At 39.5% G+C, this 103,365-nt stretch overlaps 1 protein-coding gene across 1 annotated transcript; it reads left to right on the top strand.

Moving 5' to 3' along the window:
• The first annotated feature begins 53,071 nt into the window (after positions 1-53,071).
• On the top strand, positions 53,072-93,491 carry LOC104838440 (atrial natriuretic peptide receptor 2-like). Its single transcript, XM_010578178.1, has 23 exons — positions 53,072-53,080; positions 59,176-59,272; positions 61,950-62,082; positions 64,489-64,636; positions 66,534-66,638; positions 67,259-67,361; positions 68,950-69,095; positions 71,727-71,799; positions 74,034-74,181; positions 75,676-75,762; positions 76,038-76,181; positions 77,048-77,169; positions 78,813-78,954; positions 82,469-82,517; positions 83,442-83,546; positions 84,521-84,640; positions 85,513-85,606; positions 86,418-86,505; positions 87,274-87,413; positions 88,549-88,701; positions 90,183-90,281; positions 92,685-92,776; positions 93,327-93,491. The coding sequence occupies exons 1-23, from the start codon at positions 53,072-53,074 to the stop codon at positions 93,489-93,491; spliced, it is 2,562 nt and encodes an 853-aa protein (XP_010576480.1).
• Positions 93,492-103,365: the final 9,874 nt, after the last annotated feature.

The raw sequence follows: 103,365 nt of genomic DNA, 5'->3' as shown, positions 1-103,365 counted from the left end.
GGAAAATTTAAAAAACCAAGGGGGGGGGGGGGGGAGAAAAAAAGCAATTCTAAAGTCTCTGGATTTCAACACGGGCTTGAATGTGATATTCACAAGGAATAAATGCCATGCTGTCACAACCAGTGAGTCAAACCTGCCGTGGCTGACTTAACTGATGAACACAGCCTAAGCCTGAAGCTTCAGGACAGAATAAAGGCCTGTATTCAGGTGAGATTCTGTTCTTTGAAAGCAGAGATGTGGCTACAGAAATTATTCCTTGAGATCCCCGAGGAGCTCAGAAAGCATGGCTGACCACAGACCAAATCACTTCTCCAGCTCAAACACACAATATCAAGAGCCTGTAAGATTGGGCGAGCATTAAAATCAGACCTTTATGGGGAGGGACAAAAATGGTCTTATCAAGCGTAGGACTATTGGAGTCCTTATCACACCAGTATTCCTTTGGTCTGGGACCTTGCACTGACTGTACCAGACATTCCTAAGGAACACAATTCTTGTAACACTGTGAAATACTTTGTCCCCACTGGCAGTTTTCTTAACCCATGGCATACCTAGGAATATGCACTCTCGGGCATGAAGAATGCCATCATGGAATTTTCATCCCATTTTGCATGACAATGCATGCTTCTTTTCTTCATGGTAGTATCAGACTCTTCTCAAATCTGTGGTGCTTGTATAAAGTGATGCTTGTAGCAGCAAGATTCAAAGGCTAACTTTGTGATACTGTTTCAAACTTTATGCCATTTTCATGTTTTTTCTACCCTTCAATTTAACTGACCCCAGCATTATGAGATTATTTATATAGGACACCAGAATGACCTACTTTGCCATGTTCATTTTTTCTTCATCTTCTATAACACCCCCTTTTCTCTCCCTCTGACCTGAGAAGTTCATTCTTTTTTCATCTTTTCATAAGGAACAGCTTGTTATCTTCAAAAATAAACCATTGACTGTCAATACAAGAAGATGTAGGGGCATGGTAAGAACATTCTGCAAGGCTGAATGATATAATTAAAATTACTTTGACCTCCATTTTCTGCCCTGTTCTCTATGTTCCTATCCCTAATATTTTACTAAGATGGACTGAGCAGACATTTTCATCACAGCTCTGTCTTTCTGACAATGCGGAAAAGGTTATGGTTGTGTTTCCTCAACTGCAGTATAAAGACTGCATGGATTTTGATTGTAAAAATCTTGTCCTGAAACACCAGAAGTGAAATAAAGCTACACAGTAGGACAAGGCTTGTTCACTGGTGTGTTAGACTGACCATCTGTGCAAATCCTCTATTTCTTCCACACACCTAGGGCTGCGCCTCACAGAGATGAAAGCAGAACAGTCACCTTCTTCAAGGAATCTTCCTCGGCAAGACATTTCAACCTCTGGCATAATATCATTCCAAGGCAACCAATTAGCCTGCAAATCCAAATGCCATCTGGATGACCTCGTAGGCCGTCTAAGTTGAAATGATTTCCTAGCGGAGGCGGCTGAGGTGCTGCCTAACATGCTGGTACAGCCTTCAAACTGAATGTCAGAGGCAACCTCAGCCGTGACAACTCCTCTCATACAGTAACCCAAAGCTTTTTCTCATTTTCCATCTTTGCTCACTTAAAATAATATCTGCATACCTGTGTTGCTCAGAGTCAGTAGCAAAGGACTCCTCAAGACTTAAGGAAGTGGCTGCAGGAGAGCCGGGTCATGACCGAACCCCCAAGTGTCCCTGAAGATAGCTGCCTCACCCAGAGCTGGTGCAGCACAGACCCTCATGAGGCACAGTCGTGGCTGACCCACCAGTGGTCTGGCATTGACGCCCTGCCTGCCACTGCTCTGTATAACCCTAATTACCAATGACATGAGGGAAGGAAAAAGTTCCAAGCCTTGGACACCACTAACAAAGATGGGCACAAACTTTGTCATGATCTATTTGTGATCCTAGTGGAACTGTATGGGTTGCTTGAAATGTAATGTGCCTGCCAGCATGTTGGTAGCTACAAATCATTCATTTTAATGCAAATGTTACAGGTGGTCCATTGACAATAAATGATCATTTTGGATTTGGATTAAGGAGATCAAGGACAGAACTTGTGGATTTTCCTGTTTTTAGTTAAAACTCTAGTTGCAGAACAAACTTACAACATACTCCTTGCTAAGCTGTAAAATACCACAGCAAAATGTTGTCTTTTTCTCTTTTTGCATTATGCCAGAACTTGTCATTTTTATTTGTAGTTTCCTTTTTTAAAAAAAGAAAGACTTTTTTTTTTCCCCTGCAAACACCCGATGTAACACAGCCTGCAACACAGGGAATAAATATATCCGTTACTGCCATAGCTTGCTAAACACTGCTCACTTGCTCTTGTGCCATAGAAAAAACCACAGTTATATTCATTCACAGAGAATGACTATTCATGGCACTTGGTACGCTGCTATTTTTACTTCAACCCTATGGTTAGATTCTATCTTTTCAACAGTAGAAAGGGAAGAAACTTTCTCAATGGAATCTGTTTCCTATTTCATGGGACCACATAACATTAAGGACACTGTCCAGCAATGATTTGAGCGAAACAGAAAATCATAGGATTAGAAATACAGCTTGTATTTTACAAAAGGCTATTTGGTACACTACAGATGGACTATACAGCTAATTCTTTTATATGAATTTGTTGGTTTCCTACAAAATGGGCAACTCCATGTACTAGGTTAATGCATTCTCAGATGCCAATTAATACTCACTGCATGAGTGAACCAGTATAACTGCTATGCTGGGCTACTGACCTTTTGAAATCAGACAAACCATGATGTACCAGGGCTGCCCTGATCTGTTTCACAGATTTCATCTTCAGCAAAGAGAGACCTGAATTAGAAGTGTAAGTCTCATAAAGCTAAAGGAAACAAACTACACAGTCCAATTTCACTGTTTGGTTTGGTTTTTTTGTTTGTTTTTTTCTCCCTACAGTGGCTCCAGAAAGAACTAGGCTTATAACCTCAGGGTTAGGTTCATAACCTCAGGGTTCCCCTATGATTTCATTATGTTATTTATTTGTTTACTTATACCAAGCAGTTACTGTGCAATGAATGAATGACAGAACATCAACAGCTCCAAACTTGCTCTCAAATTATACTGGTATAAATCCCTTTGTATAGGGTTTCTTCAATATCAAGGCAATTTTAGCAAAACCTTGATCTGTTCTTTTCCAGGATGGCAAAATACCCGGTCTTCACCCTTTGGATGGGACTGCATGAAAGCTGTGGTGTGATTCACAATCTTTTCGGTATGACAGCCAGATTAGGTAACCACCCTGTAACTCCAGTGGCACAAGTGTTTCCATAGAAATACATAGGGCTTTTAGAAAATACTTATTTATATTTTAACATGAGGTGCAGAAATGAAGGAATCCCAGATCTCAGTCACCAAGTCATCTGTTACATCAGCTCTGAACAAGACAGAGTGACAATTTCTTCTCTGAAGAATCTGAAGAAGTTTTCATCCATTTGACAAGAACAAAACCAATAAAAAAGTGCCTTTTGATATATATTACCTAAAGTAGCATATTTTAGTGATGTATTTCTTAAACACATTTCAACATTTCAGAGACAGATAAACTGCTATTTAGAGAAACTAATTACAGATGACAAAAGTAATTTTTTGGTAGCCTGAAAAAAATCTATTAATATTTGTTCAAATACACAGGTTTTTGAATTGTACAACGTATACTTGCCCTGGTTTTTTTTTTGTTTTTTTTTTTTTTCTAATAGCACTAGTTATTCTAAATATGCTGTATCTTTACATGCATCATGGGAAATCAGGGAGAACATGTCTTTGCTGTGGTGTTGCAAAGAAAATATTTACTTGATTTTGTAAAGTATCTCGAGAAGAAAAGCAGTAAGTCTGCAGTGTGGAAATTGAAATAAACTTTTAGAAAATAAATGTCAGTCCATTGGGACATGAAAAATATCTCCAGTGCATACCATTTGTTAGCTATGGGTGTAGATCACTGCAGGCTGATGTGAGCTAGCTGGCCTATGGGTAACAGAAAAGGTTCTGCTGTTGTACTCTTACAAATTTAGGAAATATGCTAAGTCAAGCAATGAATGCTCTTTTAATATTCACAAAACCAGAATTATTTCCTTGGGTTTACTCACCCCTAACAAATGAATACTCTGATTCCATTGAAATTAGAGAGGAGCTAAGATTTCACCCAGTATCACCACCAATCTGCAAGTTCAAAGGACCAGGAAGTTTGGGATCCCTTGGGTTTTCGGTCTTTGAACACAGAAACATAAAAAAGTGAGCACCAGACTTGCTGCTTGCTTTCCAGACAGTCTGTGACCCCAGCAGTCTTCTGGCAATCTCACCCACTCACCCTGACCCCAGCTGCTTTCATGTCTGCCGTACGGAGCAGAGGAGACACTTTTCCTACCAGGAACAAGCTTGCACAGCAGTGCCGGCTTGTTCGGGTCTACCCAGCGAAAGAAGCTCCAAGGGACAAATCGAGAGGCATGAACTGGCTTGCTGTGGCTGCTCTGCATCCCCCTTCCCTCCCCCTTCGCCTCCAACCAAGAGGTCCCAAAAGTTATGAAAATATTGAATCCTAGTGCTTTTTATTTTTAAACAGGGGGAAAGGAAGCGTGGGGGGAAGGGGTGTTTTGGCAGTCAGCAAAGCACCGTGCCATGCTCTGATTGGAAGGACTCATCCAGCAAGCAAGGACAATAGCTCACTTGTGCCGGGCCCTACCACATCACTGTCACACAGGAAGGGTATCCGAAGGTCACAAGGAGCAGACTACTGCCCAACTATATTTTCACAGGAGGAGATGTAAACCTGATGGATTGAAGGAACATTACACACTGGACCTTGCTGGGAGGCTGGTCATATACAATAACAAATTTGCAGTTAAAGAGCACAGGGGTTTAATGAGCTTCCCTTATTTCAAAGAAACTCCTTTCCCTCACCCAAATTTGTTTTTTTTTCTTTCTGACTCAGTGCTAGAATACTACAGCACCTCAGTTATAATCCTAATTGAGCTTCACAACTAGCATGACAAATAGTTATTCTGTTGGACAATTATGAAACCCAATTAATGGGATTTCAAAGTGGGGGGGAAATCACCCAAACACTTGTTGTTCCAGCCTACAGAGTAATCTGAATTCATGCTCACTGAGTATTTTATAGGCCTCTGGAACAGAACTGACACCTTTGTGAAGTTGTTTCTCTCTGCCACAAGACTCCAGTCGCTGGATGTGGCATTTGTAATTACACAGCCTTGTGGGTAAAACCACCTTCTCAAACTCTCTGTTTTCATCAGAATGACCTGAAGAAGTCATGAGGAGAGAAATAAACCACTCTCTACGTTTCACAAGAATTGCAGAACATATATTAGGAGGAGCTTTCTATTGCTGGATACAGTCAGCAGTATAGAAATACAGGTGTGAAAGGACTTGCCTGCTTGGACAAGTTTCATTTCATGCAACCAACAGGGAACTATGTGCTAGATGTTCCTTCTGGGAAGAGTCACAAGAGAAGTTCCCCGTACTTCCTTCATACTAATAAGTCATAAATGACATTTTCCCAAAATACATGGAAGACAGTAATAGAACAAAGAGCCTCAAACAGTACAGTGATATCATAAGAGGATTGGAACAAGACCAAAACCTTGGAACCCTTCAGGAACACAGAATTAATAAGGTGAACATGCCTAGAAACTGATCTGTGGGCCACGCTGTTCAGGAAGGCAATTATTCCTGCCTCCTTACCTCTGAAACAGCTGTCCCTGCTGTTTTGACCTTGGGGAATATTTTTTTTCTGACTAAACCTGACAAATGGAGTAAGGCCAAGCAGAAGCAGACCATTCAGGTGCCTGCAAAACTTAGTATTGGTAGCAGCAGTGGCAAACCTCACAAAGCGCCGGAGTCCCATCAGGCATACATGCATATTGTGGCAACGTCTCTGTCAGGCTTCTGATCCAGCATGCGCAGCATGCAACTGCAGCACAAACCAGTCAAATGATCTAAAGATGACAAACAGTTGCAGCTCTCTCTTGACTAATGTATGTAGCTTCCCCCCAGAAAGCAAAACTGGGTGTCTTTCATAGTGGCTACCAAGCACTAAAAGGACTGGTAACTTCTGCCTTCAACCAATCATTCACTCAGCAAAGGAAACTCCTTCAGCATAAACTGTACTTTTCAGTCCTGAAAAGGCAAAAGCTCACACAACTTAAGTGACAGGCCGCGAACAAATGTAAGCCTCTACAGCATGACTTAGAAGGTACATGTGCACAACAGAATAGATGATAAACTCCATGATGGTTTTTTTGGAATACGAGTGTGAAAACTCATGACAGCCTCCAGGAGAGGAAACAAACCCAGAATTTTGTCAGCTCTTGTTCAGTGTCTTCCAGTGATGCCCTAGGCAGCAGAGATGTCCTTTAGGTCTTGAAGGACAGACCATTGCCAAGCTTCTGTTGTGCATGCAGAATTAAGGGCCTGGCTATGTCTGGGTGGTGACAGACATTATATCTTGGTTTTCTTCCCAATATGAGATCAACTCTTCCAGTGATGAGCCCAGGCCGAACAGGGATTTTGGAATAAAGCTTCTTTCTCTTGTACCTTGGCTGAATAATCTCAGAGAGTGAGCATTTTTGCCTTTCTCTTCCTTGTGAACTCACTTCCACATAATCCCAGAGATGAGGGGAAGGAAGCCCATCTTTTCATACGACATTGTTCTCCTCCTTGAATTTGACTAAAGTCAAGAGAGCTCTCACTAGGCTTGGCCAAGAAGGTACAGAAGGGTGGCCTAGCACTTATCTAGTCTCACTTTCTTGGGATAAGCTCTGTAAGACACACAATAGCCTATTTACTTCAACCAGACCCCTACATTGGTTGCAGGGAGAGGTTATCTGATATTCCAGGTCCCCATAGGATTCTCTTTACCCTGCAATAGCCATCCCACAGCTCTCCTATTAGCTTTAGAGCCCACTGCACCACCTGTATTCCATTGGCAACACCAATGGAAGAGAGACTGCCCCTGACCAGCAAGAGGCTGGTAAACAGTGTGATTTCATCAGTAAATGAAATTCTGAGCATGCCTACAGTTCTTCAGGCTCTTCCCTATATTCCCTCACACTTCTCTTTGTAGAGGAATGAATTTTGTTTAGGAGTTTTTAATTTGTTATACTCTCACTTGTGAGCTAAATATGACGCACAATATTTCAAGTGACTATCATTTCAAGCTTCTAAGTCTATATATAGGCATGTCAAAAAGTGTCTTAATATTTTTAGGTGTTTCAGACACCTAGAACTCATTTTGGCTCCCATTCCATTCTTTTTTGTTCCCTTCCCACAGGATTATAATTATAATCAGTACAGGAGATTTTTGGTAACATAAAAAAAAATAGAGAAAGGCAGATGGTGGGGAAACACAACCATCTAACTTAGAACATACCTCTAAACATCTACAGAAAAATATCCAGACCTCTGCTTTTTTGTGTTCCAGATTTCTTTGACACACAGTCATTACTATTCCCCCACTGGAATAAGGCTTGACCTCTAGTTTTGAATTTATATCAGATCTCAGTGGTGTGCATGAGTTATTAAGAGTAAAGATGAATTTAACAAATAAATTATAATTATCTCAGCAAAAACATCTGTATCAAGGACTGGAGCAGTGGGGAGGAAAGGATGGGTCATAGTACAAAAGGAAAAGTTTAGGTTTAACTTTGAAAGCAAGTGCTCTGCTTCAGCTCAACTGCCATGGGAAATTATTTCACTATTAATAGCTGTTGTCTTAAACTAGACATGAGAAAGTTACAGCAAACATGAAGGCCTCAATGACGACACTTGATAGAATACAAAGTTTTTAAAGCATTCCTAAGACACTACATTTTTTTCTTCTTTTGACTCTTTCTACTTGTGATATCATTTGTTTGCATATTTCAACCTATGGTACTTGTTTTATAACTGTCCAAAAAATCTTCCTTTCCAGGTGTATTCAAAGTAAATGAAATGAAAGTTCTGTGCACAGACAGAGAACCATATTTTACTTATTTAGTAAAGAAAGTAAACTGGGAAGCAAAAGCAAGAACCAATGCCTCAGAAGAGCTGTAGAGTACAATTAACTCCATGTAGTTTTACATAGGGTAGTATGACACTGAATAAGAACCTCTTCAAAAGTCTTCACTAACTACACTTATTTCACTTAATTTGAAGAAAATAAAGGAAAGATCTATTTCTACTAAGTTCTCAAGGAATTATTTTTCCATCCATTTTTTTGTGTAGGAATTCAGAGAGGCAGAAAATTTCATGGAAGCTTTTCCAGATAAAAACATGGCAGATGAGGAAGTAATAGTACTGGTTCAACATAACAGACTTTCTGGGAGGTTTTAAGTTACAGAGGAGAAAACTGGTCTTATTTGCTCAGCTTTTGGTGAACTTCGGCAGCATATTTAAAAATTTGTAGGTGCAAATTAAAGAAAACTTGAAGAGCACAGAAATTAAGTCCTCAGTAAAAGAATGCAAGAGTTGGAAGAATGAAATTCTAGTATTTAAATTTATTAATTATTGAGAATTGGAAGGGTAAAAGTGAGAAAACCTGTGGGTTGAGATAGAACAGTTTAATAATTGAAATATAATAATAATTATTACTATTATTTTTACTTTATTATTATTATCATTATTATCATTATTGTAACAAAAAGGAAAATAACAAAAAGAGAGAGAAAGAAAATCCAAGAAACACAAGTGATGCAAAGGAAAAACAATTGCTCACCACCAACCGACCGATGCCCGGCCTATCCCCAAGCCGTAGCCCTCCGGCCAGCTTTCCCCCTAGAGCATGATGTCATAGGGTGTGGAATATCCCTTTGGCCAGTTTGGGTCAGCTGGTCTGGCTCTGTCCACTCCCAACATCTTTTGCACCCCCAGCCTCCTCACTGGCAGGGCAGCATGAGAGGCTGAAAAGTCCTTGACTTAGTGTAAGCACTGCTCAGCAACAACTAAAACATCAGTGTGGTATCAACATTATTCTTATCATAAATCCAAAACACAGTACTATACCAGCTACTAGGAGGAAAATTAACTCTATCCCAGCTGAAACCAGGACAGCCAACTATACAACAAGAAATGTTAACTATTGTAATTACAAAGTTTTTAATTTACAACATATCTCGGTATCCTCATGTAACTTTGTAGACTTAACTGTGGAAGCAACAAACTGCTGTCAGGGACAAACACCCTCTAAAATTTGGGTGTTCAGACGAAGAATAAAATTGGCCCATGTTTTACTTCAGCTTCATTTTCAGCTGACTGGAATATTCCTTTGAAGTTTACTCTACCATGAAAGTTTTGAGGAAGCAATGGAAAATAATCAAAATTGCATGGCAGTGAGATTACTGCATGATTTGCTTGGGTGGCAACGTGTAGTAGAAGGCCAGCAAGGGTGAACTTCATCTAGGAAGTTTAGAAGTTGGCAAATCTTCACAGTTACGGAAAACCAAAGAAAAGAGCAATAGCATGATGCCTACCATGGCTTATCTACAGGGACATAGTATCAGCAAAAGAATCACTAAATATCCAGTGTTTCACTTTATGACAGTCTCCATATGCTCAGCTGAATTACACAGGCTTTATAGCTATGCACTGCTTGAGACGATAGAATGAAATGGAGTATTTTATTGCTTTGGGGTTAAACATCCTGTAATCCCTGCAGGTCATGGATAACATTTAAAGTCTAAACCAAACTGCTGAAGAAAACAAAGCAATTCACTCTGGGCCTGACAGTCTGCTCATCAGACTGTGGAACTCCAGGTCAAATTACTCAAATGTGCTTAACTTTGAACACCAAGACTTCATGCAGAAGTACATTGTCTGAGCAAAAGGATGAACTCAGAATTTTTTTGATAGATTATCATCCCTTTAGATGACATATTATTGTCACAGGAGAGAGTTTGGTGCATGGGTATCTAGATGTGAGCAGTAACAACTGCAGGCTAGCTGGGAATAGTGTGGTTCAGAAATACAGTATTGGTGAAACATGACAACAGCATTTTTAAAACAAAATATTATTGCTTGGGATATCTGTATTCCTAAGAAATAAAAGAGAGAGAGAGAGAAAAAGTTTCCTCATACAACAGTGATGACTTCCATTTTATCAAAGCTATGATTTTCAATCAAGACACATTTTGAAAGAAAAGGTTCAAGCACCATAATCACTGATAACTAAGCACATACATAAGCACTTCTCTGGTCCAGAGACTAAATGAGAACTACATTCAATTATTTTCTTGTGTAGCATTATACATCAATACTAATGGTATAAATTATTCTGATATGAATCAAGGGATAATTTGGTTTTCTGAAGAATCTTCTATCGAGAAAGAAAATCCCATCACACACTGTTTATATTACTTAACTTTAAAACCCATCTATAAGGACTATCTGTTTAATAATTATTGGAATTAGCTCAAAATGGAAAACACTTTCACAAGAACTCAAGCAAATTCTTTTCTTCTACTCAGGTTAATTGTAAATTTTTAGAAAGCATCCAAAAAGTGTTCAAAACACAGCCCAAAGTACAGGAGTGGACATTTTTAGAGGGAAGACACTAAGCTGTCACTCGTATCTGGAGACCAACAGGAGCCAGATGCCATGCAAACCTCTGTGAATCTTGGTGTTCAGGTTATACAGCTTGCCCAGGGTCAGGCTCTTGAGGGAGAAAGAGGCCTAAAACTAGAGCACCTCATTTGCCTGTCCCAACATTTCCTTATGAGAAAAAAAAATAAATATGAAAGCAAGAAAAATGTTAACTTGTGAGCCTGTAACTTTAATGAGTATTGCCCAATCCCTCAACTGGACTTGTGAAAAGAAGTATTACTGAGGTGTATTTTGCTGTATCTGCCTAGAATAAGGCACTATTTTGTGTACCACAAAATTTGTGCTCTAACTACTTAGTGATAAATCTGACTTAAATTGTAGCTTCTCAACTGTATTTCATTACCTTTAGCATTGAATCTGGGCATCTGTGAGTAAGGCACCTTTCTTTCTGGGCAGGTGATTGGGCACAGAATGACTTACTGGTTCCTGAGAACCTGAGGAGTGCAGGACATGTTTCTGTAAAAGTCATCAGCAAATGAATTCTCAGAGCAGAGGAAGAATAGTGATGAAGTGGTCAGCCCGTCTTGGGATAGTGTCACTCCCTGTGCTGTTCAAAGGCTTCAGATTCCCCCAGCCTTTGTGGAGTCTAACCCTTAATTTAAAAAAAGAAAAAAAAGAAAGGGAGGAAGAGGTTAACAAGACACCGTACTGCGGAGGAGTCAGGATGCAACTCGTTATACCTACTGTGAAAATTCCCACCCTCACCATGATACGGGTAAACTGAGCAGGCAACTCTTAATATCCTTTCGTCCTTCCCCATGCCTTCCAGATCTCCTAAAACATCCCACCCAAAACACACAACAGTGCCAAGTTCATGGCCATGCAGCACTGCAAGAGTTAGCAAAGGGTCACCAAGAGAGATGCAGGCAAACAGCAGGGCATTGGGAGTTAGTTTCCAGCATTCCTGGAAGAAGACACTGGCTGCATTGTGTGTTCCCTGGTGGAGACTAGCCAGCCTTGCCCAGATTGTTCTGCTTTCCAAGAAGTTGCATTTAGATAGTAAGTTGTTGATACAACTTCTTTGACTGACTCTACTAAGTACATTGGCATGCAGAGGCTGAAATGTCTCTCCTGACTGTCGCCAAGGCAAATGGACAGGACTTTATACTGTTATTTCACATATTAAGCTACTTTGCTCTTTTGCTGATTTCTCCTTTACTTGTAAGGTTGTAGGTTCAGCTGGAGTCACCAAACACATACACAATGCATCCAAGATCAGACTAGTGGCATGATGACATCCTTCAAAAGGATGGGAAATTGAATACTTGAAGCATCTTTGGATGCATTAGAGAAACACCTGGGCCAATGACAGTCCTGGCTTCAGCTGGGATAGAGTTAATTTTCTTCCTAGTGGCTGGTATGGTGTTAAGTTTTGGATTTGTTATGAGAATAGTGTTGATAACACACTGATGTTTTCAGTTGTTGCTGAGTAGTGTTTAGACAAGTCAGGGATTTTTTAGCTTCTTGTGCCCAGTCAGCAAGAAGTCTGGAGGGGCACAAGAACTTGGGACGGGACACAGCCAGGACAGCTGACCCAAACTGGCCAAAGGGGTATTACATACCATGTGACATCATGTCTAGTATATAAACTGGGGGGAGTTGGCCTGGGGGGCAGATTGCTGCTCAGGAATTAATGGGGCATCGGTCAGTGAGTGGTGAGCAATTGCATTGTGCATCACTTGTTTTGTATATTCCAATTCTTTTATTATCATTATTGTCATTTTATTATTGTTATTAGTATCATTATTATTTTCTTCCTTTCTGTTCTATTAAACTGTTCTTATCTCAACCCATGAGTTTTACTTTATTTCCCCAATTCTCTCCCCCATCCCACTGGGTGGGAGGGAAGTGAGTGAGCGGCTACGTGATGCTTAGTTGCTGGCTGGGGTTAAGCCATGACAATGACGGAAAGCAGAGCTCCATCAAAAGTGATCTACAGAGACTTAGTGTCTCCAAAATGGCAATGCTGCCTGTTTAAAGGGAGATGAGGCAGGGCCAGGACACAGACTGCATGTGTGTCTCTAGCTTTCACTTCAGCAATAGCTAATGAACGCTACAGACACCTTCATCTTCTCCAGGACTTGGAGAGCACTTGAAGGTAACTGATGGACTTTGCATTACACCCTTAAGCAGTAAAACAGCTTAAAATATAAATGGGAAGTTAAAAATGAAAGCACCTACCTTCTATTGTCATTTCTATGGTGTTTAGAGTTTCCCAACCTGTATCTGTCAGCACTGCCACAATACTTTTCAGTTTTAGAGACTTTTTTCCCTCTTTCAGTTATATCAACCTGTTCGGAACATTAGGTGTGTTTGAAGAAAGAGCGGGAGCAGACTAGGGACAGTCAGTTCAGGTGGGTTAGGAAGCAGATGGTGCTAAAAAGAACCAGCACAGATCATTACCCAATTTGTGTGCAGAACAAGCATTGAATTAAACTTTTTCCAGTCAAGGTCATGCTCAGCTGCCTACCTGGAATAGGCATTATTTAAAAAAAAAAATAATTCACAAAAGATACAAGGCAAGAGGAAGACCCCCCAAAACCGGACTATTTTAAAAAAGGCCAATTATCAACATGTACATAGGGATGGGGCCTGCAATCTGACAGATCATTCCTGCCCAAGTGACCACCATTGCATGTCTGTATTTGCATGGCCTTTATTTGTGGCCATTCTGCAGGGACATCCAGCAGACCACCCTTTGTTAAGCAGATGTCAGCACTTACTCGCGTCAATAGTTGAAGCTAGTGGAGGAAGAGGCTTCACGTGCAACTGTTTCAATGTGTGCATCTGTGTGTCTTGGATGCGGTGCAAGTCATCTATTTTGCCCTTGAGCATGTTTGCATGTCTCTGTCTAGCAGCACTGGAAAGTCCTACAAGGAGCTGTCTTTTGCAATCTGAAGCCTTGCTCATGCAGTAATCTCCTCGTGGGTGGTCTAGTACATATGCAGGGAGTTTGCTGAATATTTTGTGGCTCCACCCATACAGCAGTCACTGCTGTATTCAGCCTTAGGCTGAAGGGCAGATCAGGTTGTCTGGTGTCAAAGTAAAGTGGCTTAAAATTGGGAAAAAAAATCTATTTTGGCTCTGAAAAGCAATCAGAAATGGAGGCTAGGGGAAAGAAAAAATTATCTCATTGCAGGTATCTGGAACTTCTTACTACGAAAAGAAAATAACTAAGTTACTTGCAGCAAAACAAACCGCTTCTCATTATGTGATTTTGGGAATGTCTATAAAACCACAGTTTTGCAGAAGAGTAGCTCACCTCCTGCCTTTCAGAAATCTGGTTTCCCTCAGGCAGCCTCTGACACCAGGCCTCAGTGCTTAAAGAGAGGGTTTATATGTGCACCGAAAGGTTTATGGTATCTCTCTATATTAAAATTCTCACTTGCCTATGCAGCTAGGAGCTAGAGTTTGCAATTAGTTTTTTATGCCTTCTAAGTAGATAACGTTTGCTCAAATTCACAGGACACCTATCCATCTGCCATGTGATCACTAACAAGTTTAACAGCTTGGTTACATTACAGAAAGAAATCACATCTGAAGTATTGAAGTCACTTTCCTCTGACAGGTTAATTAGAGAGGGAATGTCTATACCCAGCTACTAAAATGTTTTCTCAGATACTGGAATTTTACTTCCTGCCCCCCCGCCAGAAGCAGATCATGTAAAGCCTACAAATGGGGGTTTAAGTACAAATTTACTTATTTTTAGTTATGGAGGCTAAAGGTCTTCCAATTTCCTGCTTTGTTTGATGGCAAAAAGTCAGAAGTGGTTGAATGGAAATGGTCTGTTCCCTGATACAATGTGGTAAGGGAGTAACGAGAACAGAGAAAAGCAACATAGACAACAGTTCGCTCTTCAGCTCACTCCCAGACTGACTTGCCTTCCAAGCACCTCCTGTAACCTCAGGGAAGGTTACAAGAGGGCAGCCTTGCCTGAAATTGTTTTATGTGCTAAACAGCCGTGGTCACTGTATTCCCACAAAGATGAATGGATGAAGGGAACCAGAAAGGAAGAGAAAATCTCAGAAGGGAGAACTTTCATTTGTCACTGATCAAAACTGCAATGGTAAAAAACTTGAAGTTCAGACGGATATGCAGTTGTTTGCTGATTGCTTCAGTTAGGCTTCACATGAAAAGTATTTGATATTTCTATCAGCTGTGTAAAAGCCACTAATGGCTGCAAATTTAGCAAAGTGAGAGGTTAATTATGAAAAGCAAAGGGACTTTTATTAAATCACAGAAACTGAAAGATAGAGGAGACCAGTTAAACTACCTCAGCAAGCCCAGAGCTCATCCTGACAGTACAGTTCCAGAGCTGTGCCCAATCCAGTTTTAAATGACCAGACAATGGGATTGTCTCTGTTCTGCAAGTTACGCCAGAATATGCAGATGTAACACCAACAGCCACAGAGATGCTGTGGCAGCACAACACCAAGCACACAGAAAAGTTGGAAGAAAACTATCATCAGATGAGTGTCAGCATCGGAGAGAGTTGGGGCCCTCGTCAGGACTTGGGTGAGATGTCGGAAAGAGCCATTGTTCTGGCCTCTGCACAGTCTGTTAGATTTGAGAAGAAACATTCTCATCCAGTTTCTACCCCGTTAATACAGATACTAATAAGAGAATTAGAAATCAAGACTACTCACATGCAGCAGAGCACTTCCTTATTTTTCATCCCACCAGAATTTTTTTATTATGTGCACAGTGCACAGCTTTGCCAACTAGCAGTACAAGGGCTGTGGCTGACCTTAGGACATAAACCTAAAGCTGAAAAAAGAATTGAAGGTGAAGCTTGCTTGGAGGTCACCTTGTGTGGTGTTTAACAGCGCTGGGTGGGTCAAGATGCAGCTAATGCTTTTATATCTGAGAGATTTAACAACTCATTGGTCAAAAGTTTCAGGGAATGCTTTTGTCCAGACTTTGTCCAGGGGGTTTGAATACAGCAGAATTTCTCTCAGTTTGTCTTTCAGTTTTGTCTAAGGAAAGGACAATGACAACATTCGCTTTGTCAGCAGAAACAAGTTCTGTAACTTCAACAAGACCGCAGTCCAGATGTTTCACATGGGCTGGAAATCATTCAACAGCTTCAAGATGTTCCCATTGTTGTTGTAGTTACCTGTGTGTATTATAGTGGTTTCTGGGAGTGTATACTGTGAATCCTTACTTGCAAAAGGTAAGCTACATTACTATTCCTTCCCAGGAACAATGTTGCTCTCATCTTGCCAGTAAAAGGAAATTGTGGGCAGGCACTAGAGAAGTCAGAACTCAGATGATTTTATTTATCTACATCTAGATGGACAATTGCCATCAGAGACAGCTTGGCTTTACCCTAAATCTCCAAGAAGTTGGCTAACTCAGTCTGAAGGTAGCAACCAGAGGAAAGGCAGCTTTCCATGTGGTACAAAGCAGTCTTAAGGAGAACATCCAGAGTCTGCAGTATCTTCAAAATTAAAATAGAGGATTGCTTCCTGCCTTTGCAGTTTTCTCCTGGGGCACCCACTGGGTGGTGTACACTCTAGAATAACTCAATATAAGGGTTTTTCACAGCAGCTGAAGATCCCTTCATTTTACACTTACCAACATTTCCTTTTCTGATCTTTCTAGTGCACTCTCCCCACTTTTTGCCTCTTTTTTCCTCTGCAGTGAAGTTGATTGCTGCTTGACCTGTATCATAGCATCAGCTAAAGCTATAAGGTTTCTTTATCCAGGAGCTCTGGAGCATGCTGTTTGGAAGGGGTTCTTGCCCTCATTTCATGCCAACTCTTTATTCATATTAATACTTTGAACTTGGGGAGCTGGAGGGAAAGGGAAGAAAAGGGAGTGTTTTTGTCAATTCAATTAGAGGTGCTCATTGTAACCAGGACCCAGCACACTGCTGCTCTGCATTACTGCCACACGGATTTCATTTGAAATTAAACACAGAATCAGAGGTTCTCATGTCATTTCCAAATGAAAAACAGGTGTTTCCAACCCAGAAGTGCCATGCAAACACTGTGTCATATTTTGTCTGAAAAGGTTAAAAAGCTACAAACATCACAAGAAAATTGACTTGCTGACCAGTCTTTGAAACAAAGAAAATAGAGAGATAAGGACCCTGGTTTTTATCCTTTGTAAATCAGCATCTGGGACAAGTCTCTGTCTGCTTAAGAAACCGACCTACTCTGTCCTCGGTATCATCCTTCTCTGGGAAGTTTGTCTCAAAGCTGATTGCAAGAAATAAATGGCTATAAAGCTCTGCTGAATTAACACGTTTGCAAGACGTTGCCCTGTACATGCACTAGTATACTGGACACCTATGCAACTGAGAGTAGTGTAAGCAAAATGCTTGTACACAGTAGGAAGGACACCAGCACAGAGCAAAGAAAGTCTAGGCTGTTGTGCCTGTTCATGGAAATGAGGGAAGAGAAAAGGACTTGAAACACTGTGGCTTCGCTCCCTGAATAGTGTAGGAAAGTGATTTTCTTTTACACCACTTGATATCAAGCCACTCTAATCATGTCCAGGGAAATAGTTAAATAGCCACAGCTCTTGGATGAAATACAGACTATAGGTATGGAAACATAGAAACTGAGTTCTGATAGAGAAATTGGGTTCTTAAGAGTACACAGTGTCTCCCAGATATTGCAGCATGAAAACACAACAAAATTGCTGTTTCCTCAATTTTAAAGTTGTATTTCTAGAGGCAAAAATCCTCCTGAATGGCAATAAACACTGATTATCAAGAGCACATTATTAAAGCAGTAAGATTAAATAACAAAGCAAAAAAGAGTTTCATTTCTTTAATAGATGTTCATTTGTGATCAAGTAACTTGGAGGATCAGACTTCCATGACATTCTATACAGTGCTGATGTTTCAGTGTCCCAGATGACATACTTTGTCCGATACACTAGAAAGCGTAATCTTGTATACCCATAATTCATGTAGGACACTTAACATCAATATTCACCTAAAGCTGCATGTATTTAAGTCCTTGAACATGAAATGGAAAAACAGGAACAATTGCTGAATAAAAGTTTCACCTAAGTACTCTCAGTCCTACAGATTACTGGCTACATTGTCCTCTGAATGTCAGTATTTTTGGGGGGGGGGGGGGGGGTTCTTCTGTTTTTGTAGTCTGAAGTCAGCATTAAGTCATAGTGTATTATCCTCTGCTTTCTAGATTATAATTTCCTTTACGGCACTCTTGTATAGAATTAAACAATTTTAAAGGAAGTGGAAATTAAATTCATTAGCAAGAGAACCTGATCTTCAGTAGTGAATACGTTATCCTCACTTTTCATCAATGTTGATTTATTCCTATTGTTCTTTTCTATTGGAGGACTGTGGACATAGTTATACAAGTACTGAAGACTACTATCCACACCCCAACCATCTTTATTTAAAGGTGCATGAGCAATTGGCTCATGGGATATTTCCTATAACATCGTTCATCAAATAGCCTTTTCAAATTAAGACAAAAGGGGACCCTTGGAAGGGGGAAAATAACGGTACTTGGAACAAAGCAGAAGGGGTGCTTTGCTGTGCAGCAAGAACTGCTAATGAGTACACTCCTATGCAATGCCACCACAAATGCATTTCTCCTTGAATTTTTGAAATAAATCTGATTCACTTAGGAAGTTCCCACATGACTTTCTAGAAATATTTTATTGCACAGAAACCTGGAAGGCAACAAGCCTATTCTTCTGAGTAACCAGGACACATTTGCAGAAAAAAGTTAATATTCTTCCCAAATTGAAGTCATATTTTAATACCAAGGAACAAAGACATTATACAAATGTTGCCCCATTTTAGCAAAAATGCTTGCCTTTACCTACACTAAATCTGGTATTTTTAAGGTCAGATCAATATTTTCCACACTGAAGAAAAGCAAGCGCTCTTCATAATGAATGTTTGCTACCTCAGCACTATGAAGGGTATTAAGACCATTTGCATCGATAAAGTACTCCTAAAGGAGACACCCCTCCAAACATATGCATTTTCCTTTTTCTCCTACAAAAGATTGCTGTTGAATGCTATTCAGCATCCAGAAAGAGACCTAGCTGTACACAGTCATTAATATAAACATTAAGAACTGCTCTAGAGTTTTCTAGCATTAATTTCCTTCTGTAATGACACAGACTTCGTCTCAGTGGCATGGTGAAAAGACAGAAAAGCACAGGAATGCACAAAAATGTTGAAATTGATCCCTCTCTCAAAGAGGTAAAGACAGTCCACATTTGTCCCTACATTGTTTCCCTTCCTTCCCCTCCTTTCAATTCTCTTTTCCCTCTTCCTTGAATAGCCCCAGCCTCCTCCCTGTCAAATAAGCTTAGATCCAATCCTTTCTAAATATTCTGCTTCGCTTTACAAACAGCTAATTTATGAGCAAACATGTTGGACAATTCTCTATTGCTGTCTATGAACCCTCCCTAGCCACATCCATGAAGAGAAGCACAAAGAAGAATGCAATTTCTGCAAAACCCAAATTCATAACAAATAATTTTTGTAACATGACCTCAGGCTGGTTTCTGGATGAGTTAGCAGAAAACATATTATGAGGTAAAGTGAAAGCCTTTTAAATCTGCCTCAGTACTGGCAACCGGTTCAATAAATTAAGTACCTTGAGTAAAGGCATGCAGTATCACCCCTAATCTAGATCCTAAATGCATTATCACTTAAGACATGGAGCACTTTATGAGCCACACTTGAAAGAGTTTTACCTCAGTGGCAGGAAGCATTGCTTAAACCATTATGGCTGTTTGTTGTGGCGGGTGGTTCAGGCAGATTTCTAGAAGAGGCCAGACAGGCCTGCTTCTTGTAATAATCATGGCTCATTTGGAAAATTCTGCTCATTTCTGTGCATCTCTGTGAGGGTCTGACCTACAAGACCTAATGGTATCAACAGGAAAACACCTCTGACTTTAACAGTAAGGATTAAATCATACCAGCCACCTGTGTTTTCCTTTTGCAACCATAGTACTGCCATAAGTCTATTTCTATTGTTGACAAAAGTTATTTTTCTTTGTACATCAAGGGTCAAGCATCAGTTTATAGCCATGTTACTGCAGGTACCAATAAACAATTATTCTTCATGCCACAGGATAAATGCCTAGTTTTTACAAGCACTCTCATGACTTGAAATTCTGCAGGAAAGCCAAATAACAGGTTTTTATTTGGATTTTAATGGAGCCACGTCTACCAGAGGAGAGCTAGAGCTGTCATCTATTTAGGTAATCTTAAATTTCAAGGATAACATTACATGTCATGTAATAACACAATATATATTGGGCCCAAACCATACACATGGAGCCAGATATTCATCTAGGGTAAGCCATGGTAGCAGTACTGATTTCAAAAGAGTGTTTTACTTTCATCATCTGCTGGACTGGTCCAAACAATGGTAGTTTTAAATGTAGGCACAGCAAGGTTCAGGTTAAGACTGCTGGAAAATTCAAAGAGGCCATGGCTCTACTGTCTGGTTTGCTGACACCAGAAACCTGAGCTAAGGGATGACTTTTGCTTTCTGGCATTTGTCGCAGTCCCTAAACTAAAAAAGTTGTAAGCCTTACCATTCAGACATCTGCCCTGCTTCCTGTTTGTCCTGACTTTTCTCATCCTTCTGTTTTCTGCCTGAGGCAAAAAATAGTCCTGTTTCTCATCTTTGGCTAGCAAAGCTTTGTTCCCAAGGCTGAAAAGTGTTCAGCTGGCTCTGATTAAGAATGAGTACATCAGGTGAGAGGACAGGCTTTCTCACTTGTATAATCTCTTAGAATAACCTTGCTGAGAAGAAAACCCTTGTCATACTAAGCCACTGAGTATTTTATCAGTTTTATTAGGGCCAAGATTCAGTAATATGTGTCTGTTCTCCACATTTAACTCTTAACTGAAAATTAATTTTCTCTAAGCATCAAAATTGGTGTTTCCTTCCACAGAAGGGAAAAAATCCATCCAATTTAAAATGCTGTAAGATCTCATTGTTTGGATGACAAGGACAGCAGTGTTTGCTGGTATTTTCAAGCAGTTGTGCTCAAAGAGGATCTTTGTCTGAGAGGTAGGGAAAAGCTCAATACAAAAATCACCGTATTCCATTAGCCAGAGTAGGCTTGGAAAACTCAATTATTAACTGGGTTGCACTTCCACAACAGCCAAAACAATGTTAAGCTAGCAGCCACTGAGAACTCCAAAAGGATCAACTTGAAGCTTTGCAAGGCTAATATTCAAGAAGTATTAAAATATTTACACTAGGGAGAATATTCAGAATTCTAATAGTAAATATGTAAAAACTAACTAAAATGCAGAGAACTTTGGAAATGCCAGCTTTTGGAAATAGGACAGTCACTAACTACAATGGTCAGGAAGAACTTACTGCAGAGGAGGTAATTCCATTAAAAAAAAAAATATCTCTGATATTGCTTTTAATTTTCATCAGTTTTGAGAATTGTTTACTGCAGTGCATTAACCACCTTTTCCCACATGTTTATCAGTACTTTTCATGCCTTAAGGAAAGAGAAGCCCAAAGAAGCAATTTCTCATCCAGTAAAAGATATCCTGGTGCTGTCATCCACCCAAACCCAGATTATCACAAGGGACCTTGTGACAAGAGCATATATGGGGAGAGGCAGGAGGGAGAACACAGGACTGGGACTCCTACAAATCCCTACTTCTGGCAACATCCTCTCCTCCAGATATCTAGGAAATGAGAAAGTGTTAGATGCCTTATCATGCATACCCCCTCACTAACTGAGCGCAATATCAGAGCACCCTATCAGCAGTTTATACAACATGCTGTGCTGTCTCTACGGAGTCCTCACTTCCACTCTCACCTATCCCGATTTACCTTTTATCCTTGGCTCAGTTCCAGTTTCTTCTCCTGCCAAGTCGAAGTCATGCACCTTTCAAATCCTCATATTCCTTGTCATCTTGCAAAGACATTTTCAATGCAAAACCCAATCTCTGGCCCTAGTATCTCCACTCCAAAACTTAGAATATTCATTTTGCCTTTTTCCTACTATTATTTTCCAACAGTCTTTCTCACTCTGGGCATCTAGTCCTAAGTAGTCTACACACACACACAGATGTTTAGCTGCTAGAGCCTTGGTATTCAAAGCATCTTCCTTTCCTCTCTTAACAACCTGGTCTCAATAGCAGGATGAGTGGGGGCCAGGAGAAACTCCCTCAACGTATCTTCCACAGTTCCAGCCACAGTTGCAGTTGCAGTTGTTAGAGTCTGTTGAGGACAGAATGATTAGGTTTGACTAAAACAGTAGTATTAAGGCCTTGACAAACCCACCAGACTTTCAGCGAGAAAACTTACCTTAGCACTAAGGCCTCCATTCTATAAAAGTTAACTTCCTTCTCAAGGTCACAGCAGAGTTATTCCAAGCAAAAAGATGGGGCAGATGGATTTCTGATTTTTAACATGGATAGCACTTAGTAATTTCTCCTTTTATCTTGCTTTCAAACTATTGCTGTGCTATGGCTGAGGACAAAGACACTTCCCTGCCAGAACAGGTCTAGGTCTTCTGTCATCTTCAAGCCTGAACCAGGTTTCCTAACACCTCCTTGTTCCCCAAATAAGAGCAGTGCAACAAGATGTTAATTAGAGCAGTCTTACAAATCTGTGGTCCACCAGGGAAGAACACAAAGGAAACTTCACCAATGCTCCAGTCGCATGAATTGTGCTATGGGTATAAGGATGGAACAATTTCCTTCCCAACATATTGGCCCCAATATGCTGTAAGCTATGAATACTTTTTAGTGTCTTGATTCACTGCAAATGCAGGGATTACTGAGAAAGAGGTAATGAGGCAAGCCAAGAGGCAAGCCAAGAGTTTTCCCATATGGTCTCCCAATGAAGTCCTGTTGCTCTTTGGCCTTTAGGTGCCAGAAAGCAAATTAACTGCAAGTTTCTCTCTAAGTCTGAATTTCTTACTTTTTTATCATTTGAAGGCAAACTTCAAGGGTATATTTTGGAAATACTAGGAAAACAGGAAATTATAAACCATAAATTGCAAAGAAGAAATGAAAGTTCTTGTAACTCTGAGACATTCCCAGAGCCCGTGGATTACTGACAGAATAACCCATGCTAGATATATCAGCTGTGTCAATGGGAGTAGACATTTTCAGAAAATGAAGCAGCCTAAAGCACAAATAGGTTTTAGCTAGGACAACTTTGATTCTACAATCATAACAGTTTGTGAGTTTTATAAGACAAAAGGAAAATCCTTTCAAGACAGTATTTTCACATCTGAAATAGCAAGCAGCATAGTTTTGAGTAATTTTTGGATTAATAAGTTATCCAGATAGTTCAGTGTAAAATACTTGCAGTGTTGAATAGTCACAGGCCCAAAGAACCAAAGCTGCTGTTTAACACGGATTCCAGCAGACACAGAGAGAATATGTAGGTAAACACATACCAGTAACATATGGATATGGCATGTGTCTCACAGTAGTCCCTCCATATCTGATGAGAAGAATTAAAGTTGCATAAAACAGGTCTTAAGTCTTGGAAAATAATTCCTTTTCTAAGGGGATAGCAGAAACCAGTGTTTGTTTCCTTCTGAAGACCAACTTACAAGCTTGGTCTAAGGGTCAAACGCAGAGGACAAGGCAGAAGTCAACCACAGCATCCACTACTATGCAGATCCAGCAGATGAATTTTTAATCCTTGCCATCATGTACCTAGAATCATAGAATCATAGAATATCTTAAGTTGGAAGGGACCCATAAGGATCATCAAGTCCAACTCCCTGGTCCTCGCAGGACTACCTAAAACTAAACCATATGACTAAGAACGTTGTCCAGACACTCCTTGAACTCTGACAGGCTTGGTGCCATGACCACTTCCCTGGGAAGCCTTTTCCAGCAAACGACCACCCTCTCAGTGAAGAACCTTTTCCTAATGTCCAATTTGAAGTTCCCCTGACACAGCTTCATTCCCTTTCCTCGTGTCCTATTGCTGGTCACCAGAGAGAGGAGATCAGCACCTCCTCCTCCGCTGCCCCCCTTGAGGAAGTTGTAGACTGCGATAAGGTCACCCCTCAGCCTTCTTTTCTCTGAACAAACCAAGTGACCTCAGCTGCTCCTTTTAAGTCTTGCCCTCGAGGCTTTTCACTATCTTGGTTGTCCTCCTCTGGACACACTCTTAGTAGTCTGGTGTCCTTCCTATATTGTGGCGCCCAACACCGCACACAGTCCTCGATGTGGGGCTGCACCAGTGCAGTGCAGAGTGGGACAATCACCTTCTTTGACCAGCCAGCTATGCTGTGCTTGATGCACCCCAGGACACGGCTGATCATTTTGGCTGCCAAGGCACACTGTTAACTCATATTCAACCTGCCATCAACCCAACCCCCCAGATCTCTTTCCACAGCGCTGCTCTCCAGCCTCTTATACCCCAGTTTGTACGTATAACCAGGATTGCTCCATCCCAGGTGGAGAATCTGACACTTACCTTTGTTAAATTTCAAATGGTTGGTGATTGCCCAGTGCTCTAGTCTATCCAGATCTCTCTGTAGGGTCTCTCTACCCTCAAGGGAGTCCACAGCTCCTTCTAATTTAGTAACATCAGCAAACTCACTTAATGTACATTCAACTCCTGCATCCAGATAATTTATAAAAACATTAAAGAGCACTGGCCCTAAAATTGAGCCCTGGGGAACCCCACTGGTGACTGGCCTCCAGCCTGAGGTAACCCCATTTACTATAACTCTTTGAGCCTGACCGGTCAGCAAACTGCTCACCCAGCGTATTATAGACACTTATCCAGTTGTGTGCTGGACCTTTTATCCAGAAGGATACTGTGAGAAAGAGTATCAAAAACTTTGCTAAAATCCAAAGCCACCAAATCTACTGGCTTCCCTTGGTCAACTAGATGGGTGACCTTGTGATAAAAGGAAAATAAGTTGGCTAAGCCAGATGTTTCCCTCGTGAACCTGTGCTGGCTATGACCAATGACTGCATTGTCTCTCAGGTGTTTTCCAGTAACTCCCAGAATAACCGTCTCCATAATTTTACCAAGCACTGAAGTGAGACTGACAGGCCTGTAATTACAAGGGTCTTCTTTCTTGCCCTTCTTGAAAATTGGGACATTTGCCAGCCTCTAGTCAACTGGGACCTCTCCAGACTCCTAAGACTTTCAAAAATAATGGAGAGAGGTCCCACAATGACATTGGCCAGCTCTTTCAGTACCCTGGGATGAATCCCATCAGGCCCTATAGATTTATGTGCAACCAGCTGGAGAGCAAGGCTCGAGCAAGCTCAGGGTTGGCTGGGAGTTTATCATCCCTCCAGTCATGGTCTTCCAGCACAGGGCTCTGGGGTCCCAGGGCCCATCACCAGTGTTGAAGATAGAGGTGAAGAAGGCATTAAACGTCTCCGCTTTGTCTACAACCCTATTTGTGGTCGACCTCGTCAAGCAATGGACCAATGTAATCTCCGATTCTTCTTTTGCTATTAAAATATTTTTTAAAAGCCTTACTACTCTCTTAAAAGCTCTACTACCCATATACATGCAAGTGGGAATTACAGTTTTCAGGCTCTGATCTTCAGTGGACTCAGTAACAAGAGCAACAAGCTCCACAAGATGACCATACATTATGCAGAAGTGGTGCTGGTTTCCAGTTTTAGAAATGCTGCTCTTTGGCATGTGGGCATGTCCCAGGCTGGCAGGCCCTGCCCAAATTCAGGAAAGGTATGGGCAACAAAGCTTTTAAATGTCATCTGCTTCTCTCTCTTTCATACATGTCTTGAATGCACCAAATATGCTCTGCAGCTACCGACAGCACTCAGATGGAGGGCTGGACAAAGAGAGCTAGAAGCATACAGGCTTTCATTTTTCATCTAAGTCTTGCCACTTTTCACAGTCTAACTGGCTTCCTCTCCTACATTCTTGGTGCAAGAGGTTACTGGCTGTGCAGTACAGGGGCCGCAACACCTTCACCCACTACAAGCATTTTTCAGTGGAACCAGTCCAGAAGCTGCTCTCCAGCAAGCTGCTCTTCTGATCAACACAGGCTCAAGAGCAAGTCCTGCTGCTTCAGCAACCAAATTCTTTCATGACACTTTGATCCAATATCACCCATCCCAGAGCAACAAGCTACTGAACAGAGTAAAACCAGAAGACTGTCAGAGCTCCGAGCACTATGTATGAGCATATATTCAATCCTCTGCATTAATCTGCTGTCGTGGTAGGTCTAGATATAGCTGCAGAACTGCCTCTACTCTCAGAAATGTCAGGAAGCCTTTGGAAGTTTCAGGATCACAGCAGAATTCATATTCACAACAAATATCAGGGACACAGGTAAAAGAAGTGGATAGAGAGATTGTCCATTATGGACTTTACCCAACAGAAAAGGCTAGCATAAAAGTTGAACACACTTGCCATATGAGATAATAAAAAGAATAGTTCTGTTCCTTCTTCCAGCTGACACACTTCTGTAAAGCAAATTAACAAATAAGACACTACTAAAACCTGAATTGCATGGCCTTTGCACAAACCAGAATGAATGTGTCTTCCAGGGGGAAAAAATAGTTTAGGTCATCAATAACAACAAAATTTAAAGGGTGACATTTGCATCTGTGCTTACTTTTCACCAGATCACATTCTTTACCTCATTTGTTCCCCTTACCAACTTTACCAGCTTAGAAACAGAACACTGGATTTCTGTAGGAATTGGAATGGATTTCCTTCCTCTGTTTGCCACTCATGCTGCTGCTGTCTTCCCACCTGATGGTCATAGGATTGCTACTTCAGACATCGGGGTGTTCTCTGGTCAGAATGCAAAGAGTAACATTTGCATAGTCTCCAAAGGAATTTTAGTATGGTTAAGACTTGTGCAAATATACTTTTGGGCTGCTATTCTTCCATTTATGCAGGAGGGGAAAAAAAGTCTTAATCTTTGTTTCCTGTCTCACTGACCTTGTTTCACAACTGCTCATGCTTTTGCATTCGGACAACAACAACTGCAGCTAGATTTAAGATTCCCATCAGTTCCTGTGGACAGGAGATTAGGCTCTTTAAGACCATCTCCAAAACTGGTCTTCAGGTCTTTGCTGAGCCAGCGTTATGCTCTTGCTGTCAATGTCACCTGTAAGTTCAGTTTTAAGTGTTCTCTGGACACACGTCAGCACGAGCCCATGACTGGGGACTTAGGGATCACTGTTCTCTAACAACTCGATCCTGCTGCCTCTTCCTGGCAGCTCTGTGACATGAACTGAAGATGAACCCAGAGACTCCTCTCCGCGTCCCCCCCAGCACGGGGCAGCAGCAGCTGGGCGAGTTATCTGTCATGCCTCTGACATAACACTCCAGCCCGCGCCATGGCCGCGGCACGCCGGAGCGGGAAGCAGGTGACGCATTTCTACAGGAAGCGCCAGTGCCTTGGCAAGAGCGTTGCAGCCAGCGAGTCTGATCATCCCAAGCATGTGGCCGCATTTCCAGGCCTGCTCACCACCACTTAAAGAAGCTGTGCTATTCCTGCAGGTGTTCCCGGGCAACAGCTTGGAAAGCAAGTGTTCTGCCATATGGGGGCCCTGGGCAGGGAGCCACCGCTGAAGAGACATTTGGCACGTAGGCCTGCTGTTCGGGAGGAGATTAAAGCATACTGCTACGAGTGGTGAGGGAAGACGAGACTCTCACGTGACACGCTACTAGCAGCAGATTGCAGGCAAACAGTGAGACGGCTTCAAATCTGACTTCCAAGATATGGGCGGCAAGGCTGCTAGAACACTAGAAACTGAATTATCACGAATGTGAGTCCGACAGGACGTCAAACCTGAGAGATGGCTGAGGGAGAGGGAAACGATTCAGTACAAACACTCAAATGTCTGTGGTTCACCTTTCCTGCAGGAATCCCTGTGAACACACTTTCTGTCCTTTCAGCTGTGTACAGGAGGCTACCAGTGTGGATAAAATGGAAAATGTCTCTAACACAGCCGTGATAGCAGACTTATTTGAACAAAGAATTTCGGGGGGGGGGGTGGTGGTGGTGGTGGTGGTGGTGAGGGGAATCACAAAATATAGTAATGAATAAATGGTCTGTTCACAAATTTAAAAAAATGCTATAGATTTCTTCATGAACTCCTTTACGGTAACAGCGCACACTATTACTCAATTCCATCCTTAAGTGTGTTTGAGTTACACTATGCATTTGTCTGTCTCCTACTGTTCACTAATTTCCTTCTAAATATAGGAACTTTCTTCTGTAATGGCATGACTTAATTCACCATGGGAATTGTCTTCTTAAATTTTATCCAGAAATAAGATTATAACTGCATACAAAATAGCAAACAGTCACAGTGGAAAGTTTAAGAGCTAAAATTTCTACATAGTAATGAGACTGCAAATATTTGTGAAATAGAGGAATTCAGCAGAAGAGGGCAATAAATTATTTACACTTACAATCAGAAAAGCTGTGGGTCTAAAACAAAATTTGCTTCCAAAATTAAGATCCATATTGTGTGTTGCATTGTATTGCATGATGCTCCAGAATACTTATCTTAATTAAACACCATGTTTTTAGAGTGTTTTAGACATATTTACAACCTACATACTGAATTACCCTTCAGAAAAGATCTGGCACCTTGGAGTTTCAGCAAGAAGAGGAAATTTAGTTAGGTCTAGACACAGATTGGTTTGAGCTTTTGAATATTAATAAATAACCTTCTCACATTCCTGGAGTCACCAAGTCCTTTAGTTACTGCTTGCTGTCTATAAGCAAAAAAAATGTCAGTGATCCCTTAAATTATCTGCTACTAATTAAATTACGAACTACAAATGCAGGTATGCAGTTCCAGTAGGACTTCTTTGATTACCTAGCTCAACTGTTTTCATCAAAACTTCAGTGTGCTCAACATCAACAACATAGTTAGGCAAGAATTCAATGAAACAGCATCCAAAAGAATGACACATAGACCAGCTCAACTGTGAGACAGCAGAGCTATCTCACTGAATCCACTCCCCATGTTAATAGACTAGCAGAGCTCTTTCCTGGCAAGACAGACAGCATCTGGAAAAATACAACACTGAATAGAAACACTGCAATCTTTAAACATAATTTTCGAGCCAGAGCCAGAGTGATGGTATCAACTTCATGTCACAGGAACTTCAATTGCGGTACCACTTTACAGTCACTCTGTCGCATGGGTTTAAAAGAACCCACATCAATGTTTAGCCACAAGTAGGTTTTGTAACATTATGTAGGACAAGCACTGAATCAGAAAGCTGAGGCAGATGAGGAAGAAGACAAACAGTGGCAATGGCAAGTAACGTAGGGCTATCTCTCAAGTACCCCATAGCAGCCTGGGTGCAGTCAGCCAGGCACTTTGCCTTGGCAACGGGCTGCTGAGCTGGCAGGAGGCCACCCTGACCTTCCTGCTCTACCTGGCTGCAGGAATCCCCACTGCTGGGTGAAGCATCACTCTTAGGGTGTACGGCATGGGAAAGCACTGCCTGAGGCATTAGCATTTATTAGCAGTCCTTTTGGATGCTAGTTATGAAGAAGGCATCATAGAAACAGTGGGGTTAAAAGGGGGACCTCCTGATGACTCCAGATGTGCAGGTAAAGCAAACATAAAGGGACTCCCTGCTCAGTATCTTTTTTTCAGATGCAACAGACAAACCACGGTTTGGAAGGACTCGTGCCATTGCTAAGGGCAAAGAGCAACAATTCATATAGGAGAGAAATGCAGTGAAATGATACTGCCTTAATAAGACAATACTGGCACCCAGTGGTTTTTAAAAGAGGTCATGTTTTTGGGTTTGGGGTTTTTTTTCGTGAGTTTCTTGTTTTGTTTTGGTTTTGGTTTTTTTTTTCTGTAAAGAAGCATTTCCTTTTGAAACAGATTCTTGATGCATCTCCCACATTTTGTCAACTAAGACCAAAGTAAAACTGTGATTTATTCCTAAACAAGAATGCAGAAAGTTTTGTTGCAACTTTTCTTTATTCAGTTTTGGCAGTCAGTAAGGTCATTTGTTTCAGCAAGAAATAAGAAGATGCAGAAGCATTTCAGTCCAATAGAGTCTATGCTCTACCAAGAGCTAGGCAGAGCAGAGTCCTTCAGTCCCCTCTGATTCTGCCTAGGTTCCCACACCAGGACATCTGGTTTTCTGCAGTAATCTCCCCCTGAGTTAAGAGGATTTGTTGCGCTGGTAGTCCTATCCTTAACTTACACTTATGCCATGCCCCATATTATTGTTTACCTAAGAAAGTATTCAACACAAGACAACACAGTCCCCTAAACCTTTTTCATGGTGCTATGCTAAGAGGAGTGGATTATCTCTGGGCTATGCATATGTGCTATTAATATTCTAAGGAAAGCTCTGAAGTGTAAGTGAGAATAGGAAAAAATGCTTTTAGTCCATTATTTGCCACAGAACACATATTGTTGTGGCAAAACAATTTTTCTCAATCTGCAGTGGTTGACATGCAAACAACACCTGTACAGTCACAGAAAACCAATTAAGCAGTCAAACTGAAAATGAAATCTAGATAGCAAGGGCAAAACATGGAAAATAAAGAGGGGAGCTGTTCTCCACTCAGAAGAAATCCAGGGACTCAGGGACCACCACCTGCACAGCTGTACCTGGGAGGTATTTAGAGAAGACTGCAGGTGAAAGCTCTACCCATTCACCCCTTTAGTGGAGGTGGTGACAAAAAATCCAAATTTCTTCCACTTCTTTGAAGCCCACTAAGCCTGTAGATGTCACCAGAAAAACCTGCACTTATAGACACTCAAGGGAAGAGTCAAGAAAATGGTTGGCATGTGATAGTATCTTTGCATTGCAAGAAGTAATCCAAAGCCTACCTCCCCTCAGATAGAGGAACAGTCAAAAGGACAAGGAAAACAGATCTTGTGAAGCGACAAACAGGAGTGTGTGGGAGAGAAAGGAACAGGCACAGCCTTTTTTGTGCAGGACTTACACAATAGCAAAGAGTTGCAATGTTAAGCAGGGAACACAGATGGCCAAACCACATGGCTTTGCAGTGGAAATCCAGGAGTCAGTAGAATAAAGTATGGATCGGGCACAGGAAAAGGCTCTTGGAGAAATATGCTAGCAATAGTAACTCTGAAAGGAGCTTTTCTTTGGTCCACAGCAAATATAGGTTGAATGGTCTTGGGCATGCATGCACACACTCCACAGAAGACTGAACTTCCTCTGCTGTTCATGCTGCCACTCTGACCTAGGACTGTGGAAAAACAGTTCATTCAAGATTATGCTTTTGCCCTTTGGGGTATAGTGGGCAACTGAAGTGGCAGATGAGTGGGTTTTGTGACAGAGACTTTGCCATCCAACCACAGCATCGTCTTTTGGTTGCTACAGACCTGAGCCAGGCTCCACCTATCAACATGATTGTAAAAGGTTCTGCAGACCATTACCAGCATAATAGGCTTCTGCTATATATTTCTTCTGGTTTGTTTTTAACAATCCTGTTTCCCAATTCTGGCTTTTTAGATGTCTGTCTCAAAGTAAACTTCCCAATAACATATTGGTTTAAAATTCTAATCCCTCAATGCATTTAAGCTTACTCACAAATGTAAACACATACTTAGCTCAACTAGAATTTTTACTGAAGCAGCAATACAAATAAAATTACACAATTCACAAAAAGAAACACTGTAAACTTCACTGATGTTCCTGTCTTTACAACAGTTGTCAAATCCTAAAATAACTGGGCCTTAAACCAAAACAGAGAAAAGACAGATGTAATTATCACTTTAGTCTGCTTGGCAAAACAGTGTAAGACTGCATGGTTCTGTTGAGTTAGAGAACGATGGGAGAGCACAGTTTACAAGATGAGGCTTGTTAGAGCTTGAAACATCCCCCTCTATCTATCTACTCAAGAGTTTTTAGGAAGCACTTGCACACTGGCTCACATTTGCCTCACCTCTGTCACATACAGTGTTCCAATTTATTTCCATAAGGAAAGAAAGCATACAGTAGCACCCAGGTGCACTGCAGGAAAACAGCTCAGACTCAGACCTCGGTTACAATAGATAATGCAGTTGCTACTGGGCAGAAGAATATAATGCCTACTTCATCAGTGCGTGTTTTATCTCTTCCTTTTTTTTGCTCAAGCTGTTACACTTCCTTCGGACAGAGATAAGTTGGGGTTTTTTTTAACTGGAAAAACAATGGAATAAAGTAAATTTTTTTTTCACATTTGACTGGTTTTCAGGATTATAAATTCCACTGTATTAAATATCATTCAAACATGAGACCAGATGTCTTCATGTTTACAACACATTCTTTTGGCACAGCTTGTCAAAACACACTCAGTCTTGGAAAATCTGAATAAGCATTCATTATATTAGTTTAATAATCACTGGTCACAGCTTTCAGAGTTGGTGTGCTTGTTCTCAGGGTTGCATTCTGTAACACCTTACTTGCCATATATGTTCCCCATTGTGCTGTTTATCATCTCTGGGGGCTGGATTAAGGTTATCATTTTGCTGTATTGTGTAACATTGGCTTACGATATGATAAAATCACTGGTTGTGAGACTAATCTGGTATTTGTAGTCGGCACTGCTGTCATCTCCATACTTCAGGAACTGTCTCTCAGAAACCATTAATAATTACATCTTTTACCTTCTCCTCAGAAAGCCAGTCCATGGGGGAGATACCTTCCTCCATCTTCCCCGCACCCCCAGTGGGATCTGGACTGGCAACATAAGGGTGAATTATTTATAGCCTGATGGGCCCATGACACCACAGACCATCAAGGAAGAGATGCAACATATAGACGGGCTCATGTTTGAGTGGTGGACTTAACCATGGACACTATTGCACAGGTTTTCCATAAATGTGAAACATGTGCTGCAATCAAGCAAGACAAGTAGTTAAAGCCTCTCTGGTATAGAGGACGATGGAGAAATATAAATATGGGGAGGCCTGGCAAATTGACTATATCACACTCCTACAAACACACCAAGGCAAGTGCCATGTGCTTACAATGGTGGAAGCAACCACCGGATGGCTGGAAACATATCCCGTGCCCCATGCCACCACCTGGAACTCTATCCTGGGCCTTGAGAAACAAGTCTTATGGCAACATGGTACCCCAGAAAGAATTGAGTCAGACAACAGGACTCGTTTCTGAAACAACCTCATAGACACCTGGGCCAAAGACCATGGCATTGAGCGGGTATATCACATCCCCTACCATGCACCAGCCTCTGAGAAAATCTAACAATGCAATGGACTGTTAAGGACTACATTGAGTGCAATGGGAGGTGGGACCTTCAAACAATGGGATACACATTTAGCAAAGGCCACCTGGTTAGTCAACACCAGAGGATCTGCCAATCAGGCTGGCCCTGCCCAATCAGAACTTTTACGTACTGTAGAAGGGGATACAGTCCCTGTAGTGCACATAAAGAATATATTAGGGAAGAAAGTCTGGCTCACTCCTGTCTCAGGCCAAGGCAAACCCAATCATGGGATTGCTTTTGCTCAAGGACCTGGGTGCACTTGGTGGGTAATGTGGAAGGATGGGGAATTCCAATGTGTAAATCAAGGGGATTTGATTTTAGATGAGAATAGCCAATGATTTGAATAGTATGATGTTAATTGCTATATAATACTGTATGCCATCACTACTACGGTTGCTATATGCCATATCAACAGTATTACACTAAAAATTACCAATTAAGGAAGAATGAATTTTGATTAAAATGGGCAAAGTGCAGCAATGATAGAACCAGAACTTGCTTCAGCATGCAACAATCCAACCCCACACACCATCTCTCCTGCCCTGAAGGACTGTTATGACAGATGGAGCTCAGAGTCATGGACTAAATGAACTCATCAGATGTTTTGGAGGGATGGCCCATAGACTAGGGGAATGATATCTGTGTGTATATATCAAAAGACAGGAAGCGATATATAGGAAAGTGTGGGACCTGGGTGTGATGTAAATGGTATAGAATAAGGGGTGGATATTGTCCTGGTTTTGGCTGGGATAGAGATAATTTTATTCCTAGTAGCTGGTATAGTGCTGTGTTTTGGATTTAAGATGAGAATAATCTTGGTAACGCACTGATGTTTTAGTTGTTGCTAAGTAGTGTTTACACTAAGTCAAAGACTTTTCAGCTTCTCACACCACCCCACCTGTGAGGAGGCTGGGGGTACAAGATGCTGGGAGGAGACACAGCTAGGACAGCTGACCCAAACTAGCCAAAGAGGTATTCTATACCATATGACATCATGCTCCATATATAAACTAGGGGGAAACTTGGCTGGGGGCTGCTGCTTAGGAACTGGCTGGGCATTGGTCTGTTGGTGGTGAGCAACTGCATTGTGCTTCACTTATTTTGTATATTCTAATTCTTTTATTGTTATTATTATATTCTCTTCCTTTTCTGTCCTATTAAACTGTCTTTATTCCAACCCACAGATTTTACTTTTTTTTCCCCCAGTTCTGTCCCCTATCCCACTTGGGATTGGAGGGGAGTGAGCAAGCAGCTGTGTGGTGTTTAGCTGCCTGATGGGTTTAACCACAACAGTGGTCTTCAGTGTCTTTGTTAGCCCAGGCAGTTTAAAACCTTGTAGTTTTAAATTAAGTACCCAAGGGTCCATTCTGATCACAATATCCTAATACATTCTTTAACTCAGATGCTAGTTTAGCTTCTCTCTCTCACTCCTTTTATACCCAGGAGAACCTAATTGTACTAGTTTAAGCAGGTGCTTAATGAAATGGTTGAACTGATGTGCTGTTTTCACTTTTGTAGGGCTGGCACGGCTGCACTAGAAGAACAATGGTTATCTTCACTTGGGTTAGGGAACAGCACTGCTAGAAACCCTTTCAATTCCCAAGGTGACACGGGGCGCGGTTCTGGGTGACAAGTGAATACAACACCATAGCACACCCCTCGCTAAATTCTGCATTTCAGTCTTCACAGGTGAGAAGGAGCCTCAGCTCATGCTCACCCTGGCCTTTACTAAGGCTTCCAGTGTCCTGCAGAGAAAGCTGGAGGACCGTTAACTGATTGAACAGGCACCTATGCAGTTTTCATACATTCTTATGATGGCACAGGTTCACTATCCCTCCTCACTTTCTCCAGGTCAGTTTTGCAATAACTTCAAAATGACATAACACTGACAGGCAAAGAAAAATTCCTTAGCTTAGAAGGGAAAAGAAACACAAATTGGGCTGGGAAAACTAGACTTTAACAGGATGTGCTTAATGGCTTGAGTGGATGTGATAATTATAAATGTAGGATTTTGTTTCTCAGATTCAAACATTCAAATACAGCTTTGTCTTCTATACTTGTATATTTGCTGTAGAAGCTTGGAAAGTGATTTTTTTGATAGAAAGATGTGGGTCAAAACAAGGATTCAAGAAATCAGTGTTCTCAAGGGAACACATGTCTTACTGTTGCCTCAGGATGTGGCCATTAAAGCTAAAATGCCAGTACCTGAAGTAAATTTGCAAGGATTAACAGAATGGAGAGCTGTTGTACACCTGAATTTAAGAGACAACCTATAATCTTACTGGAGCATTTATACTTCTAAACAAAGCAAGTGATTAAACAGATGCCATGAGCCCTGAAGTCTCTGTTATTCATGCAGCTTAAGTTTTTTTTTCTGAGAAATCTCTTAACTTTAAGATATATTTCCAGTTATAGTCACAGCAATTACCAACACAGATGGAATCAGTCCTGCTCTTGTGGCAAAACTCTTTGTGCTATAGACGTATAGAAATTGTACCCTAAATTCATGAGGAGGGCACACAAGTGTTGCTAAGAGCAAAACAAGGTTTCCATTTTTTTTTCTTTGCCATTCCCTTAGCTCTGGCTCTTGTTACAGAAAACCATAGCTTTGCTTTATATTGACTGAATATTATAACTATCATAAATATAATAAATATTAACATTTATATTAAGATATATTTTATATCTCACTTAAAATCAAAAGCAAATAAAAACCTCTATTAAAATTAAATCCTGTGATGTATCCTTTTAGGCCTGAGGGACCTACTTCGGGACTTTGGTAATCCATAAGTAAGAACTTAGTAAAGGTTGTTTGTTTGTTTTCCCTTAAGACACTAAATTCAAGCAAGCAAATCTGAGACCTTGTATTTTTCAGGCAATATTGTACAAAGCTCTCATGGCTATTTTTAAAGGATGGTGACATCTTTAATACAGATTTCCAGAAATACTGCTAATTTTGTAATGCACAGGTTGCTTCTGTTGCTCGTTTTATGATCAAGGCAGGTCCTCCATGTTCATTATTTGAAACTTGGCTTTATTACTGAAGCTTGTAAGAGCACAATTCAGAAGGCTGCTGTTTGGAAAACCATGGCAGTTTCAGGACCTCACTATGAAATGAGTACTGAATGTGCTATCAGGAGTAAGTGATGCAGCAGACAAACTGAGCTGGAGAAGAAAGCTTTACATGCTGAAAAAAGTCATCGAAGGAAACCTGCTTTCACAGAAACCATTACAATAGCAGGGAACTGGACTCAGTGACGTGACAATGATGACTCTGTTGCCAGGACTCTCGGTGGCCCACAGCCTTACTTTAACATGTTTTTTGTCCACTATATGCCCTAACTCCAAACTGAATCCTTCTGAAATCCAGTCCCTTTTTCCTGGAAATAATTTAACATACTGAATGCAAGTACTGCCTTGGTTAGATACAGTGGCAATATAGGCAGTCAGTGCCCTCCACGCTCTGGGAAAGTGACAGCCCATCAGGAGATGGAGATGGGAGACTCAAGGGAACACCTCAGAGGGCTGAGACTTTCTCAAGACATCTTCCCAATGGGGCATAGCTGTGTGGTGCTAAGTCAGGTGCAGCCAATGAGGCCATCGCACAACTAGCCAGAAATGAGAAGCTCCTCACGTTTCTAAATTGAGTGGTGGCCAGATCTGAGGTCAGGGGTGGCTGAAATTGTCCTGCAGTAAGTGGTCTAGCACAAATCTTGTGTGGATCCCAGCCCACCTCCTAGCCTTTCTCGTCTTTCTGGCTTTCTGTGTTTCTTCACCCTGATTGTCTCCTGGAGCCCAGATACTTTGCAGCTCGTGTTTCCTGCAAGCCATGGCCACACAGGAAGAAAACAAATCTATACTCAGGTCACTCTCATGTTCTTCAACGCAACTCAACAGGAAAGGCAACATGCTGGCAATTCATTGAGCCTTGCAATGTCAGTTATCTCTGCCAAGCAGTGTGCCATAGATTTGAATTAAAGTTACGTGGTTCAGTCAAAGGTACTAATATGAAATAAAAAAAAATGACTGCATTTTAAAATTCAAAATCGTAATCTGAGTTTCCAAGGCTGCCACATCCTGTAAAGAAACAGAATTCAGATGATGTGCAAGACACATAAACTGGTTAAGCACTATTCAAATAACTCGCTATACTAGTTTTATAATATTCACACATCTGTAAAGAACACCTCTGAACACTCTAGTCCCTCTTTCAAAATAAACCATGTATTCAGAATGACTTTCTGGTAGCTGCTATTCAGTGCAAGGCTCACCAGAAGAGAATACATCTGTTTTTTCCCACAGTGCTCAACTCAGCACCCAAGAGAAAATTGAGAACGTTGGTTTTATCTATCATTTATTCATGTCTGCTGCTTCAGACACCCTTCAAAGGCACACGACTCATAGCATGTTCCACATGCCTATCAGTTCAAGACATTTCTTCTCTCCTGCCCTTCCTGGAAAAGGGAAGGAAAAGGAAAAGCAAGCAGTGGACGTACTGCAGAAAGAAAGAGGATGCACATAAAAATGTGTATGCATACATATAAAACACATGATCATGTATGACTTCCCTTTGATGTACGTAACAGTTCTGCCCGCAGAAGCTCATAGCATCAATACTAACCCACTGTTTAGTGTGACAAAATTGTCAAGCTGCTCACACCCAAAAAACTCATTACATCAAGTTTTGTTGTTTGGGTTTTTTTTAACTACACTTGGATGTATAAATTAAACAACTGTTGAAACATACATCTGCATGGACACATGCATGTCTAATGCATGTAGGGAGTGCAAACATTTTCTAGACTTAATTAACAGGGCAACTGAACATGAAACCTTACCTTTCTGAAAAAGTTTTTTGAGCAGATTCCAAGCAGCATTTTAAATGGAGTTACTTTTGCCCTTTGATTTCTAAGGCAACAGGCTGCATCCAGGCTAGCTCAGCAGGAACTGAAAGCTGCCATCATCTACAGCTACTTACTGGCCCATATGAAATGAACTGACACAGTTAGCTTGACCCACACAGGCCTAGAGTCAAGAAAACTGGAATACCTTTTACCCTTAAATAGGGCACAAGGACAGGTGACCAGCTGTAATTCCTTCCTGAAGTGCAGTTGTGGGTCAGTATCTTTCTAACAAAGGCATTTTAAAGTGTTCCACTAAAAGATTTCTGAAATATTTTGTCCAGTACTGATTTTCACATTTTTGAAAGTGAGAAATCACAAACTAAATTTAGCTGAAATTCACATGTTTACAAATGACATCATAGGAAGCTATTGTCACATACTTAATTCCACCAAATGGTACAATGGGATCTTTTGTACAAAGTTTAGTCACACTTGGAACTGTTTCGCTTTATCCCAACAGCATCTATTAAGATACAGAAATGATCTATTTCTCAACAGAGTTTCTTTCTCTTTCCACTAGTCAAGCAGACAGCAGGCTCTCTATACTCCAGGCGTATTAGCTGACTTTCAAGGAGGTGCCTAGTAATGTATGCATAATACTATGCAGCATGCAGTTCTTTATATTTTACATTCTTCTTACATCTCCAGTGATCAGAGATTGGCAAAAGAGAAAACAGGCTATAAGACAGACAATGAAATCTTTGCTTTAAGCTGACATAGAAAATTTCTTAACTTTGTTCTCCTGGGATTAACAATGTTATTCTTGAAAGTGCAATACAAGGAGCACTACACACTTCTGTACTTATCATTACTCATATTAGTCAAATCTCTGAAGTTATGTAACAACCGAGGCTGTGTTACAGTAAAATTCAAGCAATGCTGAAGGACTGTAAAGTCAGAAACCATTTGTTGTGCGGATGGCTAACAGAAATGTCAATATGGCAGCTGTGTTTCCATAACTGCTTAGGTCTTTTTCCTTCTTTGATCTTCTGCTTCTCCAAAAGATGTATAGGGACTTTATACCAGCTACCAGCAAATAAGGAAAAGACTGTTTTCTTAGCACTTCTCTAACTATTAATCCATACTTTTCAGTGCATACATCATCAGCATATAATTTAGAAAATCCTATGGGTTTAAGAAGTAAAGAATATTATCTATACAGTACTGAAAACACAGAATATGTGAATGTGAAGATTGCACATTCAGAACAGAGTATGAAACAGGTCTAGTTAAGTATTGTCCAGTTGCTAGAAAAGCCTTGCAGTTTCACGTTGACCCCCAGGACCTTCATGCAGTTGCTATCTGGGAGTTCTACTTGTATCACACCATCAGCAGGGGACATGCAGCCATGATTTACAGACTCCCAGTAGCTCTGCACAGCTGTGAAACTCCAATTTACCATATGCACTGATCTTCTTCACCCTGTACCACAGCCTACAGCCCTGCCTCAAGAATGTCAAATTTACTCCAGGACAGAAATGACAGCAAGTAGAAGCGCCTAAAGACGGTTAGATGGCTGTTGCCTTTAGCAATCCTGATCTATCACTGTTACTGACAGTAAAGTGTCAGACAGATCACTGCTAATCAAAGACCATTCATTTTAATAACATTTTTCTGAGTTTCTCAGAGCAGTATATTCACACCACTTCAGGGTGGTGAGGCATTTTACATGTGAAACCCAGCTTAGTAATTTATCCTTACAACACCAACACAGGAAAACGCCAGACCTAGTCTAAGGAAACAATGTCCCCAGAGCAGCCTGGCTTATCCATGGGACAGCTGTGGGACACTGAAGCATGGCACAGCCAGGGAGGTTTAAGAATTGTCGTTGAGATCCTTGCTTTACTGAGCAATTCTCTTCTTTGGGACATTTCTCTGGAAAAAAGCCAGAAAATAGAGAGCCAAAGGACTCTTTAATGGGTGTGCTAGTAAAAAAATGTGTTTATAAAGAAACTGGACACAAGACACTGATGTTTTTCTCATGTCACATTACTTCAGTTCAGCAACGCCATCTGGGATAAGTTACCGTATTTTTGGTACTCAACCTATATTTGTTTCCTGTGAAGTGCATGTTCCTGATTTAGTATTTTTTCCTACTTAGTTTAGTCTACTGGAACTGCCACAGCTGCTAACGCTCCAGAAATTCCAGGAAAAAGAGAACTTCTGAACCTGTGGCCTTTGTTTTATTCTGAGAAAGCTCTTTCAAGTTAGAACACAGCACGCAGTACTACTTTTTTGTCTGAGGAAATTTTACTGCCTGATAATAACCAGTGTGCATTTGGCTCACGTAAACTCCATCAGCTTGTCTTTCAACAGAGAGAGCAAACAACAAAAACAAGGATGTGTTTTTCACTTTTCTGTCAGACATGGCCACATTGCCTACGGAACTACTACCTCATCAGACCACAGACCGACTTGTCATGCCATGAATTGTGTTGCAAAGCACCAAAAAACCTGAGGAAGCCAAGCCAGAGGTCCAGGGTTTCTGCACCTAGCCTTGTCCCCTACGCAGACCTCAAAGAGCTCTGGCCGGCAGGGATGGTCTGGCGGTTTCCACAGCAAGCGCAGGACTTGGCAACCTTGGGCACATCACCCGTCTTCCACAGAAGCTGTGGAGCACTTAGCATCCGCAATGCCTGCAGCTCACCCAGCCCTTTATAATGTGAGGCAATTAGCACTTCTCTGCTGCACATAGCAGGTAGGGAAGAGGCAGGACCAGCTGCCAGGACCCCGCAAATAAGGGTGGACAGGGTGAGCTGGATGCAGGACAGCTGCAGGCAAGGCTGCCTGACAGCTGAAGCTCCCCAGAAAGGCAAGTGCTGCCCTGGTGAGGAGGCCATCAGGAAGGTGAAGGGGGAGAGTCCGTTTGGACAGCAGCCACGTTGCGGGCAATAGGCAGGCCGGCCCCGCGGCTGCTCCACGCCAGCCGGGACGGAGGGGGGAAGGGAACCCCCGAGGGGCCGGCGGGGGCCCAGCCGCAGGCCCCACGCGCCCTCCTGCCCCGCGCGGCTGCGGCCAGCTGTCCCCCGACCCGGGCTGCCCGCCATCACCGGCCGCCCCGGGGGCTGGAAGCAGGCCGCGCCGCACCCCCTGCCTGCCTGAGCCTCCCCTCAGGCCGCCCGCCGCCATCTTCCCGGGTCACCACAGGCCGCCATCTTCCTTCGGCCCTCAGGAAGCCCGGGACAGCCCAAACGTTATGCAAATCTGCCATCTTCTGGTGAATATGGGGTAAAAGGATGGGTTGGAAAGCCGTGCTGCCTGAGCAAATTCCAACAGAGCAATAAATACGAACATACCGGCTTCGCTCCCTGCTTTCCCCTTAACTTTTTCATGTAGCGCCCACGACTAATCCTGCCCGCAGCACCTTTCTTACAAATCCATGGGATTCGGCATTTTTGGCAAAAGCAGTACTCCGCAGCTGCTGGCTTCTCTTTGGCAGCACTGCACCTCACAGTTTCTTGACTACCTGCTCGGCTGTGGAGCTCAGAAGCTTGGTCAGGGGCTGTCAGTGGGAAAAACCCTGCAGCAGCAGGGTCTACAGCATGGGGCAGGGCCTGGGCATAGCCTGTGGGAAGCATAAAATACCTGGGAGCCCCACAGGGATCTGGCTCTCACAAAGCCCCATCTGAGTACCTTGTTCTCTGCCCCACAGGGCTGCAGGCCCTGGTGCTGCCTGGAGGCCTCTGCACCCCCAAAGGCCCCCCCCCCCCCAAGCACTGGGGCTTCCGCTGCCCACATTGTCTTCTCCTCTGGCTGCCATCATGCTGTCAGCATGAGAACCGTGGAGGCCGACGGCAAGCCCTGGGAATCTGGGCAAGATCCTGTCCCTTTATGACAGGGCAGCATGTTAAAGCTGAAGGCAAAACAATTTTCAAGTCCAGCAAAACAAACTGTTTGAAAAATGCTGTCTGTGACTCTCTCTCTTCTTTGCTTGAGGTTGTGAAGTTGAGATCCTAGCTCCTCAGCTTAATGAAAGCCTTTGCCACAAGCCATTCTCATTTTTAACCTGAAGAAATGCTGTACCTCTGAGAAGGAAAGGAAATATACTGATCTTCATCTCAGTCTTTCTGCTGGAGCTCCCCTCTGCGGACCTTTAGCTCCAGGTATGCTGGCTGTTGCTGATGATGAGATTTGTCCATTAAAAGCAAAACTGACTTCATCAATAATAAATACAGTCTCATCATTATTTTAAGTAATTGGATATTAATTTGTACTGAACTAAATCCAATAACTGAGCAAAGAAACATAACCTCTGATTATAGATGAGTTTAAATGTTTTACAGCAAACAGTGGGTTTTAGTGGACTGTAACCAGCAGATGGCTGTTACAGGTTGTTACAACTGCCATTTAGTGCTGGTAACAGGGAGCAGTAACTCCAAGTTGTGGCTCTCAGATGTAACTTCTATTGTTTACATTTGAGTATTTTAGCTATCATTCTGTCAGCAAAAAATGCTGCCAAGGAAACCAAGAAACCAGTCCTGCAAACCGGTTGATTGCTGCATGACTGGTAAATTCTTGACAGGTGTTTCTAGATTTTCAAATGTGGTGCTTAGTCATTCCCTGGGAAGTCTGACTGGTGCCAAGTAACTACTTCAATGTCTTATATGTTTTTGAATGTTTTTCTTTGCTGTTATTTGTCTTCTAAGAAGTAAGGAGATAAGAAGCTTTGAACTAGTTTGCAAGCAACAAGTTTGCGAGGAACTTTGTGCAGCATTTTGGAAATCAGTCTGATTTGTTTGGCTTTGTTTTGTTTAGAAAAATCATTTGCCTTCTTCATTCTTAATATCTAATTTTTGCTGTTGACACATCTCCTAATTTTGTTGGCATGTGATGTTTCCTTCAAGCCAGCATTGTAACTGAAAGACAAAAAAGCTATGTAACATGCATTTACTTCCCAGTCATTTAATTCAACATGCTACCACATCTCTAAGAAGAATGGACATTGTATGAATGGAATAATCTTTTCATCACAAGTACTCTACTGCCAGTCTCATAGGTATCACATTGATTAAAGAAGCAGTGAATTATACAAATTACATTTTTTATGCACTACAAAGCTGGTTTGTGTAATTTATTGGGCATTTCTCATGATAGTTCACAAAAGCTGCATTTAATGGAAAGAACTGCATTTGTATTTGTGTTTATGGTAGGATGGTATTGTTTGTCCTGTTTTAATGTGTGTGTGGAATCCTGAGATATTTGGTGTCACCAAAATATGTTCCTTATGTTTACTTTTGCTTTTTCAATATTTTGTATTTCACAGTTACTACAGAAGACGGTGTTTATTTCTTAGTGGCATGTTTTGGTTATGTGTAAAAAACCCTAATGCATCCACTTCTATATCCACTTTTACACATGTCCAACAGAACTGCATAAAATTTATTTCATGACTCCATGTTCACATTTTTTTATTGAAATAATTTTACCTGACTATCTGCAATGGGTTAGTTGATAGTTGCTCTTACTAGCCCCCATGTATAAATTTTAATTCCTTCCACTCTTCCCAATGATTAAATAAAAGTATCAAGGGATTAGAATAAGGTATTCAAATTTTAAACGTATCAGTGAGAGCTGAAAGTGTGCTGTTGATTCAGAATACCATATAAGTTTTGTATGTGATTTCCCGTTGTATTAGTTACTACTGAAAAATAAAATGGCAAGAGGGAAAGTGAAGCTTTCATAGGTGGAAAACCAGGGTATGTTAAGAAAGCCAGTGGACTTCTATTGATTAGACCAAAAAACTAAGCTTCCAAGTCGTCTCATTGTCAAGTGTTCAACCTATGCAGAATTCTAGTCTGTTTCAGCACAAGCAAGTGGCTTGCTCACCAAGGACTGAACTATGGCACTCACCATGTATCCTTAGCCTGCACTGTGATCTCTAGCAAGTCACTGAACATTTCCATGTCTTATTTTCCCATCTTTTAGCACAGACCCTGAAAAAAGGCAAATTTTATTACACATTGTCCTTTAATACGTTAGACTATTTTGAATCATATCACAGAGCCAGTTTTCAAGAAGACTTTCTCAAAATGTCACCTCGTGCATAGACATGCAGAACATTAATAATCGCCTTAGGATGGACACAGACATCATCCAGATAACTACAGTGTCTGAGCAGTGGTTAGCAGGTATTGCTTAATGTGGTGATAATGCCTTATAAGGTGGAAAGTATTCTGTTTGAAGGACAAACTCTACCTTCTGCACGGCTAAATCAACTGCATACTCTAGAGTTATGATCTGGAGCCACGTGATTTAAAATAGAAGGAGTTTTCAAAGCAGTCACAACAGCCAAGAATTTGAAAGGTGGGATCAGTTGCCCTTAACTGATACTGTCAGTTGTTTATGAAGGAACTTCAACTTTCTTCCAAAATAGATAACTGGGGCCTTGCTATTTTGTATCTTTAAAGGAGACAGTGACACTAGAGCCATTATTAGAAGGCCAAAAAATGTTACAGGTAAAGCCCTATAAAATGCAAGGAAGAGTTTGTTCTTAATTCAGGACTGCTCACACTGTATCATTTCTGCTTAAAAAGCAAGAACCAGAACTGATATGAAATTACTAAGATAATAAAACATCCTGAGGAAAGTAGGTTTTTGAATGGGGCTCTTGGAAAATGTCTAGGGCTGCAGCTTGACTCCTTGTGGGGAAAAAAGGGGTGTTTCCCAGGCACTAAAAATTGGCTTCTAAGAAAGAGGGAAAATAGATGAGAAGAAACACTTGGTATCTGTGTTAATCATAGCCTAGTTGGAAGCAGAAACACCTGAATTAAAACCAATGTTGGGATCCTAGAAGTTGAAAATTGTGTTCAGAATGTCTGGTTTTTGAGCTCATTTTTAGGAAAGAGGCCAAGAGGTTATACTGGATACTGAATTTTATTTAATGTCAGCTTGCAACCACTGTCTATAAATACACATACACACACCTGTAAGGAGTCCTGTTTATTCTTACTCTTGCTGTAGAGCATTACTAATTAATGATGTATTGTTACAAATAGTTTCTGGAGGGCCAATCAAGAGTCAAATACATAGCCATTTTTTACAATTCATTGGGATTTCTTACCTGAACATTTTCCTGCAGGACTTATGTTGAACACTAAAGTTTTCATATGAATTTTAAAAATTTTGGTGGGCAAAGACATACTATAGTTATATACCATATCTCACCTTAGTTAAAAACTGAGAAGCCAGTACAGCTCAGCAGCAATCAACCTTTCACCTTTGTAAAGCATTTTTTCTAATGTCTAGGTTGTTATTTTGTCAGTTACTTGCAGCTTTGTTTCAAAAATAGGAAAGCTGAAGACAAGCAAAGTTCAACAAATTACACTAACACAGAGCAGGTCTATGGCAGAGTTGGAACTGTTCCTCACGTCTGCTGGCACATAATGTTATATTAGCACAATGCCATCTACATTTTTGAGCTAGATAAAGCCACAGAGGTAGCCCACCAGAGCACTGAAAATCTGTTCTTATGAGGATATCAGTCTTCTTTAGGTTTTCACTGGCAATGATATCCTTGGAGCATTTTAGTTTCAGTCACGTGAGTCAGTGGTAACAGCCTGTGGACTGACATGCCATTCCCCACCTCTCTTTCTTTCCTCTAATGAGTTTTGGTCTGTCCACCATTAAAGACTTCCCTTAGTTATAAACTCTGACAGAACCCTCAGCTGAGACTAGGATATGGAAATTTTAAGACTCATGCTTTTGAAATGGCAGCTCTAGGCATTGAAATACTGGATCATTTAGTTAGAAAGAAAAAGTCAAGCGTGTATACTCGGATAAAAAAATAGTTTGCTTTACAAGAGCATTGAGTAGGTCTCCTACTTGTAAATCAGGATCCATTAATTATGAGGCATTTAAGAGTCCTGTTTTAAGCAACCATCATAAGTAAGTTTATGTTAAATGTCTGCATGAGTGCTATAAACTGCCTTCTTGGCATTGTGTCAGGAGGTATTCAGTAAAACTGTACTGCTATCACTCAGCTATGCTCATAGAGAGGTGGGACATGCCATAACACAGTTTCAATAGCAGCCAAATTATTAACCCCTCCAAGTACTGTTGTTTTCTGTAATTAAATGTGATAAGCCTGGGTTTGGTTTTTTCCTCTGGGACAAAGGGGTTTGTCTGTTGTTTGTTTTCAATCTGATGCCCTAGGAGCTTCAAAGCAGATAATATAGGGTCACCACCTTCCTGCCTTTTCTAGTTACTGACAATGCCCTCAGTTTTTGAGGTACCCCAGCACTTCCTAGGTCCTCTGTAAATTCACTTTCCCTTAAAAAGAAAGTCAGACAAATATGTCCCTTCCACTAGTCCCCATCTTCTAGAATGCATTTTCCACTTTTCTGAAGAAATTAGCTCTTAGAGTAAGTGCTGTTGACAGTCTTTTAAGCAGGTTGAAAATCTCTCTCTCTCAGCTTTAAATGAAACAATTAAAAAACAAGATGTAAGTGAAATTCCTAAGACCTAAGCTGAAAACTGAGGTCTTTTAAAAATATATGCATCCTCCAAAGAAAAGGCAATTAAGCTAGAGAGAGAAAAGTACTGGCAAATGAATTTTACAAGTATTTTTTACCAAATTTTAAATGAGGGTGAAAAAAATACTAAGAAGAAAATTGAGTTAATCCTGGCAATTGAGATAGGCTATATTTTTCCCATAATTTAGCAGAGTAATAAAGTCCAACTGCTAATAAAAAAAGAAGTTAGAAAGTCCTGAAATAATTATAGTGGCACAATGATGCATTCTGGGACAGCTTTGACAAAACTGATTAGGTCATGGAGTAGGAAACTATTCTGAAGGAAATTGCTTGCAATATTTTTTGGTGTGCTGAATGCCTAATGCAGTCTAGGGAGGGAGAAATTCAGGTTACACTTCTGCAGCCACCACTAACTCAAGGCTTGTGAACCCAATAGAAATATACAAAAACTTACAAGTTTCTCCATTCTGATTTATCCACATCTTATAAATTTACTGCTGTAATATAAATTTATTCCTTATATCGATTTCCTTTCATTCAACACTGTGACAAAGCCAGAACAAAAAACTTGTTTCTAAAGAAACAAGTGTGTTTGGCGTTGTTTCTTTGTATGGCTTTAACCATCAGTATTGTTACCTCTAACAAGTGAGACACAATTCACTACTGAGGCAGAACTGAGATTCTCCAGTAAATGAATGTCACATATACAGAATTGTTTGTGATTGCTGCTGTCCTAGGACTAAAGGAGTTAAATAAGTGTATTCTTACTAAATGAATGTACTTATTAAAAGTAAGTATTAATAGAAAAGCAACATCTTGGCTAATGAAAACACCACAAAAAAATGTCTATGTTAAAAATAGTAACATTTACCCTGCTTAAATCCAAGTTAGTGGGCTTTCAAAAAATTATTACAGAAAATTGATGAAGATATATCTGTAAAAATGTTACATTACCAGAGTTCCCCACTGTGACATGTTAATCATGCATGGTCATTATCATCTGTATTTACAGTTTTGATTTTTTTTTACAGATCAGGTAGAAGCTTGCATTGCTCTTTTCCTGTTGTGTCTAAATGTTTCTGGTGAGAATCTGGATCTTTCTCTTCCATTCTAAACCCAAATCCCTTAGTAAGAATACAGGACACAGACAGACCCAGGGATTTATAAACACAGGTGAAAAATCTATGTTAAGTATGTGACTAGAATTTCTTATACCCATAAGAAAACATAATTTGAATGGCATTGCTTAAAACACATTTAAATAATACAAGTTGCTTTCTTAGATTCTGGCAGTTTGCCCCAAGAGCTGAGACTTATCATGTATCAACAAGCATCTTTTTCACTATTTCTTGTAGATCTCAGACAAGCCAATTCTTTCAGCACACTCTAAAGAAAAAATGGAGAATCTGCATTCGTTATAGAAGGCAGCAGTAACAAATATTGATGACTGTTCTAATGTGAGACAGAAGAGATGCCGTCAATGGCATCACAAGGTAAGTCCAGACATACTTGGCTCTTGTCATTGTTCATTTCATATATCTAATGAAGAGTAAATACATAACTCACAATTCTGAAGAGCACTTTCTCATTCCTCCCTAGCAGCTGAGACTCATTCTTTCTTTAAGGTCCTTTTGTCCCTCTCAACTAAATCAGGCCAAACTGGTTATTGACGCCCTTCATCAGGGAGGGCCAGTAAACCCTGCATCTCTACCTACTTCCTTGCTTGCCTGTCAAGTGTCATTCTGCATGAATTCTCATTGCTGTCTCCCAGTACTTATGAAATCACAGGGCCATTTTGCAGTCTCTGCTGTGCCAGTGGCCAGTATTCAGCAAATCTGTTGCTTCTCAGCTAGTTTCATCTAGCAATCAGGGTTTCCAGTTAGGAAAAAGAGGACAGCATAGCAGTCTGGAAGTTGGAGTCTGTCTGCATCCCATCAAGATCACTTTCAGGCCAGAAATCCAGTGAAACACACTTGTTCAACACAGAGGTACAAGCACTTCCTCACTGTGTGATGCCAGGCACTTGTAAACGTTTGTCTTCACAGTTCTGGTCTTTGATCCTGCCTGCTACTCTTTACTTTTCTTGTTGTCCTGGATACTCCTGCTCTGCTCCTTGCTCCTTTAACAACAAACATTGTGGCTATTTAAATTCTTTTAGAACGCATATAGCCTGTAGGACTGGCTCCTCCACACAGTCCTATTGGTCATAAGTCCAGGCAACTCTGAAATAAATTTTCTTTCCCTCTTCTTCCCAGGCCTTAACATCTATACCCCCAAAGTTTTACTTGGGCAGATTTACCAAAGCTGGTTAACCCAGGTTTCTGTGCGTAGTTACAATACATATATTGCAATGCTCCATATATTGTGTGAGTATATAATATGATTCTTTTACACATCATAAGTTCTTTTTTAAACAGAAGTGCCTCCCAAGCACACAAGAATGAAATGAGAAATATTGCTTCTTGAGAAAGTCGGAGTCTGGCCCACTGGCTACATGCTGTGAACATAGAGTAATGCAGTGAAATGGTGCTGCTAATGATAGGTCATGTTCATTCCATGGTTGGAAGTGAAAGTGATCTCAGACTGCTTTTAAGAGAGAAGAGAATCCTCTCTGTGGGACCAGAAAGATGAGATTTTAAATATATCCTAGTCATAATACACAGTGATGTAGCTGTTTCGCAAAAGCTCAATAACTCTGTTAGATTTGTGGTGTTTTTTTGAAAGAGAACAGGGTGTAAGTTCGTTCAAGAAACAAACTTATGTGCTGGGTATTTATCGAACCACTGGTACATCAGAGGGAACAAAAATAACCACTGAGTTATTTAAGAGAATGGTCCACTTGTGTTTAACTAAAGCCACACAGTTAATCTTCTCTTCACCTTTATGCTAGCCACAGCTCCCCAGTGGAATTTCAATTTATATCTCTTACATAATCAGAGCACAGTTTCAGGGGAGAATTTGACCCTGAGGGAGGCAGGAGGACTGGAGAGACTTTCTAATAGTCATGTGGTAAAAATAGTCTTTTCATAAGCCCTGCATGAAGCACGGAGAATGCCTTGAAACATGCCCTAGCTAGTATCAGAAATAGCCGAGCCAGAGATGAAAAGCATCCTTCTGCTCAAATGTAAAGGGAAAAAAACTGCCTAAGATATTCTATAACAGTCCTCATGAGTCACTCAATGTGTTAATGAGTTTGTCACAAGCCACCATTTAAAATGGCAATCCTTTCTCACCAGCACAGAAGTACACCAGTTCCCTGGACATTCAGGTTCTCATGCACCCCTTCTCTCCTTAAATGTGGAAGGTACTAACATCAGTCTCATTTCAGGGTCCGTAGAAATCAGTCCTCACAACCCAAGTGTTTATTCACAAAAAGAAAAGTGAATAAGCCTCATGATCCCTGGGAAGCAGCACTTTCTCCAGGAGTTGGGAGAAGAGCAATTTCTTTCCTGGTTTTGCCTATACAACCTGTCTAGTTTCTCTACCCTTTCTGCAGGTAGCCTGGCTCTTTAATCCCCTGTTGTCTTGACAACGGTAGGAGATTTGTCCTGCTTCATGCTTGAAGGGCTAAGGATTTTGTGTATCATTCTTCCAAATGAATTAGTTGCATCTCTAAACTTTCCCATCAAGTATGGAGCTGCTTATCCAGCTTCCATGGGATATAAAGAAGGCACTAATAAGGAGCGATTTTTTATTCCCACTGAAGTACAGAGAACAAAATATATACAAATTAAAAGTCATCTCCTATTAATGGGATAAGCTCCTGGGGCATGAGGAAAGGACACACCTAGTCTTTTTTATGACTAGGGAAAGAGTGATATCATGAACCAATGCAACAATTGGTGGTCAAACATTAACAAAAAGATATCACTGTTAAGAAATTAAAATGACTGTATAAATCTTATAAAAATCTCTAAAACCACAGCCAGTCTGAAGCAGATATTTTGAAGTAGGAGTGTGCCTGGAAAACAAACTAAATCAGTGATAACACTGTTCGTTTAAAAATACTGTAGAAACCCCAGAAAATCCCAAGATATTTATAACGTCTGTGTTTGAAGTTAACTATGCATAGAATTCTGTCCTGATAATTACCTACTTACTGTAAAACCAACTTCTTTAGAGTAATTCTTACTTGGAATTTGAAACAGTTTAGCAAAAGGTGCTGTAGAGAGGTATCTCTATGAGGTTTTGAGCAAAGCATTTACATTTTCCTCCTGAACTTTTTTTTTTGTCTTTTTTTTTTTTTTTGCTGCAGCATTACAGCTGAGGTGTCCTTGTCAGAGAGCAGCAAGGACAGAGTGCTCCAGAAGGGAAGGAGATCCAGGCTGACAGCAAGACAGGAAGAGCAGTGTCACCCCAAACAGGGCCCAGGTCCACAGTGCCTGAAGAGGGCAAGCATGACAGGTCTGGAGATAGTAAACCATGTCAGCCAAAAGTAGGGATTGACAGACAAGTCCATGGTGATGAGACAAGTCTGAGGTCAAGCCAGGAAGTCAAATCTATGTGTCACAGTCAGGATTCAGATCAACAGGATACCTGGCCAGGTATGGGCATAGGTGCAATGTAGCTCTGGCAGAAAGCAAGTGTGAGAGCCCAGCCTAAAAGCAGCTGCTAGAAAAAGGTAGAGAGCCCCTGCAAGGGCTGCTCAGGCAGCTCTCCCTCACGTAGCTTCAACGCTGGAGAGCTGCACTATCAGTGTTGGCCCTGAGACCAGGCAGCATAGCTTCCAGGAGAGAGGGGTATGGTCAGGGGTCTGATAGCCTGTGTCAGGATGATGAGTGTTTCCTTTTCTTACTCACTGTACACATACTTACACAAAAAATAGAGATTTTTCCAAGAAGTAAGTGGCAGTAAAGCATGGGGAGACTCAGTGAGCATCAGGCTTCTGGCTGCTATTTATGCTTTTAAGAATCCCCTGGTTTTGGAAGTTTAAAACCTAAGAGATTATTAAATAGGAATTACATTATAAGACAATTGAGTGGTCTGGAGGGAAGTGCAAGATGAGAAGACACACCTGAACTCCTAACTAATATTTGTCAGAGCAGAGCAATGAAATACTTCATGGCAGAATCATACTGACACTTCTTGATAACCAGGCTGCACTAGAAGCTGTTAAGGATAGCACTCTGGAGTGTGCTCTCTGAAGGGAGAGAGATATCAAAAGACAGAAGAAAAAGCTAATTAGTTAGTAGCCCTAGGCAATACAAAAGTGAAATAATGGAAAATAAAAATCATCTTACTGTCTTATTATGCCCACATATACCTTTGCAGTGTGTTCTCAAGTTCTCCATTCTGGGACTAGCATATCATTGGAAAAAGCAAAGACATGTGCCAGGGATTTCAGTCAAAGTGAGGCTGAGTCCTAAATAAGGTGATAGCTGCATGTGGCTACAAAAGGATACGTTATTTTATCCCAACAGGTAAGCCAGATCAGGTATTTGGGTTTCAAATTCAAAACAGTTTTCTTTTCTGTCTCTTCTTCTCTGTCAGCATTCAAGCCACTGTTCCTTGTGTCAAAGCTACAGTGCAAATGGTAGATTGATCTTTGTTTGGATGCTAAACATGACAGGAAAAGAAGTTGCTGGCTCCCCACTGTTTTCTGACAGAAGGAAGGCATGTCTGACTTCAGCAGAGAAAGTAATGTACCAAAGAATAGAGAATCCTGAATGGCAGAGAAATCTTTTCAGATTCAGTAGCATCTGAAAATCCTCAGTTTCTCCCACTAGACTAGTTCTGACAACTAGTCAGTCACAAAACAGTCTACGAAAGGGCATTATGCCAAACTGGACATTTACCAAGTTCACTCCACTTGAGGCACAGATTTAAAAAGCTCGTTGAGACAAGCCTCCATCAGCAGAAAGACTGGGATGTTAAACAAAGGCTGTTTTCCACTTCTTTCTGGAAAAGTGACATTTATTTTAATTTCAGTATGACAGTGGTCTCGATTATGATCCTGGGCTACACTTGAGATCACTTCTTTGCATCCAAAGATCCAAGGAGAAAGTGCTCATTCCTATTCCTGAAATATCTGTTCTACTTAGACTTATGCATTTTCTTTAATCACTCTTTATTCCTGTATTATGTTGCTGAAACTAGGATGATCCTTTTTCCCTGTAAAGAAATGTGAGAATAGGTTTGTGTAAAGCGTCTTGATACATAGTAACTGGCAGAAGCCAGGATCCTAAAGACTTCAAGCATGTAAAAAGTATATAGAACATCCTAACTGTTCTTTGTGTAGCTGGCAGAAGTACTGAGGTGAAATTGTAGCAACATAGAAGGAGGTGGGACCATAGAGAAAACTTTTTAACAGGGGACGGTACTGAAGCGTTGTACTACATAACACCACAAAGGAACGGGTAGAGACTCCACTACTGAAGGTCATTAAAAACAGGTTAGGCAAACATTTCTCTAGCCTGATATATGCAGTAATGATCATGACTTGAAGAAGGGAAATAGTTTGGACCTCTGTTTCATTTTGGGGCTGGTCCAAAGAGATGATCCAAACCGCTAAATGATCCTTCAGTTACAAAAGGCCAAGAGACCCCCTGTCTCAGTGAGTTCTCAGTGGTCTCTTAGGAATTCCTGATTGCATGAGACCCTAGAAATGTGGAAGCAATTATAGGCTATGAGGGTGTCTTTTGGGAGGGGGGAAGGGGTGAGAAAGGGTGTCTGCAATGACAATAAATGTGCAATGCTAATGTGCATAAAAATATAGACAGAAAATAATTCAAGAATTCTGAAAACATAAATTAGTAATGCAGTGAGAAGTGAGAAGGTGAGGAAAAACCCATTAAAGCAAAATGCAGATTTTAATTGAATCCTGCTACAACCAGTGGAGTGACCAGTGGATCACAAGAGCATGTCGCAGGTAAGAACAGAAATGTCCCTCAGCTGCCATCTGTAACTGACACCCACATCCTCCACAGTAGATCTTAAGAGCAGCCAAGTTTGCTGTTCCTAAGCACTGCAGACATCTATAACATTTCTGCCTGTGTGGGAGGACTGAAAGATGGGAGGCGTTTGAGAACACCAGTGATGTTCTGCTCAGTTTCTTCCCAAACAGAAAACTCAAATTATTCTGTGCTGAACTGGGACCAGCTCTTCTTAAGCCTCTCAGGCAGTCATCCTATCAAAATGAAATTCATTCTCACATTCTTAGACTTGCTGAATGCCCTTTGAACAACTACAGCATTGACATCCTGCATTATAGTAACAGAAACCCAATGATTTATTCAAGGAAACCCCTTGATGCAGAAATATTTTAAGTTATGTACTTAGGCTAGGATTTTCTAAAGGTTAACCTGGATCACTTTGAAAGTGATGTTCCTGTTGGCTTCTCTAGGAACTGTGAGTTCATTTTTTTTTATCCAGTCTCTTTAGGGGTTTTCAGTCATATGTTATATCAAATTATTAAGACCAACAGCATTTTCAGCTAGAGAGGTAATCACTGTAACCCATTAGTTTTCTAGCTGTGAGTATTCTCCTCACAAAATTCCAGATGTCATCATTCTTTCCACCTTCTCTTTAGAAGAAGAAAAATTACAGATTGCTTTACGTGATGAAAATCCTGGAATGTTGATTTTCTTCCACAACAGCTCATGTACCGGTCAATTCTCTAACCAGACAATAGTGCATATTTTTAAAGAGAAATATTTATTCTTCAAGTCTGTGACATATTCCAGATGAAAGTCTTCATACATCCTGCAGGGAGTATACATGATACTTTTAGTTTCAAGTTTTGATAGATTTTCTAACATTTTTGAAATTAATTAAATATTTAATCTTATTTAGTGCTGCAGATCAAACCCAAAGTACAGCAACAGAACAAGCCTTCCTATGATGCCCCATGAACTAGAGGGGACCTAAGGAATTCATCTATAAAAGCATAAATTTGTTCAGCATTTGCAGTAACTTGAGAGTCTAGTGAAGACTATCTGCCACCTTACCAATTAATACCATTTGCATTTTTGAGGTTTCTGTGAGTTTGTGTATAACATCAGAAGCAGTTAGCTTCTACTTAAAGTACTTAGCTATAGTTTTCAATGTCCCTAATTACCTTTTTACAAAACTCTTTCTCTGATCTGTCATGCTTTCATACTGCCTCCCAGCTCTGTTCCTTTAAACTATGTAACTCCTCCTTCTGCTGCAGTTGAGTTAAACTGTCATCAAAGATTAACCACCTAACATTAACCTTTCAGATCTTTAACAACAAATATGTCACTACTTCTTTTTTTTTTTATTATTTTATTTTATGCTTACTATTCTTTTAGCCCAAGGCCTCTTTCTTTGGAATTCTCTCAAACTTCTAATATTTGGGAGACCCTGTGAAAGAAATGGAGAGAGACTACAGAGTTAGGGGATGGCATGGGTGCAAAGCTCAGTAGCTTGCTTACTGCTCTCCAGCATTTCACCAGACCCACAGCTGTTGCCTCTTCAGCACTCTCAGCAAATTGAGGGCACTCAGTACTTCTGAAGCTACTGAACTACTACAAAACTTATGACAATTTTTAGTCTTTTAATTACCAAGAATTCTGGAGAAAATCAGATGTTGCTTTTTGATTTTGCTAATCCAGGCTCAGCTGAGGTCTGAGTCTCACTAAACCACATGAACACACGTGTGTGTTACTTGAATAAGAGTTTGCACCTAGAACAGGTGAGAATAGGCAAAGGGTGGGAGGAAAAAAACAGTGACCTAGTTAAAACTAATGCAGCAGAATAATAATATTTTTTTAAAAGAGCAGTTGTAACTGGATCAGATTTTTGATCCAATTGTCCAGTTAATCTCATAAGTAGCAGAAAGCTTGGAGTACCAGCACCACAGGGACAGCACACAAGAAGCTCACACTGGAAGGCCTCTTTTGATATATATGCTTGCTTGTGTCAATGTGGAGTTACAAGACAAGATCAACATCCTTTGTCCATGGGGCTCTATGCAGGACAGAATAGCACTTTCTGCAGGCTAAAAATGCAGAAACAAATGGTTACAGCAACCCAGTGGAGGACTGATCACTTGCTGTGCTGTGGTAACATGGCCATATACTAGAGCCCTGGGAATTTCTTGTGGCAGTCCAGTGCATCACTCTGCTGTGGGAAGGGGAGGGGTAGAAAGACATCAGCTGCTGCCACCAAACTCCCAGGTGAGAGCCTGAGGTCAGGCAGGTTCTCTGCTACACTGCTCCCAACTACTCTATTTGTGGCAGCTTTTGCATCAGGAGAAGACTATCCTTAAACCAAACTGCGCACAGGGGAGAATCTGTCTGCCGTTGTTCTGCAATGAAACCACTAGAGGGGAGTGTCGGAGTGCGCTGGCCATGCCTGCTCACCACCTCTGCAAACACGGTGACTATCGAAAGCTTTGCTGGTCGGTTATGATCCCAGTAAGTAAGGCACTCAGACTCTCTGTTATTTAAAATGCTTTTTATTGGAGCTAACACTATAAAATGAGAGTAGGATAGATAATCTTACATCCCTTTAGATGCTAGGAGCATGGAGCAGTGTAGCATTGAGCAGGATGCCAACCCACGTGCACGATAGTTTGTATTTCAAGAACTTAAGTTTTAGCTACTGATTTCACAAATGACAACATAGTTCAGATAAATGGTATCTTTGTAGTTCCATCATTTTGAAATGTCAAATGAGCCCTGGCAATGATTTTCTGAGATTGTTTTTTGTTGAAAATAAATGTTGAAAATGTGTCTTGCTAGAAAATATAACCTATTTAAAAATTAAGTAGTTTAACATCTCTATTTGAACTTCAGCTTAAGACAAGAACCATCTGGAAGTTCTGAATGCCAGAATAAATAAATATTGTCAAGGATATTTGAAGTTTTCATCACAGTTATTTTTGTTTCATTATATTGCTGGAAATTGCTTTCCTAAAATACTTGAAAGCACATAATTAGCAAGTCTTGTGGAGCAATATTTTAACCATTGTTTTTTTTTTCTACAAATGTTGCATATTTATATTTTAGTTATTATTATCAAAACATTAATGAAAATGCATGGTTTTACCAATATCTACAGTGATATTGCTCATAAAACTTTGAAATATCTTTATTTTCCCTCTGATTTGTAGTAGAAGTTAGTACTGAGTTACAAATGAAATAGAAATGGTGTAGCTTAAGGGACAGTCTAAGCACAGCCAACACAACAGAAATAAATCTGTAAACTTAAAGTCATTTGATAAACCTCATTTCAATCAGTAGAAATTACGAGGGTTTTTTTTTTCAGATGAAGAGATCCTTCTAAGAGAAGAAACCAAAGAACTGTTATTGCACTAAGCCAGGCAAGTGGCAGTAGGCAGAATTCAGTTTATCTATGCTAGACTGGGTCTGACTGTGTTAATAAACTTATTTGTAGTACAATGGATGGTAATGCAAATTCTGTGACTGTGTATAACTTACAGAGAGAAAAAGAAACAAATGTAAAGTAAAGATTATTAGGTTTGAGATTACCATCTCACTTTATTCAGATCTGTTTCTGATTTCCTTTATATACAGAGAGTTGTAGATAGACCTGAAGAATGTATTACTCACTAAGTTCTCAATCCTTTCTTTTTACCAAGGTTCATATATTTATATTGCAAAATATTCCTCATTGGTTTTCTTTTTAAAATTTCCAGTGCTTAAATGCAGAGGTGGTAATGTGCTTCTCAAATAGCTGGGATAGATTGTTAAATCAGATAAACACCAGCCATTCTGATCCATCCATCTTTAATTCAGGATTTCCAGGCCAGCTTCTTGTACATGGCCACTCTCCAGGAATTCTGAACTTGGTGATAGACAAGTAACTATAAATGTAATGTATGATCTTTACAGTCTTTGATTCATGATATTAATGTCATGTGAATATTTGACAGTCCTGTTAAAGAAAATAGGATCAGTCTGGTATTCTTTTGGCTGCTGTAAGGTCTAACAAGTTGTAATCCTTACCTTCCATGCCAGCAAATTCCTCATTGAGCACAAGATATCCTAAAACAAATCATTGGTAAAACCTCTTCAAGGTGTTAGTATGTGTAGCATTCTTCTAAGCAGATAATTCTAGTCAAAAAAAGGCATTTTTTTCTCTTCTTCTTCTGCCATGTAGCCAAGCTGAAATACGGTAAAGGCTTTCATATATTGAAACCTATGATTTGGATGAAATGGTCATAGTGAAGCACAGGAAGACATAACACAAATGAGGTTTAGGATTTCACTAGAAACATAAAATTCCAACCTAAAATGTTTGTATTAGTTTATACACGTATCTCTTTTATGAGTGAATCCAAACAGATTTTTTAGTTGATCTACAACCCCTTTCAAGATGAGCTGGTCACACATTGCATTTTTTTCCTGCAATTTTGATGCAATAAATAGTGAAGTCCAAGCATTTTGATGAAGATTCTTAATGTCAGTTTGGGCTGAGAGCCAGCATTCCAGAGAAAACACAGGGAAATATTCAGGAGACCTGAATCACAACAGAAGTTCTGTTTTGGCAGTGACTTCAGCAAACATAAATAGTCATGGACACATCTATGTCTTTATTGTACCAGCACGGCTAGGCAGAGGTCTGTTTCACCTGTGTATGTAGCAGGACACTTGTCAGGCAGAAGTTGTCCTACACCCTGAGAAATTGAAGTCATAGGGTCTAATATAATTCAAGTCAGAAGGAATGTCAGGAGATCACCTAGTCCAGCCTCTAAGGTTATCTTACATAGGTGACCATTTCTTGCCTTGGAGTTTATACACTTCTCCTCCCCCAGGCCCAGCCATGTCTCTGTGTTTATTTCCACAGTACCGATTCAACTGCCTAAGGGTCAGATGCTGCTCAAGTTCAACAAGTCAGTGAAATGGAATCCTCCCATTGCTTTTCCAGCTTTGAGCTGACAGGGGCACAAAATTCAATGGTCTGAGAGCAGGGCTGCCCCTAAGACAAGTGATGATTTTTCAGAGAGGTTCAGCAGAGGTGCATAGGGGTGTTTCCACCTTGCACAGAGAAGAAGTGGGGTAGGGGGGAAGAGGGAAGGAGGAGGCAGAACAGCTGCAGCAGCTGTAGTTGCCAGGTTCAGCTTGCCTAGCAACCCCCCTTCTTAGGCGAGGGCATCTAATTCTGTAGCAACAGCAACATCAGAAGCAGCCCTGACACTTGGTGAGCTGGGTGCATGTTAGGGAGCATGAGACCTGTCAAAACACCAGCCTTAGGGCTCCGAAGCCTCCTCAGTTTATTGGTAGGTAAACTACATAGATCTGCTTACCAGAACTTATTCCTGTGGTCTGTGCATATGGAAAGATCTGTATATGGCTTATTGCAGTGAAACAGCTGTTTATATGAGGCAATCATTGAATGTTATTTTAGTAATATAGAAAACGAGTAATAGAAGAATATATTGGAAAAATCATATAATTTTATCTTATTCCATGCATACTGTGATAAGTAATTAAGCTATTCTGATGCTGTATTCTACCTGTAATAGGCTTATGCAGTCTTAGTATTATCTATAATTATATATTAACATTTATATAATTAACAGTTGTATTGTGTTATTAAAAGTATAGCAAAAACCTACTCTTTCAAAGAGTTTACCTGTAAAAGATTAAAAGAAACAGCAGTTTGGAGCAAGGGGGGTGCCATTTTAAAAGCAAACAAAAGAAATCTTTAAATCAAATGTCTCTCTGCATATGGTCCTAGAATCCCCTGCTCTTCATAGAGAAAACCTTCTGCAAGACACAGATTAGTTAAGTCCCCTCAATGTTTCATGGCTAATTTCTGGGTAGATCAAAATAATATACTGATCGAGTCTGTATATCCCTTGGAAGCTGTCATTTTTTTCTCCAGAAGTTGAAGAGAGTGATATATGCCAGGCTATGTTTCTGCATTTGGTTTGATTTCTTTAGAAGAAATACAAACTTCGGAGAAGGAACTCATCCTTCCTTTGTTCCCATACTGTCTTTTTTGGAGTCTATTCATATGCTTTTTTTCTGGCAGGTGATACTAGCGGAGGGGTGGCATGATTTAGATAACAAAGACTATGACTGTTGGCCCCTGGAAAAACCAGATGAGTATAACATGCTGGACTGTGGAGGTGAGTGAGTCCTAAAGCTGCTCAAGAAAGAGCATCTCTTGTCTGGGGAATGGTGAAAACCCAAAACTGAAGTACTCAGAATAATACCTAACTCATGATGAATGTTATGCATGGTGGAAAGCATCTGAATCGGTGACAACCTCTCTTTCTAGAGAAATAAGTGAAAGAAAACAACCAAAAGATACTTAAGAGCAATTATTTGTCCAATATTCATTGGTTCTGAAAGATTAAAAAAGTAGCAACAGCTGAATCCCTTCACCCTGGAAGAAACTGAAAACATTTTATTTCTCTTTAGAAAACCAAATACAACTTCATCGAAACAAAGCATGTAGGCAGCTCTGCATTGCAGCAAATTCTATTGAGTCATTGCTGAAATTTTGTAGTGTCAGTTCAAAAGTGGACTGTGTTTAAACACTCCAGCCAGTAAACAAAATCACTGATTCTACAGGTCATGCTTTTCCACCTTGCTCAAAACTGTGTTCCACAAGTACTTAAAAAAGAATCTGAGATCTTTAATCACTTATTCCAGTCAGTTTCAAAAATGAATTTATATGATGAGATAATAAAAAATAGAATAATTATTTATGTTGGAAATTGATTTTTTGAGATTGAAAAATAATTAAAGAGCAACTGAAAAATGAGAAATTCAATTTAAATATGAGGAAATACTTTTATACTGTAAGGGTGATCAAACAGTAGAACAGGTTGCCCAGAAAGGTTGTGATTTCTCCATCCTTGGAGATTTTCAAAACCCAACTAGACAAGATCTAGAGCAACCTGTTTTACGTGATCCTGCCTTGAGCAACAAAGGTTTGGACCAAATGATTTCCGGAGGTGCCTTCCAATTTCAACTATTCTGTGATTTTGTGACTCTGTAACTGATAAATAACTGATGTAAAGCAACACTTTTGTTTCTGTTGTAGAAGATAAGACCAGAGACAATGTGTTTCAATATCGTTTTTAGGAAAAATAAGAACACCTGTGAAACTAATACTGATAAAACACTCCAGGAAATACACTGCTGGGTCACACTCTGAGCTCAATATTACAATTAAACATTTTCCAAAGAGTTCTGTTGGAACGGTGAAATTCAAAGACTATCTAGGTGATTGTCAACTAAGGCTTTTATCCCTGTACGAATTTGCTATTACTTTAACATTGAAACAACTATTTACCAGAAAAGATTACTTGTTTAAAGCTGTTCTTGCTAATAATCAAAGTGTGAACTGAATACAAGGGAAACTAATGTGAGGAGGTTGTTTAATTAACATATATTCTTTACAAACAGGTTTAGAATGAACTCCAAGCTTTATCCTACCTTTCTCTGTGGTTCTTCTTTGTCATCTTCTGGGCATTGCTAAAAGCAAAGCAAGAGGCATATACTGTAGCCTGATTGCTGTGGATTTAACATAAGATCTTCAAAGCATTTAGATGTGGGAGTATTGATCATTGAAAGAAGAGTTTTGTTTATTTTTGTGAGACCGTAAAAGGAATTAGAGAGTAATTAAACTGAAATTTATGTTGACCTTTTGCCTTCATTCTCACACATTCTCGGAAGCTCAGCTCTCTCTTACCTTTTAGTGCAAATCACACTAGCATTTTGTAAATCTTTGTGTTGTTGTTTCTCTCATAGTGTTAGCATTTATTGAGGAAGATGTGAAATCAAGAGGTTATTTTACAATTTTCTTCTTTATATCTGAAAGGTAATTACATTTAGGGGAAAAAATAGGAGCTTCACTAACAGTGCAAGTGAAGAATACATTTGTAAAAACAACTCCAGAGTAATAAAAGAGTTTAAAACGGAACAAAAACAACAACAAAGTGAGATTCTCTTGAAGGGCAGGTTTACCCATCCTCTGCATAAGGGATTTGCAAATTCCTCACAAACTGAGAGCTACACACTTGCATGCTGTAAGTAATTTGATGTGGTGAGAATTAAAACCAACAATATGGAAAGAGGTAGGTGAATGGAGTGGGAAGATTTTGATAGTCTTGTTTAAGAATATGGATTAAAAACTTCTACCGTCTCTTATGTCACTTCATTCCCAGGCCCAGAGCAGGTAATATGGTATCCCAGGGACAAGAGAGATGACTGGGATAAATAATCTTTCCCAATAAGAATGTGGAAATGGAAAATGACACATGTCTGAGTAGCACTCCTTCCACTGTCCTCTGTTCTAGATGTAGTATAGTTTTATAAAATGAGAATGCTTTCTTAAATATATTAGTATAAATAATTTATGTCTCATGAGGTTAAGGGTTTTGACTGAATTTCTTGTGTGCTAGAGTTGTCTATTCTTCTTCCATAATGAGGTATGCCACAGTGAAAGCAGCTAAGAATGAAGAGAAGTGTTTATTGCCTGATCAAAGAGGAAAACAAATATTTCAGGACAAGCAGCACTGCATTATACTGGGAGTAAAGACACTTCAGATAAGATGACCAGATTTTTTGTCATATTTCTCCAATTGCTTGATTTTTTTAAAGTGAGTGTCAGAATTGTTCAGTTAATGTGCATTTTTATTTACCTATACAGCCACTAAAATGGATGACTGTTTTGGGCTCATAAAAAACAATAGGAACAACTGATGAAAATCACTACAGAGAAAATTCTACATTTGCGTGCATAAAGTAGAAAAGTATAGCAAATATGTTAGCCCATGACTGTGTTGTTTCTAGGCCTGGAGATGGCATGGGTGCAAAGGCCTCCAGAAAAGGCTGTGAGTGGAGAATTCTTCAATGTGACCTATGCAGTCTTTGCTTCAGACAGCTTTTATCAATATGCAGTGCAAAATGGAATCCTTTCTCACAGGTATTAACTCCAATAAAAATGCTTTCATTGTCATGATTATATGGGGATTCTGTGTGTACATTTTCAGTTACATAATTGGAACACATATTCTGTGGCTCCTTTCTAATTCTTTGCACCTTAGCTCTATTTGCCCTGATATTTTCCCCTCTGCATTGGCTTTGCTCTCAGATAAGCCATCATGGCATGCTTGCCCGCATGGTCAAGGATAGGGCACATCATCCTGTACCTGTATTACTGTCTCAGTGCAACTCTGAACATCACAAGGAATTTACAACTGAAGTTTAAGCACAAGTCCCAAATTAACTATGTCTTATATTCATTTTAATCATAAGTATGTTTGAAGCGCACAGCATGGGTATGAAAAAGAGGCTGGCCCAACCCTGAATCTGCTAAATTTAGTGATGAACTTCTTTTGATTTCTGTGGAATTGAAATCAGTCCAAAAGCTTATATAGCAACTCAGAGATTGTGTTGATAACTGTAGACAACAGAGGTTAAATATGGAATGTTTATGGGTACAACTCCAGATCACTTAGAGGCTAATAAGCCCTGATTTTACACTTTTGTCTGTACACAGCAGTTCTCCATCCATATACAGCAATGTCTGGGACAGAGGTTGCAGCTGTATTTCCCCACTTTCTGTGATGTGCTTGGTTAGTGTAAGAGAGGTTTATGGAAAACATCACATTTTTCTCTGCCAGTCTGAGTGTTCACATTGCAAAGTTCAGATTGTAAAAGCTGTTATTCAGAGATATTTTTTTTTTCATATTGAAAGATGACCTATAATCAATTTGCAATGGTAAAAAGTTGATATTGGATTTTGATCATCTATGTACTGTGGTTACACAGTTTTGCAAAATTTGTATATCACATTTTCTGAAATCTATGGCTAGTAATAGTTCCAAGAACTTAACCATAAAGCAGTTTTTTTCACTGCTTGGAAATGAATCTATTTTTCTAGTCTTACCAGGGAGATCCACTTCCTTAAATCAGTAAGGAATTTGGAAAATTCTGCTTTTTGTATACTCATACATATCTTGCACACAGAAACAGATGGTAAATATTTTAAAAGAGAGAAATCTATGCAGCAGTTTTTCAAAGGGATCAAATTTGCACCTCGTTTTAACTAGAAGACTATCTGGCTGACTCATAAGCTTACAGTGGCTGACCCAAATATGGCTGAGGCTGGCAAGTCAAAGTATGGGTGTCAGCATAATCGGGTGAAGGCCATGATGAAGTTATTGAATAGAAAATAGAGAATACAGGATAAATTTTAAAAAGCAGCCATAAGGACAAATATGTGATAGAATTAAGCAACAGCTTGCTTAAGTCTTTTTTAAACTCCCAGCATGGAGTCAAATGCCGATAGATTTTAATATTTTATGTGTTTAGATGCCTTGGGAATTGACGAATTTGCTTATCTCAAGTTTCAAGTATGTCTATGCCTTTGTAAATCTGGCCATTAACACAATCCATGTCAACCAGATCCCCTATGTTTGTGTTTATTTCTTATAATACAGTCTTCTGTCTTAAATCTGCTCATTACTGGCTCGTTCTTCTTTCATTAAAAACAAACCGAAAAAATCCTGGTGCTCTGGCATTGCTTTATAGAGATCCATCACAAGTGCATAACATTTAAACTAAACCCTACAACTACGTCTGTCTGTATCTACTGAGTAAACCATGTTTGCAGAACATTATTTTATTTTAAAGCCAAGTTTATTAGGGTGATAACCAACTGAAAGTGTAATTGAGGAAACAGTGGGAAAAAGTGTTTCATCACACATTTCCAGGTAACTACGTTAGTCTTTCAGGGATGAAATTTCAAAAGGCCCACCTTGTTTTGCAGACCAGTCTGTTCATAAAGTCCACTTTTTGCTATAAATTTTTGGTTTGCAGAATTTTATCTGATATTATTGTCCAATATAGTTATTTTCCTTGGCTGTTTGCATTGTAGAGCAAAGACTGGAGCTCAATGATATATATGAATCACCTGCATAGATAAATGTATATAATTGAAAACACTGAGAATAAAAGTAGCCAGGGACATATATTTCTGATAGTGGCAGTAGAGTAATGGTATCTTGTTCTGTGCCAGATGTAGTGGTACCAAGTAATCCCACGTGGTCATCAAGTCAGTCTGGGGAGAGAAGTGGAGGTGAGTACCTGCTTGCAGCATAGTATCTGCCAGAAGTCCCTACCACATGGCAGTAGACAGTGATCCAGTTGACAGCAAGCTTCATTGCTCTAGAAGGCTTCAACCAGAAGCAAAACAAAAGAGAAAGAAGTGGTGTAACTATGTTTATTTCACTGCATATGTTTTTGCTGCTAATTTTTCTGTGCAGGATAAAGAACAGGCTTTCATGTGCTTGTTGCAGTTTTGGGGAATGAGAAATGAATATAAAAGTTTCTCTTTCTGCTGCTTGGCTAGCAATGCTACTGCTGCGAAGGAGTTCTGTGAGGAGCATGAATGCCCTGCCAGCTGGAAAGATGCAAATGGGGAAAACTGCTGTGTCTACCACGCCAACATTCATTCCTGTCCTTTGGCCTTCATGGTTAGTATAATGGTGCAGCATTGTGTGCTCTGTTCTTGCTACTGAATGAGACATCATTGTAATAACCAGGTTCAAGTTTATGAAGTCTTTCTGTGATTACAATTAGACCAAATCTATAGCTCACTAAAACCACTGTGGGGATATCTGTCAGTTTTAGAATTTTTTGCACTGGATTCTGAGGCTCCGAAGCAAATGGCTGGATTTTTGGACAAGGCAGTATTCGGAGTCTCTCATTATTAGTAGGGCCATTTTCATCTCTTTGCAATTACTTGACTTAGATTTCTGTACAGTTAATAGAGAAAGAAAGACATATCATTTCATTCTAAAGCAAGCAGGGCGAATTGTCAGTTGGAAGTGTTACTGTCTCTGCGTCTTATAGAGGGACCCTGAATGATTTGCTTGAATTACTGAAGTTGAGTGGGGTAAGTATCACTGATTACTGAAGTTGAGTGCGGTGAGTATCACTGGCTGTGACTTGTAGAACTGAAGCCTGTATACACATGTCCTGAGAAGGAATTATTTTTCTGTATTATAACAGAGCAAAAAAAAGGAATCCAAATACATGATAACAAAATTTGTTCATGCAATGTAAGCAGGATCCATTCTTAACTTGGCTGTCTCTCTTTGAATGAATATTTAGTCTTTCTAGTTGACCTCCCTTCTGGCAACCTGATACATTCTTTGTGATCAAAGATGGTCTAATAGAAAACCTAGTGTACATGTCTTGTGGCTATTTCATGTACCCTTCTGTGTGAAGGCTTAATGTCTCCACAAGAGTTCTAACTTACTTCTTGGCAGTCTCTTTATAAGGCGCTGTTTTAGTAATGACTCCCTGGGGGCCTTAGCTGATACCACGGCTTTGGTTTAAAAGAGGAATCCCTGCTGGAACCATCACATCAAAACTTTTGTCTAGAACCATAGTAAAGAACTTCAACATCCCACCACTGCAGTGACCTCTCCATTATTTCTTACTTTCACAGTTAGTTCTGCTTGGAATTAAGGTTTGGAAAAGGTGAAAGCATGTAGCCAACATGCATCATCTGGCTTCCTTGCAATACTGTAAATATTTCAGGTCCTGCTTAGGAGAAGTCTAAGCAGATTGGCTGTCATGCAGCAAAAAGGCCATGAGTATCATTGCATAAGATTGAACATACACTTCAAAGCAAGCTTTTTCCATTGAGAGGAGGTTTTGTTGGGGTTTTTTTTGCAGTGTCATGATTTTTAAATGTTTTATCTTGGTTAACATGAACTCCAGTTCTTTTGATTTGGTCTATGTCTTACAGTGCATTGAAAGAAGTGCATGAAGAAATATCTGGAGTTAGGAGACAGACTTAATCCTTTCAAGCAAATAAAAAAATGCAAGATCTTCAGACAGCCAAACTAATGCTCTGTGGTTGCAATTGCTGGGAGGTTCACATCTTAACAGCTTTACTGATAAATACTCTGCAAACAGGCACAGAAGAGATGCCTTCCTTTCTCATTAAAGAAAAAAAAAGCTGCCTTATCAAAAGTGAAATGGCAATAAAACCCCTTTAGAAAAATATTAAAAATGGGATATGATTCTGGTTCTGGTTCTAATATAGCAAATCCTGAAAAAGTGTATTAGCTTCATAGAATTACTGCATTTAAAATTTGGGACCACATTTTGGCTCCTGTATTTTTAAAAATAACAATATTTGTGAGATTTTAACTCAGTACAGGCACAATTTCTTCTCTCTTATTTTATCTTTTATCACAGAAGAGTGTTGCTTGTGCTGTGTCATTTTAATAGATTTGGTTATAAAATATCACTTTATTTTCTCTTAGAGAACACAAGTCATTTTAAGAAAGTAAAAGAGGAGGAGCTAGTATTTTATTGTGTCATGGTTTACTGACATAACCAATATGTCTGATAAAGGGTAGAGGAGGAATATGTGGTCCATGGATCCCAGATGATGGCCAGATATTTACTCACACTTTGTCTACAGCTGGCAAAATGAGCCAAAGAAACTGGACTGCCAAGGTAAGGTATTTTTGTTGCATACAGTATTTTACCTAGTTTGCTCTTTTCAGAACTTACTTGCTAGTAGTTTAGTGCAGTTCATGTACGTGTTCCCCATCTCATTTATTTGTCAGTGTTATGTGTGTAAGTGATGCATATGGCTGAGTAATATCAATTCCCAACTGACTTGAGTTGGAAGTAACAGTTTTTCACACTACTACTCCCTAGGTAGTAAGTAGAAGTAATGGGGATGGGAGGATAGAGAATATCCTTATCTGTCCATTTAAGACCTACACTAACAATATATTGCACTACTGACTGGAGGGTGTTGCAGGTTAATATGGTCATTAGGGGGCTTCTACCCAGCAGAAGTAACAGGGAAGAAAACGTGACAGAATGCACAGGCTGATAGCCCTGCTTGGTGAAAAGAATACAAACCAGGAGAGGAATTAGACCTGCCTTTCCCACAAGAGTTGTGTCTCCTGCTTCTGCATGTCTCCCTAGTCAAGGATACCTGTCCTTCCTGATTCTGAAAAAATGCATGCATTCTTTTGCAAGACACCACAATTGGACAATTGTTGGTACAATAGCCTACTGCAAGTGAAGTTTTGATGCTTCTGCTTTGTTCACTTGTTTGGCAGGTTGTTTTAGTTCATGTGGGTGTGACTTCTCTCATCGCACACGTCAGAGTTGGGAGAATGCAAGTTGCTCTGGAAGCAAAAACCACAGTCCTTCCTGCAGTAGGTATGACATAAAATGAAGATGTGAGGGAATTGCCTATTGACTGCAAATCCCAAAGCTTTTATCATTCATGCATGGTTACCAAGAGCAAAAGGGACTCCTCTCCCCCTCTTACCATTGAAAATGCACAAAAATCTTCCTAAAATTCTTCATCACATAACACTGAACATCTGTAAAACTGTTTGAGCTTCTAACCTATGTATGAATCTAGAACAGTAGGAAGCCACTCTTGACAAATAGGTAAAGTCAAATACCATGCCAAATGGCTGCAGGTACTACTTATCTGCAGTTGATGGGGATGTGAAAATATTCTTCCAGCTAGTATGTTGTGACAATCTGGACACTCTTCATCTGAAGGGGACCAGGCTAGCCTTAAGCATACTGGAAAGGTAGAAAACCATCTTGGTTCCCTTGTTCACATTAAAATTCAGTTGTTCCCAGAGGCATCAGTCTTTCATTCACTTTAGTATAGCTGTATGCAGGGAAGCAGAAATAACTGTAACAATTCTCTTAGCAATGTAAAATTTAAAAACTGGAGTTATTTAATAAATTAAACACACAACCTGAAGAAAAGTATTGGGTAAAATAGGAATGTCATCACAGTACTCTTGTTACCTACTCTTCTGGAAGTTTGAGAATAAATTTCCCAATGTTATGAAAAGAAAAAAAAGAACCAAAGCAACTCCAGTGTGGATGGAAATACTTAGCTATAGAATTTGTTATTCATTTCAAGACAGCTGCAGCTGAGTTTTCCAGGAAACTTACAATTTATCAGAAAAGAAATCTAATTATGCAGCTCTACCCCTGAGGCAGAAAGTGACTTCTGTGATTATCCTGGTATTATCCTGGAATCAAATAGACTGAGGTAAAATTATTACTGAACAGTGCATTTTGTTTGTTTTTTTGTTTGTTTTTTTTTTTTTTTTTTTTGTTGAGGCTTTTTTCAAAAAGGGTATTACATAATGACAGAATAATACCTTCAGTTCATCTCAGAAGGCTGAAGTACAACATGATATTAGTTAGTCATAGAGGTAAAATTGAAACGCCATTCAGGACATGGGAGAAGGATTTTTGTCCTTTAGGGCTTTTGTTTCAAATCACACTTGATACTGCTGGTAATTTTGATAAGACCTTGGAAAAAAAGAAACCTTCTTGAAGTACGAATTTCATTCAGCAGTATTCAGTGCCTTCTGCTGCTGCTAAGGAAGGGTCACTGGTTTCTGGGGATCTCAAGGGCTGGATTAAATACAAAGAATAGAAAAGACAATGCCTGCCTTGAGGAACTTTAAGTCTCAGAAAAAACAGATGGACAATGAGAAACAGAGTAATGATGATGTGATTTATACACCAAACATGTCAAAGGCTCTGATGTTATTAACAATTTAATCTGATCAAAGAGATCCTGTATCACTTTAAAAATTCAGATTATTCTTTCAGCTGCTTGGGTCCTATCTCTGGATTTTTCAAAATTTATTCTTTCTGGTACTCTGAGGTTTCCCAGATCAAGAACCATGTGTTTAAATCTGAATACAACCTCGTGGAAGGATGAAACTGCCTTGAAGTATTCTGATATGTTTCCTTTTCTTATTAGTCTGTGGAGATGGCTTTTGTGAGGAAGAAGAAGGCTGCTCTATCTGTCCAGCAGATTGTGGGGAATGCCCACTGTCTGCCGATGCTAGGATAGCAATTGCCTTACCAATATGTTTAGTCTGCACTGGCTTCATTTTGACAGTAATGGTAAGTATCCTGTCTCTCCTCCTCTATTTCCTTTCTCTTACTTCCATGATCTGGTTAGCTAGAGTAGAGCTCTGTCTTAGCAGAGGGATAGATTTTCTTCTACATCCAGAACCTGTGTGCTATGGAAAAAAGCAGAAGGAAGGGAAACAACATTTTTGGCTTCTTTGTGAGAGGAGGCTCATTGGGCTAGGAATTTACATCCTGTAAAACAGAAGCCTGAAGAGGAATGTAACAGAGAGATGGATATATAATGGTAAAGGAATAAGAGGTTTTTCACAACATAGGAACCAGGCGGTGCTAGTAAAGTAAGAGCACTTTTTGCTCAGAATAAAACTGTTACGAAATTAACTGCTTCAAAACCCTATGGAGGCCAGCAGTATAAATGAATTCAAAAATAATTTGGCAAATTCATAACGGGATTAACTCCACCAGAGGCCATTAAATCTCAGAGTCCAAATACAACTTATAATGGAAAACATTCAACTTGGGATATTCTCAAAAGAAATAATAAGAAGAGGATATTTCCTTTTTTTCTGTGTTTTGTTGTTTGGGGTTTTTTAATTTAATTTTATTTTTTAATAGGCTAATTTACTTAGTGTAAGTGAACCATTTTGGTTCAGTTTAAAGTGATTAATTTTACATAATAGTTATAAATTATTATAACAGACTCATGAAGGAAAAAAAAAAAGGGAATGAGGAGAGAGGAGTATATGGATATGGGAGAAATAGTGGATTGGATACCTTTGAATGAAAACGTCTGTATAAAGAGGAGACAGCATGCTATTATGGCTTATTACTTCACAGTGCTTCTGGGAAAGAGGATCTACATTCCTTATGTGTCTGCACCTTGAAAAAAAAAATGTTTCTGAATTTCATAATAAGGATTTAGCAGGTGAATATGGCAGTTTTAGAGTCATTATATTGACTATGTACATAACAGATAATTTATTTGGTGTTTGGCCTATAAATCCTGTAAATCGACAGGCTCCTCTTTCCTCAGGGATTCCTTCTCTTTCTATCTCGTACTGCAGTTGCAGTGAGCACCTGAGGTAGGCAAGAGCACTGAGGGGGAATGAGCAGGAGAAGACTGATGGGCCACTGAGTAAGGTACTACAGGAGGCCTGAATCACAATTAGGTGTCTTCTCTATTCTGTGCCTCTCTGTGTGGCTTTGTGAGTGAGGAATGGAAGCACTGTTGAAAACTATTTGAGCATTTATAATCCACAGGGCAGTTGTGACAATGCGTTTATAGTAACTGTCCTGAAAACCACGTGATCTGATAGAAATGTAGAATTGGACAGATGAGAAGTTCAGACACTTTTAAACAATTGGCATTTTAGAAAGAACAATGGAGTTTCTCGGCCTTGCATAGGTTTAGATAAGGTCTTTTAGCAAAATTTACCTATTATTTCTGCTATTTTTTGTAGGTTTTGAGGTTTATTTTTTTCTTCTTGCATTTCTGTATACTTCCTCCTGCCAAATTCTGCAGTAGCATCTTCTTTATTTAATGTTTTATTTAGGTGATAAGTAAACAAGATAGGAAAGATCCTTTTATCTAATTCAGTAATTAATATAATGTAAAAAGAACCATGTGGGAAACTAATGCCTTTTTTAATCATTCAAGAAGAGGAGAGGATTCCTTTGATAGCAGTGTCTCTAGCAAGCCTAGTGGTCACTTCCAGCTAATATGTCTTTTTTCAGTCACAGCTTTGCAAGACAAAATGTAGCTGATGTCTTTCCTCAGAAACATTTTGAAATAAATGGGATTACTTAATTTTGATTCAGCGAGCTCTATATTTGTCATAAATTTCTACCAAAATATCAACACAATCTCCGCACCATGTTCCTTGCATATTATCTGGGCTCCTGTTACCTATTTCAATGATATTAATTCCTAATATTAAATTCCACACTATAAAAAATGGTATAATGATGGTAAAATTCTGCTTTGGTTTGATATTTTGGCATTGACTGCAGCTATAACAACTGCATAATTTAATCTGCTGCTCCTCTTTGGAAAGCATATATTTACACTTTCTACGTTAGTTTTGCATGTCAGCTCTACAGGAAATCAGCTATTAGATTGATGACTTCTTTACAAAGTAACCACAGAATCCCTACTAATATTCTTTATACTAGAGTATTTGACATAACATGACCTCATTTGTGGATCGGGGACTAATTCTGTTACAGGTTATAAGATGTACTGCTCCTTACCTTGGGGTTGGGATGTAGTGTGTTCGTGTCATGCATTTACATAGCATAGGACATTTCCGCGACATGAGGTGTTGTAAACCACTCATCTGATGTCCAGGCTGACATGTAAAGGTAGTGCATAAGAAGTATTGACAATAATGGAGAGTTTGTAGCCAATGCAAAATATAACATGTAATTAGATTCTAGAACATAGATTGTACAGTTTTTAAGATACTTATCAGATGCTGTTTTCTTTTAAGCCTGTTATTAATACTCTTGGTTCTAATATTACTTGTAAGATACATGTTGGATGCTTAAACAGCAGACTTTGTTTGGATACTTATAAACTTTCATATTTGAAAAAAATAATCTCTGGTTTAATTCCTTTGAAGAAAGTAAGGCTACATCAGGAATTAATTTGATTGGGTTTTTTAGTGGTTTCAATATCAGAAACAAAAGATGTTTTGGGATGAAAGCTGGATTATAGACTTCACCTGCATCAAACAAGGTTAGTAACTTGTCATTTTGATACTACAGTCAGTTTCCTTAATCATGTTGAGAAATAATATCAGTCATAAATACATCTTCATGTTTTAAGGGTCTTATAAAAGGTGAACCAATTTGTAAAAGACATAGCCAAAGTTTCATCCCTGTAACCTCTGTGAGCTGATCACTGATATTTTTGTTTATTGAAACATTAGATGTCAAAGTTATTTTAAATAGTTTCCTTCTTTTTTATGGTGATTTGTCAAGTAAAAAAGACAGGCCTATCCCAAAATAAACAGCTAACCTCTGGACTTGGACAAAATAAATTCCAGTTGCTTCAGTGGATGTATCATTCTGTATAATTGGTCTCATTAAGTTGCACACATATAATGAGGTATATAATGAGATCTTCAGTTCTCTCAGTGTATGCTATCTGTGACAGACTTGCTGCAAAATGTAATTCATTGTGCCCAGAGTTTTTTTCATTTTACCTTCTGGATATAAAATATGATTTAATTGGTTCTAATTAAACATGTTAAGAATAAAATCAGATATTATTACATGCTTTACTATGCTGCATGCAAAATAGGTATATATTATTTACTTTGCTGTTAATTGTTTTAGCATTCAGAAGGAAAACAATGTCTAGACCCTCTGAAAGGGTAAATCTGTAGAAAAATGCTTAAGTTGATAGGTCTGTGCTGGTGTACACTCTCTCACTTTTTGTCTCTGTGAGGAATTGCTAGAAAGGTGTCTGCTGTAGCTGTGTTATGTCATTGTGTTGCTAGTGGAAGTGTCAAGACATTTTTGTGTTATTATATAGTAGAAAGACTTTCAGCTTTGGACTAGAATATTAATTTCTGTGTAGTGCTGATATGATATCCGCGTTGCTGTAAAGAACAGATGTTAGTTTAGAAATTAATTTGAGTACATAAACCAAACCAAATTTCAATCCAGATTTGTGAAAACAGAAATGGAACACTCAAGGAGAAGTGTCTTTCAAAAAGAAACATGAGAAAATTTTCAGCTGATAGTGAATTAGAAGAGGTCATAAACATCACAGAGGAAGATAAACAATAGAAAGAGACTGAGGGAAATTAGAAGCATGATCAAAAAATAACACATTAAAAATTAATTTGAAAAATCCAAGATGAAAGACATAGTTTTCTTGGAGAGGAGACTATGAAGCAACAATACTGTTTAAGACTAGGAGTGGTAATTAACAACTTAAGGTTAATAAGCACTGATAATATGATGAGATTTGGAAACAGACAGTATGTATCCTCTGGACAGAGCTGTCCAGAAATACCCATAGTTGCCTGAAATGTACAGTTATCTAAATTGAAACACATCAGCAGTGCTATACCCAGGGTATGTAGCCTGTACTGTGAAAAATTTGCTTTATTTTTTCAAGATAACTCCTTTTTTGGTGCATTGCACCATATATATATACATATATATATATATATTTATATGTACACTCTTATTCTCAAAGCTATCTCAGGGATCTCTAATATATTTCTGGGTGGAATGCCGTAGAAAGACTCCAAATGTCAATGCAATTTTGAACTGCATATGGATAATACTGTGGTGTGGGAACATGGCAGTCCTGATGCAAGGTGAGATGCTGAACTTCCTCAGCAACACTTTATTAGATACTCATACCAGGGAGAATTGAAAGGTTTCAGCAATGCTGAGACTAGTTGGCTAAATCTGGGTTTTAACTGGAGATGGTGAAATGATATGTAGTGTGATGTCACCTTGAGCTGGTCAACAGAGGTGAAAAAACAGAAGTTAGGATCATTGATTTTTTTTTCATCTGACTGTATTGTTGCTTTTCTCTGACTTCCCTCTAGTGTCAGAATCACTTCCCACATCCTTGTACTTTACAGTCTTCTAGGAGCTCCAAATAGACTTGTTAAAGTATGGCACAGGGCTTGTTCTGCTTCCCTGGGTTCTGTCCTTGTCATCTAAGTAGCAGCAAGGGCTAATCATCCCAAGAACAGAGATATGAAACTTACACTGAAACCCGGGGATTAGTGGGAAAGATCTCTGGCAATGAATCACCTCTGGAACTTTTTTTACTTTTTATGGAGCACTCACGTTCCAAGCAATGGCTTTCTGTCTTAAGTGTTAACAAGACCGGACAAGATGCAAAGATTTGGAGAATTGGCTATATTTTTCTGCCTCTGGAGTCTCTAGCTGGGTAATAATATGCATCTTCTGGTGCCTTTTCTCATCCCACATCCCATTTAGATCACGTAGTACGGACAGCAACAGGAAGCACGATGAGTGCTCCTCCAGCACACAGTGACTCCGATGCCAGCTGTATCACTGCTCTGAGCTCCTGCACAGCAGCTGCTAATGTGTCCAGGAAACAGTACTTCACCCAGACTGGGAGATAGTAAGTCAATATATTACTTGTTTACTGCAGTACCTACTACACCATAGTTTCACCTTGCTTTCCGGTTCTTGCCACTTTACTGTTGATAGGTAGTACAAAAGCTTCCATTTCTCTTGCTAGGCTAAATCCAGTCAGTTAGTATCATCACCTAACTTCTGTACCTCATACTGACCGTGGAATATCCTACATGCCAGGCTTCTGTTTTGGTTGTCATTTCTTCTTTTCTCTTGGGGAATTGTTAAAAGGCTGTGGCTGCATAATGTGTCTTGCATCTGTTCATGAATGGCCCTTACTGTTCAAATATATTTGTAACCAAGGCTTTTATGCAGCCTTTTTTTCTAAAATGCAGGCAGAGCACAGCTAGGTTTTTTGCTCTAAAGAGTAGCATCCTATACAGTAGCACATTAGAAATCTTGTCCTTAAACCAGCTGATGTGGCTGAAGATACAGACCATTTCACCTCTGGATCACATTATAAAGGTGCACATCATATAACTATACGAGCAAATAGTTTAGCCATATCCTGCTATGCAGAAAACAATTTTCCCATAAAAATACTACAATTAGGGGGTAGGGACAGAACATATATGAAGATAGAAGTAATACCTACCATTTGAATACACAGGGAAGGATCCATGATTTGCAGGATAGAGGAGCTTAGGATCATCGGCTGGGCAAGCAGCTGCCTTATCAGCACAGATCACTGTTCTGGAAAATTGCAGCCACTTCACTGAGTGACATTGAGAGACACTGTGTCCAGCACAGATCTTTTACAGTGAGCATTTTTGCTGCTTCTTTCTGAATTATGACATTTTCATCATCACCATCTTCCTCAGATGAATCAAGGTCAAACACATTCATCAAGGGTGAAAGATGTAAGAATGGGACATTCAGTCTCATTGGCAAAGCACCTACATCTGCTACACCACAGACCCCATACTCTGTATTTATATGGTGGGTATCACTTAAATTCCTGCATGTATGTCCACTGTATTCCTTTATTCTTCCATGGAAAATTGCTTTGCTGTCTATCAAACTCAGCTGCTTCATCGATGAGAATGCTTCATCCCATGAGAACAAAAGGATGTTAAATATCAGTGGTGGTTCTCCAAAACAGTAGGCAGAAGCAAGGGATAGCAGGGATGTGTTTCACTAGCTCTGACGTTTCCTGTAAAGTAGTAGTAGTAATAATACTATTCCATCATCCAACTGCCTCAACTGACCCTAACCTCATATGTTCCAAATGTCACCCACAGATCAAGAATGCTTGAATATAAATGCTAATTCTTCCCTTATCATAGAAACAGGGCCTTGTTGCCTGTCATGTACTCAGATTCAGATTTACACCCACATACGAACATGCTTAAATTCTGTGCCTCATCTTGAGAGATATGAAGCTGCCCACTGTAGAAAAAAAATCCAGCCCATTTTTGTAGTCTGGATGGATTATGAAGTTGGCCTAAAACTCTGTGAACAGCATTTCATTCTGTTTCAGTGATGGTAGAACAGTGGCCATAAAGAAAATAACAAAGAAGGCATTCTCGCTGTCCAAATCCATACGTAAAGAAGTAAAGCAAGTGAGGTAAGAAGTGAAACCTGAGAAGTCTATGTTGTTCCATTTTTATGCTGGTTCTTTAGGGGTTACAGGGGTTACAATCTGTCCAAATGTGACTGTAAATTCATATTCCTCTTTCTTTCAAACTTTGTTTTAACACCAGATCAAAATCTCCTTACGCCAGTTTTACTTTTCTGTCTATATTGTGAGACAAGGACTTGGTCTTCCAGTTACCTTACAAAAAGCAGGAGGGACATCCATGAAAACTGCTGGTGTGTCGTGATTTCTGTTCATTTTCACAGGGAACTTGACCATCCCAATCTCTGCAAATTCATTGGAGGTTGCATAGAAGTGCCAAATGTTGCCATTGTGACAGAGTACTGCCCCAAAGGCAGCCTGAGTGATGTTCTACTCAATGAAGACATTCCTTTGAACTGGGGCTTCAGGTAGAAAAAAAATTTTGGAAAGCTACGTGACACAAACTGTGCTATGTGCTGTTTAGGACAAGATTTTAATTTTAGATAAAGTCCTTGGATAGTCAGGCCTACAATGTGATATGGAGAGAATGAAGAAGAAAGAAAGAAAGCAAATTCAAATATCCAACCCAACTTGTCTTCTGGATTTTTGAGCAATCATGTGTTTAGCGCTGGTCATGCTAAGCCAGTGACTTTTCAATCCACCTCTAGTTGTACTGAAAAGCTGTTTTTAAACCTTTTTTCCCATGTAACTTTATTTTGTTCCTAAGTATCTTGGGCATCTCCATTTAATTAAAAATCACTGCATCTCTGTTTGTGAGCACATATTGGTGAAATGATTAGCATAACTACAAATGCAGTATTATATTTACTGATACAGAAATTGAGCTCACATTGTCAATGAAACTTCCACAAAACAATGACATTGTTTTTTGAGAATAATCTTCTTGGCACACTCTTTCTACTTCTACCTTATGTTTGCCTTCAGCAAAGAAAAGGATTGTAAGGGAGGAAACCCTCCAAATCAAGTGAGAAAGTTAATAAAAAATTGTTTATCTTGTAAACATTTGGAAGTACTCTCAAGGATACAAAGGTACTGGGGATTTCTAGAAGAAACTCAACTGTCTTAAAAGAGGCTAAAGACCTGTGGACTCAGACAACTGAGTTGGGAGTTTAGGGCTTTCAGCAACCCACCTTAAGTGTTTTGGAAAAATAAGCACACAAACTGAAAGCTATTGTAGTCATAGAGAGGCTTTCTGTCAACCTCAGTAAGCTTTGGAGCCACTCTTGTATGAAGGTTTAGTGGAAATACTAGCTCATTGACTTTTGTCTTTCAGGTTTTCTTTTGCTACTGATATTGCACAAGGAATGGCCTATCTTCACCACCACAAAATGTATCATGGACGGTTGAAGTCTAGTAACTGTGTGATAGATGACCGATGGGTTTGTAAAATTGCAGGTAAAGAGAAGATAAGAAACAAAATTTCAAAACTGTTCAGCTAACCCACCAATGCATATAGATGTTACACTCAACACTCCTTCTAAGCACCTCCATGTTGACGTTTCATGTGGTAATGCTGACTATACCAGCCTTCACTAGAAGTTCCCTGTGCTGAAGCAAGTTTCTTGTTACATTCTCATGTCAAGCCATTTAATGTGTCACTGATGCACACATCAGATCCCACAAATGATGGATTCTATCAACATCAGTCTGAGCAGAGACTGTCTCATTCTCAGTTTTGATACAGAGAGAAAACCTGAGCCATGGACAGTGCTGTAAAGACATGGAATAATGCTGGCTGATTGGTAAACACAAGGTAGTTTCATGGAGAAAAGCAGACTCAACTCAGAACTTTTCAGTCTTGTACACAAAACTGAATTGTATTCTCCCAGAGACAGAGCCATCGGTTTGGTCTGCTCCTGGTACAGGAAGACAGCCTGTGGAAAAACACTGGAGAATCTAGTTTAGTTTCATTCCAAAGGGAATGAAAGCAATGATCATCTTTTCTACTTCCTCCCCAAAGTAGTTATCACACTCTATAACCCACAGCCATCTTAAAAACAGCAGCAACAGATTTGTCTTTCAATTGTTCATCCTATGACTAAGGCTCCTACACAGGGCCATGCCTGCTTCTCCAACTTGTTTAGTATCCTGCTGCCTTCAGAACTGCCTGCTTTGCTTAGAGCCTGTTCTGGAGAAAAGCATAAAAAATGGAGGTAGTTGGATTACATCAGCTGCATCACCTTAGCACAGCTCCTCTGAATTAAATGGGATCTCTGTGAAATTGTTCAGAAGTTAACTGGTAGCATTGTAGAGACTTCAAATATTCATGGTTTATGTGCATGCAATAATGCTAAACAAACCTCACAAATAACCAGTATGGGAGCTATTTGAAAAACTCCAATGACATCCAACATAAAGAATGAAGCTCTAGGACCATCTTAATTAGAGGTCATTACGGGCAAAACCAGACATCTGCATCCTGCCTTCCCATACACTCAGCAGAGTGCTGTTTATTATCAGAAAGAAAACTGAAGTCAGTTGTTTTTTCCTCCTCTCCGATGCTGAGTCACATACTGAGAATCTCTTCTATGTTAGGCTAAAAGTATAACTGCAAAGATGTTTCACATTTATGCTGCCTTTGTTCTGAAGCTAGTGGTGTGCAGGTAAAGACCACCATCTGATTTTCAGTAGTTCTAGTCTGTCTAACTTATAATTACTCTAGCAACCTTCCACCACAGATAAGGATCAGGGGATGAGTGAACAGAAACCTGCATTTGCATGCTAACTCTTGCACTGAAGTGAGCCTATTCTCTGAATATAATTTTATAAAATCATAAAATAATTCTGATTGGAAGGGCCGTGTAGTTCAACTTTCCTGCTGTCATGCAGACTCACCCAAATATTTGGTTTCCAGATCCTATATTTGCAATTGGTTTAGAGGGACAAGACCACCAGGCCTACACTATTTTTAGACTAGGATATGTATTTCAAATAGGGAAAATTAATTCCTTTAGACTAGTTGTGTTACTGTCTACTAATGCACATGTTTCAGAGGAGTACCCACTGAATAGTTTGCTTCCTGTTTTCTTGCATGTTAGATTATGGTTTGCAGTCATACAGAAAAGAAGATTCTCCTGAGGGGTCAAGCTCCTACCGGCAGCATTTGATACAGATTTACACAGCTCCTGAAATACATTCCCTTTCAGACTTTGAACCCAATTCCATGACAGACATCTACAGGTAGTTAACTTTTCCTGTTTCTCGCACTTAATCTCATCTCAAGTTGAGTATTCTTTATTCACAATTAGGCTCAGTATAATTCTGTGGTCACCCCACATATATTTTAAAAAGGATTGATTCTAGAATACAGAACAGCATAGATAGGATCTTCTCTTTCAAATACTGAATTCACTGACATTATGTAAATGCAGAGTTAGTCTAACAATTTATGAAGAGTTACTCTGGACTGGTAGATAAAAAAGGTATAAAGATCTGGTATTATCTAGTAATCCTTTTTTGTTGTGCTTCTTATGAAGAAGATTATTTTCAACATAAAATTTAATAGCATCAATTTTTCAGGATGTCATAATGAACATATGCATCCCATAATTCTATAATTAGTGTCAATACATTATTTTGCTACATACACGCACAGTGACAATATTTGGTTTGCAGAGGAAAAATAGAGGTAGGGAAAGGAGATGGATGCACTAGTGAATAGCTCTATCCCTTTCCTTTCAAAAGGAAAAGGATCTCCTTTATAGGAGATCACTTTGCAATGGCTTATTTGGCTATTAGATTTAGCCTTGCCAGTGATGGATAGATTCTATCCAACTGCTTTTCAGATAAGCAGGATTACAATTGAATTTTTGGAGAATAATAATGCAATGAAAAAGTCATTTAACTAGGTTTTTAAAAAAACTACCTTTATTTCTTGTTTCGCACATGAATTTTCTGTATTAAATAGGAAAATCACTGTGTTCTTGGTGTATTCTATTTCCTAACAATACTTCCTCTGTCTGCTTATTCCCAATAGTTTGCTGAAAGCATTTGAAAAGGGAGAATGCAGAATGGTATTACAAGATGCTTTGTGTCCCTTTTCTCTTACTTTTGTTTGCTATACTCCCAGCCCAGCAGAAGTCTTCTTTATCTTGGGGACTTTGGTAGCTAGCAGAATGTAAAGAACTGGAATTCAATTAGAGATTGAAATGCTGATAGTGCAACACAGTTGAGCAGAAGGTGGCATGATTATTAGCACTGTTTATTGACAACCTTTACCAAAGAATAGCTATTATTGCCTTTTATCAAAAGCTCTGACTTTTCCTCTGGCCTGCTCTAGGCCACAACAAATACTTACTGCCTTAAGTGACTGTTATGGGGCTTTTATTGAAAAATGAGTTGCAGAAACAAAGAATGTAGTTTAAGTCTTCCTCTTTTTTCAATTAGGATTAATTAAAAATTATATGAACTGAAGACATGATTTTATACATAAGATTTACTGGTTTAATGCACATTATTTGCTTATAAAGAAATGTATGCATATACAATGTGCTACAACATTATTAATGATAATCCCTTCTATCAGATTATGTAAGCAAGAATTTGAGGTCTCAGTAGTATTTTTATCTATAGGTTTAAACATGCCCTTAGAATTTGCTTGAAAATAGCTCAGCTAAAGGCAGTTTGTCACTGTGTTGATATTTCTGGCTATTGTCATTTGTCCTGAGCTGGTCTTTAATTTTTCAACATGGACTAGTCTTAGAAAGTACTGTGCTGCAACTAAGCAGTAATTTTAGGATCATCTTATGTGTTGCAGTTTATCATTGCTCCACAGCCAAAATACATTCCAGAAAACATTTCCTTGGTGCTTGTCTGGTTCACACTTTGCCCCTGTTCAGGCTAGATACCATTACTTGACTTTGCAGTCAACCTGGCCTCCTGAAGCCATTACTTGCCAAGGACTCCCCTTAAAATATTAGCTGATTTGCTCATATCAATGATGAGTACAATGAACTTTTGACAGATTCAGTGAATGCTTGCTGAATCTATCTTGCTCTCAGTGCCCATGTCTGCAAAATCCAGGTCTTCTTTTGTTATACTGCAGTTAATCCTTTCTTCATAAAAAAGAAAAAGCAGTTAAAAGACGAAATCAGAAAAGGGAGAAGAGCAACATGCAGTCAGGGAAGAAAGATAGAGATGCACCCTGTAGCGTTGAAAGGGTTGTCTTTTTAACCGAGCTATTCTTCATAATGTGCATTTTAACGCAGTTTGTGTTTGATGATATGAGCAGCTGCTAACCCTTCCTGATACATGTATGTGGGCTTGCTGGCCAGGGAGCAACGTCCCAGTCTTGGAATCTTCAGTTTTTATCTGTGCAAAAATTCCATTACTATTCCTGAAGGTGTGGCCCAAATAAAAAATAGGTAGAAACTGCAGGAGTGGGACTTGTAATTTTGTGTGCTTTTACAGATGAATCACTTGCTTTTAAAGTTCTCCAGGGAATGTGTTGGTCAGATGGGAAAGCTAAAATGGAAATGAGAACAGGAGCATGAAAGCAGCTCCTGTTTGAGCTGAAGAGGCTGTTTCCAGTCACAGTTTCTCCTAGATTGGCTGCTCTTGATTTGTAATAGTTATGTGAATTTCACTATCCACTATGTTAGGGGCAGTTTTTGAGCAGTGCTGCTGAAGCTGAATGAAATCAATACTGCTTTATTGGAGTTACCATGACCTAATTAGTGTCCTTGAAAATCTGTTTCAGCTTTGCTCTCTCACCAGGATTGGTATTCCTTTCTACTACCAAATCAACCCCAAATTAACATAAAAATCTAATCAGATTAATTTCTGCATTGTTCAGCATGTTTTGTATGCATTATTCTATTTGCTAGTGGTGGTCCACAAGTGGACTGAATGATAGACAGACATAACCCATTATACACCTAGAATGCCTTACAGAACAGAGCAACCATTAGCAATACAACAGATTGCAAACCAGTATTCCCCATTAAAATAAATGTTATCAAGTAGAGATGCATGCAGGGAGTTAATTATTACACAGTTTCAATACATAAAGAGGCAAGAGCATCTTTATCAGGATTGCTGGCTGGAGGAGGTGCTGGCTTCTTAGACATCACTGTTCTAAAAGATCTCTAGTGAGCTCAATAAGGAGACTGAATACCCAGTTGTTACCCCATTTTTTCCATGCTTTGCCCTTGATGAATGTGTTTGACCTTGGTTCATCTACAGAAGATGGTGATGATGAAAATAAAATTCAGAAAGAATGAGCAAAAATGCTTACTGTAAAAGATCTACTCTGTCTCATCATTGACTTTATGGAGATTTTCCAGAACAGTGATCTATGCAGAAAAGAAGCCACTCCTCCAGCTGATGAACCTACTTCCACCCATTGATTACAGCACAAACCTGCCCTATATGTTTAATTGGTAGGTATCATGTAAGTCCCTGCACATATCCCCTCTGGATTCCATCAATTCTTCCAGAGAAAATTGCTTTGCTCATCAAACTCAAAAGCTTCATCTCTGAGACTGATAACTGTGAGAGGAGGCTGCTATGAAATGATCAGTGACAGATCTCTGAAAGCACAGAGTAGTAAAAGCAGCACTGTTGCCTTCCTTCCTTTTGGGATACTGAGCTTTCAGTCACAAAATAGGGAAGAATAAGAAATCATGGAAAGAAAAAATCAGTGACTCCATTAACTGTTATTTCATTAAGATTTTGGTTTGCTTTTATTCTGCAGTTATGCCATCATTCTACTAGAAATTGCCACAAGAAGTGACCCTATGCCAGTAAGTAAAAATTAACTTTGAAGTTTGCATGACAACTTTGATTCTGTTTCTGCTAAAGATACAAACCAAACTCTGAGTAACTGCACCTTTGATTTATTTTTTGAGCATGCATTTTCCTTTTGATTTTGTGGGTGCAAGTTCAGTTCCAATGGAACATGCAATCAGGGCTTCCTCATGCATCTACCAGACTTCCCTTCAGGACTTTGAAGAAGAGTGTATGACAAAAATAATGTAGCTCCAAAATTGCATTTTGCTTAGCTCTGTGAGGCTTAATGGCAGGGGGGTGGAGGGGGAAGATATGCCATAACATCTTCCCGTTTCTCCTGTTGTTCCTTCCCTTTCCTGCCATGCACAGGCCCTTTCAGTGGAGTCTTGCAGTGGTAAGAATATGCTAGAAGAGCAAATGAGCTGCTCTCCATAAGGAAAATGTCTTCTTTGCACGTCTTGTCAGTGCTAAATGGCAAACACAAAAAAATGCACCTTGACATTGAAACCAGATGTTCTGAATATGTAGCAATGTTCTGCCTGAAATAATTTTCTGAACAAGAATTCTAACAACGAAGACCTGAAACTGCCATTCTTCCATTTCTGACCATTTGTGATAATAGACCAATGTAGGCCTTGTGGTTTCTCAAAAGTTTCCCAATATCTTGCCAGCTATTAATTTGTTTCAAAAGTTGTTTACCTCATATAAACACTCAGATTAAACTCTTTCAGCCATTAAAAAGCTTTTCGACAAGGCCACCCAGTTTAGACTGGGTTATATACTTTTTTTTTTTTTTCCTTGTACTCAGGTAAAAAAGCTGATCTGGACATGATAGGGAGGACATCATAAAAGTAATGATGATTATAGTAATATATTTCAATGGATGGTATGAAAACCACACCACTTGTTTCAACATTGTTTAATCACTTTTTCTCTAGAAAGATGATGCGCATTCAGCTGAATATTCTTGGTGCCCACCTTTGGCAGAATTAATTTCAGGAACGGCTGAGAATTCTTGCCCATGTCCCACAGACTACGTAGAGGTGAGTAAGATACAACATTGTGTACAAAAATTCTTTATTAAAGTGAATTTAAGACATGTCACAGAAGTTTTATGGCAATACTACCTTTGATGAATGTAAACAACCCAGAAGTCCAAAAGTACATCTCAAACAAGGCATAATGAAATGCTTTAATGCCCTTAATAAAAAAACTGTCTTTCTGACAAATTGAAAGTTTCAGTTGTCCCCTTAAATTGTCAGTGTAATAAATGACATTTTTAATATTCAATCATTGATTTTTGTGCATTTTCATTTTATTATAAAGTGTTGAGTTCTATACATATTTTATAGTAGTAATGTCTATTTAGCTTGCTGGCAAAGGACTTTCAAATAGTGAAGTATGTGTTCAGGCAAAGTATGAGTTTGGTTTGATTGTCATGCAAAAGGTCTATGTGTTCAGTAGCCTCAAACGGCCTAATAAAAAAAAGTACACCACCTCCCAGTTCAATTAAATCCGAACAAGATTGCAGCATCCTTGTTTCAGCTTAAGAGCTATATAACTCACCTTTGGTGGTTTGTAGCAACATAAATGTAACAAACTTCTCATAAGCAGGACTGTATTTTAGTCAGGAATTAACATTCTTAAGTAGTTGAGTTTTTAATCTTTTGTGAATTTTGTGTACAGACAAGTCCTCTGAAAACACTATGTGACTCCAACAGCATAACACTGAATTAAAGCACAAGACAAGAGCTTAAGCAGTGTTTGGCAGAAGGAACATAAGCATCTAATTCATGATTTCCCGCAGCAGCATTTTTGTGAACTAACATTCTTCATTCAGCATAAATCTGTAGAATTCCAGAGACCTCAGTATAGCTCTGCCACTTATTACCAGCTGCAAATAGGGCTTCCTATCCACAGTTTGCATCAAGAAAATAGTAGTATTAATTAGAAACACTGCCTGTGCTTGGAATGACAAAAGGCTGTTTGCTTTTCTCACTCTCTTTCCCTGCTGCAGTTAATCAGAAGGTGCAGAAAAAATAATCCAGCCCAAAGGCCTACATTTGAACAAGTCAAGAAAATGTTGTACAAGATGAATCCTAATAAAGTTAGCCCTGTTGACATGATGATGACTCTGGTAATTTTAGTTTTTTAATCAATTCTAAGTCAATCTGCTCACCTGCAGTAACTTTCACCTCTATCCTTCAGGTTTGTTTTCTGATCTCGTACCCCTTGTTTGATGATGAAATCCAGTCATTCACTCACCTCTGGTGGGGTGATTGTAGCTGCAGTTCTGCTTGAGACCCAGCTTTCCTTCTCATTCAATTTCTGTCAGTTTTTCTTAAATTTCTCAGCTTCTTTGGGGCTGAACACTTTTGTTTCTTCAGTGAAATATTTGGTTTTTAATGTACTTGCAGGAAACTAGATTCCCCTTTTCCAGTGGCTTGGTGGTGGTCTTACAGTACTGGGGGCATAGAATCCCTGCAAGCCACAAATAGCATGTTTACAGATGCATTTTGAGCAGAGTATCTTAAGCCCATCAGCAGAAAAAAAAGACTCCTGCCTCCACAGCCTGTTGTCTCACACAGAGCAAGGATGTAAAAAGCATAGTATAGCATAGCAGGATAGTCTACAAAACAGCATTGTGAGTCTTTGACAGAAGATTGAGACTTAGATACATTTTGTTTTGGTAAAATATTTTAATCCATGTCTGCAGCTTGGTCTCTGCATTGGATTTGACCCCTAATATTTACACAGACTTTGAAAAGTCTGGAATTGGCTTCTGCCCTCTTACGTGTAAGCAACAATCTCAAATCCAGAATCATAAATTTACCTAGAGAGAAATCTGATCTTTGAATTTTGTAAGAAAAAATTAGCTATCATCTCAGACCTGAGCCTTTGCTTATCTGAATGTTTTCAAAACAGAATCATTCAAATGCTTAAATCCTATCCAACTATGAATCTGTTTCAGTAAACAGATTATTTTATGCAATTGTCAATGTTATTTAGATGGAGAAATACAGCAAACATCTGGAGATATTGGTTTCTGAGAGAACCCAGGATTTAATGCACGAAAAACAGAAGACTGATCGTCTGTTATATAGTGAGTCATACAGCAAAAATACTGCATATTCTTCTCAATAATAATAATCTGATTTTAACTGTCTAATTACAAACAGAAACCCTTTGATAGTTGATTATTTAATAGATAACATTTAGTTAGCAATGAATTAATATACTTGTTCCTTGCAAAGCTGGAAAGATATTTAGCTACTTTTTATATTTTTCCCCTAAAAATCAGTGCACTCCTCTGAGAGCTATGACTCCAGAATCCATAGTGCTCTCACTTTGATCTTGCTTGGCAATCCTTCTGTATAGTTATAAAAAATGGGGAATTGCTTTCGGACTGAGGTTACTTTTGATGGCAGTGTATCTTCTGGAATTCCACAAAAAAAAGGATAAAGGAACAAGTATAGCACAGAGGGCAGAAAAAGGAAAAGGCTGTGAAAGTGCAAAATAGGAGAAAGAAAGAAGATCAAAAAAATCAGAGAAGACATAGTAAACAAACCTAACACAGGAAGAAAACACTAGCAAAGAGTTGACAAAGAAAGAGTTAGTAATATCACAAGTCACACTATTAGAATCTAACCTTACTCTGACTTGGAATGTATGGATCCTGGTCAGTTTGAACTAAAAGTTATGGGTCATCTGAAAAATCTGGACTTGTTATCAGTGAGATTTACTGTGAATTCTCACATTACAGCAGAGCAGATTTTGATGCTAAAGACTGCTTTCACCTTCGGAATATTTCACATTTATGAACATTGCTTTTATACCTTTAAACAAACATGTTCTGTTTATTGTCTGCTTTTATCCATGTCAAAAGAGTAACAAGGCTCTACTTTCTACAATAGGTATGTTGCCGAAGCAAGTAGCAGATGATCTCAGGCAGGGAAAACATGCACAAGCACAAAGTTACTTAAGTGCCACCATCTTTTTCAGGTAAACAAAAATGAAAGATAGGACTAGAACTGACTCCTACTGAAGAAACTTCTAGGCTCCTAGTGGAGATGAAGCTCCTAACTGAGTGCAGAGTTTCTATCTAAACTGTCATTTATTGTACCAGGTGGCAACATTTGACTCTGCAAATGAGTGCCTTTCAAAATTTGCACACGTCTCCATTTTTCATTACAATTACTTAAATAAAAAATGAGATTACTGTGGAGCTCTAACACACAGCAACATGTCACTTTATGTGTGTTACACACACATGCATGTGTGTTTCATAAGATAGGCCTAACTAAAGGTTCCAGCATTTAGCTGTGTAAAGGAAACTTGTCTATCCTTAGAATCCACATGGCTTTACAGTCTTTGACTTGTTATGTGTGCATGAAGCAACATACAAATTGCATATCTTCACTTGTCATAAATGGACAGATATTAAGTTCCCTTTTTTTCATTTGTACATAACCCAAACCTGAAGAGTACTTAGTCTGTTGCAGATTAAAGTCTAGCTGTAAAAAATGGTTTACTGCATTGGTAAGCAAAAAGACTTAAGTCAGACAGTCCTTTTAAGTGGAAGGAGTCTGTTTTCAGTTTAAGTAAATGTTTGAAGACAAAACTATTCTGTAAGATCCTTTGTGAAAGAAATACTGAAAAAGAGAGGGTTGAGGTAGTTCCACTGAGAAATTATTACTATGTGTTTAGGTTTACCAATCTGCAATGGTCAAGACAGTGGATGAGTATGTTCTTTTTGTTGTGTTTTAACAGCGACATTGTTGGCTTCACTCAGCTGTCCAGCAGCAGCACACCTTACCAAGTGGTAGATCTCTTGAACAAGCTTTATACCACTTTTGATGAAATCATAGATAACTATGATGTCTATAAGGTGGAGACAATAGGAGATGCCTGTAAGTTCCTCGAGCTGTGGACAATGATGGGTCATGGGTATTTCACCAGGATAGGTACTGACTTGGTGGCAAGGAAGAACAGATGAAGGAGAATTGGAAATCTTATTACCACTGGGAAGACCACAAAAAACAAATAGGGGAGAAGTTCCAGCAGAGCCCTAGCAAACTTTAGGAACATTTTCCTGCATACCTTTCATCATTTCTACAATTGATGAATGTTGTGGATGGGACAAATGAGTTGAGTAAACTACTGCTGCTGTTTATTTAGTTCCTACGTCTCATAAGGTCTGACTTTAAACCTTGGCAACAGATTAATCCCGGTTGACAACTTCTGTTTCACAGGAACACAACTTAAAAATTTACCTTCTGTATGGGAGCATAGGTGCCATTCCATAAGCTTTATTATCTCTCTCTTTTTTGTAAAGACCATGACAACCTTCTCTCTCCTAATACTCTGTAGGAGCTTCTCTGCCTCTTCTTTTTGGATTTTTAGGAAAATGGCTTTCTATTTGCTACCACGGGAATCTGTTAGGGATTGACTACCATTAAAACTAAGTTCCATCAAACACCTAGCAGAATCTAGCAGGTTTTTTGCATGAGACAGAGAGGAAATCCTGTAAGAGATGTGGAAAAGAAAACCCACCTTTTTTTATTCTGTGGAGTGGTTGAGCACATTCTGGAGCATAAAATTCCTGAACAAATGCACCTGAGGGATCCTGAAGGGACCAGTCTTTTGTCCTACACAGTAAGAGTCAGTGCAGAAAGCATAAGACAATGCCTAGTAGGAATCATTGTCTCTCTTTATAATATCTGCCCAAAGACAAAAGGTATTGAACCGCCACTTTGCCACTACCTGTCCCACTTCAAGCATCCTCAGTGAAGGGAGGGAGGAAGAAAGGGTAGGAAGGAATAAATCTTATGGAAACGTAAGCAGGAAATCCAACATTTTTCATAGTTAGCGTAACTACACGCATGAGCCTTAGCCCTATCCTTCATTCGTTTCTGGCTTTCTCAGCTCAAATTGCGCCACAGGATAAGATGGAATAGGGCTTTACTTTTTTCTAACTTAGGCAGCATCCTTTGGTAAATCTGTGTGTAATGCCACAGGTTAACACAGTTGCATTGTTGTGTTAAGATATGGTGGTGTCGGGAGTACCCAAAGAGAATGGGATTCTTCATGCCGGTGAGATCGCAAGCATGGCTTTAGACCTTCTGGACATCTGCAAGACTTTTAAGATCCCACATAAGCCCAACACGCTCCTAAAGATAAGAGCAGGAATCCATTCAGGTATGTTGAGGGCTGCAAAAGAGTCCTTCTCTGGTTTAACAAATGTTTCTATAGGCATTTCCTCTCCATTAAAAGTGAAGTTAATTTCTTGACATGGGACCTGATAGAGGTCATCCCAACAGAATAAATTATTGGATACCTGGAATATTTGGAACACAATGCAGAATACAACATTGGAAACATCACATGACCCCAGTACCTTTGCTGATGTGCGTGAGGACTGCCATTCTGTATCTGTTAATTGTCCTTTTCAGCTGTTCTCTTTGCAAAATAATGAGTTGCTTCTTGACTTTTTGATCTAACCTTCAATCTCAGACTCCTAGCTCCCTGATCTAAGCTGATGTGTGATTGCAACTTCTTCTTGACAGCCAGCCAAAGTTAGGCATGTGCTGTGCAGCCCAGAATCAGCAAACTAAGCAGCTTACATTGTCTCAGCAAGAGCTCATACCTTCTGTATTTTAATTCCCCTGGGGCTGACATGAGGGAATCAAAATAGTCATTTTCTGCCTTCAGCAGGAGCAGGTTACTTCCTGTTCCTGTGTTGTGTTTTATCCCAGCCAGCAACTAAGCACTGCACAGCCACTGGTTCCCCCCACATCAGGAAGGGGAGAGAATTGAAAGGGTAAAAGTGAGAAAACTTGTGGGTTGAGGTAAAGACACTTTAACAGGTAAAGCAAAAGCCATGCATGCAAACAAAGCAAACCAAGGAATTATTTCACCACTTCCCATTGGCAGGCAGGTGTCCAGCCATTTCCAGGAAAGCAGGGCTCCATCATGCTTAACAGTTACTTGGGAAGACAAACACCATAACTTTGAATGTCCCCCCTCCCTTCCTTCTTCCCCCAGCTTTATATGCTGAGCATGACATCATATGGTCAGTTGGGGTCAGCTGTCCCAGCTGTGTCCCCTCCCAACTTCTTGTGCACCCTCAGCCTACTTGCTGGTGGGGTGGGGAGAGAAGCAGAAGAGGCCTCAACTCTGTGTAAGCACTGCTCTGCAATGAAAAACATCCCTGTATTATCAACACTGTTTCCAGCACAAATCCAAAACATAGCCTCATACCAGCTGCTATGGAAAAAATTAACTCTAACCTGCCAAAACCAGCACATCCTGCTTTTCCATGTCATTACTAAGTGTTGTGTGCACAACTCCTGTTTGCAGCATTCCTATCTCACTGCCCCTCAAAATATTCTGTTGTTGTGTTGAAACATGATTCTGCAGGTGCCTTAACTCCTGCACACTACCTCCATCCCATCATCACTTCCCCCACCATTCTCCTCTGATGCCCTTTTGCAATTCCCTCCATGGCTCCGGAAGCCATCTGTAAGTCAGATGTATAATCCATATAAGACCATACTGATACTCAGTCTTTATCTTGTTAATGAATGAGATATAAAGTAAGGTAGGAAGCAGCCATGAGGTTGTATGACTGATTATGTGATTTAAAACCACAAAATATATTGTTTTCTTTTCTTTAACAGGAGCAGTTGTAGCTGGAGTGGTTGGGACCAAAATGCCACGGTATTGTTTATTTGGAGATACTGTGAACACAGCTTCCAGGATGGAATCTACCAGTGAAGGTAACAAGGAACAAACTGTAGATGTGGTTTTGACCATCCCTTAATGAATTCTGAAAAAAATGCTATGCTGAGTTTTGAGTCCTGTCCTGTTCAAATGACTGCAAGTCCCGTAAGAAGGGTGTTGATTTCTGGGTCCAATCTGCCTATGGGCAAATTATGCCAGTGATATTCTCTACAACCTTTGTAACAAGATCCCCTCATTCCCCAAGTCTCAGAGAGGAATTTTCATGGCTTTGAGGTTCTCTATAATTAAAAAAGGTAAGAATCAGATAAAATGAGAGGTAAGTGGATATATTAGCTATTTCTATTCCTTCCTGCCACCCAGCTGAATTTATAGTAAAAATATTTTCATAACTCCTCTCTTTCACTGATAACTTCCTGTAATGGAGAACACTAGAGATGGTAGGACACCATGGGAGCTGTGTCTGTCTTTAACCAGTATAGAAGATTATATATATATGTCCTCCAGCAAAGAGATTACGCAGGAATCTCTAATGATTAAATAGTGGAGATATCCTCACTGTCACTTCTTCCCAGGACATAAGAGCTCCATGTTTTGTTAACAAGCTTCGTCTTTAGCCAGTATGAGCATTTGAACCTCAACTTCTGAAATATTTTAGCCCGATCTACAAGAACTGGAAAAGAAAAAAAAAAGAAGAATGAGGGAGTGATTCAAGGTCAAACAACCTTGGTGGCTTGTTTTTGTTTCTTTCATTCATGAAATGAAGCTGAATAGTTTTATGGCACATGTTGCAATGCTTTGTAAATGGATTTGAATTAGGCAAAATCCAAGGTGTTTTCAAGTTTAATTTCATCATAAAAAGTGATGCTTTCAAAATCTATTATGGCCCACTAAAAGTAAGGCAGAAAGGCAGAGGAGTGGTTTTACATTATGGCTTTGAAGGTTTAGCCTGGGAATTTGAGAATCAACCATGATCCATTCCTTCTCACTATTTTATACATTTTTCCAAAGCAAATACTAGCCTGAGTGGAACACATATAAATTTATTTTCCTTCTGTCAGTCTCCCAGATAACTCTTTTCCTTCTCCATCTCCTCCTTTCAGGCTCCTTCTATCATCTCATCTGAACTGCTTTAAAACTAATGCCTTCAAAATCTGCTTTCGTCATTCCTCATATTTCATCTTTTGCTCTGTATGTCAGTCTATTTCTTATATGGCACATCAACACTATGAACTTAAGTATATAGACAGAGCTTCTTATCTTTTAAGCTTTTCTTTTATCTCCCTCTTTTTCCAGCCAGTACATTTGAGGATCTCAAATTACATTAACATACTTTAACCCTAAGATGATCACTTTAAAATAGGTTAATTAATTACTAGTCATGTAAATTAAAATTGCTATCAGCTGGAATCTGAGTGCCAGTGTCTTGTTCCCAAGCAGGATTACCAGTTAAAATATCATGTATCTACTGGAAAGACTATTTCAGAGATATGTATCTGGATATGTTGAAACATATATTTCCTGGTCTACAGGGAATATTTTGAGACTTTCAATAAAAAACATTTTAAAAAGAAAAAGTGGACCTACAAACCCATCATTTTTTGATATAAGAAAAATCAATAGGACAATCTTAGCCAGCCCTACTGTCATCTGGGATCTTTTTCAAACAAAGAAGCATAATGATTTACTCTGTGTCGCAGAATGATAAAGGCAAAAAATCCCTCAGGATATTTTGGTAATTTTCCAGGTTTTGGCAAGATTTTCCTTTTGGACAAAAGTAGGAGTATTCAGAATTTATTCTATCTATCTGTCCTCCTCCTTGGTCCTTCCTCCATCATTTGCAGAAGGCAAGACAGCCAGTGTTTACAGGAAGATAAATTCTTAACAGAGGAAAAATCACATTGTGTAAGAAAAAAAGATAGTAGAATTATGCTAATATTGTCTGGTTTTGTCAGAGAGGGTTTTGTCCCCCTGTTTTTGTTTACAGGTTTGGAGGCAGAGCAAGGATGCCAGTTTTTTTAATGTTTAGACTTTGCTGAGAACTGTATGTGCAAAGAAAGCTCTGGCTCCTTATTGACCATGAGGTAGAACCATGTATGGTTTTCTTTGCAAGATGAAAAGGGTGCTCGTCAGTAACTCCAGCCAGGCAGGTATGAAGAGTAGACAAATAATATTAGATGCAGGATGTGAAGAGTAGTGTTTGTTGACAGCCACATATTTGTCCTGAGATGCTCTCACAAAGAGGCCGGGATACTGGAGCTTGTCTGTGAACATTTCAAATAACAGAGGAATGAAAGCAAAGACATGAAAAACATGAAGCGGCATTCATTAATGAGTCTTGAAGTCTTTGAGACACAGAGGCAGATGGGTCTGTCTTAGATTATGTCTTAGATTAGATGTTTAAATTATTATGATAAAATGACAATTGTCTCTCTTTCCAGCTCTTAAAATACAGTGCAGTTCAAGTGCATACCAGCTGTTGGAGCAGATTGGAGAGTATGTGTTAGTATGCCGAGGGAATTTACAAGTCAAGGTGTGTATGCAACATTTATACTCAGCTTTTCAGAGAGGAGAGTGTGAAAGTACTCTGGAGTCCCTCAGTTTTAACCCATGCAGTCCTCTATGTCTCAGAGTCCTTGGGTTAGTCTATTTCCTGTCCCTGAAGAGAGCAGGCTCAAGTTTTAAACCAGGACAAATTCCATGGGCTTGTTCATGGGACAACCCTGATAATTCAGAGATGAAGGACTTAGCCAAACTTGGAACTACTGTGTGGCATGTCACTTTGTCAGAACTGCTTGAAATCAAAAAAGGTCATTCAGAGACATCAGAAATCATCATAAGAGTTCCATAAGAGGACTAACATGCTTCTGGGCCCAGTTTTGGATGGGACTTCAAAGCATTGTTTTAATCAATAGTGCTGCTGCTATCTTTTAAGGAAAAGTTTTATACCTCAGTTGTCCTGTATGTAGAATGGCTGACAGGCACATCAGTGTCCTTTTGGGACTAGCTCTGAGTTGTAATAAGAAGGTTATTAAACAAATTATGGGTAGTATTTTAACCCTGTGACTCATTTTCTTCCTTAGGGGAAAGGAGACATGGTAACATACTGGCTTGAAGGTAAGAAAACCTCTGCCACCCAGAAGGCAGTCACCAGCACTTCTGTCACTCTTCAAGACCCCAAAAGAGCTTCATTTAGTTTGATACCAGGTGTCCTTCCCAATGATCCTCTCTCAAGTCCTCCTTACTAGCCACTCACCAACTCCAGCATCCATCCTGCTTTCAGTCTGTTAGGTCATCCTCCTAAATTAGAAAGTAAGAAAAGAGATGCTATGCCCCTTTGGCCTTGGGGATGTGTTAGCTCAGACTTTATTCACAGGTATCTCTCCCACCAGTAGCAGGAAAGATACAAAAAAGCAAAAACTCACCTTCAGCAATGATACATAACATTGGCACACCAGCTACTAGGGCAGAAGGTAGCTCCCCGTGTTACTTGCAGATTTGGTTTTGCTGGGTAGTGCCCTGCCAGCAGCCTCCACCACTTCAGAACCAGGTGCCTGGATATTTCAGCCTGTGAGTTGCTCCCACAGCAAAGAAGGAGACAGTGTAGTGTTGCTATTTAGTGGTATGATAAACCTTGTGGGTGTGATTGGTTTTGTTCTGTGAAAAGGAAAAATGAGTTGTGTATTGTGTTAAAAAGCAAGGCCCACTGAAAGAGGAGGATGAAGCAGTGCAATCATAGTTGATATAAACTGAAATGAGAATCTGTGCTCCTGCTTCCGTTTCATCTTCATTGTCTGGAGCACTGAAAGAAGAATTAAGAAGAAAATCCAGGGTATTTCCATAGAGTCAACACTTAGTGATACCTGCCATCTTGGTACAAAGGTCGAAAATCTTGGAAAAGAAATGAAAGACATTGTATGCTGTTGTTAAACAGAAGAGAGTCCATTACAGCTGCTCTTGTCTTTAGCAGCTCTGGGATTTCTCTGAAAAACTGCTCTTAATGTTAGCTTATATTATGGAATTGCTTTGACTAAAGTGGTGGTGAACCTACTATTGCTGGCTAGCTGTCTGACTGTGAAATCAGCCAGCCCTCTGAGTCACTGTGTAATTTAGGATACAGTTTAGAAAATGTCATTCCTGAGCAAGCATTTCCTGTAAAGAGAGACCCATCACTACAAGTGGAGTTATCTGTTGTCAAGTATGGTTCTGTAAGCATTGCTGGTGTTGATTTTCTTTAAAGACAAAGCATATGTACAGTGAACCTTATTTATACTTCTTAGGGTTTTATTTATGGCAATAAATTACCTTTCAGAGCTAATCTATTTTGAAGAGTTTAGCCAGTTCCTGTTGAACTGCTTAACAAACAGTCTAACAGGATTAGACACATGAAATAGAGGAAGGAAGGATACCAAAAGTCACAGCAGTTCCACCATAATATGAACTGGACTGACCAAAGCTAACTGGAAGGAGGTGAAAAGGAAGAACATAGCACCATTTACTCCTTATCTTGCTCCCTTACCTTCCAGTCTGTCCCCAGTCCTAGGTACAAGTACAAAACCACACATGTAGATGCATTTTTTTCTGGTATAAATTTGTGTAGCTGAAACAAGCAGCTGCCTAGTTGTCCATGTTCCCAATGTAGCTAGCATACTTTCAATGCTGAATATTTGCTGTGTGATAGTAATAGGAGAGTCATACTACAGTGCTTCTTCAGCTTCTGTGGGAAGTAGATGCAGTGGTAATGTTAGATTTCTCAGAGATGCCTAATAGAGGTAGAAAGCTAAATCCTTGTGAATTATGGAAGTCTTATTTGAAATACACAAAAAAATACAGAACATTCTGTCTCAGAAGTCCGTGGGAGTATTGTCACTTGAATGGGACCAGAATCTTAGCAAGGGACATACACATAGCTGATCTTGTCACATGAGATCCCAACACAGAGTCCAGTCAAATTTTTAGAAATTTAAATTTTTAATGGTTTCACATTTTTTTCTATACTTAAAAGATCCTTTTCTCTATTCTTTTTTTTTATTTGATATTAGTACATGGTACAGTACAGTTACCTTATTTGTAATCTTAACAAAATAAATCTTTGAGTTATCCAGAGGTCAGAGATGTCCTTTAATACAATCATTTCCTTTATCCAAATGCTACTTAGATGTTGTGAAACTCTCTGCTCTATTATAGTGCTGCATGATTTATAATATAGTTTTATATTATCCTTTTAATGAGTTAGCATTTTTTACATTTTTATTAGAAAGGTGCCTATCATAGGGTCTTTTATCAAATGTGAATGTGAAAGCATGTGCTTTGTTATATGTTAATCTGTAGCAGTACTTTAGTTTTAACTGTTCTGCTTTATTTTAGTATCGTTTTTAGAATTAAAAGCTTTAAAATGAGTGTCTTCTGGGTTTAAAGCCTTCTAAATATAAATGAGTGATTAGCAAGCTTGTTGGATTGTCAGCCTTCACCACTGACATGTCCTTGGGTAGTATTCAAATTCTGCTGGAGATAGTAGAGGGACTCTTGCTGACTTCAGGAGGCTTAGAGTCTGGTGGCTATCCACAAAAGAGGTACAGCTTGAAGAACACCAGTGTCAGCCTACCTCTCTGTTTTGTTTTTATCTCTTGAATCTCTCCTCAAACAGACCATCTCCAGAATGAGAACTAGATTATAGTCTAAGGACTGTTGAATTTGTGATATCTCTCCTAAGACTTCAAGCAGTAGTCCTTATTAATGTCAGTTTGTCTGATGACTGTGATAATATGAATGTTCTTCCTCCACAAGATAGAAGTACGGGGTAATGAACATTATAGATGCAAACAGAAGTGTCCTCAGTCAACTGGCAAGTATTTAAGATTTATCTCAGGCATTTTGACAGATGTAGTGAATGGCTACAGCCTAATTTCATTGTCAATGACTGAAGCAATAGGCAAGTTTCAGCAACATGAGCTCTATTTGGTTACACAAATTTTTTCTAGAAGTTAGACACAATGCAGCAATCGTTAGAGATTGTATAACACAGCAAATTCAACAAAGGTGGCTGCAGCATAAGGCCTGTGAGATGTGCTTTGCTTTTACCTCTTGGGGATGGCATAGCTGCAGAGATAATTTTTTTCTGTATTGTTGTGGCCACACAGGCATACATACATGTAATAATGTATCTATAGAATATATACAATATAGAGATAATTATATATTATTATATATGTAAAACATGTCTGGCTATAAATATAACTGTATAAGGAGAGGTTTGTGCAAATCAATACCTGGAGTAAGGACACAAAATTGTTGACATTTGTTGCCTCAGGCTTGAACTCTGCAAGCATTAGTTTTTTAATGCACCAAGGGAACACAGAGTGCTGCTCCGCACAGAACTTCATATACAAGGGCAGGTGGTCTTTATAGTACCTGCAAACCAAAACGCTGTCCCTTTGGTCCACTCTAAATCTATATACTTGTGTGAGGCAGCACTTGTGACTGATACTGCAAATTCAGATCTGCAGAGTCCTGTTATAGCTCCTGGTATCTCTTGCTGTCCAGGAAATGTAGCAAGGAAGTTTGCTGTGGCTAACGCTGTTGCTGCTGACTAAAGTCCTGATGGCCTTGGCAATGGGGAAAAGCATTTACCAGCTGGTAAAGCTGAAGTATGATAACCAGCATGGTGCTCATCTGTGAGGTACTTTAAATCCACAGAGATTCACATCCCAGATGTGCAGTTAGTCAGCTCATCTAGCAAGTATTCTTTTCTAAAATGGCACTCTATACAGATAAATATGTGACGTATTCCTCCTTTCATAGAAGATTATATCCCTACCAGAAAATGGGAAAGCTAATAACAGAGCTGAAGAACTGAAGATGATATGTACTTTATAGATCATGTCAGTTCTTCACTCAGTGGCCATTCATTGTTTATGGTCATGCAAAACAATGCAGAGGATACTAATACTGTATTCATGATGTGGTGATTCTATGGAAAGATTGTGCATTTTGTTTATTGTTTATTGTATCTCCATCTACATACAAGTGAGGATGGATGCAGGTACATTAAATAAATCACACAATGCAAAAACCGACTTATGAAAGTCTTTAATTAGATCGATAAACCTTCACTATATTGTTTCAGTTTGAACATTGAGAAACAGATTGAATAACCACAATATTTTAAAAAATCCCACAAGTAAAAAAAAATGGTTAATGTATTTCCAGGTGTAAAACTTCCCAGATTTTATTCAAACCATTGGCATTGGAAAAAGACTGTGCTTTGCCACCAAAAAGTTAGTCTTTATCCCCTAGATTAGGTAGCAAACATCTTTTGTTTAGCTTGTTATCGACATGTGCAGAGGGTCTCCAGTTCCATGGTTCTTTTTGTGTAAACAGAAAAGTTATCTGCTTCCTCCTACAGGTAATTAGTCAAATGAGAAAAATGAGTGTATTTAAGGAAAAGTGGAACAAAGCAAACAGTGCAAGGGCATAGTATGAGTGTTGAGCCTGACTGTGCAGTCAGACGATGCAGGGTTTCTTGAAGATCTATGTCTGAAGAAGAGATTGGTATGAGGTTTCCCAGAATGTAGAACATCTCTCTCTCCCACCCCACTCAGATCCCCAAAAGTTATTAATAGCCCTTCCATCTGAACTGACCTCAACAGTAAGAGTCTTTGGTTTTTTAAGAGTGTCTTTCTGGAGCTGTCCTTTCAGACCAGTAAAAAGACAAAGCTATGCAAGATTATTCTGATTATTCTCCAGCTGGCTACCATCTGCTTTTCAGCTAATAAGTACTCTGTCCTCCTAATTCCTGTCTGAATTTTCCCCTACTTCACACCAGTCAGTGTAAAACATTGGGTTGTACATTATTACATTCTAAATCGGACTTCAAAGATAAAATCATTTGCAATCCAATGTTGTCTCCAAAGAAAATAGGGGAAAATTCCCTTTCCTCCTAATTTAAAATTTGCTAAAATGCACTTTCTGATGTAGAGATATAAAACAACCAGTTTGAAATGTGAGAGATTGTGTTTTGTAGAATTTGTTTGCGTGGGACCCCTAATGACTGAGACCTTCCAATGAGCATGTATGAGTCTACATGATGCTATTTATTGTCCCATAGTATACTAACCATGGTCCTCAGGTTAAGACAGGGAACAAAGCTACCTCATCTTCTGTATTTGTACCTCACCTTCATACTGCACTAGGTCTTAAGTGCATTTGTCCCTTTTAGAACTAACTTCTAGTGCCAGATTTAACAGTTTTCATACAGCAATAAGTTTGACCTTGAAGCCCCACATGATTTTTTTCTATTATGCCTTTGTGAATTTTGCCTTGGATTTCAATGGCAGTAGAATAGGTACTTCCTAGTCAGTGAATGCCAAATACAAAGCTACTGTAGTAGCATCCTTATGTTCATAAGTGCACATAATTGCTAATGATTCACTGCATTTCATAGTAAAATACAGTGCTGTGCAGATAAGTGTTTTGATGAGATCTGGGTTTCTGGCATCAGATGCCTACTACGTGCCAATTTTTTCTGTAGCTCTTGCATCCTTCTTCCAGGCAGAAAAACACTCTGTCCCTACCTGAGGAGCCTGTTCAGGATAAGCTACCAAAGAGAAGCTGCACATATGGAAGAATGCACTAAACATATTGCCTATGCAACTAGAATATAACGCAGTTAATCTAACAAAGTAATGAAATACTGTCTGTGAAGCCTTTTTGGTCCGTTTTGCTTTCATGAGTGATATTTCTTTTTCTGTTCTTGCCTCACTAGAACAAAGTACAGAGCCAGATTTTCAAAGTATTTAACCCTTTTCTACTCCCTGAGTAATGAAACTGTAGGTTGAAAAAGTACTAGTACTGAATCTATCAGAACTGACCAAGGTTTCAAGGGTTTTACCAATGGTTTGGGGAAATGCTTTGCATTCAGCAAAGCACTGGAAAATTTCAGGTTGCAATAGGTAACAGAGCCAGGATTTCACAGTCAGGATGTAACATTGGTTACAATGAAACGGTCCTGGACATTTAAACTCTGTGTATCTTGTTGGAAGAACCCTTTGTCCTTGAACAGCCACAATGGAATTCTTAGAAAAATTGTCTTCTCCTAAAGGATGGAAGGAATTTTAAATTGCAACAATAGGCTTGAGGCAGAAAATTTGGGTGAAGTCTCAGAATGACAGAGGGGTCCTCTGAGCAGATCTCAATATATCTCTATGCTTATGCCTTCTGTGACCTGCTCTTGGGAACAAATGTGTACTGTAAACACACCTATGCATGGTGCGGTGTTTTTAAGTAACAACATTAAGCATAACCATTTCTGCATGCATCTGACAATAGGATAGTCAGGGCTAATCCATGCAACTGTTCTGAACAGAAAATAGACCGTGATTTAAAAAGCAATGATAGCTGGATCTCCTTGCCTGGTAAAGACAAGGTCTGGAATTCCTCCACTGACAGGACTGTTATATTAAAGGTAATGCTTACTGATGAAAGTTTGCCGGAGAGGATTAAAAGTGAATTCTAGATCTGCTCTCTGTGTTGTTTCTGAAGACAAGACATAAAAGGGCCAGTAGTACCAGAGAAGTAACAAATCTGCTGACAGTCGTCCCAGTAGGGATTGCATGTTCAGACTGTCTGCAGTGTTGAAATGGGCTCAGCATGAGCAGCTTTGCAGCTGATGCCCCATGCTGTGTTGTAAGAATGTGTCAAGAAAACTCCTCTAGTCTACATATTAGGAAACTCCTCTGCAATGTTTAATATGATCAATGATAGAAACTTACACAGGAACCTTTCAAGACTCGGAAAATCTCCCATGTCAGAACTGCATTCTCTAGCAGTATGGCTTTACAGGCAATGTGTTGAGATTCAAGTTTCTGAGTGCAGATTGTGCTCTGCATATAAATATATCAGTCCCTAAATGCTCATAAAAATCAGGCTGGAGGTGCCTTTGAGACCTGACAGTTACCCATCTCTAACCCATCACTACAGCACCTTTAGTGTGAAAGGTATTACACAGAGATGCAAAATCCCAGGCCTGTGCTGCAAGAATTGACAATTTAGTTGGATGTCTCAACACAACAGCTTACATACGTAGAATGGATGATATAGGGTCAGATTCTGCCACCCCGGTCAAGAGCAGGAGCTCATTCTGCAGTCTAGTATGTACCAGGAGAAATGCTGAGAGGGGGTCATAGTGGCTGTTACTCTGCTAATTACAACATAATAGATAATTACTGGAGCCAGGACTGTAGAGCGGTTGGATCAGATGTGGAGGAACTGCCTGTGGAAGAGCACCACATTTCTGCAGAATGCAGATCAAGAACACAATAGGGACACACACCCTGAGCACACTCACCTCCCACTCATTCCATTCCAGGCAGAAAGGACCAGCTATTGTTTAGTGCCCCGGGAGGACAAACTGCACACTGATTAAAACTCCAAATTTTCTGTTAAAGGCTTTGCAATGATCAGCTTGTATGACTGTAAAACTGCTATTTGTGACAATAGAAATTTAAACAAAGAAACACAAAATTGCCCTGTGTACTATTGATCTGTGTATTTTTTCTTAAAAGAAGGTAAACTCCACCATAGCACTATGACAAATGCTATTCTAAAAATAAATTTTACATATTTTAGGAACCTTCTGTGAATGTCCAAATCAGTGGTTTTCTTCAAACGCTAATATATGCCCTGCCACCCATACTGTAGGACCAAGCAATATGTGGCAATTGCATTCAATGAGACCAGGTGCTAAACCCACAAACAGAGCTCCTCTACAACTGCATGCGTTGTTTGGAGGATAGCATTGAGGACAGGAGTAGCATTTTTACCCAGAGGTGTTTTAAATGTAGCAAGGAGAGAAGCTCTCATCTCTGGATCATGGCTTGGAATCACATCCTAAGCTGTGGTGCCCTGAAGTCAAATTCAGAGCCAAGACTAGAAGCTGCCTCTGAAAAGCAATGTGATTATTCCTGCTTGTTCCAAGATCAGCACTGGTCCTACAAGTTCTAGTGGCCATCAGAAGAGATCACATGAGCTGAATGAAAATAAAGCCCCAGTAATTCTCAGGCCTGGGCATGGTACCTGCATAAAAAGCTTGAAGCTGCTGTCGTGTCATCTTTGATCAAATAAGCAGTAGGTTTCTACTGGTAAAACTATAGTGTATGAAAAATCTCACTTTATCTAAAAAAAAAAAACCAAACCACCACACAAAAAAATTTCATTTTTAAGTGGACAAATTCTTATTTTTAAAATGTCCAAAACAATCCATTTCCATTTCATTCTCTGCTTAACCAGCAGAAAAGAAAGGAAAAATCACAGAGAAAGAGATTTCAGGGGCAGTACTAATATATTTATTTAACTTCAAATTCCCACATGTTCAATAAAAAACTTCAGTGGATTATGGTGGATTAGCCTAGAAATATTGCTTAACTTGTATTTTGTTATGAAATCTTACCTCAGCTAAATGAATAGAGAAAGGCATTGCCTGTAAATATCACATTTTAAACATATATTTTTTATATCTTTTCCTATATTGTGGGAAATTTTCACTCTCATTAAACTTGCTTTCATACAAAAATTCTCTTGTTTTTACACTAAGAATGGAATAAAGCAGGACTCAGATCTGCATGGCTGTATCTCAGGTTATATATTTACCATTCTATTTGTCACTAGAGTTTGCTGTCTTGCCTTGTAAAACCCCATATAACTTTTGTCAGGGAACATCTAATCCTACACAAAATGGAAAAACTTGACCTCTTCCTATATATATTTGCAGAGCTGTACAAATCTAGGTTCTCAGCGGGCTGACGCTTTGCTCTCTTATGCAAGGCAAGCGATTGCTCACAACCCCAGCGAAGGCAGCATGCAGCTACCTGGTAGCCTGTTTTCTCATGGTGGGTCTGATCTTCAGGGATGCTGAACACCCATGGGCACATGCTGACCCCCTCACCTGCTTCCCTCGGGAACAGAAAGCGATGAAAGACCCTACTTCTCATCATGTTCACTAGCAGTGTTTTAGCTGTTGGCTTCAGAGGTCATGAAATAAGACTTCCCAGTGCTATCAAAGAGCTGCTCTGTACGTTGCAGAATAAGGTCTTGGAGTGACTAAGCCTGCAGGAGACTACCTGCCTGACAACAACAGAGTGCTTTTATGTGGAAGTGGGAGTTGAACATGTCAGGGAGAGGGTCTGTTTTTGTGGAATTCCTTTGCTCAGTGGATAAAACTTGGGCTGTACTGAGTGTAAGGTTATTTACTCCTACAGTACTTTCGCTGCATGCCAGAGCAGCAAAGTTCCCTGTAACCACCTATCAAGAGGCTTTACCTGACTCAAACTAACTAGTATTTTTTTAATTTATCCTAATAGCATCCTGAAGCCCCAGCAAAGACGGGCCAAAGTGTTAAAATATTTTTTGGTCTGAAAGAAACCAAACTATCTTCTGTAAAAAATTGTATTTCCTCCTTCAGGAAACCTCTTCAGAAACTGGTTGTTTGTAATGATTTGACATAGGTTTCCAAACAAACAAACTAGCAGATGCATGAAGTTTCCATTCACTTTCCAAACAATTCCACGGGCAGTGAAAAATGGCTCATTTCAGTGGAAAATTCCTTGCCACTTTCTCCACATCTCAGGTTGCTACAAAAGAAAGGCTGTTTTTCTTCTCTCCTACCCTGGTAATTCAATACATTTGTCTGGTACAACTTATGGTTGACAAAAAACAGCTATGTAAGAACAGTTATTAAGACTTCCATCACAGAGGAACTTTTTGGAGTTGTGAGAGTTTAGTTACAGGAACTGGGACTTTGAGAGATGCTAGTAAATTACTCCATGTTTTAGTAACCATTACTCTAAGACCTCAACCCTTAGAGCAGCTGCTTAGCATGCACATCGTATTATACCACATCTCTGTTACCTACACAGTACAGATTTTTACACACAGCATGGAACATGCAATTTACTGTTGGACAGAATAGCCAGGATTTGCGTTTCTGTATCTAAGCTTGCAGGCTCAGATTTTGAATGGTTAATCCTCATTACTCACTTCATATTTCTCTTGCTATGGATCCATAAGCTGTGAACAAAAACATCTGTCAGCCAGGTCCTCTGTTCCTCCCCCCCCCCCCCCACCCGC

The sequence above is a fragment of the Haliaeetus leucocephalus genome, unplaced genomic scaffold, assembly GCF_000737465.1.
Source record: "Haliaeetus leucocephalus isolate CR32 unplaced genomic scaffold, Haliaeetus_leucocephalus-4.0 Scaffold605, whole genome shotgun sequence".
NCBI classification, from domain to species: domain Eukaryota; kingdom Metazoa; phylum Chordata; class Aves; order Accipitriformes; family Accipitridae; genus Haliaeetus; species Haliaeetus leucocephalus.
This window is presented reverse-complemented; position numbering and strand designations above follow the sequence as displayed.

Coding starts and splice junctions, on each gene's coding strand:
- LOC104838440 (XM_010578178.1), top strand. Junction 59,273..61,949: donor TAACATGCTGGACTGTGGAG/GTGAGTGAGTCC, acceptor TGTTGTTTCTAG/GCCTGGAGATGGCATGGGTG. Junction 85,607..86,417: donor GACTGATCGTCTGTTATATA/GTGAGTCATACA, acceptor TTTCTACAATAG/GTATGTTGCCGAAGCAAGTA.